Here is a 140,969-nt window from a genome sequence, read left to right on the forward strand (position 1 = left end):
CTCAAGTTGATGAAGGAGAAGATCAAGCAAATGAGCCACCTCAAGATGACGGCAATGATCAAGGGGGAGATGCAAATGAGCAAGATAAGGAGGATGAAGAACCAAGGCAGCCACACCCAAGAGTCCACCAAGCAATCCAACGAGATCACCCCGTCGACACCATCCTCGGCGACATCCAAAAGGGGGTAACCACTAGATCTCGTATTGCTCATTTTTGTGAACATTACTCTTTTGTTTTCTCTACTGAGCCACACAGGGTAGAGGAAGCACTACAAGATTTGGATTGGGTGGTGGCGATGCAAGAGGAGCTCAACAACTTCTCTAGAAATGAGGTATGGCATTTGGTTCCACGTCCTAATCAAAATGTTGTAGGAACCAAGTGGGTCTTCTGCAACAAGCAAGATGAGCATGGTGTGGTGACAAGGAACAAAGCTCGACTTGTGGCCAAGGGATACTCCCAAGTCGAAGGTTTGGATTTCGGTGAAACCTATGCACCCATAGCTAGGCTTGAGTCAATTCGTATATTATTGGCCTATGCTACTTACCATGGCTTCAAGCTTTATCAAATGGATGTGAAGAGTGCCTTCCTCAATGGACCTATCAAGGAAGAGGTCTATGTTGAGCAACCTATCGGATTTGAAGATAGTGAGTACCCTAACCATGTATACAAACTCTCTAAGGCGTTTTATGGGCTCAAGCAAGCCCCAAGAGCATGGTATGAATGCCTTAGAGATTTCCTTATCACTAATGGATTCAAAGTCGGAAAGGCCGATCCTACTTTATTCACTAAAACTCTTGAAAATGACTTGTTTGTATGCCAAATTTATGTTGATGATATTATATTTGGGTCTACTAACGAGTCTACATGTGAAGAATTTAGTAGGATCATGACACAGAAATTCGAGATGTCTATGATGGGGGAGTTGAAGTATTTCTTAGGATTTCAAGTAAAGCAACTCCAAGAGGGCACCTTCCTAAGCCAAACTGTCAGGGACCATAATTAGGGGTACCCTCAAGGCTCCTAATTCTTAGCTGGTAACCCCCATTAGCATAAAGCTGCAAAGGCCTGATGGGTGCGATTAAGTCAGGGATCAGCCCATTTCAGGGACTCGATCACGCCTCGCCCGAGCCTAGCCTCGGACAAGGGCAGCCGACCCCGGAGGATTTCCGTCTCGCCCGAGGCCCCCCTCCAGCGGCGAATATAGTTCCGGCTCGCCCGAGGCCCTGTCTTCGCCAAGAAGCAACCCTGACCCAATCGCCGCACCGACCGGCCAAATCGCAGGAGCATTTAATGCAAAGGTGGCCTGACACCTTTATCCTGACGCGCGCCCCCCGGCCGGCAGAGCCGAAGTGACCGCCGTCACTTCGCCGCTCCACTGACCGGCCTGACAGAAGGACAGCGCCGCCTGCGCCACTCCGACTGCGGTGCCACTTGACAGAGTGAGATTGACAGGCAGTCAGGCCCGGCCGAAGGCACCATAGGAAGCTCTGCTTTGCCTGACCCAGGGCTCGGACTCGGGCTAAGTCCCGGAAGACGGCGAACTCTGCTCCGCCCGACCCAGGGCTCGGACTCGGGCTAAGTCCCGGAAGACGGCGAATTCCGCTCCGCCCGACCTAGGGCTCGGACTCGGGCTAAGTCCCGGAAGACGACGAACTCCGCTCCGCCCGACCCAGGGCTCGGACTCGGGCTAAGTCCCGGAAGACGACGAACTCCTCTCCGCCCGACCCAGGACTCGGACTCGGGCTCAGCCCCAGAAGACGACGAACTCCGCTTCGCCCGACCCCAGGGCTCGGACTCCGCCCTGGCCTCAGCCGACGGCCTCCGCCTCGCCCGACCCAGGGGCTCAGACTCGACCTCGGCCACGGAAGACAGACTCGACCTCGGCTTCGGAGGAGCTTCCACATCGCCCAACCTAGGGCGCAGACCAGCCACGTCAACAGGAGGCGCCATCATCACCCTACCCCGAGCTGACTCGGGCCGCAGGGAACAAGACCGGCGTCCCATCTGGCTCGCTCCGCCAGATAGGCAATGATGGCGCCCCGCATACTCTGTGACGACGGCAGCTCTCAGCCCCCTTACGGAAGCAAGAGGACGTCAGCAATGACTCAACCGCTCCGACAGCTGTCCCTCCGCCAGGCTCCATCGCTCCTCCGACGCCCACGACATCACACCAGCTGAGTGCCAAAATATCTCCGGCTGCCACGACGGTATGTACTTAGGGCGCTAGCTCTCCTCCGCTAGACACGTAGCACTCTGCTATACCCCCCATTGTACACCTGGATCCTCTCCTTACGCCTATAAAAGGAAGGACCAGGGCCTTCTTAGAGAAGGTTGGCCGCGTGGGGACGAGGACGAGACAGGCGCTCGCTTGAGGCTGCTCGCTCCCTCTCCCGCGTGGACGCTTGTAACCCCATACTGCAAGCGCACCCGACCTGGGCGCGGGACGAACACGAAGGCCGCGGGATTCCCACCTCTCTCACGCTGGTCTCCGACCGCCTCACTTTCCACCTTCGCGCTCGCCCTCGCGCTCGACCCATCTGGGCTGGGGCACGCGACGACATTCACTCGTCGGCTCAGGGACCCCCCGGTCTCGAAACGCCGACAGTTGGCGCGCCAGGTAGGGGCCTGTTGCGTGTTGACGAACAACTTCCCGTCAAGCTCCAGATGGGCAGCCTCCAACAACCTCTCCAACCCGGGACGGTGATCCGTTTCGGGAGTCTTGAGTTCATGTCCCTCGACGGCAGCTACGACATGATACTCATTCCACCGCCGGGCGACAGCGGCAATGGCGGCCGACAGTCCGCCCGCCGGCGGCGGAATCGACGACGTCTTCCCCGCGTGGTGGAAGAACAACCTTCGAGCTCATCCCGCCCTCTTCCCCGCCGACGGAGGGGAAGGCGGGGCAACCAAGGCCAAGCAGGAGGCAGCACCTCGTCGGCTGTCGAGCGAGTCGACAGCGCCGGCACCCCAACGGGGGGCGCACCGGGTATCGACTTCGCGCTTGAGATGAAGACGAGCGCCGTCTCCCCGCGACACGCCAATCCCGAGCAAGCGGACGACGCCAGCACGCTCGCGAAAAGCTTGTTGGACGTCACCCTCGTACCTGAGACGACGGTGCATTCAGTCCCCGACGTGACTTCATCACCGCCCGTCGACCAAGAGGTACCGACCGATTCTCATCCCACGTCATTTGGATTCAGCCTCAACCCGCCTAGCGACTTCGCTTTGGCGGGCGTTCTCGTAGAGGCGAGTCCAAACCCTCTGGGGTTTTGTATGCGGTCACCTTGGGACCGGCTGACGAACGTCTCGACCTACGGGCCCTCCGGGTCCGAGGAAGACGACGAGCCCAGCTTCTGTTGGGATTTCTCTGGACTTGGCAACCCCAGTGTCGTGCGGGACTTCATGACCGCATGTGACTACTGCCTCTCCGACTGTTCCGACGGTAGCCGTAGCCTCGGCGACGAGGACTGCGGCCCAAGTCGCGAATGCTTCCACGTCGATCTGGGGGGTCCCTCCGAAGGCAACCATCTCGGCATGCCGAAGGACGGTGATCTCCCTAGGCCGGTGCCTCGCGTTGACATCCCACGAGAGCTAGCTGTGGTCCCCGTTCAGGCGGGGAGCCATGACCCACAGCTCGAGCAAATCCGCGGGGTGCAGGCCAGGCTCGACGAGGGAGCAGGAGGCCAGGAGCGCTTGAGCCGATCTGCCGGGACGTCGGGCAGGCATGGGCGGGCCAGCCTCCGGGCGGAGAAATACGTCATCTACCCTAGGGCTTCCAGCACCGCATCGCCGACGACGTCAGGGTCAGGCCACCACCCGCATCTAGTGGGGTCGGCCAGAACCTGGCTGCAGCAGCAATGCTCCTCCGCGCGATGCCGGAACCATCAACCACCGAGGGGCGGTGAATCCAGGGAGAGCTCAAGAATCTCCTCGAAGGCGCCGTGGTCCGACGGGTCGAGAGCTCTGCCTCCCGAAGGCAGGGGTATCCCTCGGAACCTCATGCCGCGACTTCCCGATTCATGCGGGAAGCCTCGGTCTACACCGGGCGCACGCGCAACACCGCGCCTGCGGCCCCGGGTCGCCTCGGCAACGAGCACCATCACCGCGACCGTCGGGCCCACCTCGACGAGAGGGTGCACCGAGGCTACCACCCCAGGCGTGGGGGACGCTACGACAGCGGGGAGGATCGGAGTCCCTCGCCCGAACCACCCGGTCCACAGGCCTTCAGTCGGGCCATCCGACGGGCGCCGTTCCCGACCCGGTTCCGACCCCCGACTACTATCACAAAGTACTCGGGGGTGACGAGACCGGAACTATGGCTCGCGGACTACCGTCTGGCCTGCCAACTAGGTGGAACGGACGATGACAACCTCATCATCTGCAACCTCCCCCTGTTCCTCTCCGACACCGCTCGCGCCTGGTTGGAGCACCTGCCTCCGGGGCAGATCTCCAACTGGGACGACCTGGTCCAAGCTTTCGCCGACAATTTCCAGGGCACGTACGTGCGCCCCGGGAATTCCTGGGACCTCCGAAGCTGCCGACAGCAGCCGGGAGAGTCTCTCCGGGACTACATCCGGCGATTCTCGAAGCAGCGCACCGAGCTTCCCAACATCACCGACTCGGATGTCATCGACGCGTTCCTCGCTGGCACCACCTGCCGCGACCTAGTGAGCAAGCTGGGTCGCAAGACCCCCACCAGGGCGAGCGAGCTGATGGACATCACCACCAAGTTCGCCTCCGCCAGGAAGCGGTCGAGGCTATCTTCCAAAAGGACAAGCAGCCCCAGGGCCGCCCATCGGAAGATGCCCCCGAGGCGTCAACTCAGCGCGGCGCCAAGAAGAAGGGCAAGAAGAAGTCGCAAGCGAAACGCGACGCCGCCGACGCGGACCTTGTCGCCGCCGCCGAGTACAAAAACCCTCGGAAACCCCCCGAAGGTGTCAACCTCTTCGACAAAATGCTCAAGGAGTCGTGCCCCTATCACCAGGGGCCCGTCAAGCACACCCTTGAGGAGTGCGTCATGCTTCGGCGCCACTTCCACAGGGCCGGGCCACCCGCGGAGGGTGGCAGGGCCCACGACGCCGATAAGAAGGAAGATCACCAAGCAGGAGAGTTCCCCGAGGTCCGCGACTGCTTCATGATCTACGGTGGGCAAGCGGCGAATGCCTCGGCTCGGCACCGCAAGCAAGAGCGCCGGGAGGTCTGCTCGGTGAAGGTGGCGGCGCCAGTCTATCTAGACTGGTCCGACAAGCCCATCACTTTCGACAGAGCCGACCACCCCGACCATGTGTCGAGCCCGGGAAAATACCCGCTCGTCGTCGACCCCATCATCGGCGACGTCAGGCTCACCAAAGTCCTCATGGACGGAGGCAGCAGCCTCAACATCATCTACGCCGAGACCCTCGGGCTCCTGCGTGTCGGTCTGTCCTCCGTCCGGGCGGGCGCTGCGCCCTTCCATGGGATCATTCCCGGGAAGCGCGTCCAGCCCCTCAGACAACTCGACCTTCCCGTCTGCTTCAGAACACCCTCCAACTTCCGAAGGGAGACCCTGACGTTCGAGGTGGTCGGGTTCCGAGGAACCTACCACGCGGTGCTAGGAAGACCATGGTACGCGAAGTTCATGGTCGTCCCCAACTACACCTACCTGAAGCTCAAGATGCCGGGCCCCAACGGGGTCATCACCGTCGGCCCCACGTACAAACACGCGTTCGAATGCGACGTGGAGTGCGTGGAGTACGCCGAGGCCCTCATCGTCGACCTGGAGAGCCTCTCTAAGGAGGTGCCAGACGTGAAGCGACATGCCGACAACTTTGAGCCAGCGGAGACGGTTAAGTCCGTTCCCCTCGACCCCAGCGGCGACGCCTCCAAGCAGATCCGGATCGTCTCCGGGCTCGAACCCAAATAGGAAGCAGTGCTCGTCGACTTTCTCCGCGCGAACGCCGACGTCTTCGCGTGGAGTCCCTCGGACATGCTTGGCATACCGAGGGATGTCGCCGAGCACTCGCTGGACATCCGAGCCGAAGCCCGACCCGCCAAGCAGCCTCTGCGCTGATTCGACGAAGAGAAGCGCAGAGCCATAGGCGAGGAGATCCACAAGCTAATGGCGGCGGGGTCCATCAAAGAGGCGAAAGGCGTCAAGCTCAATCCCGAAAAGTGTGTCTTCGGGGTGCCCCGGGGCATGCTCTTGGGGTTCATCATCTCCAAGCGGGGCATCGAAGCCAACCCGGAGAAGATCGCGACCATCGCGCAGCACTCCGAGCCCTTGTTGGGGACACCCGGGGGCTACACGCACCCCTGGGAAGGATCGCTTGTCATCGCCAAAGTTCTGAAGCCCGGAACGTACAAGCTGGCCAACAGTCAAGGCGAGGTCTACGACAACGCTTGGAACATCCAACAGCTACGTCGCTTCTACCCTTAAGATGTTTTCAAGTTGCTCGTATACCTCGCTCCCACGCAAGTTTTAGTCGTCAAGGAAGGGCCAGCCTTGCCTCGGCAGAACCCGACCCTCCCTCGGGGGCTAAAAAGGGGGGAACCCCTCTGCGTCAAGATTGGGGAACCCCTCTGCGTCCAAAATTTTCAATCAAAAAGGCTTTTGCGTTCCCCGGCTATGTCGGAAGCAGGACCCCGAGGAGCGAACGCGGGTGCATGTATGTGGCAAGGCCGACTGAGCCGAGGGACTCCTATGCCTCCGGGTTACGGACACCTCACTCGTCACCCGCCACGAAAAGTGACCCCTACTTGGGGAAGCCACCTTGTTGCTAACAGGCGAAGCCGGACACGCAAAATGAAAGGGAAAGGAGTACGACTTCATGCAACAGTAACAAAGTGTTCAGGCCTCAGCGGCCGCAGAAAGACACACGTACATCCAACAGAAACTGTTCCAACAGAGTTAGGCGTCGCCTCGGGAAGGAGCTGCGCCTTCGGCTTCGTCCCCACCTTCAGCAAAGTCCATCCCGGCTTCCGACGACGGCGCAGGTGGGAGGATCTCTGCCTCAAAGGTGGTCGCCAGCACTGCGCTCGGACCCGCGGCGGCCGCATCGAGCCTCTGGACTTCTGCCAGGGCGACTTCATCTTCGTCGGGAAGGCAATACCCCTCGCTGACCCGCTCGAGGTCCACAACGTAGTGGGAAGCAAGCACGGCGAAGGCCCGCCTGACGCCGTGGTGTAGCGCCTCGCGGAGTCTGCCGCGCACATGATCGCCCAAGACTTGAAGGCGACTTTGAGGGGAGCTTCCTGAGGGGACGTCGCCGGAGCCAAGGACCCGACAAAAGTCCAAGACGGCCTCGGACATGGCCGCGTGGTCGGCCTCCCTCTGCTCGGCCGCCCCGGCAAGCGCCTCGGCAAGCGCCTTGGCGGACTAATCAAGGGCGGACTCGAGCTCTGCGAACAGCCAGAAGAAAGATCTCAAACACAAGCGAAGGAAACAAGCAGGAACGAAAACCGAAGATGGCCAAGGCGTACCTCCGGCTCGGGCACGCTGCTCCGAGGCTGCGACCTGGGCTACGGTTAGGTCGGCTGCGAGGGTTTCAGCCCGGCTTTCGGCCTCAGCAGCCCGGCCCCGAAATTGGTCCCGCTCCTTGACGACCCGATCGAACTCCGACTGCTGTCGTTGCGCTTCTGCGCGCGCCGCGGCCGCCTCCGCGTGCGCCGCTGTCGCCTCGGCTCTCAGATCGGTGCAGAGCAACCGAAGGTCCGCCACCTCGGCACCCTGCTAAGAGAGGCGCGCAGTAGCCCCGGCGAGCGAGGTCCTCAGGGATCACAGCGAGCCCCAGACGTCGACCTCGCGGCGGATGAACGACGACTTGGCGGCGCTCAGATCCGTCAGATATTGAGGGAAGGAAGCGGGGCGTCACGAAAGACGCCTTGGTCACAAAAGAGAAAAGGTATGCCTGAAACCGATACCTGGAGGATTTTGGGGACGTCCCTGCAGAAAACCTCCAGCGACGACCGGAGCGACCCCACCGTTGCTTCGGCACACTCGCGGAGCTCGCCCCAGGACTGGTCCTCCCGTTCATCATAGAGAACGAAGACGGGATCCGAGGCCTCACGGGTCCGGAACCGGAGCAACTTGCGCCGGCCCTCGGAGCTCCGCCGCACAGCGACGAGGCTGCCGCCCGGTGGGACGGATCACGTCTCCACGCCCCCCTCTTCCGAGGCACCGAGCGCCGACGCCTCAGCCATCTCAACGTCGGCAGCGACCGGTCGCTCCCCGACTGGGACGGTGGCAACTTCAGTAGCGACAGGTGCCTATATCGCCGGCACGTCCGGTGGGCCCGGGGCCACGTCCGCGTCAGCCGCCTCCCCTATCACAATGGCCGCCTCAGCAGAAGAACCAGCCTCGGGAACCCGCTCCACGACGACTGGAGCCGCCTGAGCCCCCTGCTGTGGAGCACCTTGCAAGAAGGTCAGCTGAACGGCAAGGCCCGGAGCGGCGCTGGCCGCGCAAGCCGGCGCCATCTTAAGGGCCTTCCGGGGTGTCAGGTCAGTCAGGCCATGGCTTCGCTTGCTGAGGGAAAAAGAAAAATCACGGCCGGGACATACGAATGAAAAGCCAGGACGAAGACATTCCAAGATACTTACCCGCTCCGGGCCATGATCAACCGTGCCTGGGGGGAGGTCTCTCGGATCTCGACCCCCGGAGCCGCCGCCGAGGTCCGCTTCGCCGGCAGCTTCGGCACTACCCTTGCTTTGGGCGCCCTGGACGCCCGGGGGACGGACTGCCCAGGCACTGCCACGGCGACCTGAGGGTCGCTCCCCTGCGCTGCCGGCGTGGGCGGCGGCTCTCGGGGAGCAGACGCCTCGGCCTGGCTCCCCGGGGTCGCCTCAACTCCTCCAGCCGAGGGGTCAGGTACCCTCTCGGATTGCCCCCGCTCCTCGGGCCGGGACCCCGGCGTCCCAACTCCGAGGACTGACGGCATCAGCCCGCTCGAGGGCTGGCTTGACGGCTCCTGGCCTAACCTCAAGCCAGGGCTGAGACCAAGGCGGGCAGCCATGTCGTCTTCCTCGTCATCATCTTCATCATCATCGTCGTCGTCGCCCCCCCCCCTTTTTTTTTACGGCAATGGCCTTACGCGTCCTCTGCAGGTGGCTGACTTCACCAGCCGTACTGCGTCGGGGGCCCTTACGGCAGCTTTGTCTGCCGAAGTCGAGAGACTTCGGACGCAACATGCTGACGCTGTCCGTGAAAAATCGGCCTCCGACAGCAAGTGCCGTAAGCTGGCGGAAAGGGTGGCCGCCCTGGAGAAGGAGAAGGCTGACCTCCGGCGCCAGCTGGCGGGGGAGAGGAGGGAGGCCAACGAAGCCATCGCCAAAGAGCAGGCTGCGCAGGCGGAGGCCAAGCTGGCGCGGGCGGAAGGCAATATTGCCAAGGAGCTCGCCGGACATCTGCAGGAGCGGCTTACTGCCCTGGAGAGCCGCGCGAAGGGGGCCGAGGCCGCGATGCGTGCGGAGGCCGAACGGACGCGCACACAGCTTATGGATACATATCGTGAGCTGGGTGCGCGGACCGGTGAGTTCGAGGTGCCGGACCGGGAGCCCAGGCTTCGCTGCCTGGAATGGGTGCAGGAGGAGCTGCAGGAACTCCCCGCTGTCGTGGGGGGGGGGTTATGTCGTACGCCTCCCTGGTCACCTGCGAGGGGGCGGTGAACGCACTCTCCCGCGAAGGGTGCCGGCACTTCGAGGTCTTCGACCAGGCGGATGAAGATTTTGAACGAGATGTCTATAAGGTCGAAGACCCCGTCGTGAAGGAATCCGCCGGGGCCCTCTATGACCGGATGTGGGGTCCGCACGGTCGTGAGGTGGTCAGGGAGCGGGCCGAGCTTGCGAGGGCTCAGGTAACGTTGTTGTTTGTTTGGTGTTTGCTGTATGCGGGCTGTGCATGTGTTTGCTGAATTTTGTGTGTTTTGTCTTAGGCAGCGCGTGGCGAGCGGGTGGACGACTTCGGGGCGTTGAACAGCACGCTGCCAGACCCGGAGCCGACCCCTGCGGAGGCTGTGACCGGGGCCGCCCTGGAGCCAACCCCGGAGGCCGCAGCGATTGCGACGGCTGCCCTCGCATCTGCTGCGGCCGGCGAAGACCTGCCCCCAAAGGTGGCCGAAGGCGCCCCTGATGCCCCCGCAGCAGCTGCGCCGAGTGTTGAAGATCCCGCGGCGGAGGCGGTGGAGACAACGGCGGAAGCTCCCGCAGCGTCAGGGCCTTCGCAGGTGGCGTAGTGGGTGTTTAGGGTTGGGGAATTTTGGATGTTGTACTGAATTTTGGTTGCTGCGCAGGTTCAAGATTTTGGGCCTGCGCACGCAACCGCTACTACTGAGTTTTTGGCGACTTCGACCGCGGAAGGTGGTAATGAATATGGTGGGTCTACATCTGAGTTTTTTGATTTTACCGACTCCGGGAGCTCGGTTGAGTGGACTGAGGAGTCGTCGGAGGAGGACTTGGATTATTTTGCGGCCTTGGACGTGGCTGCGGCGGAGGCTTCGCCACACGCCGCGGACGCGCCAGACGTGCCAGGCCCTAGCACCGGACGCCGCCGACGAAGGGCGGTTGCAAAACGTAGGGTTAGCGCGGAGGAGGGGGCTCGGCTTCGTGTGAGTAGGGCTGGTCGGCAGGAACTGTTGTCTTTGTCGGCCGCTGCGAGTACAGGGGAAGGGGAACTGCGAAGTCTTTTTGCGGGTGAGGAGCTTAGGATAATGTTATTTAATTATAGAGAGATGGGAATTATTCCTAAGGTTGAGCCGATGTAGAGTGTGATGCCCTCGCTTGTATATGTGTAAAGGTTTGTACGATGAAGTTGTGTGCCCTCGCGTGCCTGTGCCTGCGAGGACGTTGTGTACCTTTGTCTGGTATGGTTGGTTATGTTGTACTGGTGTGATTATAGTCGTTCTTAGCACGGATGGTTTGATGCTGTCGTTTCTGCTTTTGTTGTACTAGTTCGGCTGCGCCCTTAGGCGGCTTCTGCACGGAGTCTTTGCGATAGACTTCGGGTTTTTTCGCACTTGTTGTGCTAGTCCGGCTGCACCCTTAGGCGACTTCTGCGCGGATAGTCTTCGCGATAGACATCGGATTTTTTCGCACTTGTTGTGCTTAGTCCGGCTGCACCCTTAGGCGACTTCTGCGCGGATAGTCTTCGCGATAGACATCGGATTTTTTCGCACTTGTTGTGCTTAGTCCGGCTGCACCCTTAGGCGACTTCTGCGCGGATAGTCTTCGCGATAGACATTGGATTTTTTCGCACTTGTTGTGCTTAGTCCGGCTGCACCCTTAGGCGACTTCTGCGCGGATAGCCTTCGCGATAGACATCGGATTTTTTCGCACTTGTTGTGCTTAGTCCGGCTACACCCTTAGGCGACTTCTGCGCGGATAGTCTTCGCGATAGACATTGGATTTTTTTCGCACTTGTTGTGCTTATTAGTCCGGCTGCACCCTTAGGCGACTTCTACGCGGATAGTCTTCGCGATAGACACTGGATTTTTTTCGCACTTGTTGTGCTTATTAGTCCGGCTGCACCCTTAGGCGACTTCTGCGCGGATTTGTCGCACGCGAGGGTGGCTAGCGCTTAGCCTCGCGGTGACTTCGAATTGGTCGAATGCCGAAGACCGTTGTCACGGTCTTTTTTCGACACATGTTTTTGCGGGGGATTTTTCTCACATATATTACATGGCTCCGCCTCATTAAAAACCTCACCCCCCGGGAGGAAAAGAGTGCGGGCCGGTACAAGATTGTTTGTGGCGAATTACAAGGGCGAAATCAGCCCTAAATGGGTCAAACAAAAAATTTGCGAAGGTTGTCGATGTTCCAGGAGTGCTCCAGGTCCTCGCCATTTGGCGTTGTGAGCCTGTAAGCGCTGGGGGAAGCTTTTGTCTTGACTATGAAGGGGCCCTCCCACTTGGGCTCCAACTTGCCCTTGGACTCCGTCCGAGCTGTTCGGACGAGTACGAGGTCCCCCTCGCTGAACTCCCTCGGGATGACTGCGTGGTCGCGCCATGCTTTGGTCTGGGCTTGGTATTTGTTTAGGGCCTGTAGGGCGAAGACCCGGTCTCCGTCAATGAGATCTTTTGAAGTTGGCTCGTCCACGTCGGGGACGGCTGACGGAACTGTACGCGGGGACCCATGCTTTATTTCTTGCGGGGTCATTGCCTCCGATCCGTATAGAAGGCGGAAAGGAGTGAACCCGGTCGCCCTGCACTCAGTTGTGTTTAGCGCCCAGACTGCCTCCGGTAATAAATCGGTCCATCTGCCTTTTTTTTCATCGAGGAGCATCTTTTTGACAGCTGTGAAGATTTTCCCATTGGCACGCTCCACGACCCCGTTGGACTACGGATGATAGACTGAAGCGAAGGCAAGCTTGGTGCCGATGGAGAAACAAAAATCCTTGAAATCTTGGCTGTCGAACTGCTTGCCGTTGTCAACTGTTAGCTCGGACGGTACCCCGAAGCGGCAAACAATGTTCTGTCAGAAGAATTTTTGGGCAGTCTTTGATGTGATTGTGGAAACAGCCCTCGCTTCAATCCATTTGGTGAAGTATTCGACGGCTACGAAGGCGAACTTAAGGTTCCCCTGAGCGGTGGGCAGGGGCCCGACAATGTCCAGGCCCCAGCGCTGGAGAGGCCATGTATGGGCAATCAGCTTTGTATATTGCGAGGGGTTGCCTGACCGAGGAGAGAACTTCTGGCAGGCTTCGCAGGACCTTGTGACTCGATTTGCGGCGCAGATCATTGCAGGCCAGTAAAACCCTTGTCGGATCACCTTGGCAGCCAGGGCCCTTGGCCCTGCGTGCGAGCCGCACGTGCCACTGTGGACTTCGCGTAGGATCTGCATGCCTTCGGTTTCGGTGACGCATTTAAGCATTGGCTGACTGACCCCTTTCTTGTATAATTGGCCCTCAATCAGTGCGAAGTCCCGGCTTCGATGTCTGAGGCGCTTTGCCTCACTGACGTCGGTTGGATGATAGTACCCCTGTAGGAACAGGGTTATTGGTGCCCGCCAGTCTTCGGTCATGATTAGGTTGACTATACGGTGGCCCTCGCTATCATTAGTTATTTGGAGCCCTTCGGGGCTCCGGACAGCTGGCATGCCAATTGTGTGAAAGAACACGTCGGAGGGCAGGGGCTCGCCCCTGGCGGCGGCCTTGGCTAATGCATCGGCCTCCTCGTTCTTGGCCCTATCCACATGCTGCAGGGTGAATCCCTTGAACTGTCTCTCGAGACTTCGGATAGCCGCGAGGTATTGCATGAGCGCGGGGTCTTTTGCTGCATAGTCTTTCTCGACCTGGCCGGCAACTATCTTGGAGTCTGTCTTGATGATACATGTGGTGACTCCGAGGGCCCTTAGCTTGCGGAGGCCGAGGATAACCGCTTTATACTCTGCTATATTGTTTGTACATTTGTCGGATTCCAGGGCGAAGTTGAGGCGTGCTGCATATCTGTGTTTGACTCCAGCTGGTGAGGTGACGACTGCAGCGACGCCTGCCCCCGCATGGCACCATGCGCCATCGCAATGGATGGTCCAGACCTTCTTTGTGGACGAGTCCGGCTGTGTTACTGGCCCAGTCCAGTCGACGATGAAGTCTGCCAGGACTTGCGACTTGATGGCTGTCCTGGGCTCGAAGCTGATGTGGTAGCCAGAGAGTTCGGCTGCCCACTTGGCAATCCTCACCGATGCCTCCGGGTTTCTGAATAGTTCGCCGAGCCCCCTGTCTGTGGTGACTCAGACCTTGAATGCTTCAAAGTAATGGCGCAGTTTGCGCGAGGACATAACAACTGCGTAGGCGATCTTCTCCAGCTCTGTCATGTTGCATTTGGACGGTGTCAGGACCTCGGAGACATAGTAAACAGGGCACTGTCTGACTGCGCCCTCGACTGTCTGCTCCTGCACTAGTGCCGCGCTGACCGCGTGCGGCGAAGCCGCGACATAGAGCAATAGGGGGAGCGAGGAGTCGGGGCTTGTGAGGATGGCCAGCTTCGACAGGTACTGTTTTAGTGAGGCGAAGGCCGCTGCTTGCTCCGGTCCCCAGGCGAAGTCTTTCGCACCGCGGAGTGTTTTGAGGAAGGGGAGACTTCGCTCGGCGGACCTGGAGATGAATCTGTTGAGAGCGGCCAATCTGCCTGTCAGACGCTGGACGTCCCTGGCGGACTGCGGAGGCGACATGTCGACGATGGCCTGGATCTTGGTTGGGTTGGCCTCGATGTCGCGGTGTGACACCAGGTAGCCCAATATCTTGCCCTGGCGAACACCGAAGACACACTTTTCCGGGTTTAGGCGGAGTCGTGCATCTCGCATGTTCGCGAATGTCTCGGCCAGGTCGGCGAGATGGTCCTCCTTATTCTTGCTGGCGACGACGATGTCGTCCACATATGTAAATATATTTCTGTCGACCTGCCCTTCGAGTACTGTTTTGGTGAGTCTGGAGAAGGTGGACCCAGCATTCTTGAGACCCTCCGGCATTCTGACGAAGCAATAAGTGCCGAAGGGTGTTATAAAGCTGGTGCTAGCCTTGTCTTCCTCCTTCATGTATATCTGGTGATAGCCGGAGAAGCAGTCGAGGAGAGACATGACCTCGCATCTGGCCGCCCTATCGACTATTTTGTCGATCCGCGGCAACGGGAAATTGTCCTTTGGGCAGGCCTTATTGAGACTGGTGAAGTCTATGCACATTCGCCATTTCCCGCTTTTTTCTGCACCATTACAACATTGGAGAGCCACGTGGGGTAAGCCACTGGCTCAATGAATTTAGCCTCCAGGAGGCGGTGCACCTCCGCCTTGGCGGCCTCTGTCTTTTCGTCGGACATTTTGCGAAGCCTCTGCTTTTTGGGTCGCACCGAAGGGTCAATTCCCAAGCTGTGCTCAATTATGGATCGGCTGACTCCGACCAGGTCGAGGGTGGACCAGGCAAAGACATCTTTATTCTTGGTCAGGCAGCAGAGAAGTTTCTCTTCTTCAAGTGAGGTGAGGTCTTCGCTGATAGTGACTGTCTGCTTGGGCGTGGCCTGATCGAGGGGGACAGTCTTGGTCCCGTCTTGGCTCTGCAACTGTGCCTTGTCGTGCTGCTTATCGGTTGGGCTGGCGGGCGCGGGGACCTCGCGCTGGGTCGTGAGACAGTGTACGTTCCTCTGACCAGGCACGAAGTCCCGCTCTATGTTGCGCGCCGTCTGCTGGTTGCCGTAGATTGTAATGGCGCCTAGCGGACCTGGTATCTTCATACATAGGTACAGCCCGTGGATGGCAGCTTCGAACTTATTGATGGAGCCCCAGCCCATGATGGCGTTGTATGGATATACCATGTCGACAATGTCGAAGGTTACTTGCTCACTTCGGGCATTGGGTGCTACACCGAAGGAGAGGGGCAACTCTATTTTGCCAACGGGAAAGGTGCCCTTGCCGCCGAAACCATACAACGGGTTGTCCGAAGGCTTCAGCAAGCTGTGGCTTATACCCATGCGGTCGAAGGCGTGGAGGAAGATGATGTCCGCCTGACTGCCGTTGTCGACTAGGACTTTGTGTAAGTCCCAGCCTGCCACGCTGCAGTTGATGACCATAGCGTCGATGTGGGGGGCGCTGCGCAGGTCGACGTCTCGTGCGTCGAAGGTTAGCGGTATGTGGGACCACTTCGTCTGCACGACTGGGCCAGTGACGGCGACATGGTTGATGTTGCGGTAGTGGTCCCGCTTCTGCCGCTTGGTGTCGAAGTCAGTGCTAGACCCCCCTGTTATCATGTGAATGACTCCGCGATATGGTTGGTCGGCGAAGTCTTCCTGCTTTGGGGCATGGGGGATGTTTTGATGTTGCTGGTGTGGTGGTGGGGGTGGAGGAGGTACGATTTGTACTTCCTGATGGTGTTGGTAAGCGTGGTGCGGTGGGTGCGGAGCGGGAGCGTGGATATATGGTGGAGGGGGTGGCTGGTAATTATGCGCGACAATTCTAGGATTGTCGGCTGGTTGCGCCCGCGCCATTCTGTCTCTGGTTGCCTTCGTTTCGGGGCAGTCTTTGGTTTGGTGGGCGCAGTCTTCGCCGTGGAAAAGGCAGTAGAACCGGCGCGGCGGCTGTGCGCGTCCTCGGCCCCTGCCACGAGTTCCATTTCCGCGGCCCTGGGGGGATATTCTTGGCGACGAGGGGGGTCAGCAGCAGGCTGTTGGTTGGCGATGTTGTGCACTTGCTGCTGACTGCGGCCATCTCGGCCGGAGTCTGGTTGCGGAGTCCTCGTCCACGTGCGGCTGGACTGCGGGGCGTCTTTGGGTTTCCGCTGTGACTCGACCTTGCGCTGGTGGAGCTCTTCGGATTTGGCGTATTTTTCGAAGAGCTGATATAGCTCCTGCAAGCTCTTGGGTGGATCTCTGATACAGTGGCTGTAGAGGACGCCGGCCCGAAGGCCACTGATGGCGTAGTGAATAGCGATCTGATCATCGACAGAGGGCAGCTGCGACTTGAGTGTTAAGAATTTGCGGTAATACTCCCGCAGAGTCTCCTTTTCCAGCTGTTTGCAAAGCGAGAGCTCGGCCAAGGCGTCGGTGTCTGGGCGGTACCCTTGGAAGTTGAGCAGGAACTTGTCCCTGAGACTTCTCCACGAATCAATGGACAGCGGAGGCAATCTGGTGAACCAGGTGAGTGCTGGGCCCTCTAGGGCGATGATGAAAGACTTCGCCATTGTGGCGTCGTCCCCTCCGGCGGATGCAACGGCGACCTGATAACTCATTATGTATTGCGCCGGGTCGGTGCTGCCGTTGTACTTGGGATAGGTCCCCGCTCGGAAGTTAGCTGGCCAAGGCGTCACCTGCAGGTGTGGCGCCAGGGGACTTCGCTCGTCGAGGTAGTTGACTCCTTGGAAAGGCGCGCCGTGCTGGAAGGTGTAGTCGCGCTGGGGGAAACGCGGGCTCTCCGGCCGCGCCCGGTGATGCAGGGGTGGGCCATGCTGCAGGCCAAGGTGGCCTTCGCGCGTGTCCTCCGGTTGCGCGCGCTGCTGGAGGGGTGGCTCTTGCTGCAGGCCAAGGTGGCCTTCGCGCTGCATCAGCGCGATCTCGCGCTCGAGGTCTTGGGCCTTCTGCTCCTCGTCGCGTATCATTTGCGCACCTTGGCTAGTGCGGACACACGCTGGCGCTTGGCCTCCAGTATCTCTTTCTGCCTCTGGAGATTGCGGTTCTTGAGGCGCAGGGCGCGCAGCTGTAGCTGTTCTTCTGTTGAGACACCGAGGACCTCACCGTCCTCGGTGAGGTCCGCGCCTCCCAGTGGGGCGAAGCCTGGGGGCGGCTGCGATTGTCCTTCGGTTCCGCAGGTGCGAAAGGTGTCGTCTTCGCCGGTGTGGGGAACATTGTCTTCAGTGGGCTCTTGGTGGGTGGATTGGGTGAGGACGAGGGCCTTGCCCTTTCTTGCGGCCAGCAGTGCTGCCTTCGCAGCCTCGTCAGCCTTCGGGTTAGCTCTCTTGGGTGCCATCGCGGGTGGTTTTGTCGTAGCACGAACGGTGGGCGCCAAATGTTGGAACTTGCTCTTAGCAGCAAGGAGGCCAACAAGGGTGAACAGTGGTGACAACATGGTTACGTGCTCGGGGGCAATAGCTCTGTTAATCTAGCCTCTCACGGGCACTGTGCGGGGGTATTTATAGGTATCTGAGTGCCCAGCGCCTTGTGTTAAGGACGCATGTGCCCTCAGACACCTAGTTTATCCCTAGAATATTCCCATAAAGCAGGGTTACAAGCTGTAATTACAAGAATGCCTTTACAAACTAGGCCCGTAACACAAAGGCGGCCACGCGGGGCCCGTTACAATGGGCCAGATCACACGTGGGCCTCAGAGCAGGACGAGGCCGTGCTGCGGGGAGACGTCACCGCAGGCCTTCGTCTGGTGCTGAATCGAGCGAAGGGTGTCCCTGCCCGTTTTGTCTCTGTCAGACCAGCGACTGCAGCGAAGGCGACGAGCGAAGGGTGGCGTCTTTGCCTTCGCCCCAACAATCGCCCAAGACTTGAAGGTGACTTTGAGGGGAGCTTCCTGAGGGGACGTCGCCGGAGCCAAGGACCCGGCAAAAGTCCAAGACGGCCTCGGACATGGCCGCGTGGTCGGCCTCCCTCTGCTCGGCCGCCCCGGCAAGCGCCTCGGCAAGCGCCTTGGCGGACTAATCAAGGGCGGACTCGAGCTCTGCGAACAGCCAGAAGAAAGATCTCAAACACAAGCGAAGGAAACAAGCAGGAACGAAAACCGAAGATGGCCAAGGCGTACCTCCGGCTCGGGCACGCTGCTCCGAGGCTGCGACCTGGGCTACGGTTAGGTCGGCTGCGAGGGTTTCAGCCCGGCTTTCGGCCTCAGCAGCCCGGCCCCGAAATTGGTCCCGCTCCTTGACGACCCGATCGAACTCCGACTGTTGTCGTTGCGCTTCTGCGCGCGCCGCGGCCACCTCCGCGCGCGCCGCTGTCGCCTCGGCTCTCAGATCGGTGCAGAGCAACCGAAGGTCCGCCACCTCGGCACCCTGCTGAGAGAGGCGCGCAGTAGCCCCGGCGAGCGAGGTCCTCAGGGATCACAGCGAGCCCCAGACGTCGACCTCGCGGCGGATGGACGACGACTTGGCGGCGCTCAGATCCGTCAGATATTGAGGGAAGGAAGCGGGGCGTCACGAAAGACGCCTTGGTCACAAAAGAGAAAAGGTATGCCTGAAACCGATACCTGGAGGATTTTGGGGACGTCCCTGCAGAAAACCTCCAGCGACGACCGGAGCGACCCCACCGTTGCTTCGGCACACTCGCGGAGCTCGCCCCAGGACTGGTCCTCCCGTTCATCATAGAGAACGAAGACGGGATCCGAGGCCTCACGGGTCCGGAACCGGAGCAACTAGCGCCGGCCCTCGGAGCTCCGCCGCACAGCGACGAGGCTGCCGCCCGGCGGGACGGATCGCGTCTCCACGCCCCCCTCTTCCGAGGCACCGAGCGCCGACGCCTCAGTCGTCTCAACGTCGGCAGCGACCGGTCGCTCCCCGACTGGGACAGCGGCAACTTCAGTAGCGACAGGTGCCTGTATCGCCGGCACGTCCGGTGGGCCCGGGGCCACGTCCGCGTCAGCCGCCTCCCCTATCACAATGGCCGCCTCAGCAGAAGAACCAGCCTCGGGAACCCGCTCCACGGCGACTGGGGCCGTCTGAGCCCCCTGCTGTGGAGCACCTTGCAAGAAGGTCAGCTGAACGGCAAGGCTCGGAGCGGCGCTGGCCGCGCAAGCCGGCGCCGTCTTAAGGGCCTTCCGGGGTGTCAGGTCAGTCAGGCCATGGCTTCGCTTGCTGAGGGAAAAAGAAAAATCACGGCCGGGACATACGAATGAAAAGCCAGGACGAAGACATTCCAAGATACTTACCCGCTCCGGGCCATGATCAACCGTGCCTGGGGGGAGGTCTCTCGGATCTCGACCCCCGGAGCCGCCGCCGAGGTCCGCTTCGCCGGCAGCTTCGGCACTACCCTTGCTTTGGGCGCCCTGGACGCCCGGGGGGCGGACTGCCCAGGCACTGCCACGGCGACCTGAGGGTCGCTCCCCTGCGCTGCCGGCGTGGGCGGCGGCTCTCGGGGAGCAGACGCCTCGGCCTGGCTCCCCGGGGTCGCCTCAACTCCTCCAGCCGAGGGGTCAGGTACCCTCTCGGATTGCCCCCGCTCCTCGGGCCGGGACCCCGGCGTCCCAACTCCGGGGACTGACGGCATCAGCCCGCTCGGGGGCTGGCTTGACGGCTCCTGGCCTAACCTCAAGCCAGGGCTGAGACCAAGGCGGGCAGCCATGTCGTCTTCCTCGTCATCATCTTCATCATCATCGTCGTCGTCGGGCGTTTCCGGCGACGGCTCCCTCGGGAGCCCCTCCCTCTCCTGCTGGCGACAAAGCTTTTTCAAGGCGTCTCGAGCCCGCCTCCACTCGCGGGCTCGGGCCTTCTCCGCGTCCTTATTTTTCTTCTTCTCCTCCGCGGCAACCCGCCGCGCCGCTCGGTCCACCGCATCCTGCGGGACCCGTGGCAGGGAAGGCTTGTGCCACCCCACCTCCTGAAGAAGGGGGAAAATCCCAATCGTAAGAACCAGGAGCAACCCGATGCAAGAGAAAGGAAGGAGCGGGCACTCACCAGAGTCACACACCCCTGGTCTGGGCGCATCAAAAGCTGGGAGAAGGCGCTGGGGTCCGGTTTCCCTAACGCGACGGCCACCCGCCCATGGAGGACGTCGAAGGGAAGAGGGTCCGAGGACATCCGCGAGCCCTCCAAGTCAGCCTCCGGTGTCATCTCCCAAAGCGACAGCCGTCGCTCCGCCAAGGGAAGCACCCTCCGGCGGTGGATGGCGGCAATCACTCCCGCAGCGGTGAGTCCCCCCTTCCGCAACGCCTCCAAGGCCTTGAGAAGGGGTTCGAGGTTCTTCTGTCTTTCGTGCGGGGTCCCGTGGCGCCAAGCGTCGGCGGCGGTGGTGACTACTCGCTGGGAGAACGGCGGGAGCAACTCACCGTCATTCCGGAGGTAGAACCACCGGCGCTGCCACCCCTTGTTCGAGGACGCAAGGATGGCGGGAATATACAGCGACGCCCGCGACTGCCTCAGCAGGAGGGTGCAGCCGCCAGCCCGCACTGCTGCGCGGACCTTCCTCTCCCCCGTCGGCGAAGCGAAAAGCTCCGCGAAAAAGAGATGGGTCCACAAATCCCAATGGGGGGCGATCCCCAAATACCCCTCGCACACCGCTACGAAGATGGCGACCTGCGAGATGGAGTTGGGGCTGAGGTTGTGCAACTCCACCCCGTAGTGGTGCAGGATCGCCCGCATGAAGCGGCTCGCCGGCACACCAAATCCCCGCTCGTGGAAGGAGACGAAGCTCACGATGTACCCCGACGGTGGGGACGGAGCGGCTCCGCCCACGGGGGGAATCCATTCTGGCCGCTGCTCATCGGTGAGAGGGCGAAGTAAACCCTCACCAACCAGATCCTCCAGATCACTCGCTGTCACCGTGGAAAAAGGCCATGGGTCACGCGGCGAGATGATGGTCACCCGGTCAGCCATCACCGAGCGGAAGGGGTGGCGGCGCAAGGGACAGGGAGGGCGGTTTCCCCTTCTCTGGCTAAGTCTCTCGGGTTGCGAAAACCTAAGAGGGAGGCAGGAAGCGGAGCAAAGAACCATCGCCAGACCCTCTCCCGAGTATATAAAGACCAAGGCGAGACCGGTTCAAACGTTCCGCCCGGACCGGACGCGGGATTCAAAAACGCAAAGCGAAACAGCTGTTCCCCGAACGGCTCGCGCACGCGCAACGACCGCCCCGCAAACCACTCACCCTGTCGCATTAACTCCGCGGCAGGACAGACGGCGCCTCGGGCAGGAGAAGCGGGCGACGCTTCGCCTTCGCCATAATGACCGCGTCAAAAAAGGTACGCCGCATCGTTCGATTTCGTATCCTTTTCCTTTTCCTCTTTCTCTCTCTTGCAGCAGGGACCGGGAAAGGGGGATACCCCGAAAAGGATCCTTCCCCGTGAAGGAACCAGGCTCCGAGCCTCCCTACTGATCAGAGGTTCGAAGGCTGGCCCCTCGGAAGGGTTCGACAGCCGCCTCAGGTCGCGTGGGCCCTACACCCACTACTGGTCAGAGGTTCGAAGGCCGACCCCTCGGAAGGGTTCAACGGCCGCCTCAGGCTACTCGAGCTCCGCGCCCACTACTAATCAGGGGTTCGAAGGCTGGCCCCCGAAGGGTTCACAGCCACCTTAGACACAGAGCGAGGGATGACCATGGGTACGTTCGATACATAACCGAGGCTCGGGCTGCGCTCCCGAGGTACCCTAGGACATTTCCGAGACCAGCGGGAACGATCTTGTAACGGAATCCCATCAGAGGGAGGCATCGAGCCCTCGGACCCCGTCGCCAGGGGACCGGGTCCGGCAGATCACCCGAAGGTACTTTTGGGCGTGCCTCTGGGCCCCTAGCCGACCCCTAACGAATGGGGCACGGACGTCCACTCGGATTACCCGCCTGCAGCTCACCAGAGACACCATGTTCGGCGCCCATCGAGGGCAACATGGCGCTTCCCCCCCTCCTCCTTGCGGAAAGGCGACGCAGGGGCGTATATAAAAAAGTCGAGTCTGTCCCTGATCGCCCTCTTGCCCTGTGCAGAGGCTCGGGGGCTGCTCTCGCAAACCCGGCTCCGGCCGAACCGTTGACAACGTCAACATACCAGCCCGAGAACTTGAGACCCGACCGTACACCCGGGCTACGGCCAGCTCGCATGAGGGAACGACCAGACCAACCGAAGCATTACGCGAGGCATTAAGACCTCGAAGGAGTGAAACCACTCCTCCGAGGCCTCGGGGGCTACACCCGGCGGGTGCGCTCGCGCGCACCCACCGGAACAAAACGCAACCGAGAAAGGCTGGTCCCCTTGCAAAAAAGTGCGACGAAAGCCTCCAAGCGAGTGCTAACACTCCCTTCGAGGCTCGGGGGCTGCTGTCGGGGACCATAATTAGGGGTACCCTCAATGCTCCTAATTCTCAGCTGGTAACCCCCATCAGCATAAAGCTGCAAAGGCCTGATGGGTGCGATTAAGTCAGGGATCAGCCCATTCGAGGGACTCGATCACGCCTCGCCCGAACCTAGCCTCGGACAAGGGCAGCCGACCCCGGAGGATTTCCGTCTCGCCCGAGGCTCCCCTTCAGCGGCGAATATATTTCTGGCTCGCCCGAGGCCCTGTCTTCGCCAAGAAGCAACCCTGACCCAATCGCCGCACCGACCGGCCAAATCGCAGGAGCATTTAATGAAAAGGTGGCCTGACACCTTTATCCTGACGCGCGCCCCCCGGCCGGCAGAGCCGAAGTGACCGCCGTCACTTCGCCGCTCCACTGACCGGCCTGACAGAAGGACAGCGCCGCCTGCGCCACTCCGACTGCGGTGCCACTTGACAGAGTGAGACTGACAGGCAGTCAGGCCCGGCCGAAGGCACCATAGGAAGCTCCGCTTCGCCCGACCCAGGGCTCGGACTCGGGCTAAGTCCCGGAAGACGGCGAACTCCGCTCCGCCCGACCCAGGGCTCGGACTCGGGCTAAGTCCCGGAAGACGGCGAATTCCGCTCCGCCCGACCCAGGGCTCGGACTCGGGCTAAGTCCTGGAAGACGGCGAATTCCGCTCCGCCCGACCCAGGGCTCGGACTCGGGCTAAGTCCCGGAAGACGACGAACTCCGCTCCGCCCGACCCAGGGCTCGGACTCGGGCTAAGTCCCGGAAGACGGCGAACTCCGCTCCGCCCGACCCAGGGCTCGGACTCGGGCTCAGCCCCAGAAGACGACGAAATCCGCTTCGCCCGACCCCAGGGCTCGGACTCCGCCCTGGCCTCAGCCGACGGCCTCCGCCTCGCCCGACCCAGGGGCTCGGACTCGACCTCGGCCACGGAAGACAGACTCGACCTCGGCTTCGGAGGAGCTTCCACATCGCCCAACCTAGGGCGCAAACCAGCCACGTCAACAGGAGGCGCCATCATCACCCTACCCCGAGCTGACTGGGGCCGCAGGGAACAAGACCGGCGTCCCATCTGGCTCGCTCCGCCAGATAGGCAATGATGGCGCCCCGCATACTCTGTGACGACGGCGGCTCTCAGCCCCCTTACGGAAGCAAGAGGACGTCAGTGAGGACTCAACCGCTCCAACAGCTGTCCCTCCGCCAGGCTCCATCGCTCCTCCGACGGCCACGACATCACACCAGCTGGGTGCCAAAATCTCTCCGGCTGCCACGACGGCATGTACTTAGGGCGCTAGCTCTCCTTCGCTAGACACGTAGCACTCTGCTATACCCCCCATTGTACACCTGGATCCTCTCCTTACGCCTATAAAAGGAAGGACCAGGGCCTTCTTAGAGAAGGTTGGCCGCGCGGGGACGAGGACGAGACAGGCGCTCACTTGAGGCCGCTCGCTCCCTCTACCGCGTGGACGCTTGTAACCCCCTACTGCAAGCGCACCCGACCTGGGCGCGGGACGAACACGAAGGCCGCGGGATTCCTACCTCTCTCACGCCGGTCTCCGGCCGCCTCACTTTCCCCCCTTCGCGCTCGCCCTCGCGCTCGACCCATCTGGGCTGGGGCACGCGACGACATTCACTCGTCGACTCAGGGACCCCCCGGTCTCGAAACGCTGACACAAACGAAGTATACTCAAGACATTCTAAGCAAGTTTGGGATGAAGGATGCCAAACCCATCAAGACACCCATGGGAACCAATGGGCATCTCGACCTCGACACGGAAGGTAAGTCTGTGGATCAAAAGGTATACCGATCGATGATAGGATCTTTACTCTATTTATGTGCATCTCGACCGGATATTATGCTTTCTGTATGCATGTGTGCAAGATTCCAAGCCGACCCTAAGGAAGCTCACCTTACGGCCGTAAAACGAATCTTGAGATATTTAGTTTATACTCCTAAGTTTGGGCTTTGGTATCCTAGGGGATCCACTTTTGATTTGATTGGTTATTCGGATGCCGATTGGGCAGGGTGTAAAATTAATAGAAAGAGCACATCGGGGACTTGCCAGTTCTTGGGAAGATCCTTGGTGTCTTGGGCTTCAAAGAAGCAAAATTCCGTAGCTCTTTCTACCGCCGAAGCCGAGTACATTGCCGCAGGCCATTGTTGCGCGCAATTACTTTGGATGAGGCAAACCCTTAGTGACTACGGTTACAAATTAACCAAAGTTCCTCTTCTATGTGATAATGAGAGTGCAATCCGCATGGCGGATAATCCCGTTGAGCATAGCCGCACTAAGCACATAGCCATTCGGTATCACTTTTTAAGGGATCACCAACAAAAGGGAGATATCGAGATTTCATATATTAACACTAAAGATCAATTAGCCGATATCTTTACCAAGCCTCTTGATGAACAAACTTTTAACAAACTTAGGCATGAGCTAAATATTCTTGATTCTAGGAACTTCTTTTGTTAATTTGCACACATAGCTCATTCATATACCTTTGATCATGTCTCTTTCATATGCTATGACTAATGTGTTTTCAAGTCTATTTTTAAACCAAGTCATAGGTGTATTGAAAGGAAATTGGAGTCTTCAGGCGAAGACAAAGGCTTCCACTCCGTAACTCATCCTTCGCCGTCGCTCCGGGCAACTCTCCATCTTTGGGGGAGAGAGCATAAGTCCCAAAGCAAAAGGACTCCGTCTTTGGTATAATCTTCACTCATTTATTTATGACCAAAGGGGAAAGAGAAATTGAAAGGGCTCTAATGACTCCGTTTTTGGCGATTCATGCCAAAGGGGGAGAGAGTATTAGCCCAAAGCAAAAGGACCGCACCACCACCTAATTTTAAAACTAAGGTTTTTCAATTGGTATGATTTTTCAATTTGGTATCTCCTTGTGTTCAAAAAGGGGGAGAGAATAGTATTTTCAAAATCAATATCCTAAAACCCTCTTGAACACTAAGAGGAGAATTTTATTTAGGGGGAGTTTTGTTTAGTCAAAGGAAAAGCATTTGAAACAGGGGGAGAAAATTTCAAATCTTAAAAATGCTTCGCAAAATCTTATTCATTTGCCTTTGACTACTTGCAAAAGAACTTTGAAAAGAATTTACAAATAAATTTGCAAAAGCAAAACATATGGTGCAAGCGTGGTCCAAAATGACAAAAATTGAAGAAACAATCCATGCATATCTTATAAGTATTTATATTGGCTAAATTCCAAGCAACCTTTGCACCTACATTATGCAAACTAGTTCAATTATATATTTCTATACTTGATTTGGTTTGTGTTGGCATCAATCACCAAAAAGGGGGAGATTGAAAGGGAATTAGGTTTACACCTATTTCCTAAATGATTTTGGTGGTTGAATTGCCCGACACAAATAATTGAACTAACTAGTTTGCTCTAGTGTACAAGTTATACAGGTGCCAAAGGTTCACACTTAGCCAATAAAAATACCAAGTATTGGGTTCAACAAAAGAGAAAAGGGATAACCGAAGGCACCTCTAGTCTGGCGCACCGGACTGTCCGGTGTGCCACCGGACAGTGTCCGGTGCGCCAGGGGACTTCACGCTGAACTCCTCACCTTCGGGAAAATCTAGAGGCGGTTCGCTATAATTCACCGGACTGTCCGGTGTACACCGGACAGTGTCCGGTGCCCCAAGGATGAGCGGCTCTCGAACTCGCCAGTCTCGGGAATTCACTCCGCTATAATTCACCGGACTGTTCGGTGAGCCAGTGGAGCAACGGCTACTTCGCGCCAACGGTCACCTGCAGGCGCATTTAGGGGCTGTTTGGTTCGTGGCTAAATGTGCCACACTTTGCCTAAGGTTAGTCGTTTGAATTGAAAAACTAACCTTAGGCAGAAAAGTTAGGCAAAGTGTGGCAAGTTAGGCATCAAACCAAACAGGCCCTTAATGCGCGCCAGAAGCGCGCAGAAGTCAGGCACGCGCGAGACAGTGCACCGGACAATCTACAGTACTTGTCTGGTGTACACCGGACAACCAGGCAGTCCCAGAAGTCAGAAGCTCCAACGGTTGAATCCCAACGGCCTGGTGACGTGGCTGGCGCACCGGACTGTTCGGTGCACCATACGACAGTCAGCCACCACCAAACAGCTAGTTTGGTGGTTGGGGCTATAAATACCCCCAACCACCCCACATTCAAATCATCCAAGTTTTCTTACTTCAACTACTTACAAGAGCTCTAGCATTCAATTCTAGACACACCCAAGTGATCAAATCCTCTCCAAATTCCACACAATGCCTTAGTGATTAGTGAGAGAGATTTGCTTGTGTTCTTTCGAGCTCTTGCGCTTGGATTGCTTTCTTCTTTGATTCTTTCTTGCGATCAACTCAATTGTAACCAAGGCAAGAGGCACCAATTGTGTGGTGGCCCTTGCGGGTAAGTTTTGTTCCCGTTTGATTGAGAAGAAGAAGCTCACTCGGTCCGAGGGACCGTTTGAGAGAGGGAAAGGGTTGAAAAAGACCCGGCCTTTGTGGCCTCCTCAACGGGGAGTAGGTTTGCGAGAACCGAACCTCGGTAAAACAAATCCGCGTGTCTCACTTTTTATTTGCTTGCGATTTGTTTTGCATCCTCTCTCGTGGACTTGATTATATTTCTAACGCTAACTCAGCTTGTAGTTGTGATTAACATTATAAATTTCAGTTTCGCCCTATTCACCCCCCCCCCCTCTAGGCGACTTTCAGCTTCGATTACAAATCACTTGAGAAAAGAAATGACAAAGGAAGAAGGCAATCCAAGAGGCAAGAGCTCAAAAGAACACAAAATCCCTCTTTCACAAGTCACTAAGTATTTGAGATGAATTGAGGACTTGGAGAGGCTTTGATCTTTTGAATTGTGTTTAGGAGTGAATGCTAGAGCTCTTGTAATGAATGCGATACTCGAAAATCTTGGATGCTTGGGGTGGTGGTGGTTGGGGGGGATTTATAGCCCTCAACCACCAAACAACCGTTGGGGCAGGCTGTTGTCGATGGGCGTACCGGACAGTCTGGTGCGTCATCGGACACTGTCTGGTGCGCCAGCCACGTCACCCAACCATTAGGGTTCTGGAGCTTTTGACCGTTGGAGGCTTTGTCTTCTAGTGGCACCGGACAGTCCGGTGCCGCACCAGACAGACACTGTTTAGTGTCCAATGCGCCTCTGACTCTGCACGCAATGTTCCTCATTGTTCATCTGATCACCATGCTTTTGCAGTCGACCGTTGCGCGAAGAGTCGTTGCTCTGCTATCACACCGGACAGTCTCGTGGCACACTGGACAGTCCGGTGAATTATAGCGGAGCGCGCCTGGAGAAACTCGAGAGCGGCTAGTTCATCCTTGTACGGACCTGGTGCACCGGACACTGTCCGGTGGCACACCGGACAGTCCGGTGCGCCAGACAGAGCACACTCGGTTTCTTTGCTCCTGTGTATTTGAAACCCTAACTTGTATATTTTTTGGTTTGTGTTGAACCTTTATGCACCTGTAGAACATGTATTCTAGAGCAAACTAGTTAGTCCATTATTTGTGTTGGGAATTCAACCACCAAAATTAATTGTGGGAAGAGGTTAACCCTATTTCCCTTTCACTTTCTAAACACATGTGTTCATGCTCATAAGATGAGTGTTAGTTCTTAGTAATGTGTTGACCATTTAATCACCAAAACAATTGGAAATGGCGTAAGGCCATATTTCCCTTTCACATGTAACCAATGACAATGGTGAGTATTTTTTGTGCAACTTCGTGAGGTGGTATAAAAACAGTGTTTGAAGAGTTTTAGCAAATTTTATGAAATTGGCCTCTAGTTTTAGTTTTTTTGAAGTTAGAGCTCATGAAACTAGACCTGTTTGGATAGAAGAAGCTGAATTAGACCTAAAATTTTTAAAGTGAAGCTCCCCCAAACAAGACCTTAATCTAAATTTTGTGGGCCTTCAAAGATTGTTAAAGAAATGTGGCTTGCACTGTGGGTTGGCTGCCTAGATGGTTGGGCCCAAGCCCCGCGAGTGCGTTGACCATGATTGAGTCTGTGATTGGTTTATTGTATGGTCTGAGCTTAGCATATGGAGTGCATTGAGGTGCGTTCTAAACATTTTTTAGTTGTCCGCTGCATGCGCTATGACGTGAGGCAGCTGCGTTTCTAGGGGAACAGGGTGACGTAGGCCACCAGGCGTATACATGTACATGTGGGTCGATCTAGCCCGGCACGGCACAAGCCCATCTAAGCATGGCCCACAGAGGCACAACCCCAATTATGGGTCATGTCGTGCCAGCACATGGGACGAGCCAGCGGCCCACGACACGACACACAATTACTTATGTGTGTCGGGCCGGCCCAAAAAGCCTAAAATGTCGTAATGTGCCAGACTGGCCCACATATAAGATACAACAATAATAATACGAAAATAGAGGTACATAACATATATGACCAAATAAAATTGAGCTGTTTTGTGGCTGTCTCATTAAAAACCTTTGGTTAGAAGGGAATAGAGTACAACCAGCTCAAAAATAATATTCAGTTCAATGTTTAGAGTTTAGCAGCCATACATACGAAATACAGATACAATGATAAAATCCTACACGACCATAGGCACAGTAGGCAACAACAACAGGTTGAGCATCTTGATTATCATCACCATCACCATCTAGGCACTGATTCTCGAATGCTTGTTGAAGCTCTGGATTCTCCAAGTTGTGCTGTTCTCGATCGTCACCCATCTGCCAATCCTTCAAACATGTCAAGATCTCCACCATCTCACTCGTGATACAACGTCTCCGCTCCTCAAGCACCCAGCCAGCAAGACTAAAAACAATACTTAAGAAATTTAGATTTCATAGGCACAACAATATCTCTAAGCAATATGTCGTTCTCATAGTTGCTCAGATGAGAAGCAATCTCAATAATATGGTGCAACATAAGAGGAGAGCAACAATTGAATCATAAAACAACTCAAGAAAGGTTAGAATTTTCTCACCAATCTCCCGATGTGCTTGTGTAAGTAATGTTTGACCAATCACCTGCTGATAGCATGTTTGGATAAAAAACAGAGAATGTGGTCTTATATGGAATGACATGTTTGAAAGGGAAATGTGCCCTTGGGCCATTTCTAGTATATTTTGGTGATTAAGTGCCCAACACATATTGAGTGAGTAATTATGTGCCAAATGATGAATGAAGTGCAAATCAACAAGAAGGTATGTTTCTAGACTTAGTACATTGGTTTTTGTGTACTAATCTATTTGTCTAAGTGCTAGAATCAGAGAAAAGAGAAAAAGGAAAAGAGTTGGCTGTAGCAGCCAAGACTCGGTGCAGTCTGGCACACCGGACTGTCCGGTGGTGCACCGGACAGTGTCTGGTGCGCCAGGCTGGGCTCTGGCGAACTGGCCACTCTCGGGAATTCGTCGGCGGCGTACGACTATAATTCACTGGACTGTCCGGTGAGCCAACGGCCGCCGGCGCAATGGTCGGCCGCCTAATCCGCGGGCGACGCGTGGCCCGCTCCAACGGTCGGCAGTGGTGCACCGGACAGTGTCCGGTGCGCCAACGGCTACAATTCTGCAACAGTCGGTTGTGCTATTTTAGGAAGGAGATCCACACCAGACCAGGAACAGTGGATGTCCGGTGGTGCACCGGACTGTCCGGTGCGCCACCCGACAGAAGGCAAAAATTGCCTTCCAGGAATGCCTCCAACGGCTCCTAGCTGCCTTGGGGCTATAAAAGGGACCCCTAGGCGCATGGAGGATGCACTCAAGCATTCTTTGATCATCTCTAAGCACCAAGACTCCATTATCGCGCATTCGATTCTTTGAGATAGTGACTTGAGCACCATTTGAGTAGAGAACTCCTCGAGTTGTGTTGTGAGCTCAAGTTGTGGCTTTGTGTGCGTGATTGTGCTCGTGCTTTGAGTCTTGTGTGTGTTGCTCTTCCCATCCTTACTTCCGTGCTTCTTTGTGATCATCAATTGTAAGGGCGAGAGGCTCCAAGTTGTGGAGATTCCTCGCAAACGGGAAAGAGTATAAGAAAGAAAAATATCATGGTATTCAAGTCGATCATTGGATCACTTGAGAGGGGTTGAGTGCAACCCTCGTCCATTGGGACGCCACAACGTGGAGTAGGCAAGTGTTATACTTGGCCGAACCACAGGATAAATCACTGTGTCTCTTGTGCTTGTTTTCTTTATGACTATTGTGTTTCACAAGAGCTCGGTCCTTAGCCACTTGATTCCATTGTGCTAACACTTAACCAAGTTTTGTGGCTACAAGTAATTGTTTTTTACAGGATCACCTATTCACCCCCCCCCTCTAGGTGCTCTTAATGTTTTAGCATTAGATATGTAGAGTTCCATATAACATCCATATTCAAACCAAATTTGCAAGGACGAACATCCATAGCAACACAATAAGATTTATATGCAGCAATGCGTTGGTTGGAAGCATTTAAAAATGATATTGCAGTTCTGAAATCTTCAACATAAGGTTTCAAACGCTTCAAACCAGACTTTACAATGGGATCAATTATGTGACATGCACATCTCTGATGCAAGAACAAAGAACCAACATAACCAAAGAATCTTGGTGTAAGGATGTTCATAGCATTAGAATTAGCTGATGCATTATCTAAAGTAACAGAAAAACCTTATCAATCAACTTAAACTCTTCAACAACAGTTGCAACCCGCTCTGCAATATTAGAGCCACTATGCGAAACATCAATAAGCCTCGTTCCAATGACCCTTTTCTCCAACAACCAATCAACATTGACAAAATGGGCAACAACACTAATGTAATCTTCCTTCGCATTACCAGACCATATATCAGATGTGAGTGCAACAGATGACACACTAGATTGCAATAGATCAATCAACACAGTACGACATTGCTTGAAAAACTTAACAAAATCTCTAGTTGTTGTCTGTCTACACACAGAACGGAACCTATGATTATGAGAGCGTCTTATGTAACGTTCAAAAGCAGGATGACCACGAAAACCCAAAGGAAGATCTAAAGTAGCAATCAAACGACATAGTTCAGTATGAGCAGTGGCAACATTGTAATCCCATGAACGCAAAAACCCATCACCATTAAACTGAAGTAAAGATTGTGGCCTACTTGCACGCTCAGCTTTAGATGCACAAGCAATACAATGTCGATGCAAATGACCTGTACCACCCTCAGCAGTTAACTGTGATTTGCAGTAGTGACATTTTGCTGCATTCCTGACTTTCTTACCAGTAACTTGTTTGTAGAGTTGCTCGAAGTCATTCCACACATCAGAGGTGGTTTTCCTACCTCGCTTGTTACCTGTGCCCGAGCTGCTGCCTACAACAGTTGGGCTTGCACTCGGCGTTGGCGTGAATGAAGAACTGCCACAGGCGCCACCTCCATTTCCTTGCGCCATTGCTGACACCGAGGAAGCTCGCGGGCTCGCGACCGAACAGGAGGTGGACTGTCCGTCCGCGCCGTGGCTGACTAGCCGAGAAGGAAATGGAACGTGGCCGACTAACCGAAAATGCGTCGTGGCCGCCCGCACCGGGAAGAGCCGTCGCCGCACCGGGAACGGGAGAGGAAAGCCGACTAGGGAGGGGACTGGACGCGGGGAACTGGAATGTGAGAACGGGAGGGGAGGGGAGGAGATTACTGGCCGCCTGGGAGGTAGAAGGACCGATGGACGATGGTACCTGGCCGGCTGGGGAGGCGGCGCGGCGGCGCGAGAACAAGAGGAGATCGGGTGTCGGCCGCCGTGTGGTTAGGTTTAGGGTTTGGTGACTTGGTCGTTTGGGGAAATGACCAAATGGGTGGGTGCCACTGCCAACCGGCAGCCGCTTTAGGAGACCGTATTAGGAGTGTACGGTCGGTCGGTCGCTGGTGGCTGGTGGCCGTTGGATGGTGGCGCCCGACGTACGGTCGGGCGAATAGGAGTCTTAGGGTTTTTAAGTTTAGTGGGCTTTAGTGTGTCTTGTGTCGTGTGAGGCCAGACACGACTCATACATTGTCTAAACCGGCCCGGGCCCACAAATAGGTTGGGTTGAGCCTAGGCCGTGCCTAGAATTGTGTGTTTTTTTCCGGTCTGTTAGACACAACCCAAATGTACATCTATAACCAGGCGAGGGCGGGACCAACAACCAATCAAACCAATTTATTTTTTTATTCTAAACTGTGTCGGTTTCCAAGCAAAATAGGTACATCTGCATCGTCGGATCAGATCAGAACGAGGCAACAAGATGCGTGGGAGGTGTGGGAGGTTCTGGAGTGTTCCAGTGCAAGCGGATAGCCATTCCAGTCTTCATATCTACGGATCTAAGCCAGAGAGTGAGAAAAAACGAAAAGAAGATCTTCTGGTTCTAATCTCCACCCTCCTCCTACTGTCAGCGCCTTCAGGGAAGGAACGCTGAATGGACGCGAGACGAAGAAGAAGAAGACAGAGTGGAGTTCGGGTATTGGTTATTCTTGCCCAAAACTGATCCATCTTTTACAACGACTAATGCTTTTATCAATTACACGGTTGGGCCCTTAGCGGATCCATTCGGCACCCGAAATCCAGGAACTGGGCTTCCTGGCACGTCGGCCCATCAGTCTGCCAGCCGAGGCTGCCTCTGTTGATGCTTTTCCTGTGTCCACTCCTACAGCCGCATCAGAATCACCCCGAACCTACCTAACCTGATGAGTTCCTCCGCGACCGCGCCGCGTCTGCCTCCCCTCCTCGATACTTGCGTTGCGTGAATTACCAGTACCAGGTATAGTCCTCTTCTTCTTGCGCGGTGGCTGCGCCGCCGTAGTCGTAGTCGGCGCGCCTTGGCCGGACGCCGCAGACACACAGCCTGCCTCACCGGGTAGCGCTGCTGCCAACTGTAGCTAATCTGGTCTTGCTGGTCCCCATCCCTAACACCAAAGAATGCCACCACTTCCTCCCGATTTATCCTGGCACCACCAGCTCGAACACGCCAACACTGCTTCTCCTTCATTCCTGATGGTCAATTTGGCCCGTTGCTAGAAATAGGGCCGGCAGTGTTCTTCGTCCTTCCCCTTCTTCGTTGGAACAAGCAATACTTAACAAGTGAGATCGGCATGGCAACCAACAAGACCATGACGCCCTCAATTTCGGGCTGGGCCGAGCGTTCGTTCGATCGAGATGATATGGCCCAACAATGAACTGCTCTTTACTTTTTATTTCCCTTTTGTCGGAGGAAGCCATGAACGACGGCGTCGCTAGGTCGCCGAGTCGCCGACGCTGTCAACTCCCTGCGGCATCACAATCCATGTCGCTCTAGGCGTGGGCTAAGCATCAAGCGACCCGACGCTCGCCGAATCAACAGCAGCGCCAGCGAAAATCGGACCCTAGCGACGCTCTCCGACCAAACCAAGCAGCGGCGCGGCCACTTCAGCGCTCAGGCAGTGGCTCGGCCACATCCAGGAGAGGGCCAGTGGGGAAGGCGCGGCGCCAAATCGAGGAGGGGTCGCCGCCAGGGCGGCTGGACGGCGCCGGCTCGCCGGCTCCCCGTGGCCAGGCGGCCAGCCGCCTCCGTAGCCGCTCCTGACATCTCTGCGTTGCTGCAACAGCATACGGCTGCATGGCGCACAGCGGCACAAGTACAGCCGCACAGGCACACGAAAGTGAGCGCGCCTCCGCGGTCCCCGTCCACCCCCAGCACCCCCTCTGACGTGCTTGCCGGCGAGTTGCGTACTGGGTGAGGATCGGCTTCTCATCTTTCTCCTCCTTCATGTGATACTACTTCTCCATAGGTAGCAAAAACAATTCCTCCCTATTTGTTCACTGTTTCTGCAGTGTTCTTTTGGCACTTAACTTTTACAAACTTCGGATGATGCTTGGTCATTTTGGCCTTTTGGGTACATTATGGGGGTCAGGTAGGTTTTGGGGTCAGAAAACGGTACACAAATGAAAGCAAATGTGATAAAAGGGTGAATTCATATTGATAAGGAATGTTGTCCAGCACGAGATAGGAGAGATAATGTCACAAAAAATCCTCAAGCTGAAACAAGAATATACTGTCCAGTTCATATGGGTATTACATTAGATCGAGTGACAAGGAATTATTAGGTGTTTGATCTGATTCTTGGACACAATCATGTTCTTCAGCCCTCCGTGCTCCTGGATACTTGCTGATTTTGGATTGTGCTTGTAGCCTCATTTGCCACACCAAAGCTCAACCAGGATGTTCCCGTGGGAGATGGACATTGATGGAGAGTCGAGCAAAACTCTGGGACAGATGGAAGACCTGGTATTGTGCGCCTTCAAAGCTTTTACTTGTGCTTAGTGAACTAGTGGAGTGATAATGCTTTGCTGTTGCTGAATTTCCTTTTCGGTTGTCATGCTAGTGGCTGCTGGTATTGCTATTCGAGTTGCTCAGTGAGAAATGAACTATGAAGCTAAGATGCTATCGTTCTTCCCTATGTTTGGAGCATGTATATATTTTGTTGTTCAATCAGACCATGATTCATTTGTTATATAGAGTAGGTCATGATTGCTTGCAGGGTATGGAATGGTGTCACTGTGTCAGTACACCACATTGGCTACTAGTTGTGTTGTTAACTTGCTATAGCATGAATAAGCAATGCCTACATCAAACTGCATTGTTTTTTTTTTGAGTTATTTGGACATTTCCACATTTGATGGGGGGTTGGAGGCATGAAAAGCCACACTAACAACAATCCCTTTGTTATACATGGGAATTCCATTTTCTGCACATTTCACCACCTTTCTGCAACCCCTCAGTCTGTCACTCTGTCCCTCTTCAGTCACTCCCCAGTCCCCATCCATTTTCTATTCTGGTTGAAGCTAGATTGTTAGAATCAGTGTCACAAAGTGAAATGAAATATAGTTTTATTTATATTGCATCTTGCATTTTTTCATAATCTTAAGTGTTCTTACCATTAATATGGAGTGCCAAGTATTATGGTCGAACTAATATCTCTCTGTAGTGGATATGTTTACTAGGCATTTATTTCCGCTTAGGTTGGAAATCTTTTTGCTGGAGTTATCAGTTGCCTAGGAGTCTAGGACCTAAAGAACACCATGTGATAATGGTTGTAACTTGTAAATATGACCTAAGATAATTTTGAACTCAATAAATGAAAAAACATTTCCTATCTATATTCCAAATTACAAATAAGAGTGGATTGCTTTATGCGCTTGTCTTGACAGACTCAGAGCTCTGCCACTTATACGTCACAGATGTTGCTTTCCAACCTTGCTTCTTCTGGGATCAAAGTGTGTAGTGTGTGACCATGTTTTAAGTAGATGCATATTATTCAGACATGAAAGAAATGTACTGCTACTAACTTGGTAAGAATAGCATACTCCAGTAAGTGCTGTAATACTGCTAAGTAGACTTCAGTCCATGTTAGCTTGCACAATTATGTTTGTCCTATAATATGGTCCATCTAAGTGTTTATTTTGCAGGAAAAAATTCCATTGGAGAATGAGAGTTGTGGCATTTGTAGAGACATCGTCATCGACAGAGGAGTTTTGGATTGTTGCTCACACTGGTAGGTTTTCGATTGCATATTTGTAGTTTCTAGAATTTGATAGTACATATTGCATTAAGTTTTTTTAGGATCAACATTGTTTAACTACTTGGGGACTTGGAATATACTCCCTCCGTCCTAAAATATAAGTCATTCCAAGATTTTTGGAGAGTCGAAGTTTTACTTCATTGTATAAAATTGGTCAAACTTGAAAACACTTTGACTCTCCCAGAATCTTGGAATGACTTATATTTTGGGACAAAGGGAGTATATTTTTGGGGAGATCAGTATTCAAACTGAAATTTGTAGTCATGATACTAAGCTAAGCTTGTCATTATCATTTGATCATGTGCTGTCTGTGGCTATTATCCACTGCCAGTTCCAATGATGTTCCTGTCTGCTAGAGTTGCATGCTCTTATTTTGGATTAGTAATCACTCATTCTATTCTCTTGGCACTTAATTTATGTAGCATATGAGAAGTTTAAAAAAATGCTTGCATTAGCATAAGTACCAATATAGTATTTTCTCCAATTTATAAGATGTTCTGGCTTTTCTAGACACAAAACTTTTGTTATGCACTTAGATATACACTATGTCTAGATACATAGTAGAATTAATGTATCTAGAAAAGCCAAAACACGATACATAGCTTTTGCTATGCACTTAGATATACACTATGGCTAGATACATAGTAGAAGTAATGTTTCTAGAAAAACCAAAACACTATATAATTTGTAATGAAGCAATTGGTTTCCGAAATTTATGAAAATCCCTTTATAATCTGTAACGTTGAAGGGCAGGCCTATGCAGTGGTGAGAGCTGTCTCACTGAGTCCCAGTCATTAGGTCGCGGGTTCGAAGCAATTTCTCCGTATTTGCGGGGGAAGATTTGTTTTGGTTTATCCCTTTTCTAGACCCCACTCATGTGGGAGCCTCTGGTACTGGGTTTTTCTTTGCCCTTCATAAACTGTAATTTGATACATAGATATCTGAATTCCAAATGCCAGGTTTTGCTATACATGTATTGACAACTGGGCCGCCATCACAAATCGGTGCCCCCTTTGCAAAAGTGAATTCCAACACATAACATGCACTCCAGTAAGTAGCAAATATATTTTATTGTCAATCTTTCCCTGGCTGAGTTCTCATAATACGTGTTATATGGTTAAGGTATATGGTACGATTGGAGCTACTGACGAAGATGAATACTCTTTAACCAGGTATAGGCCAATAGCAGCATTTTTTTAACCTCTGGCATGCACACATGTTAGTTTGACACTAGTATCCTTAATTGTTTTTTTGTTATATATTCTGTGCTCCCCTTGTTTCCTCCTAAGTTCTTAGGAAGCCTATTTCTATCATATGTTTTGCCTTATGTCTCAGGATGTTGTGTTTTGAATATCAATAAAAATAAAGGATTGGTTTGAAAATTGTGAATCACAATACCAGCGAAAGGTTGCCCTTGATTTCATTTCGAGCAAAGTAATAAAAAGTGATATTTGAGTCACCTTTCATGTGAAGCAGGATTTTTTATGATATACCGGGATGCATGTGCAGATGCACACCATTTTCATAGGAATTCATGCCATATTATTTTTCCATAATGATTTGATTGTATATTTCTTATTTATGATTCCTCCAATCATATGTTTTTCCAACCAATGCTCTCATAAATAAAAGTAAAACCATGTCACTCATGACTTCTATTATGTTTTTCCTTGCTTTGAACCAAGTATTCATGCTTCTCGTTATGCAGCTGTGATGATGATTGGTATGGGCAAGAGGAAAGCAGCACACTTTCCTTCCCGTCATACTATATTGATGCAGAAGTAACAATACTCAGATAACACTCATCATCTCTTTCCAAACAATCATACTCCTCTGTCCCACAAAGTTGATTGTGTGGCTTGCTCTGTTTTATTGCATTTTCCAGGCCGTAGTTTGTTTGGATGATGGTGATTGCAAGATTCGGAATGGACTTGTGGCAGCTGAGGATGATTCAACTTTAGATACATCTATTGCTTGTGATTCCTGTGATAAATGGTACTTGCTGTTGTGTTAATCTTTATGGAATTATTAATTGGGACTTAGGAACCAACCATATTTGTCTTCTAATTTTGTTGTTCCTTAACGCTGAGTCAGGTACCATGCTATTTGTGTGGCGTTCAATGCAACAATGGCATCTGACAGTTCATGGCTCTGCCCAAGGTAATGTGATATCTTCTGACTCTCTTGAATCACCCTTTCCAAAAAAACTGCAAGTAGTAATCAGTAATCATGCTGAACTTGCTCGAACTCTTATGATACCAAATTATCAATTCCATTTATAGATGCAAGTTTAACGAAGTGGAATATGAGGCAAATGTAATCTTGAAGCAAAACCTTGGTGAGGACTGTGTGATTGGTTCTGATAGGACATGTACCAACGCATCATTTTCTGGGAGGGTGTCAGTATCTGTTGCTGATGAGGGAGAAACTGCCCTTGTTGTATCAATGGTGGGTGCACATTCTGAAACTAGGGGTGGTCTATCAGAAGCTTCACTAGGACTTGAGACAGCACATGAAACATTTAACTGCAGTCCATACCCAAGCCATTCAAAAGATGTCCTTGTTGCAGATGCTAGTTCCTTGAGGAACACAGATATTGTCAGTAGATCCCAGAATAAACCTTCTGAAATAAATGTTGTCCACACTCTTTGTTCTGAGCCTACAGAAACATCACTACAATTTTCACCAATACGTGAGCCAGCAACAACCATATTTAGCTCAGAGCAGGATAACATGTCAACTGAACGGTTGGAAGTGCCAAAGCTTGTGTCATCTTGTCCAGTAGTAGATAACAGCAAGGAGGCTAAAAGTACTGGAGAGGAGAATGCAGCGCAGCAAAGCAATAATGAATTATCTTCTGTAATCAAATCTCCACAACCTGCCTCATCAGGTATGATATGGTCGTTTGCATAATCAGATAGCTATTGCAATCAGAATACATATTCTCTTATGTTGTGGTCATTTGCATTAGATGGCTATTGCAATCAAGTTTTCTTATGCTGCAGTTTGTTATAGGGCCAAACTTATGCTCATTGTATTATGCACCTAGAATACATATTCTCTTCTATCAATGCTGCTGGTAAGATTCACTAATGTTCATGTGTTTATACAGATGCAGTTCATCAGATGAAAACTGCACAAAACCTACAGTTGCCACTTAGGTGAAAATCTTTGGGAACTTAGATCTCACTTGTTTCATGTCACTTGTCCATATCATTTGGGTAACCTTTTTATTTGTTTTTTCAGGCATGATGAGCATAGTAGCGATGACAGGAAAGAAGAACACATTGAATCTGGAAATGAAATGATCCATCCTGCGAAGAAAGCAAAACTGGAAGTGCAAGAGGACATTAATGTAATCGGAAACTTTGATTTTTCTTCAATACATAGTCATACTACTAGTCCTGCAAAAGCTATTACCGACGACATTATGTCAGAGTCTGTTGCACAACAGAAATCCATTCCTGATATAATGAGCATTGTTGACGGTGAGGTTTACAGAAGGGATCCTGGTAGAGAGCTGGCTAAACCTGTAGGAAGAAGAGCAGGAGATAAGCCTGGTCCTAGAGTGAAAAAGATCTTCCGAAAGGAAGAAGGAAAAGAATCATCTGCCTTGGTTCAAAAGCTACAGAAAGAGATTAAGGAAGTAGTTAGAGATACAGGCACAAATATACTTGAGAAGGATGAATCTTTTGATGAAAAACTGTTGACTGCGTTCCGGGCAGCTATAGGGAAATCAGTGGATGGACCAGCCAAAAGTACTAACACCAATCAATTAATAAGAACAAGGAGGTCATTGCTTCAGAAGGGCAAGAAACGTGAGAATTTGACCAAAAAGTTGTATGGAACATCTACAGGAAGAAGAAGAAGCGATTGGCATCGTGATTGGGAAGTTGAATTCTGGAAATACCGTTGCTCCCCAGGAATAAATCCTGAAAAGATTGAGACATTGCAATCAGTACTTCAGCTACTAAAGAAATCCTCTGAAATGGACAAGGAAAGTGCTAAGGGGAAAAGGGAAGAGAACAACAACAGTTCCATTTTGTCTAGGTTGTATTTAGCTGATGCATCAGTTGTTCCCAGGAAGGATGATATTAGGCCTCTCTCTGCCCTTGCAGGATGTGCGCCATTAGAAAAAAGTAGCCAAATTAAAGCTAGTTGTAACAAATCGTCTAGCATACCTGCAGGAGGCAACGAGACAATGAAAATCAGTTCACCCAGCAGCACTGGGAAAGCATCAAGCTATTCAATTCTGAATAAAGAGGCACCTAGCAGAAGAGAAAATAGAAATAGCCAGCCCTCCCAGGACAAGAGAAACCAATCCTCTGGTGATATCAAGCAGGACAAAAGAAAATGGGCTCTTGAGATCCTGGCAAGAAAAAATGCCAGTTCTATTACAAATAAAGATCAAACTGGAGGCAATGATGCTCTTAAGGGAAACTTCCCTCTACTGGTATGTGCCAATTTTTTAAATATGTTTCTAAAGTTCATTTACAACCCTACAAATACTCATGTACTTGGTTTTCTTAGGCACAACTTCCGGTTGATATGAGGCCGCAGCTGGCAGCTGGCAGCAACAAAAAGGTTCCGGTATCAGTTAGACAGGTAATTATATATAGAGATTTTTGTCTGTATATGTTTGGCATTGTCGTATCTTTCAAGATAATTTTGTTTTGTCAAAGTCAAACAGCTGTTCAATATTGTTTCAAAAGTTTGGTTAGCTGTTCTTTTCTACACCTTGTTGCTGAATTGGATATTTTTACTTTTCAAATAACAGAAAAATGGTTTAGTTATTATTAATTAGAGAGGAAATAGAGAAGGATTAACCATTGGATTATAGATTTCACTGAACTTTTAACTGATTCTTCCAAACATGAGTTTATCGCCACTATTTTTCAATATCAACTTAAGGAAACCTGGAGCACAAGTGCACAACAGCCAATAACTGCTCTAAGCGTATGTGTGCTTGTATTATTTTTAAGTCAAGTGTTTGTGTTATTAATCAGACTTATGTATCTCAGGCACAATTTCACCGAATTGCTGAGCATTATTTGCAGAAAGCAAATTTGGATGTCATTCGCAGATGTGCAGATACTGAATTGGCCATTGCTGATGCTGTCAATGTAGAAAAGGGTATTTATGAAAGGTCAAATAGCAAATCAATTTATGTGAATCTTTGCTCTCAGGCTACTCGCCAGCATGCCAAGGCAAAATCTGATAATGACACTTCAACTCTAACCAAAAGGACTGAATCAGGCAGTGATCAGATATCACAGGAAGCTACATCTGAGGGTACCAATGTTAGTGGCAGTGATATGGAAGAGGATCTAAACAGAGCAGCTATCTCCAATCAAAAGAATGAACTAGAGGATGATACTGCCCCAGAACATATTGTGCACAAGGATACTGTTAGCTTCAACAGTGCAGAAGACGCACTAAGGAAAGCGGGCCTTTTTGATTCCCCTCCTAACAGTCCTGAGAGAGGGAACACGGCGGTTGAAGGTAACTCTGAATCCACGGCAGTTTCTAATTGTCCTAAGTTTTCACAAAAGAATTATTAATTCTGAAAGATATTCTGTTGACTAACACAGGAGAATCCAGGCTAGAGGAACCTGGCAAAAACTTACAGTCAAATCCTGAGGATGTATCCTTACTGAAAGATGGAAATTCATCTTTGCCTACTGATCTTGATGCTGCAAACTGTCAAAGCCTTGACACCATTATGTGTGAGCAGCCAGAACCTAATTCTGAGGAGCAACAAAAGTTGACAGGCAAGGTTGAAATTGATAACGTTGCAACAAACAAAACCAAACAACCTAATAATGAAGGGCAACATAAGTTGATAGGCAAGGGAGACACTGAGGACGTTGCAGCAAACAAAACAAATGCCGCAAACCTGACTGAAGGCGATAGGTGCAGTGAGAAGCATGAAAAATCAAATGGACCTGTTATAGAAATTTCAGTTGATTGCAACATGCCCGATAAAATTACTGGGCATGTGGAGGCTTCGAGAGAGATAGAAAAGGCAGCAATCGGTTTACCTAATCAATCTCACGAGGATGATTTGACAAGAGACAGTGAAGTGATCAGCAAACCAAAGAACTCAGAGCTCACTAAAGAGAAATCCTGCAGTGACAAACCATCAACAAGCAGCAAAGACCCGAAAGGAGACAAACCAAACCGTGCAGCTGAAGGTGGAGATGATCCGAAGAAAAGGCCGCGTGATCAAGCCGGTAAAAATACGTCAGATGCCTCAAACTCGACATATAAGAAGGTACCCCCACTTGTTTGATCAACAACAGTTTTTCTTTCTGTAGGCGTCACCAAATTTTCAACTTTGACACGTGTTTCTTTCTTTCTATGTGTCATGTATGTAGGTTGAAATGTTCGTGAAAGAGCAGATCAGGCCACTTTGCAAGAGTGCCGTGATCACGGTCGATCAATATAAGTGGGCTGTCGCGAAAACAACTGACAAGGTAATGAGCTTCCACCGCGACGCCAAAAATGCAAACTTTTTGATCAAGGAGGGTGACAAGGTGAGGAAGCTCGCGCTGCAGTACGTCGAGGCATCTCAGCAGAAGATCAGTTGAGACCCTTTACCGGATTTGTAAAATGTGTTCACAATAGCTGCCATTGTTTCCTCATGCTGGAAGCAAGCAATCCATGTAAATGACTGGGTGTGCGGATCACATGGTCAACCGTGTACAGGCCACCCTTCCCGTAAATACATCTGCTTATGCATTTTGACATGATGAACAAGTGCTTCAGGTGAAATTGAAGAAGTTTTGCTTGAATCTGTCCCACAACATCAAGGTTACTCAGTAATCTTAGCATGTTGTGTTTCAGATAGGTAGCAAAATAAGGTGGCAACTTAGCGGTATCTCATGAGCATGCTCCACGACTGAACAGTTATCACCCATTCTATAGTTTTTATACTATATGATATACAGACTCGCTATCAGAACAAGGGACATTGAACCTTTGCTTCAAGTGCGACATATAATGCTTTGACGGTGGTGTTGTGTATGGCGTGTATCTGTATTTTTCAGCGAGAACACTAGTCACGGTGCATCCAAATTGGTTATCGACAACATTGAACATGTTGGGATTTTACCTGTCAACCACATTATGTTATTACGCTATCTCTTATAGTTTATCACATGAAAAACACTTGTCTTAATGTGGCAGCAAAACCACTGACAAAAAAAAATGTATAATATCGGCAAAATCACTAACAGACCAGTCAATTGGCTCAATAAATAAAAAGACTAGTCGCCCGGCGCACCCGAGTAGCAGGTGTCGTTTCCGTTCCGTTACCGAGTGCAGGCCAGTGCCGCTCGTTCCGTTTGTTCTCATAGACAGTCCAAATCAATTCGTTCACTGCTCCGTGCACATGCGCTGCTGCTGCCATGCCACTGCGGTCGGTCACATCACACGGTCAGTCGGTCACGGTCACACAGCACACCGCTCCCTCGAACGTCATCTCGCCAGCGCAGATCCCGGGCCGTGGCACTGTCCCCGCGCAGAGAATCCCAGGCTCCGGTGTCTGGACGACGCGGCGGCCACCACGACACGCTGACAGCCGGGCCCGCGCGCCACTGGCGTCCGCTTCCCGCCCCGACAGAATGGTGGTGGTTGCCACGCCAGGGGCCTAGACGCAAAAACGGCATCGGTATTCGGTATACGTCCCGAGGCCCGGCCGGCAGCCTCTACAGGCCTACTCCCACGGGCGCGCCACGTGCAACGGCAGTATCGTGGTGGGCCCACCCCCACGCACCGGCTCAGAGCTCGCATGCAGTGTGTGTGTGTGTGTTTTTTCTGAGAAAAATAAATGGGAAGTGAGGGACACACAGAATGTGAAGGCAGACTGTTGGGATATTTTTAAAATTTTTCCGTTTGTTACGCGTAGCACCCTGAGGAATGTCCGATTCGCATGGCGTGACTCGTGTGGTAGTACCACCACCGCGTTAAAAACATGAATATGAATCATGCTTCTGGAAGGCGAGCCTTTTTTTTATACAGAGGACATATCTGGTGCATATGAAAGTTTAGTGCACATGGTGCACATATTAAATCAACATTATCCATCTCAGATCTAACGTCTCTGATTGATCATTGTAATTTACAAATAACACCTTCCACCACTACACCCCACCATATTAGAGGGTGTTCTTAGCAAAATATACCAAGTGGCCAGAGACGTTAGATCTAAGATGAGTGGTGATGATTTAATATGTGCATCATGTGCACTAAACATCCATGTGCACCAGATATGTTTCTTTTATACAAGCAAAAGCAAGAGGCACCAGGCAGGCCGGCACCGTTGCTGCCATTTGCCGAAGGGCAAAACAAGACGCACTGCGCATGCATGCCGCAGCCGCACGGGATTTCCTTTTTCCACCGACCAAAAGCACGCCTTATTTCTCTCTCTTTTTTATATAATACAAAAAATGGAGTAAGAACTTTTGGTTTTTTTCCAAAAGAATGCGCTTCCGTCTCTTTTGCACCGTCTTCTCGATCGGCCGCACGCACACCTTGAATCTTGCACATATCGATTATTCCACCAGCTTTACGTAATAGCTAGCTTTTACAGTGTGCGGGATTAGGGGTGGGACACAAAGGGCTATGACATATAGATAGCACACATAAAAAGGTGTGTTTGAAACCTCTAGTTGCTAAAATTAGCTGTAGCACTTTCAAATAGCCAAGGTAAAACATCAAATAATTGGTAGCTGGATCCCAACTAACAGTTAGTTCATTAACTAGGTTGGAGCAGCTAAAACCAGCTAAAAAATTGGCAGAAAGATGGTCAGTGTTGCCTCCTCCTCTTTCGCCGCGGTTCTCGATCACCCACCACTCAACTCGAGAACACTATGAAAAAGTAGTAGTTGAACTAACCTATTAGCTAAAGGTTTTCAATAACTCTAGTTAATAGCTAGCCAGCTAGTATTTAGTTGACCCTATTCTAATTAATAATTTACTAGGTCAGTGCCCGTGCGTTGCAACGGAATCATATAATATCACGATAACTTATGAATAAATGTGTATTATACTGTGATGAGATGGAGGATGGCGTTCTCAAGCTGTTCGGGATGATGTCGAAGCGAAACTCGAGCCACGGTCGAGCACCAAGCCCGCGATGCGAGGTCGCCCGTCTGCGAGGCACGCGAGGTGGAGGGGGGCAGTCTCGGGGAGGGGTCAATCTCCGGGATATGGTAGTGGAGTGGCGGCGCGCGGTCAAGAAGGTGTACGTGAGAGCCCGTGGAGGGATGACGCAACGGGCGGTAGAGAAACGTCAGGGTAATTTTTCCATCCAATCCAATAGAGCCATGGAATTCCCGAGCCGTTGTGGATGTACCTGTACTGCAGGAATACGAAAACTCGCTATTCACTCAGTTTATTTTCCATAATAAGATTATGTAGGAGAGATGGCCGAGCGGTTCAAGGCGTAGCATTGGAACTGCTATGTAGACTTCTGTTTACCGAGGGTTTGAATCCCTCTCTTTCCGTTTCTCTTAATTCATCAATGTTAGCGATCACAATGTATCAAATTAAATAACAATTTATTCCAACAATAATACCTTTAATTAATAGAAATTCTCTATAGCAAATTACTGTGGTATGTAAAATACACATCGAGGAAATAACAAAAAAGAAAAAAAGTATCCTAGGGTTAATCTATTTCTGCTAGGTGAACGGGAAAATACGAATTAAGAGCCTTAGAATGTAATTCAATTTCAATAATCAAACAGGACGTAAAAGTTTCGGAAGCAGTTGGCAGTCCAATATTTACTTACTTCCTGATTCCCATAATATTCGAACGTGTGGTAAGCCCAGACCGCACTTTAAAAAAAAAGATACTCTCTACGTCCCTATTCAACCCCTCGTAGGCTCGTAGCTAAATATAGATCACCAGACAAAAAACAAAATAAAACACCTACTAAATTCTTAAAATTTAGGTGGACACTCAAATTCTACCTCCAGCCTTTATATTTCTTGAGAAAGCCATCATGTCACGCAGCGCGCTCGTCGATGCAGTCAAGCAAGTTTCGGCTCCGTCTTCTCTCTACCGGTGGTGGCACTTGATGTCCTTTCTTTTGGCCGAGTAGTTTTGGCCTTGTGCAACTCTATGACGAGCAGGTCCTACTTATCAACCCTGAGTCAATGAATTCGAGGGCACTTTTGAAAGCCACTGTTAAAACAGAGACCACAAAATAGTTGAAACCTAGCCTTGTTTTAAGGAAATCCACATAACACAGAAGAGAACGTAACAGCTTAGAAAGCATCTGAAAGGGAATTAGGCTTTCACCTAGTTCCTAAATAATTTTGGTGGTTGAATTGCCCAACACAAATCTTTGGACTAACTAGTTTGCCCAAGTGTATAGATTATACAGGTGAAAAAGGTTCACACTCAGCCAATAAAAAGACCAAGTTTTGGATTCAATAAAGGAGCAAAGGGGCAACCGAGGGCACCCCTGGTCTGGCGCACCGGACTGTCCGGTGTGCCACCGGACAGTGAACAGTACCTGTCCGGTGCACCAGGGGACTCAGACTCCAACTCTTCACTCTCGGGATTTCTCGGAAGCCGGCGCGCTATAATTCACCGGACTGTCCGGTGTGCACCGGACATGTCCGGTGCTCCAAGGAAGCTCGGCCTCCTGAACTCGCCAGCCTCGGGTTCGCGCAGCAGCCACTCCGCTAAAATTCACCGGACTGTCCGGTGTGCACCGGACTGTCCGGTGTGCCAGCGGAGCAACGGCTCCCTGCGGCGCCAACGGCTCCCTGCGGAGCATTTAATGCGCGCACAGCGCGCGCAGAAGTCAGAATCGCCCATGCCGGTGCACCGGACATCAAACAGTGCATGTCCGGTGTGCACCGGACACCCAGGAGGGCCCACAAGTCAGAAGCTCCAACGGCTAGAATCCAACGGCAGTGATGACGTGGCAGGGGCACCGGACTGTCCGGTGTGCACCGGACTGTCCGGTGCGCCATCGAGCAGACGCCTCCAGCCAACGGTCAAGTTTGGTGGTTGGGGCTATAAATACTCCAACCACCCCACCATTCATTGCATCCAAGTTTTCCACTTCTCAACTACTACAAGAGCTCTAGCATTCAATTCTAGACACACTAAAGAGATCAAATCCTCTCCAATTCCACACAAAGCCCTAGTGACTAGTGAGAGTGATTTGCCGTGTTCATTTGAGCTCTTGCGCTTGGATTGCTTCTTTTCTTTCTCACTTGTTCTTGAGATCACAACTCCATTGTAATCAAGGCAAGAGGCACCAATTGTGTGGTGGCCCTTGCGGGGAAGTTTTGTTCCCGGCTTTGATTAGAGAAGAGAAGCTCACTCGGTCCGTGGGACCGTTTGAGAGAGGGAAGGGTTGAAAGAGACCCGGCCTTTGTGGCCTCCTCAACGGGGAGTAGGTTTGCAAGAACCGAACCTCGGTAAAACAAATCTCCGTGTCTCATTTGCTTATTCGCTTGGGATTTGTTTTGCGCCCTCTCTTGCGGACTCATTTATTATTACTAACGCTAACCCCGGCTTGTAGTTGTGTTTATATTTGTAAATTTCAGTTTCGCCCTATTCACCCCCCCTCTAGGCGACTATCAATTGGTATCGGAGCCCGGTGCTTCATTAGAGCCTAACCGCTCGAAGTGATGTCGGGAGATCACGCCAAGAAGGAGATGGAGACCGGCGAAAAGCCCACTACAAGCTACGGGAGCACTTCATCGGAAGAGTCCCGCACCAAAAGGAGGGAGAAGAAGAAGAGCTCCTCCAACAAAGGGAAGGAGAAGAAATCTTCTTGTCACCACAAAGAGAAGAAGGAAAAATCTTCTTCCCACAAGCCGCATCGGAAAGGCGACAAGCACAAGAGGATGAGGAAGGTGGTCTACTACGAGACCGACACTTCATCAACATCGACCTCCGACTCCGATGCGCCCTCCGTCACTTCTAAGCGCCAAGAGCGCAAGAAGTATAGTAAGATCCCTCTACGCTACCCTCGCATTTCCAAACATACACCTTTACTTTCCGTCCCACTAGGCAAACCACCAACTTTTGATGGTGAAGATTACGCTAGGTGGAGCGATTTAATGCGATTTCATCTAATCTCGCTCCACAAAAGCATATGGGATGTTGTTGAGTTTGGTGCGCAGGTACCATCCGTAGGGGATGAAAACTATGATGAGGATGAGGTGGCCCAAATCGAGCACTTCAACTCTCAAGCCACAACCATACTCCTTGCCTCTCTAAGCAAGGAAGAATACAACAAAGTGCAAGGGTTGAAAAATGCAAAGGAGATTTGGGATGTGCTCAAAACTGCGCACGAGGGAGATGAGCTCACCAAGATCACCAAGCGGGAAACGATCGAGGGGGAGCTCGGTCGGTTCCGGCTTCACAAAGGGGAGGAGCCACAACACATGTACAACCGGCTCAAGACTTTGGTGAACCAAGTGCGCAACCTCGGGAGCAAGAAGTGGGACGACCACGAAGTGGTAAATGTTATTTTAAGATCTCTCATTTTTCTAAATCCCACTCAAGTTCAATTGATTCGTGGTAATCCTAGATACACTAAAATGACCCCCGAGGAAGTTATCGGGCATTTTGTAAGTTTTGAGTGCATGATAGAAGGCTCGAGGAAAATCAACGAGCTTGGCGACACATCCGAAGCTCAACCCGTTGCATTCAAGGCGACGGAAGGAAAGAAGGAGGAGTCTACACCAAGTCGACAACCAATAGACGCCTCCAAGCTTGACAATGAGGAGATGGCGCTCGTCATCAAGAGCTTCCGCCAAATCCTCAAACAAAGGAGGGGAAAAGACTACAAGCCCCGCTCCAAGAAGGTTTGCTACAAATGTGGTAAGCCCGGTCATTTTATTGCTAAATGTCCTATATCTAGTGACAGTGACCGAGGCGACGACAAGAAGGGGAGAAGAAAGGAGAAGAAGAGGTACTACAGGAAGAAGGGCGGCGATGCCCATGTTTGTCGCGAGTGGGACTCCGACGAGAGCTCAAGCGACTCCTCCGACGACGAGGACGCCGCCAACATCGCCGTCACCAAGGGACTCCTCTTCCCCAACGTCAGCCACAAGTGCCTCATGGCAAAGGACGGCAAAAAGAAGAAGGTTAAATCCAACTCCTCCACTAAATATGAATCTTCTAGTGATGATAATGCTAGTGATGAGGAGGATAATTTGCGTTCCCTTTTTGCCAACCTTAACATAGCTCAAAAAGAAAAGTTAAATGAATTAGTTAGTGCTATTCATGAAAAGGATGACCTTTTGGACTCCCAAGAGGATTGTCTAATTAAAGAAAACAAGAAACATGTTAAGGTTAAAAAGGCTTATGCTCTAGAAGTAGAAAAATGTGAAAAATTGTCTAGTGAGCTAAGCACTTGCCGTGAGATGATTAACAACCTTAGAAATGAAAATGCTATTTTAAATGCTAAGGTTGATTCACATGTTTGTAATGTTTCAATTCCCAATCTTAGAGATGATAACATTGACTTGCTTGCTAAGATTGATGAATTGAATGCATCTCTTGCTAGCCTTAGATTAGAGAATGAAAATTTAATTGCTAAGGCTAAAGATTTTAATGTTTGCAATGCTACTATTTCCGACCTTAGAACTAAGAATGAAATGTTGCATGCTAAGGTTGTAGAACTTAAATCTTGCAAACCCTCTACATCTAATCTTGAGCATGTTTCTATTTGCACTAGATGTAGAGATATTGATGTTAATGCTATTCTTGATCATATGGCTTTAATTAAACAACAAAATGATCATATAGCAAAATTAGATGCTAAAATTGCCGAGCACAATCTAGAAAATGAGAAATTTAAATTTGCTCGTAGCATGCTTTATAATGGGAGACGCCCTGGCATTAAGGATGGCATTGGCTTCCAAAGGGGAGACAATGTCAAACTTAATGCTCCTCCAAAGAACTTATCTAACTTTGTTAAGGGCAAGGCTCCCATGCCTCAGGATAACGAGGGTTACATTTTGTACCCTGTCGGCTATCCTGAGAGCAAAATTAGAAAGATTCATTCTAGGAAGTCTCACTCTGGCCCTAATCATGCTTATATGTATAAGGGTGAGACATCTAGCTCTAGGCAACCAACCCATGCTAAGTTGCCTAAGAAGAAAATTCCTAATGCATCAAATGATCATGCCATTTCATTTAAAACTTTTGATGCATCTTATGTGCTTACTAGCAAATCCGGCAAGGTAGTTGCCAAATTTGTTGGGGGCAAACACAAGGATTCCAAGACTTGTGTTTGGGTACCCAAAGTTCTTGTTTCTAATGCCAAAGGACCCAAAACCGTTTGGGTACCTAAAGTCAAGAACTAAATTTGTTTTGTAGGTTTATGCATCCGGGGGCTCAAGTTGGATACTCGACAGCGGGTGCACAAACCACATGACCGGGGAGAAAAGGATGTTCTCCTCATATGAGAAAAACCAAGATCCCCAACGAGCTATCACATTCGGGGATGGAAATCAAGGTTTGGTCAAAGGACTTGGTAAAATTGCTATATCTCCTGACCATTCTATTTCCAATGTTTTTCTTGTAGATTCTTTAGATTACAATTTGCTTTCCGTATCCCAATTATGTCAAATGGGCTACAACTGTCTATTCACTGATGTAGGTGTCACTGTCTTTAGAAGAAGTGATGATTCAATAGCATTTAAGGGAGTGTTAGAGGGTCAGCTATACTTGGTAGATTTTAATAGAGCTGAACTCGACACTTGTTTAATTGCTAAGACTAACATGGGTTGGCTCTGGCACCGCCGACTAGCTCATGTTGGGATGAAGAATCTTCATAAGCTTCTAAAGGGAGAGCACATTTTAGGATTAACAAATGTACATTTTGAGAAAGACAGGATTTGTAGTGCATGCCAGGCGGGGAAGCAAGTTGGAGTCCATCATCCACACAAGAACATCATGACGACCGACAGGCCACTTGAGCTAGTCCACATGGATCTATTCGGCCCGATTGCTTACATAAGCATCGGCGGGAGTAAGTATTGTCTTGTTATTGTGGATGATTATTCTCGCTTCACTTGGGTATTCTTTTTACAGGAAAAATCTCAAACCCAAGAAACCTTAAAGGGATTCTTGAGACGGGCTCAAAATGAGTTCGGCTTAAGGATCAAGAAAATAAGAAGCGACAACGGGACGGAGTTCAAGAACTCTCAAATTGAAGGCTTTCTTGAGGAGGAAGGCATCAAGCATGAGTTCTCTTCTCCCTACACGCCTCAACAAAATGGTGTAGTGGAGAGGAAGAATAGAACTCTTTTGGACATGGCAAGAACCATGCTTGATGAATACAAGACTTCGGATCGGTTTTGGGCGGAGGCGGTCAACACCGCTTGCTACGCCATCAACCGGTTATATCTTCACCAAATCCTCAAGAAGACATCATATGAACTCCTAACCGGTAAAAAGCCCAACATTTCATACTTTAGAGTTTTTGGTAGCAAATGTTTTATTCTTGTTAAAAGAGGTAGAAAATCTAAATTTGCTCCTAAAACTGTAGAAGGTTTTTTACTCGGTTATGACTCAAACACAAGGGCATATAGGGTCTTTAACAAGTCCACTGGACTAGTTGAAGTCTCATGTGACGTTGTGTTTGATGAAACTAACGGCTCTCAAGTAGAGCAAGTTGATCTTGATGAAGTAGGTGAAGAACAGGCTCCATGCATAGCGCTTAGGAACATGTCCATTGGGGATGTGTGTCCTAGGGAATCCGAAGAGCCTCCAAATGCACAAGACCAACCATCCTCCTCCATGCAAGCATCTCCACCAACTCAAAATGAGGATGAGGCTCAAGTTGATGAAGGGCAAAATCAAGAAGATGAGCCACCTCAAGATAATGGCAATGATCAAGGGGGAGATGCAAATAATCAAGAAAAGGAGGATGAGGAAGAGCCAAGACCGCCACACCCAAGAGTCCACCAAGCAATACAACGAGATCACCCCGTCGACACCATCCTTGGCGATATTCATAAGGGGGTAACCACTAGATCTCGTGTTGCTCATTTCTGTGAACATTACTCTTTTGTTTCCTCTATTGAGCCACACAGGGTAGAGGAAGCACTTCAAGATTCGGATTGGGTGGTGGCGATGCAAGAGGAGCTCAACAATTTCACAAGGAATGAGGTATGGCATTTAGTTCCACGTCCTAACCAAAATGTTGTAGGAACCAAATGGGTCTTCCGCAACAAGCAAGATGAGCATGGTGTGGTGACAAGGAACAAAGCTCGACTCGTGGCCAAAGGGTATTCACAAGTCGAAGGTTTGGATTTCGGTGAAACCTATGCACCCGTAGCTAGGCTTGAGTCAATTCGCATATTATTGGCCTATGCTACTTACCATGGCTTTAAGCTTTACCAAATGGACGTGAAAAGTGCCTTCCTCAATGGACCGATCAAGGAAGAGGTCTATGTTGAGCAACCTCCCGGCTTTGAAGACAGTGAGTATCCTAACCATGTTTATAGGCTCTCTAAGGCGCTTTATGGGCTCAAGCAAGCCCCAAGAGCATGGTATGAATGCCTTAGAGATTTCCTTATTGCTAATGGCTTCAAAGTTGGCAAGGCCGATCCTACACTCTTTACTAAAACTCTTGAAAATGACTTGTTTGTATGCCAAATTTATGTTGATGACATTATATTTGGGTCTACTAACGAGTCTACATGTGAAGAGTTTAGTAGGATCATGACACAGAAATTCGAGATGTCTATGATGGGGGAGTTGAAGTATTTTCTAGGATTTCAAGTGAAGCAACTCCAAGAGGGCACCTTCATCAGCCAAACGAAGTACACTCAAGACATCCTAAGCAAGTTTGGAATGAAGGATGCCAAGCCCATCAAAACACCCATGGGAACTAATGGGCATCTCGACCTCGACACGGGAGGTAAGTTCGTGGATCAAAAGGTATACCGGTCGATGATTGGTTCATTGCTTTATTTATGTGCATCTCGACCGGACATTATGCTTTCCGTTTGCATGTGTGCAAGATTCCAATCCGACCCTAAGGAATCCCACCTTACGGCCGTAAAACGAATCTTGAGATATTTGGCTTATACCCCTAAGTTTGGGCTTTGGTACCCTCGGGGATCCACATTTGATTTGATTGGTTATTCGGATGCCGATTGGGCGGGGTGCAAAATTAATAGGAAGAGCACATCGGGGACTTGTCAGTTCTTGGGAAGATCCTTGGTGTCTTGGGCTTCAAAGAAACAAAATTCGGTCGCTCTTTCCACCGCCGAAGCCGAGTATATTGCCGCAGGCCATTGTTGCGCGCAATTACTTTGGATGAGGCAAACCCTGCGGGACTACGGTTACAAATTAACCAAAGTCCCTTTGCTATGTGATAATGAGAGTGCAATTAAAATGGCCGACAATCCCGTCGAGCATAGCCGCACTAAGCACATAGCCATTCGGTATCATTTTCTTAGGGATCACCAACAAAAGGGGGATATCGAGATTTCTTACATTAATACTAAAGATCAATTAGCCGATATCTTTACCAAGCCACTTGATGAACAATCTTTTACCAGACTTAGGCATGAGCTCAATATTCTTGATTCTAGAAATTTCTTTTGCTAAGCTTGCACACATAGCTCATTTGAATACCTTTGATCATATCTCTTTTATATGCTATGACTAATGTGTTTTCAAGTCTATTTCAAACCAAGTCATAGGTATATTGAAAGGGAATTGGAGTCTTCGGCGAAGACAAAGGCTTCCACTCCGTAACTCATGCTTCGCCATCACTCCGAGCAACTCTCTATTCCTTGGGGAGAAATGAGCATCAAAGAAAAGGACTCCATCCTTGGGGGAGAGAGTAAAAGCTCAAAAGCAAAAGGACCGGACTTCGTCTTTGGTATAATCTTAACTCATTCATTTATGACCAAAGAGGAAGAACTTACTTCGAGGGCTCTAATGATTCCGTTTTTGGCGATTCATGCCAAAAAGGGGGAGAAATGAGCCCAAAGCAAAAGGACCGCACCACCACCACCAAATTCAAAAACTTAGTGCTTTCCAAAAGTATTTATCATTTGGTATCCTATTTTGTTCAAAAGGGGGAGAAAGTAGTATTTCAAAAATGGTATTTCAAAACCCTCTTGAACACTAAGAGGTGGATCTCTTTTAGGGGGAGTTTTGTTTAGTCAAAGGAAAAGCATTTGAAACAGGGGGAGACAATTTCAAATCTTGAAAATGCTTTGCAAACTCTTATTCATTTACCTTTGACTATTTGCAAAAGATCTTTGAAATGGATTTACAAAAAGAATTTGCAAAAACAAAACATGTGGTGCAAACGTGGTCCAAAATGTTATATAAGAAAGAAACATTCCTTGCATATCTTGTAAGTAGTTATATTGGCTTAATTCCAAGTAACCTTTTCACTTACATTATGCAAACTAGTTCAATTATGCACTTCTCTATTTGCTTTGGTTTGTGTTGGCATCAATCACCAAAAAGGGGGAGATTGAAAGGGAATTAGGCTTTCACCTAGTTCCTAAATAATTTTGGTGGTTGAATTGCCCAACACAAATCTTTGGACTAACTAGTTTGCCCAAGTGTATAGATTATACAGGTGAAAAAGGTTCACACTCAGCCAATAAAAAGACCAAGTTTTGGATTCAATAAAGGAGCAAAGGGGCAACCGAGGGCACCCCTGGTCTGGCGCACCGGACTGTCCGGTGTGCCACCGGACAGTGAACAGTACCTGTCCGGTGCACCAGGGGACTCAGACTCCAACTCTTCACTCTCGGGATTTCTCGGAAGCCGGCGCGCTATAATTCACCGGACTGTCCGGTGTGCACCGGACATGTCCGGTGCTCCAAGGAAGCTCGGCCTCCTGAACTCGCCAGCCTCGGGTTCGCGCAGCAGCCACTCCGCTAAAATTCACCGGACTGTCCGGTGTGCACCGGACTGTCCGGTGTGCCAGCGGAGCAACGGCTCCCTGCGGCGCCAACGGCTCCCTGCGGAGCATTTAATGCGCGCACAGCGCGCGCAGAAGTCAGAATCGCCCATGCCGGTGCACCGGACATCAAACAGTGCATGTCCGGTGTGCACCGGACACCCAGGAGGGCCCACAAGTCAGAAGCTCCAACGGCTAGAATCCAACGGCAGTGATGACGTGGCAGGGGCACCGGACTGTCCGGTGTGCACCGGACTGTCCGGTGCGCCATCGAGCAGACGCCTCCAGCCAACGGTCAAGTTTGGTGGTTGGGGCTATAAATACTCCAACCACCCCACCATTCATTGCATCCAAGTTTTCCACTTCTCAACTACTACAAGAGCTCTAGCATTCAATTCTAGACACACTAAAGAGATCAAATCCTCTCCAATTCCACACAAAGCCCTAGTGACTAGTGAGAGTGATTTGCCGTGTTCATTTGAGCTCTTGCGCTTGGATTGCTTCTTTTCTTTCTCACTTGTTCTTGAGATCACAACTCCATTGTAATCAAGGCAAGAGGCACCAATTGTGTGGTGGCCCTTGCGGGGAAGTTTTGTTCCCGGCTTTGATTAGAGAAGAGAAGCTCACTCGGTCCGTGGGACCGTTTGAGAGAGGGAAGGGTTGAAAGAGACCCGGCCTTTGTGGCCTCCTCAACGGGGAGTAGGTTTGCAAGAACCGAACCTCGGTAAAACAAATCTCCGTGTCTCATTTGCTTATTCGCTTGGGATTTGTTTTGCGCCCTCTCTTGCGGACTCATTTATTATTACTAACGCTAACCCCGGCTTGTAGTTGTGTTTATATTTGTAAATTTCAGTTTCGCCCTATTCACCCCCCCTCTAGGCGACTATCAGCATCGACCATCCAAAAGCTCACATAACGGGAGGATGGAATAAACATGATAAACGAGTTCCATATTACGACATTATTATGGTTTGCATATTGTCAAAACTCAAAACACAAGACAATGGTAATCAGGCAGGTTGCGATACACACAAGTAATAGCATAAACAAAGATTTACAGGCTATGATCTCCTCGGCAGAGTGAGCCGAGATTGGCCGTTAGCTCAACCAGTTGGGAGCATACAGCAGTCGATGCAGATTGTTCCAAGCACCGTGCTTACAAGAAATACCAGCCAAGGTCGGCTTGGTTCAGAAGAGCAACAGACGATTTCATGAGCCCAGGCATGACATCAATGACGTCCTTGACGTTCAGGGTGGATAGAGTTGTAGCAACAGCAAGCTGCAAGTTGCAACACCGAAGCAGTCCAGACAAGTTCAAGCACAAAAAGAGCAGGTATAAACATACGTACCTCCATGACAAATGGTGACCAATCATGAGAAAGGGAACTGCATGGCTGGGTCCAAGTAGTTGGCTGGATCATCTGTTGCGAGGACTCCATTATTGGGAGGAAAAACATCGAAAATGCTAGGCATTGTTGGCTCCGAAGGACCTGACAGATCATAATGTCCATTGTACTGAGCAAGAGGATGCTGCATATATTGATTGTCCTGAGCAGAAAATTCACTGGAGAAGCTTGGGTCAAGAGCAAGGAGATCGTTTAGTTCCATGTAATCATTAGCCGACAGTTCTCTGTCAGGTGGCAACATGAGGTAATCTGTAGTTTCCACATTGCTGGTGTTTAAGTTGTTATCCGCACCTCCTAACTCAACAAGCTCTGATAATTCATTGTAGAGGCCAAAAGAGTTGACTTCAAAAGCATGAGCCTCAGCTTCAGACATCGGAGGAAGACCAGAGCACTGTGAAAGACATCAAAGCTAAATAGTGAGCATCTGGAAAGGAATTTCTAATCTAAAGCAGAAGCATAAAAACAATGTGCTGTCAAGGAAACTTCTCGTTCTGAATTTCTAATCTAAAGCAGAAGCAATCCAGTATTTACTGTTGATCAGGAAGTCCCAAGCTTTACTTGGCAAAGTGAGTGATTTAGTTGATAAAGTTTGTACATACTTTGTACAAACTCTTTTTATTCCATGGTCTTCCTCCGATGTCTGAATCATAGAGTCTGTGGCACACATGTTTATTTACCAGCAATTCACTTGTGACACACATGTTTATTTACCGTTTCTTGAGTCTGTGTGCTTGTCTTTTCAGTTGGATGCCCGTGCGTTGCAACGGCATACAAAATATTAAATAAAATTTTAGTGCACAACGATAATTGTTTAAATCATCTAAATAGTGTTTAGTCATAATAAGATGGTTTAGACAACATGACAATGCCATAATCTATTCTTAAGTTCTCAATATCGCAATAAGAGCAAAACAATTTTGGTGGTTATAAAAAGAAAATGCAAATCTTTAGAAACATTACTATTAGTTCACAGGTAACACAAATTAAGATGGCATACAACAATGCGCATATGACACATAAATCAATAGTACAGTCAGATCTGAGAAATAAAAGCACTATTGATTTTCTAGACATATAACAATGTCAAATCATATTCCAGAAATATTATTTATTACAGAAAGTAACAATTATGTCTACTATAGTAAAACAAAAAAAAGTATTAGCAGATAAATTATCTCTTCAACAAGTTTTAGTAGCAAATGTTTAGGGAAAAAGTCAAAGACATGTGCTGAAGACGATGTCCAAAACGGAAGGTGTGAACAATAAAAAATCTTTCTATTGAAGAAGAGTTGCCAGAATCTACCAAAAGTGCATGACTCGTAAATCTACCATAATTCCATAAATAATGTACAGAATCTGGCCATGTTTACCATCCCTCTCGCGCCTTCGTCGCTTCCCCTCCTCCCATGACTATGATGCTTCCTGCGAAAAAGCAAGGCTTGTTAACCCCTCCAGTGTGCTTCAAGCAAAGATTGTGTATAAGGTGTCAAGTTTCCATACTACATGAACCAGCACAAGACAAAAACAAGATTGTGCATGAAATTATAAGGGGAGAAAAAAATCTCAACCTCTAGTGCACCGATCAACACAAAAGGAGGGAGGAAAGTAATGGCTGTAACAATCCAAGTTTTAGCGTATGAAAGCGACATGGATATGCTCGTCGCTGTAGGAAAGCATATGCTGCTGTTGAGTGTACCCTTGCCTGGACAGGAGCTCAGGTGCTTTCATCACGAGATCCTCATTCGTCACCTTCCCGTGCTCATTTGCAAGAATGGTCTGTATAGAATTACTCAGAGCACCGAAGGAGACACCTAGTGGTGTAGTTGCATCGGCTGTTGTTTGGTTAGTCTGGCATCCACTGATCAGAATGCCATTATTTGGCGCCCAAGCCTTAGTCACGGCATACACCTCGTCGACACTGTGAACCTCTTGCTCCATTACCTGCTCTAGCACTCATAGAACCTATAAAATAGAGTGAAAACAATGCACCTACCCTTAAAATTTAATGGCGTCAGATTACGACGATATGCAAAATTCAGTAACCTTATGTACTGATACACAAATTACCCCAATCAAACTCTGAATGTCATGGCACATAAATCATCTCAATCAAGCTCTGAAACTCGTGACACACAAAACAGGAACTGAAAATGCCACGTGGTAGACTGGAGGCTACTGCATACACACAAGCCCCCCACGCCTTGTTCATCGGACGAGGATTCTGATTAAAACAGTGGGCGACTGTAGGGGCACAAATCGACCCACCTGATCCAGCCCCGATCGATGAGACCTAGTGTTCTTAGACCTCTAAATCATCCAAACATCCAGTGCAATAACAAATTTTAGAGGTAGGGTCTTAAGCCCCAGGTCGCTTACCCCTTACTTGCTGGGGATGGTGTAGTGCCAGATCATCAGGTTCATTGTCCTGTCAGGCGGCTTCGCAACGAAACACTGCGCCAGCACCATAGCAGCAAAACAGATCAGGCACCCCGACCGCCTGGTGAGGCGAGAGCAGAGCGGAACCAAGGGAGAATTGTGAGGCGCGTACGTGCGAGGCGGTCGTGGGCGATTCTGCCATACATGGAGGCGGCAACTCTTCCTCCCAGGCTCACCCCCGCTGGGGAGTTTGGGGCTGGACTTTTTTCCAAGCGCGCGCGACGGAAGGGCTGAAGGGGAGCGAGGCGGTCACGGATGGTTCTGCCATACATGGCGGCGACGGCTCTTCCTCCCAGGCTCGCCCCCGCTGGGGAGTTTGGGGGCTAGACTTTTTTTCGAGTGCGCGTGAGGGAATGGCCAGAGGGGAGGGAGGCGAGCATGGCGAGCGTCCTTCGGTGCGCGGAGGAGGGCGAGGATGGCAGGGTGCGTGTAGTCAGCGTGGGGGAGCAGGGGCGGCGAGCATCGCGGATGACGAATAGGGAGGGGATAGCGACGACTGTTGCGTGGGGGAGCGGGGGCGGCCAGGGTCGATGGCGTGGTGGCAGCCGAAATCGATGGCGATTGGGGAGCGACTCTCAGGGGCACTCCTCATGAATCGCCTTCACCACCATTTGGTCCTCTACTATCGCCGAGATCTGGTTGGATGGAACGGATCTGGCTGATGCACCGGTGGTTGGATGAGGGCGACATTCACGGCGAATGGAAGGGGAGCGAGGCACGGGGGGCGACGATGGCCGAAGATTTTGGGCATGGATTTGCAGAGTTTCCAAGCTGGGTGGGGGCATGGATGGAGGCGCGGCGTGTGGATGGAAGGGGAGATGCGAGCACCAATGGAAGGGCAGTTGGGGGCGCAACGCATGGATGGGGTGTCAATGGAAAGGGCTATGACATATAGATAGCACACATAAAAAGGTGTGTTTGAAACCTCTAGTTGCTAAAATTAGATGTAGCACTTTCAAATAGCCAAGGTAAAACATCAAATAATTGGTAGCTGGATCCCAACTAACAGTTAGTTCATTAACTAGGTTGGAGCAGCTAAAACCAGCTAAAAAATTGGCAGAAAGACGGTCAGTGTTGCCTCCTCCTCTTTCGCCGCGGTTCTCGATCACCCACCACTCAACTCGAGAACACTATGAAAAAGTAGTAGTTGAACTAACCTATTAGCTAAAGGTTTTCAATAACTCTAGTTAATAGCTAGCCAGCTAGTATTTAGTTGACCCTATTCTAATTAATAATTTACTAGGTCAGTGCCCGTGCGTTGCAACGGAATCATATAATATCACGATAACTTATGAATAAATGTGTATTATACTGTGATGAGATGGAGGATGGCGTTCTCAAGCTGTTCGGGATGATGTCGAAGCGAAACTCGAGCCACGGTCGAGCACCAAGCCCGCGATGCGAGGTCGCCCGTCTGCGAGGCACGCGAGGTGGAGGGGGGCAGTCTCGGGGAGGGGTCAATCTCCGGGATATGGTAGTGGAGTGGCGGCGCGCGGTCAAGAAGGTGTACGTGAGAGCCCGTGGAGGGATGACGCAACGGGCGGTAGAGAAACGTCAGGGTAATTTTTCCATCCAATCCAATAGAGCCATGGAATTCCCGAGCCGTTGTGGATGTACCTGTACTGCAGGAATACGAAAACTCGCTATTCACTCAGTTTATTTTCCATAATAAGATTATGTAGGAGAGATGGCCGAGCGGTTCAAGGCGTAGCATTGGAACTGCTATGTAGACTTCTGTTTACCGAGGGTTTGAATCCCTCTCTTTCCGTTTCTCTTAATTCATCAATGTTAGCGATCACAATGTATCAAATTAAATAACAATTTATTCCAACAATAATACCTTTAATTAATAGAAATTCTCTATAGCAAATTACTGTGGTATGTAAAATACACATCGAGGAAATAACAAAAAAGAAAAAAAGTATCCTAGGGTTAATCTATTTCTGCTAGGTGAACGGGAAAATACGAATTAAGAGCCTTAGAATGTAATTCAATTTCAATAATCAAACAGGACGTAAAAGTTTCGGAAGCAGTTGGCAGTCCAATATTTACTTACTTCCTGATTCCCATAATATTCGAACGTGTGGTAAGCCCAGACCGCACTTTAAAAAAAAGATACTCTCTACGTCCCTATTCAACCCCTCGTAGGCTCGTAGCTAAATATAGATCACCAGACAAAAAACAAAATAAGACACCTACTAAATTCTTAAAATTTAGGTGGACACTCAAATTCTACCTCCAGCCTTTATATTTCTTGAGAAAGCCATCATGTCACGCAGCGCGCTCGTCGATGCAGTCAAGCAAGTTTCGGCTCTGTCTTCTCTCTACCGGTGGTGGCACTTGATGTCCTTTCTTTTGGCCGAGTAGTTTTGGCCTTGTGCAACTCTATGACGAGCAGGTCCTACTTATCAACCCTGAGTCAATGAATTCGAGGGCACTTTTGAAAGCCACTGTTAAAACAGAGACCACAAAATAGTTGAAACCTAGCCCTGTTTTAAGGAAATCCACATAACACAGAAGAGAACGTAACAGCTTAGAAAGCATCGACCATCCAAAAGCTCACATAACGGGAGGATGGAATAAACATGATAAACGAGTTCCATATTACGACATTATTATGGTTTGCATATTGTCAAAACTCAAAACACAAGACAATGGTAATCAGGCAGGTTGCGATACACACAAGTAATAGCATAAACAAAGATTTACAGGCTATGATCTCCTCGGCAGAGTGAGCCGAGATTGGCCGTTAGCTCAACCAGTTGGGAGCATACAGCAGTCGATGCAGATTGTTCCAAGCACCGTGCTTACAAGAAATACCAGCCAAGGTCGGCTTGGTTCAGAAGATGATAGTCGCCTAGAGGGGGGATGAATAGGGCGAAACTGAAATTTACAAATATAAACACAACTACAAGCCGGGTTAGCGTTAGAAATATAAACGAGTCCGCGAGAGAGGGGGCAAAACAAATCGCAAGCAAATAAGGAGAGTGACACGCGGATTTGTTTTACCGGGGTTCGGTTCTTGCAAACCTACTCCCCGTTGAGGAGGCCACAAAGGCCGGGTCTCTTTCAACCCTTCCCTCTCTCAAACGGTCCCTCGGACCGAGTGAGCTTTCTTTCTTCTCAATCAACCGGGAACAAAACTTCCCCGCAAGGGCCACCACACAATCGGTGCCTCTTGCCTCGGTTACAATTGAGTGTTGATCACAAGAGCAAAAGAGAAAGAAAGAATGCGATCCAAGCGCAAGAGCTCAAATGAACACGGCAAATCACTCTCACTAGTCACTTAGGGTTTGTGTGGAATTGGAGAGGATTTGATCTCTTTGGGTGTGTCTAGAATTGAATGCCTATCTCTTTGGGTGAAGATTACGCTTGGTGATCTTGGTGAGCTCATCTCCCTCGTGCGCGGTTTTGAGTACATCCCAAATCTCCTTGGCGTTCTTCAACCCTTGTACTTTGTTATACTCCTCTTTACTTAGAGAGGCGAGGAGTATGGTTGTTGCTTGAGAGTTGAAGTGCTCGATTTGGGCCACCTCATCCTCATCATAGTCCTCATCCCCTACGGATGGTACCTGCGCGCCAAACTCAACAACATCCCATATGCTTTTGTGGAGCGAGGTTAGATGAAATCGCATTAAATCGCTCCACCTAGCGTAATCTTCACCATCAAAAGTTGGTGGTTTGCCTAATGGGACGGAAAGTAAAGGTGTATGTTTGGAAATGCGAGGGTAGCGTAGGGGGATCTTACTATACTTCTTTCGCTCTTGGCGCTTAGAAGTGACGGAGGGCGCATCGGAGTCGGAGGTAGAAGTTGATGAAGTGTCGGTCTCGTAGTAGACCACCTTCCTCATCCTCTTGTGCTTGTCGCCTTTCCGATGCGGCTTGTGGAAAGAAGATTTTTCCTTCTTCTCTTTGTGGTGAGAAGAAGATTTCTTCTCCTTCCCTTTGTTGGAGGAGCTCTTCTTCTTCTCCCTCCTTTTGGTGCGGGACTCTTCCGATGAAGTGCTCCCGTAGCTTGTAGTGGGCTTTTCGCCGGTCTCCATCTCCTTCTTGGCGTGATCTCCCGACATCACTTCGAGCGGTTAGGCTCTAATGAAGCACCGGGCTCTGATACCAATTGATAGTCGCCTAGAGGGGGGATGAATAGGGCGAAACTGAAATTTACAAATATAAACACAACTACAAGCCGGGTTAGCGTTAGAAATATAAACGAGTCCGCGAGAGAGGGGGCAAAACAAATCGCAAGCAAATAAGGAGAGTGACACGCGGATTTGTTTTACCGGGGTTCGGTTCTTGCAAACCTACTCCCCGTTGAGGAGGCCACAAAGGCCGGGTCTCTTTCAACCCTTCCCTCTCTCAAACGGTCCCTCGGACCGAGTGAGCTTTCTTTCTTCTCAATCAACCGGGAACAAAACTTCCCCGCAAGGGCCACCACACAATCGGTGCCTCTTGCCTCGGTTACAATTGAGTGTTGATCACAAGAGCAAAAGAGAAAGAAAGAATGCGATCCAAGCGCAAGAGCTCAAATGAACACGGCAAATCACTCTCACTAGTCACTTAGGGTTTGTGTGGAATTGGAGAGGATTTGATCTCTTTGGGTGTGTCTAGAATTGAATGCCTAGCTCTTGTAAGTGGTTGAGAAGTGGAAAACTTGGATGGCAATGAATGTGGGGTGGTTGGGGTATTTATAGCCCCAACCACCAAACTTGACCGTTGGCTGGAGGCTTCTGTTCGATGGCGCACCGGACAGTCCGGTGCACACCGGACAGTCCGGTGCCCCTGCCACGTCATCACTGCCGTTGGATTCTAGCCGTTGGAGCTTCTGACTTGTGGGCCCGCCTGGGTGTCCGGTGCACACCGGACATGCACTGTTTGATGTCCGGTGCACCAGTATGGGCAGCCCTGACATCTGCGCGCGCTGCGCGCGCATTTAATGCTGCGCAGGGAGCCGTTGGCGCCGCAGAGAGCCGTTGCTCCGCTGGCACACCGGACAGTCCGGTGCACACCGGACAGTCCGGTGAATTTTAGCGGAGCGGCTGCCGCGCGAACCCGAGGCTGGCGAGTTGAGGAGGCCGAGCTTCCTTGGAGCACCGGACATGTCCGGTGCACACCGGACAGTCCGGTGAATTATAGCGCGCCGGCTTCCGAGAATTCCCGAGAGTGGAGAGTTGGAGTCTGAGTCCCCTGGTGCACCGGACAGGTACTGTTTACTGTCCGGTGGCACACCGGATAGTCCGGTGCGCCAGACCAGGGGTGCCCTCGGTTGCCCCTTTTGCTCCTTTATTGAATCCAACACTTGATCTTTTTATTCGCTAGATGTGAACCTTTTGCACCTGTATAACTTATACACTAGAGCAAACTAGTCAGTCCAATATTTGTGTTGGGCAATTCAACCACCAAAATTATTTAGGAACTAGGTGTGAGCCTAATTCCCTTTCAATCTCCCCCTTTTTGGTGATTGATGCCAACACAAACCAAAGCAAATATAGAAGTGCATAATTGAACTAGTTTGCATAATGTAAGTGAAAAGGTTACTTGGAATTGAGCCAATATAACTACTTACAAGATATGCAAGGAATGTTTCTTTCTTATATAACATTTTGGACCACGTTTGCACCACATGTTTTTGTTTTTGCAAATTCTTTTTGTAAATCCATTTCAAAGATCTTTTGCAAATAGTCAAAGGTACATGAATAAGAGTTTGCAAAGCATTTTCAAGATTTGAAATTGTCTCCCCTTATTTCAAATGCTTTTCCTTTGACTAAACAAAACTCCCCCTAAAAGAGATCCACCTCTTAGTGTTCAAGAGGGTTTTGATATACCATTTTTGAAATACTACTTTCTCCCCCTTTTGAACACAATAGGATACCAGTTGATAAATACTTCTTTGAAGACACTAAGTTTTTGAAATTGGTGGTGGTGGTGCGGTCCTTTTGCTTTGGGCTCATTTCTCCCCCTTTTTGGCATGAATCGCCAAAAACGGAATCATTAGAGCCCTTTAAGTGCTATCTTCCCCTTTGGTCATAAAATAAATGAGTTAAGATTATACCAAAAAGCGAAGCTTTTGAGCTTTTACTCTCTTCCCCAGGGATGAAGTTCTTTTCTTTGATGCTCATTTCTCCCCCAAAGAATAGAGAGTTGCTCGGAGTGATGGCGAAGTATGAGTTACGGAGTGGAAGCCTTTGTCTTCGCCGAAGACTCCAATTCCCTTTCAATATACCTATGACTTGGTTTGAAATAGACTTGAAAACACATTAGTCATAGCATATAGAAGAGATATGATCAAAGGTATTTAAATGAGCTATGTGTGCAAGCTTAGCAAAAGAAATTTCTAGAATCAAGAATATTGAGCTCATGCCTAAGTCTGGTAAAAGATTGTTCATCAAGTGGCTTGGTAAAGATATCGGCTAATTGATCTTTAGTGTTAATGTAAGAAATCTCGATATCCCCCTTTTGTTGGTGATCCCTAAGAAAATGATACCGAATGGCTATGTGCTTAGTGCGGCTATGCTCGACGGGATTGTCGGCCATTTTGATTGCACTCTCATTATCACATAGCAAAGGGACTTTGGTTAATTTGTAACCGTAGTCCCGCAGGGTTTGCCTCATCCAAAGCAATTGCGCGCAACAATGACCTGCGGCAATGTACTCGGCTTCGGCGGTGGAAAGAGCGACCGAATTTTGCTTCTTTGAAGCCCATGACACCAAGGATCTTCCCAAGAACTGGCAAGTCCCCGATGTGCTCTTCCTATTGATCTTACACCCCGCCCAATCGGCATCCGAATAACCAATCAAATCAAAAGTGGATCCCCGAGGGTACCAAAGCCCAAACTTAGGAGTATAAGCCAAATATCTCAAGATTCGTTTTACGGCCGTAAGGTGGGATTCCTTAGGGTCGGATTGGAATCTTGCACACATGCAAACGGAAAGCATAATGTCCGGTCGAGATGCACATAAATAAAGCAATGAACCAATCATCGACCGGTATACCTTTTGATCCACGGACTTACCTCCCGTGTCGAGGTCGAGATGCCCATTAGTTCCCATGGGTGTCTTGATGGGTTTGGCATCCTTCATCCCAAACTTAGCAAGAATGTCTTGAGTGTACTTCGTTTGGCTAATGAAGGTGCCCTCTTGGAGTTGCTTGACTTGGAATCCTAGAAAATACTTCAACTCCCCCATCATCGACATCTCGAATTTCTGTGTCATGATCCTACTAAACTCTTCACATGTAGACTCGTTAGTAGACCCAAATATAATATCATCAACATAAATTTGGCATACAAACAAGTCATTTTCAAGAGTTTTAGTAAAGAGTGTAGGATCGGCCTTCCCGACTTTGAAGCCATTAGCAATAAGGAAATCTCTAAGGCATTCATACCATGCTCTTGGGGCTTGCTTGAGCCCATAAAGCGCCTTAGAGAGCCTATAGACATGATTAGGATACTCACTGTCTTCAAAGCCGGGAGGTTGCTCAACATAGACCTCTTCCTTGATCGGTCCATTGAGGAAGGCACTTTTCACGTCCATTTGATAGAGCTTAAAGCCATGGTAGGTAGCATAGGCCAATAATATGCGAATTGACTCAAGCCTAGCTACGGGTGCATAGGTTTCACCAAAATCCAAACCTTCGACTTGTGAATACCCTTTGGCCACGAGTCGAGCTTTGTTCCTTGTCACCACACCATGCTCATCTTGCTTGTTGCGGAAGACCCATTTGGTTCCTACAACATTTTGGTTAGGACGTGGAACCAAATGCCAGACCTCATTCCTCGTGAAATTGTTGAGCTCCTCTTGCATCGCCACCACCCAATCCGAATCTTGGAGAGCTTCCTCTACCCTGTGTGGCTCAATAGAGGAAACAAAAGAGTAATGTTCACAAAAATGAGCAACCCGAGATCGAGTAGTTACCCCCTTATGAATGTCGCCGAGGATGGTGTCGACGGGGTGATCTCGTTGGATTGCTTGGTGGACTCTTGGGTGTGGCGGTCTTGGTTCTTCCTCATCCTCCTTTTCTTGATTATTTGTATCTCCCCCTTGATCATTGCTATCATCTTGAGGTGGCTCGTCTTCTTGATTTTGCTCTTCATCATTTTGAGCCTCATCCTCATTTTGAGTTGGTGGAGATGCTTGCATGGGGAAGGATGGTTGATCTTGTGTACTTGGAGGCTCTTCGGATTCCTTAGGACACACATCCCCAATGGACATGTTCCTAAGCGCTATGCATGGAGCCTGTTCTTCACCTATCTCATCAAGATCAATATGCTCTACTTGAGAGCCGTTAGTTTCATCAAACACAACGTCACAAGAGACTTCAACTAGTCCAGTGGACTTGTTAAAGACCCTATATGCCCTTGTGTTTGAGTCATAACCAAGTAAAAAGCCTTCTACAGTTTTAGGAGCAAATTTAGATTTTCTACCTCTTTTAATAAGAATGAAGCATTTGCTACCAAAAACTCTAAAATATGAAATGTTGGGCTTTTTACCGGTTAGGAGTTCATATGATGTCTTCTTGAGGATTCGGTGAAGATATAACCGGTTGATGGCGTAGCAGGCGGTGTTGACCGCTTCGGCCCAAAACCGGTCCGGTGTCTTGTACTCATCAAGCATGGTTCTTGCCATGTCCAATAGAGTTCGATTCTTCCTCTCCACTACACCATTTTGTTGTGGCGTGTAGGGAGAGGAGAACTCATGCTTGATGCCCTCCTCCTCAAGGAAGCCTTCAATTTGAGAGTTCTTGAACTCCGTTCCGTTGTCGCTTCTTATTTTCTTGATCCTTAAGGCGAACTCATTTTGAGCCCGTCTCAAGAATCCCTTTAAGGTCTCTTGGGTTTGAGATTTTTCCTGTAAAAAGAATACCCAAGTGAAGCGAGAATAATCATCCACAATAACAAGACAATACTTACTCCCGCCGATGCTTATGTAAGCAATCGGGCCGAATAGATCCATGTGGAGTAGCTCAAGCGGCCTGTCGGTCGTCATGATGTTCTTGTGTGGATGATGGGCTCCAACTTGCTTCCCCGCCTGGCATGCGCTACAAATCCTGTCTTTCTCAAAATGAACATTTGTTAGTCCTAAAATGTGTTCTCCCTTTAGAAGCTTATGAAGATTCTTCATCCCAACATGGGCTAGTCGGCGGTGCCAGAGCCAACCCATGTTAGTCTTAGCAATTAAGCAAGTGTCGAGTTCAGCTCTATCAAAATCTACCAGGTATAGCTGACCCTCCAACACTCCCTTAAATGCTATTGAATCATCACTTCTTCTAAAGACAGTGACACCTATATCAGTAAAAAGACAGTTGTAGCCCATTTGACATAATTGGGAAACAGAAAGCAAGTTGTAGTCTAAGGAATCAACAAGAAAAACATTGGAAATAGAATGGTCAGGAGATATAGCAATTTTACCCAATCCTTTGACCAAACCTTGATTTCCATCCCCGAATGTGATAGCTCGTTGGGGATCTTGGTTTTTCTCATATGAGGAGAACATCCTTTTCTCCCCTGTCATGTGGTTTGTGCACCCGCTGTCGAGTATCCAACTTGAGCCCCCGGATGCATAAACCTACAAAACAAATTTAGTTCTTGACTTTAGGTACCCAAACTGTTTTGGGTCCTTTGGCATTAGATACAAGAACTTTGGGTACCCAAACACAAGTCTTGGAACCCTTGTGCTTGCCCCCAACAATCTTGGCAACGACCTTGCCGGATTTGTTAGTCAAAACATAAGAAGCATCAAAAGTCTTAAATGAAATGCTATGTTCATTTGATGCATTAGAAATTTTCTTTCTAGGCAACTTGGCACGGGTTGGTTGCCTAGAGCTAGATGTCTCACCCTTATACATAAAAGCATGATTGGGGCCAGAGTGAGACTTCCTAGAATGAATTTTCCTAATTTTGCTCTCGGGATAACCGGCAGGGTACAAAATGTAACCCTCGTTATCCTGAGGCATGGGAGCTTTGCCCTTTACAAAGTTAGACAAATTTTTAGGAGGGGCATTAAGTTTGACATTGTCTCCCCTTTGGAAGCCAATGCCATCCTTGATGCCAGGGCGTCTCCCATTATAGAGCATACTTCTAGCAAATTTAAATTTTTCATTTTCTAAGTTATGCTCGGCAATTTTAGCATCTAATTTTGCTATATGATCATTTTGTTGTTTAATTAAAGCCATATGATCAAGAATAGCATTAACATCAATATCTCTACATCTAGTGCAAATAGAAACATGCTCAATATTAGATGTAGAGGGCTTGCAAGATTTAAGTTCTACAACCTTAGCATGCAACATTTCATTCTTAGTTCTAAGGTCGGAAATAGTAGCATTGCAAACATCAAAATTTTTAGCCTTAGCAATTAAATTTTCATTCTCTAATCTAAGGCTAGCAAGAGATGCATTTGATTCATCAATCTTAGCAAGCAAGTCAACGTTATCATCTCTAAGATTGGGAATTGAAACATTACAAACATGTGAATCAACCTTAGCATTTAAAATAGCATTTTCATTTCTAAGGTTGTCAATCATCTCACGACAAGTGCTTAGCTCACTAGATAATTTTTCACATTTTTCTACTTCTAGAGCATAAGCCTTTTTAACCTTAACATGTTTCTTGTTTTCTTTAATTAGATAATCCTCTTGGGAATCCAAAAGGTCATCCTTTTCATGAATAGCACTAACCAATTCATTTAATTTTTCCTTTTGAGCTATGTTAAGGTTGGCAAAAAGGGAACGCAAATTATCTTCCTCATCACTAGCATTGTCATCACTAGAGGATTCATATTTAGTGGAGGATTTAGATTTAACCTTCTTTTTGCCGTCCTTTGCCATGAGGCACTTGTGGCCGACGTTGGGGAAGAGGAGTCCCTTGGTGACGGCGATGTTGGCGGCGTCCTCGTCGTCGGAGGAGTCGCTTGAGCTCTCGTCGGAGTCCCACTCGCGATAAATATGGGCATCGCCGCCCTTCTTCTTGTAATACCTCTTCTTTTCTTTTCGTCTCCCCTTCTTGTCGTCACCTCGGTCACTGTCACTAGATATAGGACATTTAGCAATAAAATGACCGGGCTTACCACACTTGTAGCAAACCTTCTTGGAGCGGGACTTGTAGTCTTTCCCTCTCCTTTGTTTGAGGATTTGGCGGAAGCTCTTGATGACGAGCGCCATCTCCTCATTGTCAAGCTTGGAGGCGTCTATTGGTTGTCGGCTTGGTGTAGACTCCTCCTTCTTTTCTTCCGTCGCCTTGAATGCAACGGGTTGAGCTTCGGATGGCTCACCAAGCTCGTTGATTTTCCTCGAGCCTTCTATCATGCACTCAAAACTTACAAAATGCCCGATAACTTCCTCGGGGGTCATTTTAGTATATCTAGGATTACCACGAATCAATTGAACTTGAGTGGGATTTAGAAAAATGAGAGATCTTAAAATAACATTCACCACTTCGTGGTCGTCCCACTTCTTGCTCCCGAGGTTGCGCACTTGGTTTACCAAAGTCTTGAGCCGGTTGTACATGTGTTGTGGCTCCTCCCCTTTGTTGAGCCGGAACCGACCGAGCTCCCCCTCGATCGTTTCCCGCTTGGTGATCTTGGTGAGCTCATCTCCCTCGTGCGCGGTTTTGAGTACATCCCAAATCTCCTTGGCGTTCTTCAACCCTTGTACTTTGTTATACTCCTCTTTACTTAGAGAGGCGAGGAGTATGGTTGTTGCTTGAGAGTTGAAGTGCTCGATTTGGGCCACCTCATCCTCATCATAGTCCTCATCCCCTACGGATGGTACCTGCGCGCCAAACTCAACAACATCCCATATGCTTTTGTGGAGCGAGGTTAGATGAAATCGCATTAAATCGCTCCACCTAGCGTAATCTTCACCATCAAAAGTTGGTGGTTTGCCTAATGGGACGGAAAGTAAAGGTGTATGTTTGGAAATGCGAGGGTAGCGTAGGGGGATCTTACTATACTTCTTTCGCTCTTGGCGCTTAGAAGTGACGGAGGGCGCATCGGAGTCGGAGGTAGAAGTTGATGAAGTGTCGGTCTCGTAGTAGACCACCTTCCTCATCCTCTTGTGCTTGTCGCCTTTCCGATGCGGCTTGTGGAAAGAAGATTTTTCCTTCTTCTCTTTGTGGTGAGAAGAAGATTTCTTCTCCTTCCCTTTGTTGGAGGAGCTCTTCTTCTTCTCCCTCCTTTTGGTGCGGGACTCTTCCGATGAAGTGCTCCCGTAGCTTGTAGTGGGCTTTTCGCCGGTCTCCATCTCCTTCTTGGCGTGATCTCCCGACATCACTTCGAGCGGTTAGGCTCTAATGAAGCACCGGGCTCTGATACCAATTGATAGTCGCCTAGAGGGGGGATGAATAGGGCGAAACTGAAATTTACAAATATAAACACAACTACAAGCCGGGTTAGCGTTAGAAATATAAACGAGTCCGCGAGAGAGGGGGCAAAACAAATCGCAAGCAAATAAGGAGAGTGACACGCGGATTTGTTTTACCGGGGTTCGGTTCTTGCAAACCTACTCCCCGTTGAGGAGGCCACAAAGGCCGGGTCTCTTTCAACCCTTCCCTCTCTCAAACGGTCCCTCGGACCGAGTGAGCTTTCTTTCTTCTCAATCAACCGGGAACAAAACTTCCCCGCAAGGGCCACCACACAATCGGTGCCTCTTGCCTCGGTTACAATTGAGTGTTGATCACAAGAGCAAAAGAGAAAGAAAGAATGCGATCCAAGCGCAAGAGCTCAAATGAACACGGCAAATCACTCTCACTAGTCACTTAGGGTTTGTGTGGAATTGGAGAGGATTTGATCTCTTTGGGTGTGTCTAGAATTGAATGCCTAGCTCTTGTAAGTGGTTGAGAAGTGGAAAACTTGGATGGCAATGAATGTGGGGTGGTTGGGGTATTTATAGCCCCAACCACCAAACTTGACCGTTGGCTGGAGGCTTCTGTTCGATGGCGCACCGGACAGTCCGGTGCACACCGGACAGTCCGGTGCCCCTGCCACGTCATCACTGCCGTTGGATTCTAGCCGTTGGAGCTTCTGACTTGTGGGCCCGCCTGGGTGTCCGGTGCACACCGGACATGCACTGTTTGATGTCCGGTGCACCAGTATGGGCAGCCCTGACATCTGCGCGCGCTGCGCGCGCATTTAATGCTGCGCAGGGAGCCGTTGGCGCCGCAGAGAGCCGTTGCTCCGCTGGCACACCGGACAGTCCGGTGCACACCGGACAGTCCGGTGAATTTTAGCGGAGCGGCTGCCGCGCGAACCCGAGGCTGGCGAGTTGAGGAGGCCGAGCTTCCTTGGAGCACCGGACATGTCCGGTGCACACCGGACAGTCCGGTGAATTATAGCGCGCCGGCTTCCGAGAATTCCCGAGAGTGGAGAGTTGGAGTCTGAGTCCCCTGGTGCACCGGACAGGTACTGTTTACTGTCCGGTGGCACACCGGACAGTCCGGTGCGCCAGACCAGGGGTGCCCTCGGTTGCCCCTTTTGCTCCTTTATTGAATCCAACACTTGATCTTTTTATTCGCTAGATGTGAACCTTTTGCACCTGTATAACTTATACACTAGAGCAAACTAGTCAGTCCAATATTTGTGTTGGGCAATTCAACCACCAAAATTATTTAGGAACTAGGTGTGAGCCTAATTCCCTTTCAGAAGAGCAACAGACGATTTCATGAGCCCAGGCATGACATCAATGACGTCCTTGACGTTCAGGGTGGATAGAGTTGTAGCAACAGCAAGCTGCAAGTTGCAACACCGAAGCAGTCCAGACAAGTTCAAGCACAAAAAGAGCAGGTATAAACATACGTACCTGCATGACAAATGGTGACCAATCATGAGAAAGGGAACTGCATGGCTGGGTCCAAGTAGTTGGCTGGATCATCTGTTGCGAGGACTCCATTATTGGGAGGAAAAACATCGAAAATGCTAGGCATTGTTGGCTCCGAAGGACCTGACAGATCATAATGTCCATTGTACTGAGCAAGAGGATGCTGCATATATTGATTGTCCTGAGCAGAAAATTCACTGGAGAAGCTTGGGTCAAGAGCAAGGAGATCGTTTAGTTCCATGTAATCATTAGCCGACAGTTCTCTGTCAGGTGGCAACATGAGGTAATCTGTAGTTTCCACATTGCTGGTGTTTAAGTTGTTATCCGCACCTCCTAACTCAACAAGCTCTGATAATTCATTGTAGAGGCCAAAAGAGTTGACTTCAAAAGCATGAGCCTCAGCTTCAGACATCGGAGGAAGACCAGAGCACTGTGAAAGACATCAAAGCTAAATAGTGAGCATCTGGAAAGGAATTTCTAATCTAAAGCAGAAGCATAAAAACAATGTGCTGTCAAGGAAACTTCTCGTTCTGAATTTCTAATCTAAAGCAGAAGCAATCCAGTATTTACTGTTGATCAGGAAGTCCCAAGCTTTACTTGGCAAAGTGAGTGATTTAGTTGATAAAGTTTGTACATACTTTGTACAAACTCTTTTTATTCCATGGTCTTCCTCCGATGTCTGAATCATAGAGTCTGTGGCACACATGTTTATTTACCAGCAATTCACTTGTGACACACATGTTTATTTACCGTTTCTTGAGTCTGTGTGCTTGTCTTTTCAGTTGGATGCCCGTGCGTTGCAACGGCATACAAAATATTAAATAAAATTTTAGTGCACAACGATAATTGTTTAAATCATCTAAATAGTGTTTAGTCATAATAAGATGGTTTAGACAACATGACAATGCCATAATCTATTCTTAAGTTCTCAATATCGCAATAAGAGCAAAACAATTTTGGTGGTTATAAAAAGAAAATGCAAATCTTTAGAAACATTACTATTAGTTCACAGGTAACACAAATTAAGATGGCATACAACAATGCGCATATGACACATAAATCAATAGTACAGTCAGATCTGAGAAATAAAAGCACTATTGATTTTCTAGACATATAACAATGTCAAATCATATTCCAGAAATATTATTTATTACAGAAAGTAACAATTATGTCTACTATAGTAAAACAAAAAAAGTATTAGCAGATAAATTATCTCTTCAGCAAGTTTTAGTAGCAAATGTTTAGGGAAAAAGTCAAAGACATGTGCTGAAGACGATGTCCAAAACGGAAGGTGTGAACAATAAAAAATCTTTCTATTGAAGAAGAGTTGCCAGAATCTACCAAAAGTGCATGACTCGTAAATCTACCATAATTCCATAAATAATGTACAGAATCTGGCCATGTTTACCATCCCTCTCGCGCCTTCGTCGCTTCCCCTCCTCCCATGACTATGATGCTTCCTGCGAAAAAGCAAGGCTTGTTAACCCCTCCAGTGTGCTTCAAGCAAAGATTGTGTATAAGGTGTCAAGTTTCCATACTACATGAACCAGCACAAGACAAAAACAAGATTGTGCATGAAATTATAAGGGGAGAAAAAAATCTCAACCTCTAGTGCACCGATCAACACAAAAGGAGGGAGGAAAGTAATGGCTGTAACAATCCAAGTTTTAGCGTATGAAAGCGACATGGATATGCTCGTCGCTGTAGGAAAGCATATGCTGCTGTTGAGTGTACCCTTGCCTGGACAGGAGCTCAGGTGCTTTCATCACGAGATCCTCATTCGTCACCTTCCCGTGCTCATTTGCAAGAATGGTCTGTATAGAATTACTCAGAGCACCGAAGGAGACACCTAGTGGTGTAGTTGCATCGGCTGTTGTTTGGTTAGTCTGGCATCCACTGATCAGAATGCCATTATTTGGCGCCCAAGCCTTAGTCACGACATACACCTCGTCGACACTGTGAACCTCTTGCTCCATTACCTGCTCTAGCACTCATAGAACCTATACAATAGAGTGAAAACAATGCACCTACCCTTAAAATTTAATGGCGTCAGATTACGACGATATGCAAAATTCAGTAACCTTATGTACTGATACACAAATTACCCCAATCAAACTCTGAATGTCATGGCACATAAATCATCTCAATCAAGCTCTGAAACTCGTGACACACAAAACAGGAACTGAAAATGCCACGTGGTAGACTGGAGGCTACTGCATACACACAAGCCCCCCACGCCTTGTTCATCGGACGAGGATTCTGATTAAAACAGTGGGCGACTGTAGGGGCACAAATCGACCCACCTGATCCAGCCCCGATCGATGAGACCTAGTGTTCTTAGACCTCTAAATCATCCAAACATCCAGTGCAATAACAAATTTTAGAGGTAGGGTCTTAAGCCCCAGGTCGCTTACCCCTTACTTGCTGGGGATGGTGTAGTGCCAGATCATCAGGTTCATTGTCCTGTCAGGCGGCTTCGCAACGAAACACTGCGCCAGCACCATAGCAGCAAAACAGATCAGGCACCCCGACCGCCTGGTGAGGCGAGAGCAGAGCGGAACCAAGGGAGAATTGTGAGGCGCGTACGTGCGAGGCGGTCGTGGGCGATTCTGCCATACATGGAGGCGGCAACTCTTCCTCCCAGGCTCACCCCCGCTGGGGAGTTTGGGGCTGGACTTTTTTCCAAGCGCGCGCGACGGAAGGGCTGAAGGGGAGCGAGGCGGTCACGGATGGTTCTGCCATACATGGCGGCGACGGCTCTTCCTCCCAGGCTCGCCCCCGCTGGGGAGTTTGGGGGCTAGACTTTTTTTCGAGTGCGCGTGAGGGAATGGCCAGAGGGGAGGGAGGCGAGCATGGCGAGCGTCCTTCGGTGCGCGGAGGAGGGCGAGGATGGCAGGGTGCGTGTAGTCAGCGTGGGGGAGCAGGGGCGGCGAGCATCGCGGATGACGAATAGGGAGGGGATAGCGACGACTGTTGCGTGGGGGAGCGGGGGCGGCCAGGGTCGATGGCGTGGTGGCAGCCGAAATCGATGGCGATTGGGGAGCGACTCTCAGGGGCACTCCTCATGAATCGCCTTCACCACCATTTGGTCCTCTACTATCGCCGAGATCTGGTTGGATGGAATGGATCTGGCTGATGCACCGGTGGTTGGATGAGGGCGACATTCACGGCGAATGGAAGGGGAGCGAGGCACGGGGGGCGACGATGGCCGAAGATTTTGGGCATGGATTTGCAGAGTTTCCAAGCTGGGTGGGGGCATGGATGGAGGCGCGGCGTGTGGATGGAAGGGGAGATGCGAGCACCAATGGAAGGGCAGTTGGGGGCGCAACGCATGGATGTGGTGTCAATGGAAAGGGAAGATGCGGTCGTCCTGTAATGGCGTCTGTCGAGGCTCGGGATCGCAGGAGCAAAGTTCGCAGGAGCGGGGGCAGGCGGGGGCACCAGGGCTGTGGACGCCCTCCTTACACTCTTAATAGAGTAGTAATAGATTAGCTGGCTAACTATACACACCAAATGCTCCGATTCTCACATATGCAAAGATGTAGTCCAAACAATGTCTAAAATCATTTCTTTCCTCGTAGTCTTTAGACCATATCAGAAAAATAGCGTGCATATCAGCATATGGATGTACTGTTTGCAGTGGAGTTTGAGACGTGAAAGTGATATTGAGAGTGATGTAGAGGCTGCTGGAGATAAAGCCCGAATCTGATAAAACATAGGGGCTGAAACGTAAACGAGCCGCGCTCCGAATTTCACTCAATTTCCGGAGCCCGTCCCCTACCTCCCCTCCCGTCCTTCCCCTCCCCCTATCCTTTCTCTCTCTCCTCTCCCTCCTCTTCTTTATTGCTTTAACGTTACTCCCACTAGCCACCCACTCTTCCTCGAGGCCACCACAACACCCCCGGGACACACACACAGTCACACACACATAAAAAAAAAAAAATCCCCCCTCGCCTCGGATTCGCTCGCGCCCCCGCCCGCCGACGCAACAGCGAGGTACGAAGCGCGGGCGGATGGGCAGTATCTCAGACGGGCCGCCGAACCCCGCCCAGCTCTGCACCCCCTCGTTTTTCTCGATCGATTCTTGGGTTTCTGACGGGCGGGAATGAATGCAGGTCGTTCCGTTCCAGGCTTCGGACGGAGGCGGGGTGACGTAAGGAGGTGCGCGGGAGGATCCGTTCGCGCCCGGAGGACCGGGATCCGGCGCCCGTCGTCGTCGACGCCCATGTCGGGCCACCTCGATCGCTTCGCGCGGCCATGTGAGTTCCGAGGCTCCTCCTAATCCTCCTCCTCTGACCATCTCGCGGATTCGAGGCTGCTCGCTGCTGGGTTCGGAATCCCTGCTCGATCGGCCGCAATAGGCGTAGGGCGACCGCAACCCGCGGCGCTGATACGGGTACCCCCTCCGTGGGTTTCCATAGTCCGGCTGGCTAGCTGATTGAGAGCTCGCTGGGTTGAATTCGCCGTGGTCTCCTTCTCTGCGGTTCTCACGCGGCGTGTACTTGTCTGGCCAATGGAATTTCTGGCCGAGAAGCGTGCCCTCTGACCGGTTCAGTGCTGCTTCGCGTATAGGTCTCGCCGGAGTTTCTGTGGCCAGGCAGATGGGCGCGTAGCTTCCTACGAGGGAGAGGTTGGCTTAAGTCGGATCTGTCGGTTTGACAATAAACTTCTAGGCTTTGTGTTTGTGTGCGATTTGTCACCAGGCAACTAGTCAACTGCTACGGTATCAAACCTATTTCCACATCTGTCAGCGTCATGTTGTCTTGACCTGTTCAATATTGGCAAGCTCCTTTATATATATAAAAAAAATTAAAAATCGTGGTAAGCTCTGAACCAGTGCAAATCTGAACGCCACAAATTTCAATGCATGGATAGGATTCACGCTGAAACTTGCATACAAGCTGGAAGAGTTTGACTGTTGGAGGCCCGAGTGTTTCACCTTTCAGGAGCAGTTCTCAATTCAGTTTCACAACTTATTTAGCTATTTTCATTGCAACCTTTCAGGTTTTGAAGGGTGCTCAAGTCACGATGAACGTAGAGACCATAAGTCAGACTTTGAAGTCTCTGAAGATGAAAAGAAGACAAGAATAAGCTCTTTGAAGAAAAAAGCAATAGATGCATCAACAAAGATTAGGCACTCATTAAAAAAGACTAGAAGGAAGAGTGGTAGTAGGGTCCTTTCTGTGTCTATTGAGGATGTGCGCGATCTAGAGGAGCTGCAAGCTGTTGAAGCATTTAGACAAGCATTACTCTTGGATGAGCTGTTGCCTGCAAGGCATGACGACTATCATATGATGCTGAGGTATATATCCAGTAAATTATGTTGTGCCTTTTATTTGTCTTGACGTATTCTCATTTTATTTTTCAAAGCACAAGTGACCACCTCAACCCTAACTAAGTCTGATTTGTAGATTTCTGAAGGCAAGGAAATTTGATATCGATAAAGCCAAGCAAATGTGGATTGATATGCTTCAGTGGCGGAGGGAGTATGGCACTGATACAATTGTGGAGGTTATTGGCTGAGCTTATTCAGTTTTTCACTTTGTTTGATTTATATGGCTCCTGTCTTAAAACAATGACCGGAATTATTTTATGTGTTCCATAGGACTTCGAATACACTGAGTTGAGCACCGTTTTGCAATATTATCCTCATGGTTATCATGGAGTTGACAAAGAGGGGAGACCTGTTTACATTGAAAGGCTTGGAAAGGTTGACCCTAGCAAACTTATGAATGTCACAACGATGGATCGATACGTGCGATACCATGTGAAGGAGTTTGAGAGGAGCTTCTTGATTAAATTTCCAGCTTGCTCTCTTGCTGCAAAAAGGCACATTGATTCCAGCACGACAATTCTGGATGTCCACGGAGTGGTATGTCACTGAAGATTTAGTCTTTCATGATGCTTCTCTTCATGCAACTTCACAATTGGTGAGCTAATTAGATACCTATGCTTTATAGGGGTTGAAAAATTTCAGCAAAACTGCACGCGAATTAATTCAACGACTGCAGAAAATTGACAATGATAACTACCCAGAGGTATGAGCCTCAATTCATTTTTACACTTTGTTGCTGTTTTTTTCTTGCTTGGAATATATTGGGTTAATTTGTCGTATCTCCAGACTCTATACCAAATGTTTATCGTCAATGCTGGTCCGGGCTTCCGGTTACTATGGAACACTGTGAAGTCCTTCCTTGATCCCAAAACGACCGCCAAGATACATGTGAGTTTCCAGTGAGGTGCAGATTACAGAAACAGAACTACTTTTTTTGCTTGATGGCATTGATTAATGTCTCAGATATTCTTATGTTTTTAGGTTCTTGGGAACAAATACCAAAGTAAGCTGCTTGAAACAATTGACGCTAGGTAAGTGATGTTCAATCTACTATTTTCAGGGAATTTGTTTTCTTAATTGGTCACTTATGATTATTGTTTCATTTGTAAAAAATTGCTCAGTGAATTGCCAGAATTCCTTGGTGGCACTTGTACCTGTCCTGAATACGGAGGTTGCCTTAAGGCTGAAAAGGGACCGTGGAAGGACCCAAACATACTTAAGGCATGTGTCATTAGAGCACATCATTGATCCTCCTAGTATCTGTTCTTTGCTAACTACGCAGTATAACCTTCTCATTCTCATGTATTTATTATTTGTCACCCCTTGTACTGATACCAGATAGTCCAAAGTGGTGGGGTTCATTGTGCTCGTCAAATTGTAACTATTTCCAATGGTGAGGAAAAATTTATTACTTACGCCAAACCGAAGCGCCACGCAGTAAGTTTCGAATGAATCTTCATTGATTTCGTTTCCATAGTTTTATGTATCAGAAGTTCAGTAATTTGTTGCTTTGTTAAAATCATGCTTTAATGTGGAATGACAGATGAGAGGGAGTGACACATCAACTGCTGAGTCTGGTTCAGAAGCTGATGATGCTGTGTCCCCCAAAGCTCTCAGAAGTTACATATCACATCCTAAGTTGACCCCAGTTCGTGAAGAGGTTAGTGGGATATTTTCTTCAATTGCATTAGCAAATTCCAGTCTCTGTGACTATAACTGCAACCTAAAACCAATTCTCTTTTGCCTTTTGTCACGGCTATGAATTGTGCCAGGTGGAATTAATGTTGTCTTTGTCTCTATTAGGTCAAAATGGTCAGGGCTACTAGCTTTTCTACTCGTGTCCCTGAATATGATGTACCTGTTGTTGACAAGGCCGTGGATGCTACATGGAAGAGAGAGCAACCACGAAAGGCACCATCCGTGCCCCAAGGTTTGTTCTTGTTAATCTAATTGTCCGTCTGAAAGATCTGTTCAGACCTGTCTGGGTTTTTGCTAGTACCTGATATTTGATATTTTATTAGATGCAGACTCATCTGTGAAAACTGCATCCAAGCCATCTGGCCGCCCCTGGGATAAGATCGCTGCAAATCTGATGGCTTGTCTTATGGCTATTGTAATGTTGGTTCGATCAATCAAAGATCTTGCCACAATGAGATTGTCATCTAAAGGCGGGTCAGAAGAAAGCTACTGTACATTGTACCCGGACTCCGTCCAGAAAGAGGAATTCCGTCCTCCTTCGCCATTCCCTGGGTTCGCTGAAGCCGACCTATTCGCCGTGGTCTTGCAAAGGCTGGGAGAGCTTGAAGAGAAGGTCCAGATGCTTCAAGAAAAGCCTTCTGAAATGCCTTGCGAGAAAGAAGAGTTGCTTAACGCTGCTGTGCGTCGTGTGGATGCATTGGAAGCTGAACTAATTGTAACAAAGAAGGTAACATTTTATTAATTAAGCGCGCAATAGTAGCACGTGGTTTTGCTTCTTGCTTTTGCATACCAGCATACTACGCAAAAGCTCGTCATGTATATATAAAAGTTTTTGCTTGTTTGTGGTTTGATTAGCTTCAGCAGTTTCATCAGCCAGCTGTTTACTATGCATCATCTTATCTGTGAAATTTCCCTAGGCTTTGCACGAGGCTCTTATCAGGCAAGAGGAACTGCTCGCGAACATCGACAGCAAGGAGATTGCCAGGGCTCAGGTTCCCAGTGCTACATCATGATGTTTTCCTATCCGTGTTATAATCCCTGTATCAGTCTCTGATGGCCTTGCTTCCTGTTGCAGAGAAAGAAGAAAACAATGTTCTGCTACTAGGACAACACCTGCTTCCGTGAGGAGATGACAAACGCGGCGGACCCCTTCATTTTTCTGACACTTGTGAATCAACAGGTTTCCGTTGTAAATCAACAAAATTCTGGCATAAATAAAATGTTTTTTTTTTAAAAATTGCAATCCTGAGCATTGCTGCCTCCTCCCGGTCTCGCAATCTGGTTGTTGTTAGTTGCAGCATAACTGCATAATTGGTTGGTTAGCCGCGCCGATGATAATTGGTTGGTTTCTTAGCTGATGCGTATCGTCAAGCGTGTCTCGTCGATTGATTGTTCTGACTCTGGGTGAATTATTGAGCAGGCCAGCTGTTGCCTCTAGCAGGGGCATGCGTCGTGCTGCGTTTGCTTGTTATTATGGCCCAGGAAAGATGCATTTTATTTGCTTCTTGCAGCAGGTAGACCGACTGCAGCAACGTTGGATAAAGCCTCCTATTCGTTATATTATTATGAGTGAATCTTTTAGAGAAAAATGTAAATGCGAAATTTAGTGAAGGTATTAATATAGAGAACGTCGGAGGACCCACTTTAGATAGAAGATTGGGCCTCATGGGCCCTCCGAGGGCCACAAACCATTAGGCCCAATCTAGTTCCAGAGGCTCAAGCGATCTGCCAGGCGAAGAGGAAAAAAGAAAAGAAGCCCGTTTGCCAGCCGCAGTCCATTCTTACTCCCACTGCCACACGGGCCCCAACGTTTTATTTATTTTCTTCCCCCACTCCATCTTGGAGAAGAAGAACAAGGAGGAGAAGGCAAAAGAAGGCCGACGCGCTCGCCGCTGCTACCGAAATCGGCCAGACTAGACATGTCCAAACGGGTGGGCCGTGCCGGCCCGGCACGGGCCCGCCTTCGGCCCGGCACGTTTTGGCCCGGCACGTTTCAGCCCGTTAGGGTGACGGGCCGTGCCGGGCTGGGCCACCGTGCCACATCCCAGGCCCAGGCACGGCCCGCACATAGCCGGGCCGTGCCGGGCCGGCCCGCAACCCGTTAAGGCCCGCCGTGCTTTGACCGGGTGGGAAGAAAATGAAGTAAAAAAAAGACAGAAAATTCACTTTGCTAGGATTCGAACCTTGGTTGGAGCATTGGAATGCCTAGCTACACCACTCTAGCCAACTAAACCAAACTTATTTTGTGTCTAAACTATTAAAGTTGCTTCTAATATACAAATAAATGCTCTGAAAAATAAAATAAAAAAACCGGGCCGTGCTCGGGCCGGCACGGCGTGCCACGGCAGCGGCCCAAGCCCGGCCCGACTAACGGGCCGTGCCGGCCCGAGCCCGTCAACCACCGGGCCGTGCCGTGTTCGTGACGGGCCAAAACCGTGCCGTGCCACGGGCCGCCCGATGGGCACGGCCCATTTGGACATCAACTATGTGCGTTACCTAAATATGATCTTAAGTGTGTTTAGAATTTCATTCAGATTGAGATGCTTATTATCTATAAGCAAACATCAACTATGTGTGGTATTAGGCTTTGCAAATTGCAAATGTTGTTGGATTTGCTCTTTTTGGTGTTACGGCGGCTTGCGAAACACCAATACTAAGTTGACCTTGGAGTCTCTTGGTATGCTTTTAATTGAAGGGCAAGCGAACATGATACCCTTGGCTACACCTTCTTTTCTTCCCACAGCTAAATCATATTAGAAATTCAGCAAAGCTGATTTCAGGAAAATATAGCTCAACTGCTCAACCAATAAAAGCACAAAAGAAGTTAAATACTAGTTACAATTACTGGAAGATGATTCAAGGATTAAGAATCATGGTTTTCACAGTGAGTTGACAATTTGGTATATTTGGTTTACCTGAATCAACATGGAGCTGTTCTTCTATTTGTTCTTGTAGTTATTCTTCCATTGTTACTTTGTTAATGCTTGGAAAGTAGTTTGCATTTGTCTAGGATCTGCTATGGTTTTCTATCTAATCCTTTGTTTTGTGTTTTGTCAAACTGTATGTGTATTTTCAAAAATATGGTTTTACTCATTATGCGGTTACTAATGGCATTGACATAGCTGCCTTTGTAGAGACAAATCCAATTGGACCAGTAGCTGTTTATGAGCATGCTCTCTGTTATGTTTCATTTGTTTTTATTTTGCATTGCCATCCTTTTGCACTTATCCACAAATAGCAAATTACACTGAATTTGATTGCGTTTCCTGTTTAGTTGTGTGTCATTACACTTTAAGTCATTTGCCAGATCATTGAGCTTTGCTATAATGAGTGAATTTCTGCCATGTCTTTATATTTTTTGTCCTCTTAATGACCAAAGATCAAAGCCTTGTAAGCTGTGAAGGCTTTCTGTGTTACCTTTGTCCATGACCTGGAAACGTTAGCAGCTAGCAAAATAACTCTGATGTTTTCTTTGAAATGTAATACCGTCTCCTTATGATTTAGGATTCATTCCCTTAAGCTTTAAATGAATAAAGCTACTACATCAGAGATAGTATTGACTTGGAGTTGGGTGCTTCCATACTGGTGTACATTTGGATCTTAGGGTTAGGGTGGCGTTTTTTGGCTGGGCCTTGTGTTTGGAATATCCTAATGAAACTAGCTTGCTAAGGACGACTAGAGTGTACTGGCACGAAAAATAACTAAACCTTTAAAGTGTGAGTTTCGTCGCGCGTTGTCCCCCTCCCCACGCGACCAAGCGAGTGTCGTCCATGTTTTATGGCAGAATACTTACTGTTGATTCATTGATACATCTCTTTCTCACTTTGTTGCGCGTCCACCACTCCATTCTGGTCATACTCGTGTAAGCATATATGTGGTGTCTTCATTATGACACTGGAGGTCCAGCTTAGGATTAGTTCTGTCCTTCCCACAGTTGTCTGTTCAGTTCTCTAGCTAAACATGATCCAGATAAAATAACAGGCATCTTGATTACTGTATGGAAGGCTATCTCAAGGGGAACCACCAAGAATCGAGGTGTTCTTGTGTCCCCATGCATGGTCTTCCGTTTTAGGTGGTATGAGTATTGACCCTTTTTAATCTCTGTTGCAGGTCTGCACGCAGCGGTCATGGAAGAGGCCCTACGGCGTGGGCCTCCTCGTTGCCGGACTGGACGAGTCAGGAGCCCACCTGTACTACAACTGCCCCAGCGGGAACTACTTCGAGTACCAGGCGTTCGCCATCGGCTCCCGCTCCCAAGCCGCCAAGACGTTCCTGGAACGCAGGTTCCAGGGGTACGACGACTACACCCCGGAGCAGCTCGTCAGGGACGCCCTCTCCGCCGTGAAGGAGACGCTGCAGGGCGAGAAGCTGTCCGGATCCAACTGCACCGTGGCCATCGTCGGCAGGAAGGACGACGGCACCGTCGAGCCGTTCGAGGTGATCGGCGCGGCGAGGGTCCAGGAACTTATCGACTCCATGGAGATGGAGGTCGCCGAGCAGGCACCGCCTCTGGAGGCTGCTGCTGCTAGCTCCTCCATGCAGGAGGAGGGGGAGAGGGGCTCGGATGACGCTGCTGCACCCATGGACATCTAGAGGGCTGGGATAGGGGGAGACTCATATGAAACCCGTACACTGCATTCCGAGTTCCAAAAGACTAAGACCACTTCTTTAAAAAAAAGTAAATTATGTTGCTTTGGTTTGGACTGACAATGTATCACGTGATGCGAACACATAACGTGTTGGTTTTGGAGGCCAGCTTGCCACGCATACTATTTGCAAGACTGCGAGTGGTTTTGGAGGTAAATTCTTCTGTGGCTCATTCTGTCATAGATTGGAAATGGCCAAAAGCGGATGATGTTCGTATGTCTGAGGGATGCGTGCGTGCATGCGTTCGATTGCACACTGGCATGTCGTGTGGCGCGTTGTTGTTCAGTCCGGTACATGTCATGAGATTGATGAGTACGATTCAGGGGGCTATACCCTTGCCAAAGATATATCACGAGGTTGTTGGGAGCATCTACTGAATACTACAGTATATTGCATCCGATTGTAGTTGGGAAACTGAAAGTGGTGATCTCCTCGTGGTTATCCAGATAGGGATGAAAACGGACAGAAAAATCTCTCGAGCCATAAACTAGTTAGACTGTAGTTTAATGGGCCTCCAGTTTAATGGGCCGTATCGGGCGTGCTGTATCGTGCTACCATGTCGGGAGTTTTAAGGCCCACGTTATAACAGAGCTCGAAAATAACATATTTTTCTTTTTTTGTTGCATATTTTTCTTATTTTTTTGTAACAGAACTCGAAAATAGTTTGAAAGTGGAGGTCGAGTTGGTCATCAATATCCATACTACATTATTTAAAACCTAATGTGGTTAGAAATTTAGGGCTAACCACCACACGTAACTTAGTGTTTAGAAATAAACAATAATTAAATTTGAATAAATATCTTAGTACTTATTTATATGATATATAATAATTGTAGCAAATCACGAGTAACTGGCTGTAACTGGCTAGTATTATATATGTGGTGGGCCAGATTAGGACAAGGTTAGACACAAACAGATAGTGTTGCGACGTAATCAGTTTGGTGGGCTATTCGTGTCTAGTATCATGCTAAATGGCTCGATGATAAATGGGTCACGCTCATGCTGCTCATTGGCTTGTACCTAATTCCAAACACGACCCATGATGAGTCTCATGCTGTCCCGGACACGATTACTATCATGTTGTGCCCGTGCCGTGCCAAAATATCCGTGCCTCCTATCGACCCATATAGCACAACATATTTGGTCACATATAGGTGAGGGTGAGCATGGTTAAGGCTATTCAACCTGTACAATTAAAAACAACTACTCAAAATTATCAAATTGACTAGGATGCTAAATGAAAAAGTGAACGATACATAAAGACATGTACAAACTCGAAAGTATAAAAAACATAAAAATAAAATACTATACGATACAACAAAAAACACAAAAGTTTCTTTTAAACATGAACTTGCCCGTCCTTTATGACAAGACAAATTGCTTATTTGATTACATAAATATTTGATACAAATATCAACATTGTTCTCCTGCTTTAAATAGAAAAGACATCAATGCTCTAATCCACAGTACTCAGCACATAAAAGTTCCAGGTACTCAGAAACATACAAGCAAGGATCTGGAATCACATGATAATGTCCTTCCTTTGCGATTACCAAGAGCATGGTTATTATAAGAGCACCGTCGTTACTATTACATCGTTCTCGTGGATGCACATCTGCTACACAGGGAGCGCTGCCACTATCCGATGCATTAGTGGGGATGCCTGTACAATAATTTGGATAAAAGAGCTTTTCGTGCAATTTAAATCGATGGAACAAAGGTTAGAGCACTTTCGTCCGTGCTGTATATATACTCCAGAATTACATTTAAAATTATGCTCTCTATTGTGCATAATTTTAGAATAATAAATTATGCATAAGTTTTTAGCACTCTTTTAGTCATAGAAGAAATCAATTTTAAAGGTATAACCACGTGTTATCTTATTAAATGTCAAAAGGGTTCAAGTAAAGCTCTCTATTGTCCATTGGTTTAGTAGAAAAACGTGTGCCATCATTTACTGAACCAATCGACAAAAGAGATCACATGGACGAGTCCAAAGCTTCACCCAATAACGATGGACGTGGATATGATGTGTACTGTTTACAGGGACAATGCTTCCGAATACAGCGTCCTATTTTTTGATTTAGTGTGCCCAAATGTTTTACAAGAAACGATGCAGAAACAAGACATTGATGGATCAGAATTCTGGCTTGGGATCCTTTCTCCGCGGAGAAGGCATCGCAATTGCGCACAGTGTAATCGTAGTCGATCAGCTGGGGAAAGGGTCATCATTTCCATCGTCAAAGAGACCAAAAAAATTTTCCAAGATCCAAAGTCAAGAACATGCGGAAGGAATGATGTGTTGAAGAGGAAACTGAGTGTTGTTGTTTCGATCAGAACATCTGGCTTAAGATCCCATCTCCGAGGAGACGGAACTCGAAAAATCGCACAGTATAATCAAAGTCGGTAATTTGGGGAAAGGATCATCACATCAAAAAACAACACCCAATAACGATGAAGAGCTGGACAATAAGAGAAATTTTGGCTCAGACATCCAAGGAAGGATTCAACAGCACAAGCTCTCGAGCCTGGCAAGGCGAAAGCTCTTAGGCGGCTACTGCGAATGTTGAGAAACAAGCCTTATCTTTCATCATCATTGCCATAATATGAATGAAGTATAGATTTAAAAAATAAGTACAGATATCAAAAATAAGTAAAAATAGGCAAAGCACTAATCATATCATAGTATTGATGAATGAATGTGATCACAGAAACCGGCTCTGTGGGACAGATGGAGAAGCCGTCCCCAGGTTCCTATCAACATGCGAAACAAATTTGTATCGGCCTGATCATAGCATCTCGGGTAAAAGCATGTAGCTACCAGAGACGTGGCATCAGGCCCAAACAACTTCAGCAATGAGAACAGCACGACGGTTCTGAAGAGTCCCTCAGAGACCCGATCTTAATCACACACCACAGCTGAAACACAGAGCAGATGCAGATGGGAGATCCAGCCTGACCAAACCACAAAGGTTATGGTCGAGAGATGGAACACCTGCAGCTGAGTGCAGCAGCTGCTGCTTACAGTGTCAAACGGCACTTCCTATCGGTAGGTCTTGTGATCTTCACGGGGGCTACGTAGCTGAACTATCTCACGAGTTCGCAGATGCAGCAAAGTAAAATTACTTGAAAGTAGAAAAAAAAATTACGCTGGAAATACAAAGAAGAAAATCAACAGGAATCATTACCAACCAAAATGTACTCAAGAAAGAGACCGCTAGGGAGGAGCTCAGAGAGTTGCTGGATCTGCTCAACGGAGGGAACGAAATCCCTGCTCATACAAGAGGTGTCAGAAGAAAGCGGTGCTCGTCACAGCTACCATATCCCTGTATGATCAATATGAATGAATGAACAAAACAAAACACAGAACGAATCGCAGGCATTCAGGAAACCATGACGACGGACGCGAGGAGCTCGCAACGAGACCGGATGCATCGTCGTCACAAGGCGAAGCGCGAGCGCTAGAAGAGGTGGCGGCGGCGGGTGGTGGCTTAAACCCTAGCAAGGCAGGTGAGCGAAGCTCTGTGAAGAAGGGTGGGTGGCCACGGACGAGTTATAAAGGCGAGGCCCCGCGAGGGAGTGGGATCGGGATCGGGCCTGAGACAGCTTGGGCCGGGCCGATTCTGTACCAAAGCAAGTATGCGAGCCCTGGTTCAAATGAGAAGCCTGGCTCGCTTTTCCTTTTCAGTGCTCAGCCCGCCTAGAAGACAGCGTTGACCCCTTGTAAAAGAGATAGATAATTAAAAATGTAACAGTAAGAATTTAGTACTTTTATATTAGTGAGAACGTAGATGGGTCATGGACGGTAACTTTTTCACTGGTAGAGATGGAGACCAGCTAAAATTATCCTAGGTTTAACGGTTCACCGCGTCAAATCAAGGAAAATGGCAAAAGGGCGATGGTCGCTTTATATAACCGTTCAACTCTCGACCAAATCTACACGGAGATCAGCAAGGTCAACGCTCTAGAAGACCCCTGGATTAGGAGCGGTTCCCGCTCTCCGCCCTTAGTTTGTTGTTGAATGAATTCCTTTTTCCCTCTTTTTTTTAAAAAAATATATATATGTGTGTGTGATGACAAGTGTCTTCTTTGTTTGTTTTTTTACCGGTAAATATTGTAGAGGAAACCCTGAAATTTTATTGAAGCAATGAAAGATAATTACAAACTAAGACTAAAATAAAATAAAACTAGTACAATATTTGTGGCTTGCTGCGGCACACAATCATATTTAATACTATAAATAAGTTTAACATCAAAGTGAACATAATGTATGTATATCAGATACTAAACTAATAAAAACAAATATTACATTTTATCTTAGCTAAAAAACCAAAAAAAGATATTAGTTGAAAAGAAATTCAACTCTTTTTTATAGGCCGTTTGGTCGTTCCTCACTTTTCAGCTCGAGGTGATACTTTTGTAGGAGTGTTACGCAGCGTGTGGCTTCTCAAAACCTATTTGTGGTGTAATGGCCCATTATTGTGTGTGAAGCGAGGAATGAGAATAAACCTAGGCACTTTGTGCTTGACGCCAGGGCCGGACTCAGCGGGTGGTCTATATGGGCTCCGGCACACCCTAAAATCACGTAAGAGTAGTTAATATAGTTGTTTAAGTGTTATGTCTTGAACTAGCAGTTAAGGTTCGAATCTTGTTAATTCCTATTTTTTTCTTTTATTTATTGATATTTTTCTGGCACACTCTAAGCATATGAGGTTGGTGTGCCACTGTTTGACGCACGCACTGATGATTTATATAGTAGAAATAGAAAGAGACCAACAAGCAAGACTGTTTACTGCGAGGAAAGGCAGAAATAAATGTTTGTGCTGGGATTCGAATTGAATCTGCACATATAAAGCTTCAAGAGTACTGTTAAAACAGTCTAGAATGTCTTCTTTGTTTGTTAGGTCCTCTTTGATTGTAGGAACAGGAATCAGTCTATTTTCACGCGAAAAGCGTATAAAACAGGGGGGAAATCCTGCATTTCAAACCGGACCTTAGATTATTATCTTATAATCACTCTCTTGACCGGCCTGTTTCGAATATTCGAACTCAATCCATAGTACTAGAAAAGTATTCACCTGATATTCGTCCACAACACAGCACTATTAAAATTTAAAATACACAAAGAACGAAGGCAGCATCGGAGGAGAAAGCTTCTCCGCCAGCCAGCCTGCCAGCGTCGTCTAATGACCCGGGCGACGATGGTTAAGCGGTTAACGATGAACAGCATCTGATTATCCAAGATAAACAGGGTAGCTTTCGCTTACCAGCACGGTCGGCGAGCTAACAAAAATCACATGGACGATGACGATGACCAAGTATATTGTGTCGCTAAGGCCGACGACGAATTCAAGAGTCAATAATCGCGCGCAATTCTTCAGAATTTGCTTTTTTTTTGTTTGTATTCGCATTTCACAAGATCGGAATGCATGGCGAAAAGAGCAGTTGACATATGAACATATTTGATGGACATGGAATTAAGCATAGGTGCTAGGTATTTATGAACGAAAGAATCTTTATCTCCGGAGGCGATCGCCGCGCCGCCGGCGGGAAGTTACCTAAACTAATTAATGAAGGTAATAAGCTAGTAGGGGTGGTGCGAGCGGCCGAGCGCGTGCGCGGTGGCGAAGAAGCCGACGATGCCGGGGCGGTAGGGGAGGTACGACTGCTGCTGCGGCTGCCTCGTCCTGTCCCCGGCGAGCGCGGCGGCGCCGGGCTTGCCGTAGAAGAGCCTGTGCGCGGTGGCCATGTCCATCTCGGCGGCGCCGGCCTTCTTCTTATTCTTCTTATTCTTCGTGCCCGCATGCTTCTGCGGAGGCGCCGCAGCCTTGGCGCTGGCGTGCTTGCTGCCGTCGCCGTCGCCGCCGGACGGCTTCGACGGCGCGGCGGGGCTGGCGCTGGAGCTGGGTTGCAGGAAGGCGAACTTTTCCTTGCCGTCGCTGCGGGAGCGGCCGCCGCCTGCCACCACGAGGTCGCGCAGGCGCCAGGAGCGGCGGGCCTCCGTCCCCGTGGAGGCGGACTTGGGGAACGCCGCCGGGGCGTCCCGCGGCGCCCACGCGCAGTACGTGTCCGGCGACGGCGGCGGCGGCGGCGCGGCGGCGGAGGAGGAGGTGGGTGCCGGCGAGGAGGCCAGCGCCTCGTCGTGGCCGTGGCCCGCGAGCGGGTAGGCCGGGACGATGCGGCCGTGCGCGAAGAGGTCGTCGGCCGGCGCGAGCGCGTGGGCGCCGGCGCGCGGCGACAGCAGCGGCGGCGGCGCGAACGCGAACTCCAAGTCGGAGTCGGAGTCGGAGTCGGAGGAGGCGGGCTCGGCCGCGGCGTGCGAGGCCAAGGCGCTGAAGCTTAGGACGGAGTCGAGGTGCGGGGCTGGGGGAGGCGCGGCCGCCATCGCGGACATGGGGTAGAGTGACTGGTTCTGCTGGTTGCTTGCGTCGGGGAATCGGGGTGGTGGTGGTGTGGTGTGGGATGAGACGGTTGGGCGGCGGCGTTTAAAAGGGCGGGAATGCGCGTGAGATGGGTGGGACCGAGACCGACTGGGGTGGGGCGCAAGCAAGCAATCCGCGACCATCCAGCAGCAGCCATGAAATGCGCGGAAGCTTCTGGACGGTTTCGTTTCGTTTTGTCCGGTTTGGCTCCGCGTCCGCGTCCGCGTCTCATATTGTCTCACGTGCGCGGCTGCACGTGTGTTGTGTAATACATTTCAATCGTGTTATTTGCAGACTGATATCCTTCAGTCTTGTCTTTACCAATGGCCATTCTTCCTTCAGGGTACAAGGATAATTCGTCACATTTTTTTTCTTTAGGGCTAGTTTGGGATCGACAAAACAGAGGGATTGAATGGATTAAAATTCACTCCTTATTTAATTTTAAATAAAAATAGGATTTTAGTATCTTTAATCTCCTCCAATTTTTGTACTTACAAGCTAGCCGTTAAGGATAAGGGTACAGTGCCTTGCTGAGTTTTCAATCGTGTTATGCTTGATTGTCACCTAATAAAAAAAATTATTTGCACACAAACGGATCTCTGCTTCTCTACCACACCATGACCGATTCAAGGGAAGCCACGTCGTTTCTTTTTACAGCGAAAATGATTCCAAGATCCGGTGAAACTCCCGGCAGCGGCGACATCGATCGTGATGTGGTGCCAGGATTTTTCCACAGCTGTTGACCCCTTGTTTCCTCGGGGCCACCATTCCATTCTTTGCTTTCGCTGCCTCCGCTCCGTGAAATCCGAGGTCCTGACCTCGATCAATCCATCCAGGTCAGGACGTCAGGTGCTCTGGTCTCGTTGTTTTTTTTTGCAGGTCCAAGGAAGGAGCCAGCAATGGCGAGCCTGGCCAACGGCTTTGCGAGCCTCCAATGCGCAGGGCCGGGCCGGCCGATGCATGTCGACAAAGCTCACATGCAAGCTTCGGGACTGCCTTCTTTTCTCTCTTTCACAAGAGAGAAAATCCCTTGAATACCATTTAAAACTCCGCCCAAAAACCAGTTAAAGGTAGTTTGGCAACACCAATTTTTCAAGGATTTTTATTTTTTTCAATGGAAAATAAACTAATTTTACTTAGAAAAATAGGGTTGTCAAAACTAGACCTTAGAGAGTTGTTAGTTTATTTTAGAAAAGACTAGCATATCCATGGTAAAAGGCAAAGAAGGGGCTCATGTATAGGACACACTGGTATATTAGTCTTTTTCCATTACCAACTAACAACTATCTACCAGCCTATTCATTTTGTTTTAATCTGTACCGGCTTCTACTTTTTCTACAGTATTTTGTCTTTATCTATTATAGAAATATTCTAAACAGTTGACTTTAATCTGAAGGGAGCAGCCTGGTTTTGGACGACAATGGCATCCAAAGTGTTAGACAGTGTGTGGGCGGGCACCACTATTGGACTACCGGCCCATTAGAGTTAGGGTTGAGTCCCTATATATATATATATATACCCATCTCCTATCAATAGAAGTAGTTCACATTTCTACATGGTATCAGACTAGATTAAATTAGGGTTTTTCCTCTCAGCCGTTCTCTCCTGCAGTCCCCGGAGGCTCAGCCTTCCCTCCCGGGGCGGCCTCCCACCCACCGACGGTCGAAACTCCCTCCACCAGCCACGCAGAGGCCTGGCCGTCCGAACAGGGGCGAGCAGGGCGAGATCCGGCCAGGGGAGTGGCGTCCCACGCGAGCTCGAGGACATGGTGAAGCGCCGCCCCGACGTGCAGGCGGAGATCGACGCGCTGCTCGCGTTCCGTCGCGGCCTGCGCAACCCCTACGGCGCCCTGACCGGGTGGGACACGGCCTCCCCCTCCGCGCCTTCCCGGCGCCTCTGCTCGCCCACCGCCCAGGCCCAGCTACCCCGGCGTGGATGCCGCCGCGAGCTAGCGTGCGGGCGCGGGCCAGGGGCGGTGCCCCTTCCCTCATGCCGCCCCCAGCCGCGCTGCCCCAGGCCGCACCCTCGCAGGCCCCGGCCGCGCCAGCCCTGGCCACGCTTGGGCCCTCTCCCTCGCGCAGCCGCCGGCTCCCCAACTCCGGCGCGAGCTCAGCCAGCCACGCGCATCAGCCGGCCGCGCCGGCCCCAAGGATCCGCGCCGCGCGCTCGTCCCAGTCGCGCTCGCGCCACCTCGACTCTGCTACTGCTCCCCGCCACCGGCCACCGACGCCCAGGACCGGCTCACCTTCCCCTCTCCCCGGCCTTCCTGCACGCCCTACTCGTCACTGCCCGCCGCTGCGCTAGGCCTCTGCCCACCACCGCCTGCTCCCTCTCCGCCGGCACCCTCGCACGTGATGCTCGCGCGGCCTCCTCCTAACTGCTCGCGCTGATGCCCAGCAGCGCCTCACCCTTCAAGCTTCTCCTGGCGCCGGCGCCGTCATCATCCCTTGCCAGGTCCGGCGCAGGCCCCTGCCTGGCTGGAACCGCCCCGTCGCCCACCCCTTCCTCGCCTTCGTTGGATCCGTCACTGTCGCGGCCTTCCCGGCCGGATCCACGTTGCTACGTCCTTCTCGGCTCGATCTGCCGTCCCTTTGGCTGGATCGCGTCTCCCCGTCCGGATCTGTCGCTGTCGTGGCCTTCCCGATCGGATCCGACATTCCCCTTCTTTTCTGCCGCGGGCGCGGACACCTTGACCAGCGCAGCCGCGTGCGCTGCTGTCGGCCTCCCTGGCGGGGCTCCTTGACGTCTGGTCGATCGAAGAAGCAGGAAGGTCGGCCTGCCGGTGCCCTTTTGCTGTGTCGCCCTGCCGATCGTTGACGCTCGAACGTCGACCCCTCCCGAAGATCAGGCTTTTGTTGCGCGTCTTCCGACCGCGACCACCTCGACTTCGGCTACCTCGCATCTAGGGGCTATCGTCTTCTTGGAGCACACACCGGTCTCTACTCCAGCCGCAACATTCGTACCATCACGACGCTGCGACTGCGGGGGATTTCGACCCGTCGACTCCTACCTTCGGCCTCTACTCCAGAATCACCGTGTGTGGTGCCCCCGTTGCGACTGCGGGGGATGTTAGACAGTGTGTGTGTGAGTGTGTGGACCGGCACCACTGTTGGGCTGCCAGCCCATTAGGGTTAGGGTTGAGTCCCTATATATATATGTACCCAACTCCTATCAATAGAAGCAGTTCACATTTCTACACAAAGAACTAAAAACTAAAACTACGGACATCGAGTGGAACACGTATTTTCCTATGGCATTGAAGCGAATTCTATAGTGTTGGATGGTACCGAAGGGATTTTCTCTTCACAAGATCCTCCACTCCGAGCCTGATATATCCAGGTGAAGTTGCTGCTACTGCCAATTGTTTGTTCTGCAGGCTGCGTGTCAAGTGTTTAGTTTTGCCCCTAAATATAATTAGACTATATTTAATACTTTTAGCTAGCATCCAGTGACACTCAAAAGTTCAACACTTTGTCTCAAGCAGCCTGCATATCTCTGCCATTCTTTCCAGTCCCAGCCGTTGCCACTTGCAAATGGCGTTGCTGGAGCTGCACTATGATCTAGTATCAACCTCTTTGCGTAGTATATGTCTCTGGGTGATCGCACGCCACCAATCGATTACCTTTGGTCTTGATGCCATGCAGCAAAACTACTTCGATTCAGAGCCACTAGAACTTCTTTTTCCCACATTCGGTTCACCATACAAGTGAGCTGCCCTTCACCGTGTAGAGATATATTATTTGCTAGCAGTTCAGAGTTCCCATCACACACACACATATACACACACGTACAGCACAATGTGAAGTCCGCGCCGAAAACTCGTGTCCACAAATACAATGGAAGGGCAACAAGAGGTTGACGAGAGCGGCTGGCGGCTACATGTCTCGGCGGAACAGGTTGTACGCGGAGATGAGGGAGCAGATGCCGAACACCGCGAACGCCATGAAGGATATGGCGATGGAGCCGTTCGCCATCGTCGGGAAAGGGTCGCTCCCCCAGTTGTCGATCAGGTCGCTCACTCGAGCGGTTGCGGACGACGACGACGATATCAGAAGGTATGCTAGCACCTGGAACATGGCAAAAGGAGGTATCAGCATCGGCATGACATCCACTCGCATGGCAGAGATTGAACTGGAACTGAAAAGCATAGCACGTCGAGAAGGCAAGCTCATCGTTGGGAGTGTATAAACTATCCTGAAGTTCTCTACTCATATGGTTGGGGAGAAAAAGGTGTGTGTGTGGGGGGGGGGGGGGGGGGGGGGGGACAGAGCGACTCCTATGCACAGTTTTGGTGCAGTTTGATAAAATGGTGATTTTACTCCAATGCCAATCTTGAAACTAATTTGACTGTGGGATAGTTCATGAAGTTGGTCATCTAAACTATCTGTCTAACCCTTCACCGAAGTCAATTCTGGGTGGCACTAGCTATCACATGCTCAGAAGCAGGTGAGATATATCACATTAAACGTTAAGGCCTCCTTTGGAATAAACGAAAAGAGAAGGAATTTTGAACGATTGAAATCCTGTAGAAATTTTTCTAATGTGACTCTTTGGAACAAAGGATCGAGTTCCTATAAATCCTATAAAATTCCTAAGGAATAGACTTTTGTAGTGAGATTTTGGAGGATTTCTAACAAGAGGTCCAACATCTTGGAAATTTTCCTATGGAATTGCAATTCCATAGGAAAACTTCCATATGCAACTCTATTCCTACATTTTTCATATCCCTATGTTTTACCAATCCTGCATTCCAAAAAAGGCCTAAGTAACAAGGAAGCAGGGTGTCACTGACAAAATAAGCAGTATAATAAAGACTATTACAGTGATCTCACAGTAAATGTAATGTACTACACACCAATATTATGGTCTTGTATTTCCTCAGTTCATATAAGAAACCAGGAAGGGGCCAGCTAATGATCCTGCAACTCTATGCACCTGAGCATATAATTGTTATGAAATAATTTTGCTAGTTCAAGACATATTAACTAAGCAAGCTCATGCTCATCAACTGTTCACTCGGTTTACATTTGAAACACAGATGCAGTGAACGTGAAAATGAAATATGTTGAACATGGCAATGATCTTGTTGACCCTCGTGTATAAAGCAACAATAGTTTAGTCAGGGATGCAAAGTAGCATGCATGCAGCAATCAGCTAGGTTTTGTTTCCACAGCGATGTTGGATATTCTCTACTCAACTTCAAACAAGTAGCAAATTATCAGCCATAAAGGTTTATAACAGATCTGGATGATGCCAAGGTTTTTCACGGGATAGGGCGATCGGAATGCAGACATTTGGGGTGCATATGATGATCTAACCATGCCCACTTCAAGATCGAGGCATCAAATGGAGCATAAAGTAACTAAGGAGTATATCACTAATGACAAGTAAGACATCTTCAGTAGGTTAAAAAGATTATACTTTGCTTCAGCAAGATGACTTCACCACCCCGATTCCTCTTCCTTGGTATAACATCGTAATCACAGAGTACAGTTGCACAGGCGTAAAGAAGCCTAGGTAAAGCGAGCAGTAAAGGAGACACGAGGCAGGCATAAACCTGGTCCATGGTGAAGTCGAAGAGACCACGCTTGCGATGGGGGATCAAATGCTTGTTCCTCCTCATGAGCTCGACGAGCGCGACGAACTGGAACACCGAGTACAGGAAACCGATCACGTTCACGGCTTCCGAGTACCTGCGCCGGAGCAGAATGGATGTCTGACGCGTAGCGTAAACGAAACCGCCAACCCAAGCTAAGCAGAACCCTAACATGCGAGTGAACGGAATCAAGCGGAACTTTGTATCTCATGTGAGTATGTGACTGTGTATGTGCGTGTGTGTCAGTGTGAGCGCGTACCGGAACTGGGTGTAGTTGCTGTAGGAGTCGCGGGCCCAGCCCTTGCGGGTGTCTGCGGCGAGCACGATGAGCGCGGCGAGGCAGAGCCCCGCGGCCGCACCCCTGGCCAGCAGCGCGGTGCGCTGCATCGCCGCGGCCCGGCGCTTGCGCGACAGAATGGTGGGCACGACCTGGTCGGCCGACCTGGCCTGCGCATGAGGTAGCGGGGCCCTTCGAGCCGGAACCGGGGCCGGGGCGGAAGGGGGGACCGGAGCCGGAGCCGGGGCCGGGGCCGGGGCCGGGGCCGGGGCGGAAGGGGGAGCCGGAGCCGGGGCGGGAGGCGGAACCGGAGGCAGAGCCCGGGCGGGCGCGGGCGGGGGCGGCGGGGCCTCCGCGGGCTGCTGGCGCCGCGGCGTGGGCGTCGGATCGGGGCGAGCGCGACGAGGCGGGGCGGTGGTGCGGCCGCCGTTCCACGAGTACCACCCCCCGTCGCCTCCGCGTCCGGGGTTCGGGTCGGCGGTGTGCGACGCGGCGCGCGGCGGCACGTACCTGGCGGCGGCGGCGGCGTGGTGCGTGGAGGCGACGACGACGAGCTCGACGGCGTCGGAGGAGTAGGGCGGAGAGGCAGATGCGCCGGCGGGGAGCTTGTCCACGTCGTCAGGCCACTCGCCGCTGCCCGTCCTCTCGCGCGTCGGCGAGGTGGACGGCGACGGGGAGGCCTGCGCCTGGAGCGCCATGTGGGTGGAGGGAAACGAGTTGGGAGTGGGGTTTCTTTCCTGCTCGGGTCCAGAACTCATTTGCCTCCCTTTTGTACTAACTTATAACTCGCTAGGATTAGCGTTTGAAGGTTTTCAAATACTCATGTACAAGTTTGTTTGTGATAAACACCCCTTCAAATTAGGAGGCTTCAATCTTATACTAATGGCAGTCAAAGTATAAGATTAAGGGGTGTTTGAATTTGGGAAAGATTTTAGAAACATAGGGGGGGGGAGCTGATGTCTTCGTATAGTGTGGCATGTGATTATGTGAGTAATTTTTATGCTAAAGTAAAAATAATTCTGGCCCAAAATATTTATGCCTTTCTAGCTTTTGATTGGGTTTGATCTTTAAAATGGCTAGTTTAACAACACTATTTTCTAAAAAAAAAGTTTATTTTCATTAAAAAATAGAAATTTCTCGAAAAAATAAAGTTATTAAACTAGCACTAAAAATAAAAGTAGGTTAAAAAACTCAACTAACAAACCATGAGATCGTCTCCGGTAGGAATGAAAACGAACGGAACAATCTCTTTCCTATTTCTGTTGCTACATTTTATCACCGAAAACGGGATTAGATCCGGAATAGTCGGGTACGAAAACGGTAGCGGGATAAACGGGTATACGAAAACGAACGGATCGAAAATATTAAGCGAAACTTGTAATTTAGTATATCCACACACATGATATTAATGACTGACTAGCAGGACAATAATATGAAACAAATAGATATATAGAGATAATATTTTCATTGTTGTTTTTTTACTAGCAGTGTACATATAGCTACGGTCGATGTTATTTGAGCCTTTAGACCATTTATTATTGAAGAGCGCCGGTGGCTAGAATAATTGTTTATGTTATAATATAAAACTTAAGATGCTTTAGTTTATGCACTAACGTATATTGAGTCATCTCAGTTTCTTAAATACGAAAAATATAGGTTAAATTTGGAAAACGGGATTTCGCTAAAACGGACGGAACATACCCTCTCTTATTGAGTCATCTCAGTTTCTTAAATACGAAAATAATATAGATTAAATCTGGGAAACGGGATTTCGCTAAAACGGACGGTACCCTCTCTTGTTGTCCCTTTTCAATCCTAGTCTCCGGATCGCAGGTTCTCGTTGCATTGCAGCAGCTAGAGATGGCAATGGGTAAAAATCCGCTGGGTATTACTTGCCCAAACCCATACCCGCGAAGAAAAAATACGCCCGCTAAAAAACCCATACCCATGACGGGTATAAAATTTTGCCCAAACCCATACCCATGCGTGTTTCGGGTACCCAACGGGTTTCCCATACCCACTAACATCAACATAAAAAATAATTCATCATGTAAATGACAATCAATACATTAATAAGCTAACATAAAAGAAACAAGTGATAACTAATTTTAGCCTAAAATTTGTTACATGAAGTTTATTTCAATTAGAACATATTCAATTAATAATATTATGAGACATATTTATAAGGAATGTTGATTTTAAGGCGGGTTTTAAAAACCCATGGGTTTGCGGGTATGGGTAGTGGAAGAACAAACTCATGCCCACGTACCCGTTGGGTTTCTATTTGAACTCATTAACAAACTCATGGATAGAGAAATTGACCCAAACCCATACCCTAATAGAGCAAAAACCTACCGGGTTTCGGGTAGCGGGTACCCATTGCCATCTCTAGCAGCAGCACGCAGGTGTGCTGTGACGGTGTGACACTGCCACTGGGCCACCGGGGTACGTCCATGGCTTTGCCTTTGTGGTGGTGGATTCCTTTCTCCGGCCAGTGGTGCTTCCAACTTTGCGTCGCCGTCGTGTCTCCTTCATCTTCACCCTCCTCCTCCGGCCTCCAGTACTCTGTCTCTTTCCCCAGAGTGCTGGCCAGGTGGCCAGGTGGCCAGGTGTCCCTTCAGTTTTCTTGCATTCAAGGCACTGAAGCAGCCCAAATGAAACTGTCAGCTTGGGCTGCTCAGTTGAGTTGACATTTGTTTGCTCAAAATACAAATCTGCTGCCCGAACACTGACACACTCCCCCCCCCCCCCCAAGGTTAACGACCGTTTCCCGGCCGAACTGAATCCTGCCAGCCGTCATGCCCACTTCTTCCCAAGGTTGACGAACGTCCTGGGCATGACATCTCACGAGCAGTCCAGTCCAATGCTAGACGAAGCACCACAGCGAGATTCAGTAATAAACTTGTTCAAACCAGTAAATTTTGGGAAACCAAGGAGAGTGCGGTTGACAGATCTGCCAGAATCTAGCAGTTGAATTCAAAAAAAAAAAAAAAAAAAACTTAACAACAGTACACAAATCTAATTCCTCCAAGCAGGCTGCTTTAATTTGGGCGACCTAGCTAGGATGACCTGCATACTTGTACTGCCCCCCTGCGTTGTTGGATGCATGATGACTAAGACATCCCACGTTGCAGTCGCATTGGCGCCATTGCTACCTCTTTTGCCTAACAGGTGACGAGCCTGCGCCACCTCTTTCACAGCCTCGGAGATTCCTTCTCCTTCAGTAGAGGAAAGGGGAAACGGTCAGTAATCAGAAGCGATAGTCTTCCTACGACAGTAACAAGACTGCACGAAATTTCAGTGGAGGTATATAGTTTTCGGTGGTGCAAAGTACCTTTCGGCCATTATCCCCCTTGATGCCACGCCTGGAAGCACCACTGATACTAGCGGCACCCTTCAGATAGCTCTTGGCGCAGGAGTCTGCGGCGGCGGCGGCGCTCTGGTAGGCAGGCTGGAGCTTGCCGCCCTCCTCTTGTGATCTTGGAGGGCTTATGGTTGTTCGGGCAACGTAGGATGCTGCTCTCTGCTCTTCGCTGTCAGAGTCCTGACTGTGGCCATCTTCTGATGAGCAGACTCGCTCCCTGTCACAGTTACAGAACCACATTAAGCCAGTAGAAGAAGAAAAATTCAAAACTTACGCTACCCTGTAACTGCAACGATCAATGGTGTCGTGTATATGCCTCGGCAGAGATGTGGGCTGCCTTCGCGGCGGGGTGCTAGCTACTCCTCTCCTGTAGTTCTCCTCGAGATGAGCAAACTGTCGCTGGAAGCGATCGACCCCACTGCAATGGTGTAGCGTTAGCGAAAAGTGCCACTGTTTCAGGTATTAGACAAGAAATTAAAAGACAGTGAGGCATTGAGCATCAAGCTATAAAAAGTGCAGAGGCCTATGGTAGATGTACTTCTGCACTGAACTAAACAGGAGAAATCAATAGTGCAAATCTGCACCTTGGGTATAGGAAGTGAATCTGATCTCCACCTTCGATGTACTCCTGAAGCATCTGGGGATGGTACTCCAAAATCTGTTTGCAGCGAGAAGATCATAAAACCAATATTGACTGAGTAACTTATGGTCTACCCAGGATATAAATGGCTACATACCTCCCGATATATCATTTCTCTCACACCAGCCTTTGTTAGTTTCCTTCCCTCGAATTCAAAGTCAACCTTCGAAATTGGTTGTGCTGAAGGCTCAAGTTCCAATTTAGAAAGGCCACTGAAGTATGGATCAGCTAAAGCCTGGACAGAGATTACAGAGATATAAACTTTTACGCATGTGCACTCATGAGGAATAACATGTTTTGCCCCCAAAGAGTATACCTCTTCAGCAGTAGGTCGATCTTTCGGGTCAAATGCAAGTAAACGCTCTAGCAACCGGAGAGCCAGAGGATCGGCATTACGGAACTTATGAGAAAATGGAATAGGGCGCTTCCTCGGCATGCCAAGCAAATATTCCCTGGCCTTATCACTGTGAATCTGGATGTTACAGAAAATATGGAGATCGTCATCTGAATACTGATGTCCTAATACAAAATGTCGGTAGAAAGCAAAATCACAAATTCACAAGGATGTAGGTTGTGTTTGGTTTATGGCATCTTCTAAGCCAAAATTTGGTGGCCATGGATTTGGTCAACTTTAGCCACCAAATGAACTAAGATGGCCAAAAGAAGAGGGCACCAAGCCAAATTTTTTGCATCCAACCAAATAGTGGCCAAAATTGGTCAAAGTAGCCAAAACTGGGACTGACTAGCTTCACTACATGTAGCAAAACTAACTGATTTTTAAGAGACCCAACCAGATCATATTCACATCTTGATAATATTTATTTATGCCACTTCGTTGTGGTGTTAACTTTACTAATTGATTTGATTAAAACACAGAACATCTCCTACAACAAGAGAATCCATTCACACACAAACAGCTTTCCTTAATGCAATGGCACACCGAGTTTTAATCAACGTTTGATGAACAAATAATTCTACAACACACTAATATAGAGAGAGCACCCACAAAGAACCGATTGTTGTCTCTTTACTGTCTGAGATCACATTTATTCATGCCACTTCGTTTTAAATAAACAAAATATGTTTTTTTAAAAAAAAAACTCGGCCGAGGAGGGAAAGATCGCCCTCCCAGTATTAAATTAAGAAAAGACCGAAACATGGTATAGACCGAGAAAACCACCGAACCCTAACCCTCATCACTAACGGGCCGATCAACTACCCACTCTGCAACGGCCTAGCTGGAGGGTGGCGCGCAGGATTCCGATCCCCGAGAGCGGGCGGGGCACAACGAGGGGATTTTTTTAACCAAGCCCGAAATTCGCCCCCGAGGGGGATCGATCCCGGGACCTGTAGGTGCTACTTGAAAGCCTTAACCATTACGCTTATGCCACTTTCGCAAAATATGTTCTAAAAGAAAACTACCAAGTATGTGACAGAAAAAATAGTTGAAGTTATGCATACATATGTTCGCATACCTGGGATAAGGATCTAAACGATGGTGTTCCAAGGAGATCTGTTATTAAGTCTAATTGGTGCACAACATTCCTCCCAGGAAACAATGGCGTTCCGGTGAGAACTTCAGCAAAAATGCACCCTATACTCCAAATATCAATTGCAGGGGTGTACTGTACATACAAATTTAGTAGTGTTGGTGAAGATGATAAAATAGGAAGATGTTAACAAGAACTTTGCAAAAAAATAAATTAATAGTGCCCAGTGCAGCGAAGCTTCAGCATTTCTTAGAAAGATTTTCTCTTTGGTACAGAACACCAAGACCAATCATTCAAAGAAGTAACAAGAAATGTCCAGAAAGGTGTATCACTGTAATGGTAAAAGTCTAACTACATGATCCATGCCACATATTTGTCCATCATAAGAATTCCAGTAAGACCAGAAGCTAAAGGCCAGCTTACACTGGAGAAAAAGGAGCCACATAATTCAGGAGCCCGGTACCACCTTGTTGCGACATAATCCTTCAAGTTGCAAGCACAATAGTTAATGAAATAAGGGGCAAAAAAATGATTGAATACAAAATTGATGGAAAGGATCTTACTGTCCAATAGATAGCTGAAAGAGAGTCGTTAAATGATGCACGTGCAAGTCCAAAGTCGCAGATCTTTAGTTTGCTGTCTGAATTGGCCAGTATGTTCCTGGGCTTTAAATCACGATGAAATACATGGGCTGCAGTGTTATAGGTTACATATATCAGAAAGATAGGGGTGACTGTTGATGTTGATGATGAGGTGAATTATTTAATATGTTCCTAACAAACCTGAATGCATGTACTTGAGAGCACGAATAAGTTGATACAGGAAAAAGCGGTGATGCTCTGGAGTCAGGTTATCATTTGCTTTGATCACTTGATGCAGGTCAGACTCCATGAGCTCAAAAACAACATAGATATCTTTGAACTCCCTTCGGGTAGGGGGCAACATAATGTGCTTAATCTGGACTATGTTTGGGTGACGAAGCAGACGAAGAAGCTTGATTTCCCGCAAAATGCGAGCAGCATCCGAGACATTACCAAAAATATCATTTATCTTCTTGATCGCAACCCGCTCCCCAGTGTGACTATCAATTGCAGCAGCAACTACTCCATAACTTCCCTTACCAATGACCTCTTGGATTTGATACTGACTCGCCTCCCCATATTCCGTGAAGAAGTCCATGTCCAGTGTTCTGTAAACATCATAATTTGTACTAGGTTTTTATGTCTAAAAATGAATCTGCAATAAGTTGAAAACATATAAAGAGAGCATACTAGGCTGAAGAAATAACTATACAAGACAAAACAAGAATCTGCTGAATCGCACAAACCATAGTGGTACAAAAAAAGTGTACATACGACAGACATGAGGTCAAGGAAGCACAAAGAAGGATATTTCGAAGCACCAATGACAAGCAAGTTCATGAATTTGAAAGGCATAGCATTAGAAATAGAACTACTGATATATCTCATGTAACATCAGACTGTTGTACCTAAGAAACTACCAAGTGATGAATCTAGTAATAAAGAAACAAATCAACTAGGAGATATATGAGCATTTAACAATTACAAGGATGCCATGATGAAGAAAAAACGCAGTGAATAACCTCTGCCAACTACTGAATCATAAAAGCTGAAGAAAAAACATTCATAGCAGATGGTACATATTTTACAAAATTATCAGTACACATAGCACGACTTCTGTAAGAAAAGAAAAGAAAAGTGTGCGGCCTGCATACTGCATAATCAGTGCAAAAAAGGAAGGAAGAGGAAAGATGAGATTTAAAAGTCGATGATGAAACACAAGGCCACAAGGAAACATCAGCACAGTACAGCTAGATTGAAGAAAGCAGTTTAACTTAGATCTAAATAGATCTAGATATAGAATTATGAGGGAATACTAGATTTGAACTATGTATGGAATGTATTGAATTACATGATAAATTGATAAGATTACTTCCGTCGCATGCTTAAGTGGAAACGATTTAGTCCGCACCAAAGGTGAGGTGATAAGCTGATTGGGATCCAGTGGAAGTCCACGCACCAAGCCCACAAAGGTATTGTCTGATGCCACAGCAAGCAAAATAGTTGATACAGAGAATGAACAGGGAGATTTTTTTTGGGGGGGGGGGGGGGGGGGGGGGATGGGGGCACAAAGAGTATTAACGAACAATGAGGCGAAGAGTACCAACGAACGACGGAGTGAAGAGTATCAACGAACGACGAAGCGGCGCTAGAGATCGAGAGAGTGGGTAGAGGAAGGGGAAAGTGAAATGGGAAGAGAAATAAGAGGGGTAAAGCTGTCCAAAAAATATGGGTATATATTAATTAACAATGAAGAGAGAAATGGGGTTCCAGCCATCCACACCCTATCTGATGCATCACCATTTAAACGTGACATGATTTTCACCCTGGATATGGAAAAAACGAAGAATTCGTGCGACAAAAGGGAACAGATCCCAGATCCACAAATCCAGAGAAAAATGCAGAAAAATCCAAATATTTTTAGACTGTTGGCAAAATAAATTACATACTTCAGAAATAATCTTGAAGCTTTTGCTAAAATCCAGTTTGACACCAATGGAATTTGGTAATGTTCTTGTTAAAGGTAGAGACCACATGGCATTGATCCGCATTCATAATTTCATTTAGTGTTGTGGTGGTGCTTATAACATTACAAGATGCTAAAATTTTAGTAGTAATATAGTATTGTATTCTAAGATGTATAAGAATTGCCTAGGTACTACAAAGTTTACTAAATCAATGTCACATGATCAAAGTGGCATCTGTATTGACTATTGAGGCAAAACCACCCAAAGTCAAAAAGTGCATGGTATATGGAGGGAAATTTAAATAAAAAATTAACATAGTTCAGTTAAGCTAAGCCCAATAGTTATTTTCTTATTCCTTGCATTCCCTGGCAACTTCCTCCAGTAGTCCAGTAAAAAGGAACACACTTTCAACCTTTCCATTAATATTATATTTTCATCATGAACTAAATACTGCAATTCATTTTTGCTCGATCACGAAGTAGCCGGAGTCCGAAGACATGTGTTCCTTTCCCTATCCTGTTCCCCAGCATCAAGAAAGTATGCAAACAGCTTATTTCAATTTATTGCTCCTTCCTCATTAACTTCCAAATATTGGACGCACGCTCTATAACTTCTCATTAGTCACTATTACAAAGAATCAAAAAACTTTAGCCAGGAAACAACACAGCAGTGTTGTCTCCGATCGTGATGATGAAACCACTACAAACCAAACAACCAACTAAGCAACCGCCACGTGTTCAGGTTGCAGCGCAGGTTCACCACTCTTTGACGTTGCTCGCAAGTAGCATCATAGCATGTGGTCTGTTGAAGCACATGTGCATGGTGCACCGAATGCTCTAGTGGTGATACCTTCAGTTCCCAATGTAATGGGACTTTGTGAGCTGGACTTCATATTTTTATCCAATAATCACTTGAACTAGAATGAATCAGGCCTAAGCCCTGTTTAGCTAGATGGCTTGAACGTTGTGAAAAACATGGCTTGACTGCTCATTATGCAACACCCCACAGCACAGAAGAGCACATTTTGAGCATAAGGGGTAGGCAATAGACATCAAAAGTAACAACTCAACAGGTGCTAAGCTAGAAGGTGAACATAGAGAAATGGAGATAAGGGTTAAATCAACCAAACTAGAATGGGAGCAAGAACAATGAATAAATACCGAATCTAGAACTCGCTCGGTAACAGATGTGTCTCAAATGAAGAGGGCCTGCAGCGAAAAAAACATACATGTAATAGGAGATTTGAGCTGCACCGACCAAGTAATCATACAGCAAGAGCAATACACGGAGAAGCCGACATGAGGTACGCAAAACTGCAAAGGCTTTTCGAGGAAACTAGTCGAACCATAGTGCCTTCTTTAAAAGAGTCTACAGGATGCTCATGGATTCAGCCGGAAAATAGTGAAGCGAGCAAAACAACATAAGGCCAGTAGCTATATATCGTTTCTCTTATTAACATCCTGCCCCAGCCTAAATAGAGAATGTGATCTCCACGAGAAGTCAAACTTATCAAATATTTAAAAGGAACTGGCTCCTTGGTGCAAGGCAGGCCATTTCTTATCGGTGGAATTAGCCAACAGCATGAGAAGGACAAGGACACCTGCGCTAGCACGGGACAATCCAAGCAAAAGTCAGAGTGAAACTAGTACGGTACGGATAGGGGTTATAGTAAAGCATCAAATAAAGGTTGACTTGATGAGGATGATGATAAAGGGTATGATATGAAAAGAGAAAAGAGCACGAGTTCCACATAAGGATGGGAGAAAACGCACCTTCCTGGAGCAAGCAACAGCCGGAACCAATCCAATCCGGATGAGAGGCTGCATGGTCAGAGACGAGCACTTACCAATCGAATGGAGCAATTCCCACGGCACACATGACAACGAAAAAGAATATATTCAAGCAAATGGACAGCACGGGTGGAGTGTGGGGGGGCGGCGCGTGGGCAGAAGTCGTATTGTTTCAGAACACCCACACCAGAAGCCACCTAACGAGCGAGCTAGTAGCAGCGCGGCGCCGCTAGGCGGACGCCAGAATAAGCATCAGGAACTCCACTTCAGGTGAATTATTAGAGGGGAGGGAAATCTTGGACAGGAGGGAAAGGTGCAGGATCGCGGTGAGAAAGAGAGATCACAGCAACAAAAATTCAGCGCATCCGGACAAAGTTGGTTGAAGACGCGCTCCAGTTGGTGATGCCCCACCCCCCGCTCGTCAGCTAACCAACAGGCACGCACTACGCTGTATATACTAGTACTAGCGGGCTAGCGGCTAGCTTTAGCGGCGAAGAAATTTGGGTGACGCTGCACTGCACCGCACCAGCCCACCGAGGAAACATCGCGCGGGCACCAAGCAGTCAAAGATGAGAAAGTGCTCCACCCCAATCTAGATGGCAGGTTGCCCGAGCGTCCCGGAAGGAGCAGAGGACTCCATCCACGGCATGGGACGGGACGGGATGGGATGGGATGGGACGGGATGGGACACGCGGGGTTGTTGGGATTGACCTCGACGTGATTGGAACAGGACAGGATCACAGGACTGACCTTGTAGCGGCGGTGCCATCTCGCGCATCTTGCGGACGCCGGCGGGTGGCGGGTGATGAAGACGAGGCCCGGATTCTAGACCCCCGTCGGATCACGCGGCGCCGACCACGACGAGCGCCCCGGAGGCGGAGGCGGCTGCGGACTCCGTGTCTCCGTCGACGAGGGTAGGACCATATCGCCTCGACGGCAACGGCAGCGCGGTTCTCGCCGACGTCGCTTCCGTCTCCGGCGAGTTGCACGGCCCACGCGAAGCACAGCGGCAGAGGTGGGCTGGGCCGCTGCCATCGCCGCCTCCAGGAAAATGGGCTACTCCTCTAGCGAGTTAAATCGCATTCAAAGCTTCTTCAGAGCTAATTTCGCAACCCTATTTTTATAAAAGATTTTCATTTTCCTAAATAAAATTAGTTATTTTTTCCTTTAGAAACTAGCCTTAAAAGCTTACCATCATCTTTTTTTATCATATTTTTTTCTATATATACTCCGTAAATACGCAAAGAGATCATAAAAGTACTTTTGTAAACTGAATGTTTGGATAGCATATGAGGCCCGTTCGATTATTACGGATTGTTTAGCTGAAATAGTTTTCTCTAATTTATATGGACTTTCCAGTTGTAATCCGCACAAACAAATAAGGTCTAACTGGAGAGAAAAATTCCAAATTAGCATTCGCTGTCCAGATGCAACTGATAACAAGCACCCCAAAAAAAGGCACAGGGTTGATGGTTTCAAGCGTGCATCAGAAACCAAAAAGAGGCACAACCTTAACACAACAGCAGCAACAGCCTTTTAGTCCTTTACAGACGCTGCTCGTGCTCCAGTTCCTGGAGTTAAAATCAGATCCCTGCTTCGTTTCCAACCATCTTCTACAGTATCAGAACAGGGCACATGGCACACGCATATAGATAGATAGATACACAAAAATTGGGAGCAGCTGATGGTGAATGTGACGCAGCTGCGGAATTCCCTTTGCCGGCTGCTCTGATCTGACGGGGGCGCGGCAGCACTTCTACTTCGATGAGGCCTTGTGGAGCTTGTCAAACGAAGGGTGTCTCAGGATCTCCTTTGCTGAAGGCCGCCTCACCGGATCAGGGTCCATCATAGACTGAAAACAGACAGCGACAGAATGTGAGGCTATTTTTTTCACGTGTTACTTGACATGCTACAAAGAAATGTTTCTGTGCAATGGACGTCGGAGTTTGCTGCTAAGGTCATGTGGTGTGGACATACGAAGTCCTCCACAGTTGTAAACCAGCAAGCAGAAACAGAGAGATAACAGCTCCAACTTTAAGCAACCAAATAGGTATGTAGAAAAGGAAATTTACTATCAACTTTAAGCAACAACAGAATCAGATGTACCAGTTCCAATGTTATGTACCAGTTCCAACAACAGAATAAAGGTCAAACAAAGTAAGTAGCTGGGAAGGAGAAGCCACATGTTATACCTTGATTAAACTTTGAAACTGCATCGGGCACCCTGGAAGCAATGCGATCTTACCCTCTCTAATGCTTGTAAAGTGAGATCCAGACTCAGGAAGCGGGGTGCCTCTTATTAGCTCATAGACGGCTGCCCCAAGAGAAAAGATATCAACCTTGTCAAGATGCTCATACTTATCATTCAGCATTTCCGGAGGCATATAGCGTGAATCTCCATCTTCAATTGCTAGACTCCGGTTAACAAGTGTAGCACAGCCAAAATCCCCGAGCTTATAAATACCATTTCTGACATATATGTTATCAGGCTTCACATCAAGGTGTGCTATGCCACGTTCGTGCATGAAATCCAAGCCTTTGCAGATCTTAGGATTCACAAAGCTCACTGTTAGTATTGTAACCAAGGTACATATGAAAAGTATAAGATAAAAAAATGTTTTCTGGTGGAGTGAACCGGATAAGTTTTTTAATAAAGAACCAGAAATAATTAAAAGGAATGATGCTGAATGAACTTCACAGGGGGGCTAAAAAAGAAACATCACTAATGCATGTCCAACAGAACATAGGTTTACATATTTCCCCACTTGATATAAAAAACTTTGAAATTGATCAATTCAATAGTTCAATTCTAAAACTTGCACAAGTCGAACATATTTGGACTTCGTAGATCATACACTACAAAACTGGCATGCATCCTATATTTCTTTGCATTTTATATGGGTTTGACTTGGTCAACATGCTGGAGTGGTAGACCTAATTATAACATCAAACTACCAAATACATCAATCCAATCTCTCTTTAATTCAAACTAGGGCAAATCAATGTGTTTTTCTCCAATTTTGTTGTGACAGTTTTGTAAACCACATTATTAGTTCCCGGAATACATTCCTTCTGAACCAAATTAGCAGACTAAAATGAGTTAATGCTTATAGATGCTAAGATGTGAAACATCCTGAATGAGTAGTTCCATGTTTCTACAGAATTATTGGTAAAAAAAACAGAAGTGTTAAGACTTAGGCCTCTTATCCTACGAGACCAGGCTCGGTGACAAAGAAGGAATAAAATTGGTAAACAACAAAACCACAAACCTGATACAACAGTTCCAGGGCTTCCCCACGCTTCACTGGCTGGTTCCGATTCATAGATAGACAGCGGTCGCAGAGTTCCATCTGAATATAAAGTTGCTCATTCTCAAACCAAGAGGTGAAATATCGAACTATGTTCTCGTGAGAACCTGAAAAGACACGGTACAGATGTTATAACCATCTTAGCAAATGCAGCTGAAAATGAAGTGCCAAAAGTTTATTGTGTGACCTAAGGCTGCCATAGCTTGGACTTCTTTCACTGCTTGCCTCCTGCAACAGATTATACAACATGCAACATCAGTTGATGAATAATCCTGTTCCTGGTGAAAAAAAATACCACTAAGAAACTACCTTTCCATATCATTATGCAATTGCTTGATGCTCCGTTTAACAGCATACAAGCACCCGTCTATCCTATTCAGAACTTTGAACACAACACTGAAGTTGCCATAACCAATTTTCTGCAAATTAAGCATGCCGCTATATCAGTGAATAAAACCATTGATCATGTTGGATTATATATTCAGAGCATACCTCTATTTCATGGAAATCAGTTCGATAGCGTGAAAGACCATTACCACCAATTGAAGGAGAAAATACTTCATACATTACACAAATAAAAATTAGTTAGCTCTGTCTGAACGTTTATGATAAAGACACAGATATCGATAATTTTTATTACACTAAGGCTGAAAAAAGGCATGTTATAGTACATATAAGATGTACAAGTGACTCACATATGCATAACGGAGAAATGTACATACTTTTTTAATTAGTGATAGCACAAAATGCAATAGTGGTACCTGCTGAGTTGCACTGCCTCCCACCGTAAACAGCAGCATCTATGCATGGATCGGTATTGAGGTATGGATTCTTGACGCATGGCGGAGGCATCACCCGGCAACGCAGAGCCACTGCTGACTGGGAGACATAACCACCCCTCTTTTCCAGCGCAGGCTGCTTCGGCTGCTCTTCTTCCGAATCATCTCGAGTCAGGCTGTCAAACAGAACCGGCGTAATCTGATGGTCGAAAGAGAAGTCCGTAACCTCCCGAGCTTTGGGAGAACAATCTGCAGTTATTGGCATTCAGGCATTCACCCACTTAAGAGGGAGCAAGAAAACGGGCCAGCACATACCATGAAAGAATTGATTGAGTTTACAGCTGCTACTGTACTGACTACAGCTGGATCATCGGATATTGTGGCAGAAACGGATTCAGATTCCAATCAATCAGTAATCAGTTTGAGGGGTGGAATTCTCACTCACCGGTTCTGTACCGCTTGCTACGAGGGTTCGCTGACTTCTCCGGAGATTTTGGGCAGGGGATGTTCTCCTGCACGGAACCAAGCAAACAATGGAGCTCAACACGGCAGCACACTACCACTGCACTGGCATATATGATATACCCACGCTCAAAAAAAGAGAATAAAAGATCATCTTCCCCACCTTGTCGTCGTCGTCGAACTCGTTGGCCACCTGCGGCATCTCCGGCGTGATGTAGTCCGGGGTGCTGCAAACACAGGGAAGACGAGCAGGTTTAACATCTGAGACCACACGCACAGTGTCAGTGTCACTCAGTAAACCAACACAGAGGCTCGGTCCGGAACGTGCCAGAAGAAATCCTGGCTGAGGATGCAGCAATCCTTCTCCTCCATGGTCTCGTCTGCGTCCACCGGCGATGCCTGCGAGATCGGCGGCGGCGGCGGCGGCGGGGGCATAGATTGTGGCTCAGGAAGTCGCGGCGGCTGCGGGGTCGGGTCGGCGCGGTAGCAGCCCGACTCCTCTTCCTCTAGGAGCACCTCGAAGCGCGTGAGCCCGGATGCGGGGCGGCGGTCGGAGAGCAAGGAGGTGAGGGAGACGTGCTCCAGCTGCAGCGAGAGCTCTCCCGACGGCGACCTCCCGTCGGCCTTGGCGGGCTTGACCGCCGAGGCGGCCCCGGGCGCGGCGCGGCGCGCCTTGCCGCCGCGCGGCCGCGGGGTCTTGGTCCTCAGCATCGCCGGCGGACGAGCGAGTGAGCGCGGAGCGAGAGGGCGATCTCTCTCTCTCTCTCCCGCCACGACCCCTGTCTGTCGGCCCGTGGCTTTGGCAGATTCGTGCGGGAGAGGAGGCGAGATGGTGGGTGGGGTGGGGGATGCGATGCGACCGCACGGGGGATGGGTATCCACTGGCAGGACAGGACGAGGAAGTAGGAACGTGGGGGGACGGGGGAGAGAGGGGAGAGAGGCGAAAAAACGCGGACGGGGGATGGATAGGGGGAAAGGATTTTGAAATGAGTGAGTGCGCAACCACGCTGGTGGAATTGGCGGGAAGAGCCATTACTGCATTCGGCCGCCTCGGTCTCGGTCTCGGTCTCGGTCTCGGTCTCGGTATGGTCGCGGTCGGAATGCGTGTTGTCGGCCCGGGTGAAGCGTTTCTTTCCTGATGCGAATGTTGGGCCGGTCCAGCAACTGGTGGCTCTTTACCTACCGGTACCAAAGGAAATAAGTATTTCTATTCTATTTTTCTTGCCTCTTTTATGACAGGATGAAACAAGAGAAAATCTCTTCAATACCATCCAAACTTATATCAATCCCTTCAATGCCATCAGAATTTATAGGTTCCCTTCAATGTCATCAAATTTATATTTTAATCCCTTAAATGTCATTACCGTTAGTTTGGAGCTAACGCCGTTAGTTCAATTTAAAGTCAATCTCTACAATGCCATTAAAATCTATATTGATCCCTCCAATGCCACTAGAATTTGGTTTGATTTATTTGAGGTTTAAAAATTCCATAATCAAAAAATATAGATCAAATTTTTAAAATTCTGTTATTTTTAAAAACTTCAGTCCATACTTTTTTTAAACCCCCAAAATTACTCTGTTATATCAGTTCAAATATTTTTTCCAAACTAACAACAAACACTAATGATAACAAAGGGAGCTAAATTCTAAAAATCAATATGGTATATTCGCGTTTCAAAAAAAATGGGTTCTAAAAATGTGGATTGAAGTTCTAAAAATATTTAAATATTTTTAAAAAAAAATCAGTACACAATTTTTAGAACCTAGATAACTATGTGGTTATTCGTTTATACCAATTTGATCTATTCGGTTTTTCATATATTTTTTCAAACTTATTAGGAAGCAAATAGGTCGAACTAATATATCAAAGTAATTTTGGAGATTTAAAAAAAGTATGGACTCAAGTTTTTAAAAATCCTCGTCCCCTAGGGCCTATCAGTCAGTGAGCACACTGGGTATAAAGGCTTCTGGCAAAGATCAGTCGGAGGAAATAGATAACGTCTACACTTGAAGAACTCGGCTTCGGACGAACCCCGCGGCACTGAGCTCGGGGTCGGGCATGGCGAAACCGGATAGGGTGTCGGACGCGCTGAAGGGAAACCACTCGAGTGGATCTCATGTGTGGCCCAAGACCGACCCGTCATAAATGATCGATCACATTAAAAATTATTAGGAAGCAAATAGACTGAACTAATATATCGAAGTAATTTTGGAGTTTTAAAAAAATATGGACCGGAGTTTTTAAAAATCGTGGAATTTTAAAAAACTGATCCATATTTTTAAATTCTGGAGTTTTTAAACCCAAATAGATCGAACCAATTTCTAGTGGCATTGAAGATATCAATATAGATTTTAATGGCATTGGAGAGATTGACTTTAAATTGAACTAACGTCGTTAGCTCTAAACTAACGGTAATGGCATTTAAGGGATTAAAATTTAAATTTGATGGCATTAAAGGGAACCTATAAACTCTGATGGCATTGAAGAAATTGATATAAGTTTGGATGGTATTGAAGGGATTTTCTCATGAAACAAACATGTATTGAGCGCACCTCAACCATTTCATCCCAAGCCTTCTTCCTTGATATACGCCATCTCCCTCGAGCCATTCCACAGATCAAGCTTTAGTCCTCTCTTCTTCTCAAGTGAGAGATCAAAGTCTTCGCGGCTATTGAATGTTATAATGAATGTTCAGCTCTTGTGTATTGAATGAACTGGTTGGAGATGTTTTTATAGCCCCCAACCATCTAAATAGCGATTGGACTTGAATACTAGTTTTTTGCATTTCTTGTGGGTGCACCAGACCTTAAATAGTATCGGTCCGTGAATGGCACTAGACCTCTACCGCGCTTGCTAGATCACTGACTGTTCCAACAGGTATCTGCCTTGTCAGTGGCATATGACCAGACGCGTCAGCGGCACGACAATCGACCGTTGAGTGTACGGGAAGTCCAATGCACATCGAACTTAATCCGGTGTGCCAACACCTCCAACTCTTCAAAATTGTCTCTCTGCATAAGTGGTCAGTGCACCAATGGGCTGGTCCGATGTGCCAACCAATATAAGTCCTAAGAAAGTGCTTTCTACGCACTCGGTCTGGTGTTAACTCCATTTTGGATAATTCTTCTTTCATTTGATTGGCTGATTTTGTGTGTGTTCTTATGACTTAGACAGACATATTTAAAGATTAACCATGTAGTCTAAGTCATGCAACTTCACCATTTGATTTATATAACTCGCATTCTCAATTTGGCTCAATATAGCTCAAAAACACCAACTTATATAACCCGAGATTTCCATTTTTAGATTACTCAAATATGTTCCAAGGGACATTTAGAACTTATCCAAAATGTTGAACCACCGAAAATCCATCTTTTACACAATACGTCCCCTTTCTAACTGGGTTTGATTTATTTCTGACTTGGAATCTTCAATTCTCATTCCTATGAACCTGTGATTACACAATTAACAAACTAGTTAGTCTATATAGCCAGCAAACGCAAAAAATAATATAAAATTGTCTCCGAGACCCATTTTCCTTTCGCACACTAAACTAATTATAAAAAGGGAGGGAGAACATCTCAAGCATAAGCAACATTGCCATGGCATGCCTATGGAAAGAGCACCAATACAAGCCAAGAAATAGGTACGACATAAATAATTATAGGAATGGCTACAATAAATCGCATTGAGGTCCTGTTTAGGATAGCTCCGGTTCTAGAATTTTTTGGTGGTTTTGATGGAGAAGGTTATTAGGTGCTCTAGAAAATCGTGAAGATAGAGCTCTAAGCCTTAAATAGAAGACATTTAGATAAGTTGTTTTATTTATTTTTTAGATTAAAAATATTTTTTAAACTGTTTAAATTTATATTGTAAACTACAGCTCCACACCAGAGTTGGAACCTAGAGTCATTCCAAACACCCCTAAATACAACAATAAGCATACTCCACAACCTAGACATGGACAGTGTGATATCATTATGTATAATAATAGTGCATGTTTGTTTTCCTTTGCTAAACTTTAGCATTGCACTTTCTACTAAAGCGTAGCTACTAAATAAACAAATAGGGTTGCTAAAAATATTGTGCTAAAGTTTAGCATCTATTAAAACTGTCTCCAGCAACGTCCTCTATATATATCCTCTATATCCGTCCTTTACAGTTTTCTCTAAAAGATTCCATCTCCTATATCTACTTTCTCTCCAACAACGTCCTCTAAATCACGTCCTCTATATGTAAATATCTACATTAAAGACATTTTAAATTTTTAATTTTTGTACATACGTATTTGTCATACTCTCAAATGTATTGTACATATTTTAGTTTTATTAAACTGGTTGTTTAAAGTATTCAAATGGATAGAGAACCGTTTAGAGAAACTCTACATATAGAGGATCCAGCAGCGTTCTCTAAATTTAGAGGACCGTTTAGAGGACGTTGCTGGAGCGAGTAGAGGACGTCCTCGTCCTCTAAATTTAGGGTACAGGACCTTTTACGGCTCCCTGTTGGAGCTAGTCTAACACCTTAGGTCCACCAAAAGAGCTAAATTGTGTTAAAAGTGGTCTCCAACCCTGTTTTGCATTGAATACCCTTTCTCTCTCTCCCACCATTGGGTGGTTCTCCTCGTGGACCCTACACGCTAAAGTTTAGCACTTTATTCAAACACCCATCAAGTTATAAAGTTTAGCACGTGTTAAATTGTAGCACGTGCTAGACTTTAGTACAAGAGAAATAAAGATCATGGCTGAGGGACAAGTGCGCTACAATAGACGAGTGCAATCGAGAGGTTGTTCGTTTCAGATTAAAGTCAGTTGTTCAGACTGTTGTAGCTATAATTCATAGAGATAAAATATTGTAGAAGTAGAAGATACTGGTACGTAATAAAGCCAACCGAATATATTAGATCAACGAGACTAAATGGGTGTTTGAATGCACTAGAGATAATAGTTATTGACTAAAATTAGCTAGAGACATCCAAACACCCTAGCTAATAGTTCAACTATTAGCTATTTTTAGTAAATTAGCTACTAGTTAGCTAGCTAATTTGACTAGTATATTTTTAGCTAACTAACTATTAGCTCTAGTGCATTCAAACACCAAGTGGTAGAGCGGTATAGTGGCACGAAGGGCCATCTTCGAGAAATGTTTTGGTCGGGGCTACAGACATGGGCAAAGTTATTGGGTCAAGTCCATAAAGAAGTACTAGTACGTAATGGTTCCATCACTTTTTACTACGAAATGTGGCGATAGAGCACCAATTTTCAGACGACAAACTTTGGACTTTAAAAGCAAACACCCCACTGAAAGCTCATCAAAGGTTCTAATCCCTCGAGATTGAACCCTCAACGTCATAGTTGGGGATTGTAAGAGTGTAAAGTCCAAAGCTATAAAAGTTCTACCACCAGAAGAATAACATAGGGTTTTATGCTTCCACCAGTTCAAACCTCTATGATTCTAGGCCCCCTTTTGGAACAAAGGAAAAATATAGGGATTTTTAGATGATTGGAATTCTATTGGAAATTTTAATACACAACCCTTTGGAATAAATGATTGAATTCCTTCAGATTCTATAAAATACCTATGGAATGGCTCACTGTAGTGAGATTTTGGAGAATTTCTAACAAGAGGTCCAACCTCTTGGAAACTTTTCTTTGTGTCTATCTCTCTCCCCTAATTCCAACGTTCTTCATATATTGCATCCAAACACTCGATTAGAAGTTTTCTCGTGTCTTAAATTCCTGTAGGATTGTAAGTGTTATCGATCTCTATTCCTATTTTTTTTTCCTAATACTGCATTTTACCAATCCTACATTCCAAACGGGGTCCTAGTGTGTGATTACGCTTGTAGCTATGACCTTGTTGGCAATGGCATACTGCATTATGGCAGGACTCTTCATTTACCTTGATCACTCCATTGAGGTGCTTTGTGTACCCTGATGTCACTACTACGGTCAGGGGTGAAGCTACATTGTATTGAGTGGATGCAAATGCACCACCAAAAAAATACATAAACTATAAATTTTGATAAAATTCACCATATATGCACCCATTTAGCAAAAAAAATGCACTCACAGAGACAATTGCGCCCTCCCAAATTTACTTTAGCTTCACCGATGACTGCGGTAGCACCTTGTGTCTTCATTTATTTTTTCACATGCTTACTAGCTTGATAAGTATTATTAGTCATTGAATTACATGGTTATTGTCAACACTCGAGGTGAGGCATACCTCGGTCGTTGTCAACATGCACTCAAACATCTTGCAGTCTATCTGGAGATTTCATACGGAATGGATTGATCCTGCATATTGTCTTACGAACAAAACAGAGTGATGACGGACGACCTCCTTCTGTGATGCAAACCAAACATCAATAGAGGATCCGATACAGGTTCGGATGGCTCCAGCAGCGATCAAACCTGCAATCCAAACACATTGTTGGTGTGAGGTATGACGACTCGCTAGTCGAGGTCGAGCCAAGCGCTCATGCATTGAACCGTCTAGTCAGTGTCGGCTCATGATTTTATAAGGCCTTAGGCCAATCTAAATTTATTGGCCCTTATATACTTGCATATCGTTAAAAACAACACTATAAATAAAAAACAAGTCTATATAAACATCATTACGAATATATTAAACTAGTAAAAATTTAGTACCTTATTTGACACTATACAGTGTTTCTCAAAATAAACAATTGCGTCGAGCATTTCTTGAAGCAAAATCATTAAGGACAATATTTAGGTCAACATTTGTCAATACATCCTTCTCGATAGAACAAGTAGCCAAGCCATTTAACCTTTCCTGTGTCATAGTTGACCTTAGATAATTTTTTAACAACTTCAATTTTGATAAACTTCTTTCGGCTGAGGCTACAGTGACAGGTATGGTCAATAAAATCCGATATGCAATAGAGACATTTGGATAACAATCTGCAATTTCAATGAACTGAAGAATCTCATATGCTATCATCAAATCATCTGGTAAAGTTACTTGCAACACTTGTAATTCACTGATAAAATCATTGAGATCAACGTCAGATGAGTCATCACGAGTAAAAGTTTTTGCAAAAGTAGTACAACACTTTCTCAGATCTCGATCATCTAAAGACTTCAACCTTTCTGAGTTTAATAAGAAACCAAAAATGTTTTCAAATATCTCCATCTGCTCAAATCGACTATTCAATGAAGCAATTGCCATATCAATCATGACAAGAAAGTAATTAACTCTGAATGACTCTATAGCTGATAATGCTTCATCTTCATTTTGATCATTTTGTTCATCAAAATGTTTCTTTCTTTTAGCTTGACGACTTCTAGGAAATACTGGCTCTACATCCATCTCTTCTGCAATTTCTTTTGCAATATCGATGATGCGATTGAAGCCTTCAGCTCTATACTTCTTAAAATATAAAATGACCCCTTTAATTTGTTCGAGTGCAGCATCCATGCACACAGTCTTAGATTGCAGTTTCTTACTCACCATATTTATAGAAAATAGAATATCATGCCAAATAACCATACCACATAAAAACTCAAAACTTTCAAGTGCAGTTACTAAACCTTGAGCATCACTTAATCCTTTTGGATCATTTGTAGGACATCTCCCCACTTCCATCAAAGCATCCCTTATTTGGGGAGTTTGAAACCTGATAGCTTGTACACTTTTTATTCGACTCTCCCAACGAGTAGTGGAGAAAGCTTTGACTGTTAGTTTAGGAACATTGTCAAGCAAAATCTTCCACCTTTTAGTAGAACTTGAGAATAATACATATATCTGTTGTATAACACCAAAGAATTGAAAGTCGCCTAGAGGGGGGGTGAATAGGGTGAAACTGAAATTCTCAAAAGTAATCATAACTACAAGCCGGGTTAGCGTTAGAGATATAATCGAGTCCGCGAGAGAGGGTGCAAAACAAATCGCAAGCGAATAATGAGTGTGCACGTGGATTTGTTTTACTGAGGTTCGGTTCTTGCAAACCTACTCCCCGTTGAGGTGGTCACAAAGACCGGGTCTCTTTCAACCCTTTCCCTCTCTCAAACGGTCCCTCGGACCGAGTGAGCTTTTCTTCTCAGTCACTTGGAACACAAAGTTCCCACAAGGACCACCACAAGATTGATGCCACTTGCCTTAATTACAAGTGAGTTTGATCACAATGAAGAATCAAAGAAAGAAGAAAGCAATCCAAGCGCAAGAGCTCGAAAGAACACAAGCAAATCTCTCTCACTAATCACTAGGGCGTTGTGTGGAGTTTGGAGAGGATTTGATCACTTGAGTGTGTCTAGAATTGAATGCTAGAGCTCTTGTAAGTGGTTGGAAGGTTTAAAACTTGGATGACTTGAATGTGGGGTGGTTGGGAGTATTTATAGCCCCAACCACCAAACTAGCCGTTTGGTGGTGGGTGGCTGTCGTATGGTGCACCGGACAGTCCGGTGCGCCAGCCACGTCACCAGGTCGTTGAGATTCGACCGTTGGAGCTTCTGGCTTCTGGGCCCGCCTGGCTGTCCGGTGTACACCGGACAAGTACTGTAGATTGCCCGGTGCACCGTCTCGCGCGTGCCTGACTTCCGCGCGCTTCTGGCGCGCATTAAATGCGCCTGCAGGTGACCGTTGGCGCGAAGTAGTCGTTGCTCTGCTGGCTCACCGGACAGTCCGGTGTACACCGGACATGTCCGGTGAATTATAGCAGAGCAAATTCCCGAAGCTGACGAGTTCCAGAGCCGCTCTTCCTAGGGGCACCGGACACTGTCCGCTGTACACCGGACAGTCCGGTGAATTATAGCGGAGCGCCTCTGGATTTTCCCGAAGGTGAAGAGTCCAGCGTGAAGTCCCCTGGTGCACCGGACACTGTCCGGTGGTGCACCGGACATTGTCCAGTGGCACACCGGACAGTCCAGTGCGCCAGACCAGGGCACACTTCGGTTATCCCTTGCTCTCCTTGTTGAACCCCATACTTGGTCTTTTTATTGGCTAAGTGTGAATCTTTGGCACCTGTATAACTTGTACACTAGAGCAAACTAGTTAGTCCAATTATTTATGTTGGGCAATTCAACCACCAAAATCATTTAGGAAATAGGTGTAAGCCTAATTCCCTTTCAATCTCCCCCTTTTTGGTGATTGATGCCAACACAAACCAAAGCAAATATAGAAGTGCATAATTGAACTAGTTTGCATAATGTAAGTGCAAAGGTTGCTTGGAATTGAGCCAATATAAATACTTATAAGATATGCATGGATTGTTTCTTTAATTTTTGACATTTTGGACCACACTTGCATCACATGTTTTGTTTTTGCAAATTCTTTTGTAAATCCTCTTCAAAGTTCTTTTGCAAATAGTCAAAGGCAAATGAATAAGGTTTTGCGAAGCATTGTCAAGATTTGAAATTTTCTCCCTTGTTTCACATGCTTTTCCTTTGACTACACAAAACTCCCCATAAATGAAATCCTCCTCTTAGTGTTCAAGAGGGTTTTGATATATCAATTTTGAAATACTACTTTTCTCCTCCTTTTGAACACAATAAGATACCAATTTGAAATTTATCAATTGAGAGTCATGCCAATTGAAAAACTCTTTTTTTTAAAAAAAAATAAAAATTAGGTGGTGGTGCGGTCCTTTTGTTTTGGGCTATTACTCTCTCCCCCTTTGGCATGAATCGCCAAAAACGGAGTCATTAGAGCCCTTGGAATTACTCTCTCTCTCTCTCTCTTTGGTCATAAATAAATGAGTGAAGAATATACCAAAGTAGAAGAGTGATTTCTCTTCCAAAGATGGAGAGTTGCTCGGAGTGACGGCGAAGGATGAGTTACGGAGTGGAAGCCTTTGTCTTCGCCGAAGACTCCAATTTCCCTTTCAATACACCTATGATTTGGTTTGAAATAGACTTGAAAACACATTAGTCATAGCATATGAAAGATACATGATCAAAGGTATATAAATGAGCTATGTGTGCAAATCAACAAAAGAAGTTCCTTGAATCAAGAATATTTAGCTCATGCCTAAGTTTGTTAAAGGTTTGTTCATCAAGTGGCTTGGTAAAGATATCGGCTAATTGATCTTTAGTGTTGATGTATGAAATCTCGATATCTCCCTTTTGTTGGTGATCCCTTAAAAAGTGATACCGAATGACTATGTGTTTAGTGCGGCTATGCTCAACGGGATTATCCGCCATGCGGATTGCACTCTCATTATCACATAGAAGAGGGACTTTGGTTAGTTTGTAACCGTAGTCCCTAAGGGTTTGCCTCATCCAAAGTAGTTGCGCGCAACAATGGCCTGCGGCAATGTACTCGGCTTCGGTGGTAGAAAGAGCGACCGAATTTTGCTTATTTGAAGGCCAAGACACCAAGGATCTTCCCAAGAACTGGCAAGTCCCCGATGTGCTCTTTCTATTGATTTTACACCCTGCCCAATCGGCATCCGAATAACCAATTAAATCAAAGGTGGATCCCCTAGGATACCAAAGCCCAAACTTAGGAGTATAAACTAAATATCTCAAGATTCGTTTTACGGTCGTAAGGTGAGCTTCCTTAGGGTCGGCTTGGAATCTTGCACACATGCATACGAAAAGCATAATATCCGGTCGAGATGCACATAAATAGAGTAAAGAGTCTATCATCGACCGGTATACCTTTTGATCCACGGACTTACCTTCCGTGTCGAGGTCGAGATGCCCATTGGTTCCCATGGGTGTCCTGATGGGTTTGGCATCCTTCATCCCAAACTTGTTTAGAATATCTTGAGTATACTTCGTTTGGCTTAGGAAGGTGCCCTCTTGGATTTGCTTTACTTGAAATCCTAAGAAGTACTTCAACTCCCCCATCATAGACATCTCGAACTTTTGTGTCATGATCCTACTAAACTCTTCACATGTAGACTCGTTAGTAGACCCAAATATAATATCATCAACATAAATTTGGCATACAAACAAGTCACTTTCAAGAGTTTTAGTGAATAAAGTAGGATCGGCCTTGCCGACTTTGAATCCATTAGTGATAAGGAAATCCCTAAGGCATTCATACCATGCTCTTGGAGCTTGCTTAAGCCCATAAAGCGCCTTAGAGAGTTTATACACATGGTTAGGGTACTCACTATCTTCAAAGCCGGGAGGTTGCTCAACATAGACCTCTTCCTTGATTGGTCCATTTAGGAAGACACTTTTCACGTCCATTTGATAAAGCTTAAAGCAATGGTAAGTAGCATAGGCCAATAATATACGAATTGACTCAAGCCTAGCTACGGGTGCATAGGTTTCACCGAAATCCAAACCTTTGACTTGGGAGTATCCCTTGGCCACAAGTCGAGCTTTGTTCCTTGTCACCACACCATGCTCATCTTGCTTGTTGCGGAACACCCATTTGGTTCCTACAACATTTTGGTTAGGACGTGGAACTAAATGCCATACCTCATTCCTAGTGAAGTTGTTGAGCTCCTCTTGCATCGCCACTACCCAATCCGAATCTTGAAGTGCTTCCTCTATCTTGTGTGGCTCAATAGAGGAAACAAACGAGTAATGCTCACAAAAATGTGCAACACGAGATCTAGTGGTTACCCCCTTAAGAATGTCGCCGAGGATGGTATCGACGGGGCGATCTTGTTGGATTGCTTGGTGGATTCTCGGGTGTGGCGGTCTTTGCTCTTCATCCTCCTTGTCTTGATCATTTGCATCTCCCCTTTATCATTGCCGTCATCTTGAGGTGGCTCATTTGCTTGATCTTCTCCTTCATCAACTTGAGCCTCATCCTCATTTTGAGTTGGTGGAGATGCTTGCATGGAGGAGGATGGTTGATCTTACGCATTTTGAGGCTCTTCGGATTCCTTAGGACACACATCCCCAATGGACATGTTCCTCAGCGCGATACACAGAGCCTCTTCATCACCTATCTCATCAAGATCAACTTGCTCTACTTGAGAGTCGTTAGTCTCATCAAACACAACGTCACAAGAAACTTCAACTTGTCCAGTGGATTTGTTAAAGACTCTATATGCCCTTGTGTTTGAATCATATCCTAGTAAAAAGCCTTCTACAGTCTTAGGAGCAAATTTGGATTTTCTACCTCTTTTAATAAGAATAAAGCATTTGCTACCAAAGACTCTAAAATATGAAATGTTGGGCTTTTTACCGGTTAGGAGTTCATAAGATGTCTTCTTGAGGATTCGGTGTAGATATAACCGGTTGATGGCGTAGCAGGCGGTGTTGACCGCCTCGGGCCAAAACCGATCCGAAGTCTTGTACTCATCAAGCATGGTTCTTGCCATGTCCAATAGAGTTCTATTCTTCCTCTCCACTACACCATTTTGTTGTGGGGTGTAGGGAGAAGAGAACTCATGCTTGATGCCCTCCTCCTCAAGGAAGCCTTCAATTTGAGAGTTCTTGAACTCCGTCCCGTTATCGCTTCTAATTTTCTTGATCCTTAAGCCGAACTCATTTTGAGCCCGTCTCAAGAATCCCTTTAAAGTTTCTTGGGTATGAGATTTTTCCTGCAAAAAGAATACCCAAGTGAAGCGAGAATAATCATCCACAATAACTAGACAGTACTTACTTCCGCCGATGCTTATGTAAGCTATCGAGCCGAATAGATCCATGTGTAGGAGTTCCAGTGGTCTGTCAGTCGTCATGATGTTCTTATGTGGATGGTGGGCACCAACTTGCTTCCCTGCTTGGCATGCGCTACAAATTCTGTCTTTCTCAAAATGAACATTTGTTAATCCTAAAATGTGCTCTCCCTTTAGAAGCTTGTGAAGATTCTTCATTCCAACATGGGTTAGTCAGCGGTGCCAGAGCCAACCCATGTTAGTCTTAGCAATTAAGCAAGTGTCGAGTTCAGCTCTATCAAAATCTACCAAGTATAGTTGACCCTCTAACACTCCCTTAAATGCTATTGAATCATCACTTCTTCTAAAGACAGTGACACCTACATCAGTAAATAGACAGTTGTAGCCCATTTGATATAATTGTGAAACGGAAAGCAAATTGTAATCTAATGAATCAACAAGAAAAACATTGGAAATAGAATGGTCAGGAGATATAGCTATTTTATCCAAACCTTTGACCAAACCTTGGTTTCCATCCCCGAATGTGATGGCTCGTTGGGGATCTTGGTTTTTCTCATATGAGGAGAACATCTTCTTCTCCCCTGTCATGTGGTTTGTGCACCCGCTGTCGATAATCCAACTTGAGCCCCCAGATGCATAAACCTACAAAACAAGTTTAGTTCTTGACTTTAGGTACCCAAACGGTTTTGGGTCCTTTGGCATTAGAAACAATAACTTTGGGTACCCAAACACAAGTCTTGGAGCTCTTGTGTTTGCCCCCAACATACTTGGCAACTACCTTGCCGAATTTGTTAGTCAAAACATAAGATGCATCAAAAGTGAAAGTCGCCTAGAGGGGGGGTGAATAGGCGAAACCTGAAAATTAAAACTTTATCCCCCAACTAGATCCCTTGATAAGAGGTTAGAACAAGATATACAAATATCGGAGAATAGAAACTAAGTTCTTGCTTGAAAAGAGTATTGCTAAATAATGCGGGAGTGATAAATCAATACAACTAGTAAGTTATAGAATAACAAAGCAAGAAGCCTTAGATAAGAAGAGCACTAGGACAAGTTCTTTCTTGCAACGTGTTGCTTCACTAAATGGGAATTTAACTTGAAGCAACACCAAATGATATTAGCAAATAAAGGTGCAAGAAAACTTAGAGCAAGGGGAAACAAATCACAAGCAATAAACACAATGGACACGGGTGATTTGTTTTACCGAGGTTCGGCCCTCGAAGGCCTAGTCCCCGTTGAGGAGTTGATAGTCGCCTAGAGGGGGGGTGAATAGGGCGAAACTGAAATTTACAAAAATAATCACAACTACAAGCCGGGGTTAGCGTTAGTAATGAGTCCGCAAGAGAGGGCGCAAAACAAATCGCAAGCAAATAAAGAGAGTGGCACGTGGATTTGTTTTACCGAGGTTCGGTTCTTGCAAACCTACTCCCCGTTGAGGAGGCCACAAAGGCCGGGTCTCTTTCAACCCTTCCCTCTCTCAAACGGTCCCTCGGACCGAGTGAGCTTTCCTTCTTCTCAATCAACCGGGAACAAAACTTCCCCGCAAGGGCCACCACACAATCGGTGCCTCTTGCCTCGGTTACAATTGAGTGTTGATCACAAGAGCAAAAGAGAAAGAAAGAATGCGATCCAAGCGCAAGAGCTCAAAAGAACACGGCAAATCACTCTCACTAGTCACTAGGGTTTTGTGTGGAATTGGAGAGGATTTGATCTCTTTGAATGTGTCTAGAATTGAATGCCTAGCTCTTGTAAGTGGTTGAGAAGTGGAAAACTTGGATGGCAATGAATGTGGGGTGGTTGGGGTATTTATAGCCCCAACCACCAAACTTGACCGTTGGCTGGAGGCTTCTGTTCGATGGCGCACCGGACAGTCCGGTGCACACCGGACAGTCCGGTGCCCCCTGCCACGTCAACGTTGCCGTTGGATTCTGACCGTTGGAGCTCTGACATGTGGACCCGCCTGGATGTCCGGTGTACACCGGACATGAACTGTTCATTGTCCGGTGCAACGGTATGGGCGCGCCTGCCGACTGCGCGCGCAGAGCGCGCATTAAATGTACTTGCAGGTGACCGTTGGCGCGGAAGTAGCCGTTGCTCCGTGGTTCACCGGACAGTCCGGTGCACACCGGACAGTCCGGTGAATTATAGCGGAGCGGCTGCCGCGCGAACCCGAGGCTGGCGAGTTCAGGAGGCCGGGCTTCCTTGGAGCACCGGACATGTCCGGTGCACACTGGACAGTCCGGTGAATTATAGCGCGCCGGCTTCCGAGAATTCCCGAAGGCGAAGAGTTTGAGTCTGAGTCCCCTGGTGCACCGGACAGGTACTGTGCACTGTCCGGTGGCACACCGGACAGTCCGGTGCGCCAGACCAGGGGTGCCCTCGGTTGCCCCTTTGCTTCTTTATTGAATCCAACACTTGATCTTTTTATTGGCTAGATGTGAACCTTTTTCACCTGTATAACTTATACACTAGAGCAAACTAGTCAGTCCAATATTTGTGTTGGGCAATTCAACCACCAAAATTATTTAGGAACTAGGTGTAAGCCTAATTCCCTTTCAATCTCCCCCTTTTTGGTGATTGATGCCAACACAAACCAAAGCAAATGTAGAAGTGCATAATTGAACTAGTTTGCATAACGTAAGTGTAAAGGTTGCTTGGAATTGAGCCAATAAAACTACTTACAAGATATGCATGGAATGTTTCTTTCTTATTTAATATTTTGGACCACGTTTGCACCACATGTTTTGTTTTTGCAAATTCTTTTGCGAATAGTCAAAGGTAAATAAATAAGAGTTTACAAAAAGCATTTTCAAGATTTGAAATTTCCTCCCCCTGTTTCAAATGCTTTTCCTTTGACTAAACAAAACTCCCCCTAAAAGAGATCCACCTCTTAGTGTTCAAGAGGGTTTTGATATACCATTTTTGAAATACTACTTTAGGATACCAATTGATAAAGACTTTTGGAAAGTACTAAGTTTTTGAATTTGGTGGTGGTGGTGCGGTCCTTTTGCTTTGGGCTCATTTCTCCCCCTTTTTGGCATGAATCGCCAAAAACGGAATCATTAGAGCCCTCGAAGTAAGTTCTTCCCCTTTGGTCATAAGTAAATGAGTTAAGATTATACCAAAGACGAAGTCCCTTTTGCGTTTGAGCTTTTACTCTCTCCCCCAAGGATGAAGTCCTTTTCCTTGATGCTCATTTCTCCCCCAAAGACGAGAGAGTTGCTCGGAGTGATGGCGAAGTATGAGTTACGGAGTGGAAGCCTTTGTCTTCGCCGAAGACTCCAATTCCCTTTCAATATACCTATGACTTGGCTTGAAATAAACTTGAAAACACATTAGTCATAGCATATAAAAGAGATATGATCAAAGGTATTCAAAAGAGCTATGTGTGCAAGCTTAGCAAAAGAAATTTCTAGAATCAAGAATATTGAGCTCATGCCTAAGTCTGGTAAAAGATTGTTCATCAAGTGGCTTGGTAAAGATATCGGCTAATTGATCTTTAGTATTGATGTAAGAAATCTCGATATCCCCCTTTTGTTGGTGATCCCTAAGAAAATGATACCGAATGGCTATGTGCTTAGTGCGGCTATGCTCGACGGGATTGTCGGCCATTTTGATTGCACTCTCATTATCACATAGCAAAGGGACTTTGGTCAATTTGTAACCGTAGTCCCGCAGGGTTTGCCTCATCCAAAGCAATTGCGCGCAACAATGTCCTGCGGCAATGTACTCGGCTTCGGCGGTGGAAAGAGCGACCGAATTTTGCTTCTTTGAAGCCCAAGACACCAAGGATCTTCCCAAGAACTGGCAAGTCCCCGATGTGCTCTTCCTATTGATTTTGCACCCCGCCCAATCGGCATCCGAATAACCAATTAAATCAAATGTGGATCCCCTAGGGTACCAAAGCCCAAACTTAGGAGTATAAGCCAAATATCTCAAGATTCGTTTTACGGCCGTAAGGTGTGATTCCTTAGGGTCGGATTGGAATCTTGCACACATGCAAACGGAAAGCATAATGTCCGGTCGAGATGCACATAAATAAAGCAATGAACCAATCATTGACCGGTATACCTTTTGATCCACGGACTTACCTCCCGTGTCGAGGTCGAGATGCCCATTAGTTCCCATGGGTGTCTTGATGGGTTTGGCATCCTTCATCCCAAACTTAGCAAGAATATCTTGAGTGTACTTTGTTTGGCTAATGAAGGTGCCCTCTCGGAGTTGCTTGACTTGGAATCCTAGAAAATACTTCAACTCCCCCATCATCGACATCTCGAATTTCTGTGTCATGATCCTACTAAACTCTTCACATGTAGACTCGTTAGTAGACCCAAAAATAATATCATCAACATAAATTTGGCATACAAACAAGTCATTTTCAAGAGTTTTAGTAAAGAGTGTAGGATCGGCCTTGCCAACTTTGAAGCCATTAGCAATAAGGAAATCTCTTAGGCATTCATACCATGCTCTTGGGGCTTGCTTGAGCCCATAAAGCGCCTTAGAGAGCCTATAGACATGGTTAGGGTACTCACTGTCTTCAAAGCCGGGAGGTTGCTCAACATAGACCTCTTCCTTGATTGGTCCGTTGAGGAAGGCACTTTTCACGTCCATTTGATAGAGCTTAAAGCCATGGTAAGTAGCATAGGCCAATAATATGCGAATTGACTCAAGCCTAGCTACGGGTGCATAGGTTTCACCAAAATCCAAACCTTCGACTTGTGAATACCCTTTGGCCACGAGTCGAGCTTTGTTCCTTGTCACCACACCATGCTCATCTTGCTTGTTGCGGAAGACCCATTTGGTTCCTACAACATTTTGGTTAGGACGTGGAACTAAATGCCATACCTCGTTCCTCGTGAAATTGTTGAGCTCCTCTTGCATCGCCACCACCCAATCCGAATCTTGGAGAGCTTCCTCTACCCTGTGTGGCTCAATGGAGGAAACAAAAGAGTAATGTTCACAAAAATGAGCAACCCGAGATCGAGTAGTTACCCCCTTATGAATGTCGCCGAGGATGGTGTCGACGGGGTGATCTCGTTGGATTGCTTGGTGGACTCTTGGGTGTGGTGGTCTTGGTTCTTCTTCATCCTCCTTTTCTTGATCATTTGTATCTCCCCCTTGATCATTGCTATCATCTTGAGGTGGCTCGTCTTCTTGATTTTGCTCTTCATCATTTTGAGCCTCATCCTCATTTTGAGTTGGTGGAGATGCTTGCATGGAGGAGGATGGTTGATCTTGTGTACTTGGAGGCTCTTCGGATTCCTTAGGACACACATCCCCGATGGACATGTTCCTTAGCGCGATGCATGGAGCCTGTTCTTCACCTATCTCATCAAGATCAACTTGCTCTACTTGAGAGCCGTTAGTTTCATCAAACACAACGTCACAAGAAACTTCAACAAGTCCTGAGGACTTGTTAAAGACTCTATATGCCCTTGTGTTTGAGTCATATCCTAGTAAAAAGCCTTCTACAGTTTTGGGAGCAAATTTAGATTTTCTACCTCTCTTGACAAGAATAAAGCATTTGCTACCAAAAACCCTAAAATATGAAATATTTGGCTTTTTACCGGTTAGGAGTTCATATGATGTCTTCTTGAGGATTCGGTGAAGATATAACCGGTTGATGGCGTAGCAGGCGGTGTTGACCGCTTCGGCCCAAAACCGGTCCGGTGTCTTGTACTCATCAAGCATGGTTCTTGCCATGTCCAATAGAGTTCGATTCTTCCTCTCCACTACACCATTTTGTTGTGGCGTGTAGGGAGAAGAGAACTCATGCTTGATGCCCTCCTCCTCAAGTAAGCTTTCAATTTGAGAGTTCTTGAACTCCGTCCCATTGTCGCTTCTTATTTTCTTGATCCTTAAGCCGAACTCATTTTGAGCCCGTCTCAAGAATCCTTTTAAAGTCTCTTGGGTTTGAGATTTTTCCTGTAAAAAGAATACCCAAGTGAAGCGAGAATAATCATCCACAATTACAAGGCAATACTTACTACCGCCGATGCTTATGTAAGCGATTGGGCCGAATAAGTCCATGTGTAGTAGCTCCAGCGGCCTGTCGGTAGTCATGACATTTTTGTGTGGATGATGGGCTCCAACTTGCTTCCCAGCTTGGCATGCGCTACAAATCCTGTCTTTCTCAAAATGAATATTGGTTAGTCCCAAAATGTGTTCTCCCTTTAGAAGCTTGTGAAGATTCTTCATTCCAACATGGGCTAGTCGGCGGTGCCAAAGCCAACCCAAGTTAGTCTTAGCAACTAAGCAAGTGTCGAGTTCAGCTCTTCCAAAATCTACCAAGTATAGCTGACCCTCTAGCACTCCCTTAAAAGCTATTGAATCGTCACTTCTTCTAAAGACAGTAACACCAGTATCAGTAAAAAGACAGTTGTAGCCCATTTTACATAATTGGGATACGGAAAGCAAATTGTAATCTAAAGAATCTACAAGAAAAACATTGGAAATAGTATGGTCAGGTGATATAGCAATTTTACCCAAACCTTTGACCAAACCTTGATTTCCATCCCCGAATGTGATAGCTCGTTGGGGATCTTGGTTTTTCTCATATGAGGAGAACATCCTTTTCTCCCCTGTCATATGGTTTGTGCACCCACTGTCGAGTATCCAACTTGAGCCCCCGGATGCATAAACCTACAAAACAAATTTAGTTCTTGACTTTAGGTACCCAAACTGTTTTGGGTCCTTTGGCATTAGATACAAGAACTTTGGGTACCCAAACACAAGTCTTGGAGCCCTTGTGTTTGCCCCCAACAAATTTGGCAACTACTTTGCCGGATTTGCTAGTAAGCACATAAGATGCATCAAAAGTTTTAAATGAAATGGCATGATCATTTGATGCATTAGGAATTTTCTTCTTAGGCAACTTGGCACGGGTTGGTTGCCTAGAACTAGATGTCTCATCCTTATACATGAAAGCATGGTTAGGGCCAGAGTGAGACTTCCTAGAATGAATCTTCCTAATTTTGCTCTCAGGATAGCCTGCAGGGTATAAAATGTAACCCTCGTTATCCTGAGCCATGGAAGCTTTGCCCTTAACAAAGTTAGACAAGTTCTTAGGAGGGGCATTAAGTTTGACATTGTCTCCCCTTTGGAAGCCAATGCCATCCTTGATGCCAGGGCGTCTCCCATTATAAAGCATGCTGCGAGCAAATTTAAATTTCTCATTTTCTAAGTTGTGCTCGGCAATTTTAGCATCTAGTTTAGCTATATGATCATTTTGTTTTTTAATTAAGGCTAGGTGATCATGGATAGCATCAACATTAATATCTCTACATCTAGTGCAAATAGAAACATGCTCAACATTAGATGTAGAGGGTTTGCAAGATTTAAGTTCTACAACCTTAGCATGCAACATTTCATTCTTAGTTCTAAGGTCGGAAATAGTAGCATTGCAAACATTAAAATCTTTAGCCTTAGCAATTAAATTTTCATTCTCTAATCTAAGGCTAGCAAGAGATGCATTCAATTCATCAATCTTAGCAAGCAAGTCAACGTTATCATCTCTAAGATTGGTAATTGAAACATTACAAACATGTGAATCAACCTTAGCATTTAAAGTAGCATTTTCATTTCTAAGGTTGTCAATCATCTCACGGCAAGTGCTTAGCTCACTAGACAGTTTTTCACATTTTTCAACTTGTAGAGCGTAAGCATTTTTAACCTTAACATGTTTCTTATTCTCCTTGATTAGGAAGTCCTCTTGGGAGTCCAAGAGATCATCCTTTTCATGGATGGCACTAATTAGTTCATTTAATTTTTCCTTTTGTTCCATGTTAAGGTTAGCAAAAAGAATGCGCAAGTTATCCTCCTCATTTTTATCATCATCCTCATCACTAGATGTTTCATATTTGGTGGAGGACCTTGATTTTACCTTCTTTTTGCCGTCCTTGGCCATGAGACACTTGTGGCCGATGTTGGAGAAGAGAAGGCCCTTGGTGACGGCGATGTTGGCGGCGTCCTCGTCGTCGGAGAAGTCGCTTGAGCTTTCGTCGGAGTCCCACTCCCGACAAACATGGGCATCGCCGCCCTTCTTCTTGTAGTATTTCTTCTTCTCCTTTCTTCTTCCCTTCTTGTCGTCGCCCCTGTCACTGTCACTAGACATAGGACATTTTGCAATGAAGTGACCGGGCTTACCACACTTGTAGCAAACCTTCTTGGAACGGGGTTTGTAGTCCTTCCCCTTCCGTTGCTTGAGAATTTGCCGAAAGCTTTTGATGATTAGGGCCATCTCCTCGTTGTCGAGCTTGGAGGCGTCAATTGGTTGTCTACTTGTAGACTCCTCCTTCTTCTCCTCCGTTGCCTTGAAGGCCACCGGTTGCGCCTCGGAGGTGGAAGGCTCGTCAAGCTCGTTGATCTTCTTGGAGCCCTTAATCATGCATTCAAAACTCACAAAATTCCCGATAACTTCCTCGGGGGTCATTAGTGGATATCTAGGATTCCCACGAATTAATTGTACTTGAGTGGGGTTAAGGAAAATAAGAGCTCTTAGAATAACCTTAACCACTTCGTGGTCATCCCATTTTGTGCTCCCGAGGTTGCGCACTTGGTTCACCAAGGTCTTGAGCCGGTTGTACATGTCTTGTGGCTCCTCCCCTTGGCGAAGACGGAAGCGACCGAGCTCCCCCTCGATCGTTTCCCGCTTGGTGATCTTGGTGAGTTCATCACCCTCGTGCGCCGTCTTGAGTAGGTCCCAAATCTCTTTGGCGTTCTTCAATCCTTGTACTTTGTTGTATTCCTCCTTGCTTAGTGAGGCAAGGAGGATGGTTGCGGCTTGGGAGTTGAAGTGCTCGATTTGGGCCACTTCGTCCGTGTCATAGTCCTCATCCCCTATTGATGGTACCTGTACACCATACTCAACAACATCCCATATTCTTTTGTGGAGAGAGGTTAGATGAAATCGCATCAAATTACTCCACATAGCATAATCCTCACCATTAAAAGTTGGTGGTTTGCCTAATGGGACGGAAAGTAAAGGTGTATGTTTAGGAATGCGAGGGTAGCGTAGGGGGATCTTACTATACTTCTTGCGCTCTTGGCGCTTAGAAGTGATGGAGGGCGCATCGGAGTCGGAGGTCGATGTTGATGAAGTGTCGGTCTCGTAGTAGACCACCTTCCTCATCCTCTTGTGCTTGTCGCCTTTCCGATGCGGCTTGTGGGAAGAAGATTTTTCCTTCTTCTCTTTGTGGTGAGAAGAAGATTTCTTCTCCTTTCCTTTGTTGGAGGAGCTCTTCTTCTTCTCCCTCCTTTTGGTGCGGGACTCTTCCGATGAAGTGCTCCCGTAGCTTGTAGTGGGCTTTTCGCCGGTCTCCATCTCCTTCTTGGCGTGATCTCCCGACATCACTTCGAGCGGTTAGGCTCTAATGAAGCACCGGGCTCTGATACCAATTGATAGTCGCCTAGAGGGGGGGTGAATAGGGCGAAACTGAAATTTACAAAAATAATCACAACTACAAGCCGGGGTTAGCGTTAGTAATGAGTCCGCAAGAGAGGGCGCAAAACAAATCGCAAGCAAATAAAGAGAGTGACACGTGGATTTGTTTTACCGAGGTTCGGTTCTTGCAAACCTACTCCCCGTTGAGGAGGCCACAAAGGCCGGGTCTCTTTCAACCCTTCCCTCTCTCAAACGGTCCCTCGGACCGAGTGAGCTTTCCTTCTTCTCAATCAACCGGGAACAAAACTTCCCCGCAAGGGCCACCACACAATCGGTGCCTCTTGCCTCGGTTACAATTGAGTGTTGATCACAAGAGCAAAAGAGAAAGAAAGAATGCGATCCAAGCGCAAGAGCTCAAAAGAACACGGCAAATCACTCTCACTAGTCACTAGGGTTTTGTGTGGAATTGGAGAGGATTTGATCTCTTTGAATGTGTCTAGAATTGAATGCCTAGCTCTTGTAAGTGGTTGAGAAGTGGAAAACTTGGATGGCAATGAATGTGGGGTGGTTGGGGTATTTATAGCCCCAACCACCAAACTTGACCGTTGGCTGGAGGCTTCTGTTCGATGGCGCACCGGACAGTCCGGTGCACACCGGACAGTCCGGTGCCCCCTGCCACGTCAACGTTGCCGTTGGATTCTGACCGTTGGAGCTCTGACATGTGGACCCGCCTGGATGTCCGGTGTACACCGGACATGAACTGTTCATTGTCCGGTGCAACGGTATGGGCGCGCCTGCCGACTGCGCGCGCAGAGCGCGCATTAAATGTACTTGCAGGTGACCGTTGGCGCGGAAGTAGCCGTTGCTCCGTGGTTCACCGGACAGTCCGGTGCACACCGGACAGTCCGGTGAATTATAGCGGAGCGGCTGCCGCGCGAACCCGAGGCTGGCGAGTTCAGGAGGCCGAGCTTCCTTGGAGCACCGGACATGTCCGGTGCACACCGGACAGTCCGGTGAATTATAGCGCGCCGGCTTCCGAGAATTCCCGAAGGCGAAGAGTTTGAGTCTGAGTCCCCTGGTGCACCGGACAGGTACTGTGCACTGTCCGGTGGCACACCGGACAGTCCGGTGCGCCAGACCAGGGGTGCCCTCGGTTGCCCCTTTGCTTCTTTATTGAATCCAACACTTGATCTTTTTATTGGCTAGATGTGAACCTTTTTCACCTGTATAACTTATACACTAGAGCAAACTAGTCAGTCCAATATTTGTGTTGGGCAATTCAACCACCAAAATTATTTAGGAACTAGGTGTAAGCCTAATTCCCTTTCAGGAGTCCACTTAAGGACGGGTCTTTTTCAACCCTTTCCCTCTCTCCCCCGATCACACAAGGATCGACGAGCTCTTCTTCTTCTCAAGGATCACTCTCGATCCCGCAAGGACCACCACACACTTTGGTGTCTCTTGCTAGCTTTTACAAGCCTCCAAAACTTTGGAGGAAGTTCGATGGGAGTCAATATTCCACGCACAAATGAACACAAGGATGTAGCACACACTATCTCTCAATGAATCTCACAAGGCGCTAGGGCTAAACTCAACTGAGTAGCTCTCAATTGCTTGCTCTCTCTTTTGTGGCACTTGTGTTGATTGTAGTGGACTAAATCTTGTGTATAGGATGGATCAATGAATATATATGGTTGGGAGGGCTTGAGTATGTCAACTAGATGACTTGGAATGTTGCTTGGGCTCCCACACATGAAGTGGCCGGTTGGGGTGGTATTTATAGCCACCATCCAATTTTGTAGCCGTTGGAGAAGCTGCTGGCGATGGGTGCACCGGACAGTCCGGTGCACACCGGACATGTCCGGTGCGCCAGCCACGTCATCCTATCCGTTGAGATTGGAGCTGGTCGACCGTTGGAGACTTTGTCCTCATGTGGCACCGGACAGTCCGGTGCAGCACCGGACAGTCCGGTGCCCCTCTGACTTCTGCTCTAACACTCTGAATTCAACTGTACACTTTGCAGAGTCGACCGTTGCGTGCAGATGACCGTTGCTCCGCTGACACACCGGACAGTCCGGTGTACACCGGACAGTCCGGTGAATTTTAGCGGAGCGACCTCCCACTTTCCCGAAGCTGGCCAGTTCAGAGCCGCTTCACTCTGGAGCACCGGACACTGTCCGGTGGTGCACCGGACAGTCCGGTGAATTATAGTGGCCTGCGCCTGAGAAACCCGAAGGTGAAGAGTTTGAAGGCAATCCTCCCTGGTGCACCGGACACTGTCCGGTGGCACACCGGACAGTCCGGTGCGCCATACCAGGGAGCACTTCGGTTTCTCTTTGCTCCTTTCGTTTGAACCTTGTCTTGTTCTTTTTATTGGTTTTGAGTTGAATCTTTGGCACCTGTAGAACATGTAATCTAGAGCAAACTAATTAGTCCAATTGTTTGTGTTGGACATTCAACCACCAAAATCATTTAGGAAAAGGTTTAAAGCCTATTTCCCTTTCAATCTCCCCCTTTTTGGTGATTGATGCCAACACAAACCAAAGCAAATATATAAGAGAGTAATTGAACTAGTTTGCATAGGATAGGTGCAAAGATTGCTTGGAATTAAACCAATATTCATTTCATAAAATATGCATGGATGCTTTTCTTTGTTTTTAACATTTTGGACCACGCTTGCACCTCAAGTTTTGTTTTTGCAAATGTTTTGGAAATTCTTTTTCAAAGTCTTTTGTAAATAGTCAAAGGTAAATGAATCATAGGATTTGGAAATATCTCCCCCTGTTTCAAATGCTTTTCCTTTGACTAAACAAAACTCCCCTAGATTAAATCCTCCTCTTAGAGTTCAAGAGGGTTTTAAGATATTGATTTTTGAAATACTACTTTCTCCCCCCTTTTGAACACAATAAGATACTAATTTGAAATTTTCAATTGAACTTATTTTAAAATTAGGGTGGTGGTGCGGTCCTTTTGCTTTGGGCTAATACTCTCTCCCCCTTTGGCATTAATCGCCAAAAACGGAGTCATCAGAGCCCATTCTATAAGTTGTCTCCCCTTTTGGTAAATAATATATGAGTGAAAGATTATACCAATAGAGAGATAGTATGGAGTGATGGCGAAGGGTAGATAATACCAATAGAGTTGAGTGGAAGCCTTGTCTTCGCCGAAGACTCCATTTCCCTTTCAATCTACGACTTAGCATAGTAATATACTTGGAAACTTATTAGTCGTAGTCAAGGTACGAGAATAATAGGATATATGTATTTGTACCAAAATGAAAGAGATATGATCAAGAGATATGTTAATTAAGCATGATCATAGTTCTATATAATATAGATTTCTCCCACTAAATATGTGCCTTGAGAGGAATACATATTTTGGCCTTAACTGCCAAGTGCACATAATTAGGTTAATGTAACAAGTCTATATCATAGAGAAAGTGAAGTGCATTGTGTCATAGTATAAGTGTGATGCTCATGACAATTTATGCACTTATGAAAGCATGTTGTAAACAATTTAAGCATTTTCCCTTAAGGATTTCAAAGAGACTTAAGGATCATCCACCTTTGAAATAAAGGCAGCTTATCCTCGTTACAAGGTTAAGCTTTAAGCTCTTTGACAATAGAACCACTTCATCTAGTTTTAGCAAAGATGCAATAATGCATGAGTGAAATTTTAAGAGGTTAAACTAGGTATGAAGCAGGGATAAATGCAAAGGACATGCTTTCTCTTCCTTTTATACAAGATATGCAAAGAGTGTATATAAGAGGAAGATTTTAGGTACATATGTAAATGATAGGAATAAGTTTTACCCGTTTTATACCTTTACTTGTAGACGCTCTCTTCATTGTGCTTTTGTCCTTAGTCTTGTTTGCTTAAGACCTATGCTCAATGACAATGTGTGAAAATATTTTGCACAAGAGAGAGTTCTTACAACTAGTGATCCTTTTCTAAGTCATGGTTAACATATATTAAGTGGATCACAAGTTGCATAAATGTATCATGAATTCTCCCCTTAACTTAGTGCATATCAAGAGAGATATCGATTGATAGTATATACGGCACTAAGAAGCATGATTGTTTTGATTGAAGTCATTCAATGATCAAACAAATAACATATGTGATCAAAAGAACAACATACGCATTAGATTATCAATTAAGCTTAGAGTAGGAGAATCTAGCAAATACTTCATGAGAAACTCATTCTCATGCAAGAGATTATATGAAATTTCTAAGATAAAGTAATGGTCTCAACATAATCAAGATATAAAAAGAGGCTCCCCCTATGCATCAAGTATTTGAATGAATTGAATGGATGCATTTACTTTAAAGACAAATAGAGAGAAGCATTATACATCTTGATCAAGGCTTATTAAATTTGTAATAAACAACTTGAGCCTAGTATTCTCAATATGAAAGTATTTAGAATACTCACAACCACACCATTGATTGTTTTGTAGACCTTATTATCCAAGTAGGTGTTGTTGTTCTTGATGTCCTCCTCTTTCATTTGAGAGTCCTCCCTTTGTAGTTGTTTCCTTTTCCTTTCAAACTTACTGAAAATACTCAAGAAAGATGTTAATAGCACAAGGGAGTATATAATGAAGGATGATTTCTTTTAGATAGGAAATAAGCACAATTCATCATCCATAGATCACACAGACATGAAGTAAAATTCTTAACATTAGTGCATTTTATGTGAGAAATATGAGTGAGCACCTTTTAAGCATTTTAATAATCATTGGAGATTTTACTTTATCATATTAAATTTAGTTAATCAATAAGCAAATCAATATGATAACAAATATAGCAAAGGCATGAAATGGATTCTAATGGATAAGTGCATTGATGAGAATGAGATTGAATGCACATCTTAGCCAATTTAAATTCGATAAGGAATCTATTTCTTCACAGAGATATAATTAGAGTAAATAATCATTGATAGGAACTATATTTGATTGAGAAGATGAGTTCCCATACCTTTGCTTTCACCTTTCTTCTTTTGGGTGAAGAACGACCCATGAGGCTTGTGTACTTTCTCTTTTGTAGATATTCATAAGTAAGCTCATGAGATACGTTGTTAGTAACACAAGCACTAGTTTCCATTTTTGATAAGGAATGAAAATCTAGATTACTAAAACATGGAAACTTCATAGCATGAACTAGATTATCCATAGATGATGTTATGCTCAATTTTAACTCATAAAACAAGCATAAATAATCCTTTGAGATTCTAGGAATAAATCTAACTCATGATTTGGAAAGCGATAAATGTAAAAGAATCATATCCAATTTGAGCAAGTAAAAATACATCATAGAACATTGGATTGATTTTTCCTTTTATGTTAGATTACATGCTTCCAAAGAGAAACTTATTCTCTACAAGTGAGACTACTTGGGTTACTTAAATGAAAACAATAGTCTCACTATTTTAGTTATAGAGAGAGTTTTCCTTTTATAAGTGTCCTAAGGATTTGAATTCCTTGCATAACACCTTGTTCTTTTAGGAACTTGAAATATCTCTCTATATCTAGAAACATGGCAATAATAGAATAACTTAGCGAAAAACATGCCATGTGACACTTCCAACAATTTAAAGTATGTAGATTGCCGTAGGATGGAAATGATGAGTATGCAATCTACCATATGATAGGAAATTCTTCAAATAATGGTAATATAAATTTAAAGGCATTTGAAGTGCTTCAATCTTTCTATGTGACTACACAAGACACATAAGAAATGATATTCTAAAATACTTGCACTTAAAAGATAAGTGTTACCATCCTTTGGCTTTCCTCCATGTTGTAGGCCTTGATTTTTGCACATGATATCTCTTCACTTCCTACAACATATAATATCTTCCTCGAGATGATATGAGTTTAAGACATAGCAATTTGAAAAATAACCTTGGGTCAATCATGTATATAGATCATTGAAGATTGATAGCTTGAGTTGGTAAGGATTGAATGAACTCTCTCAAGCACCCCAAGGACTTCATATCATCTCCTTCTCCTACAAAGCTTGTCAAACATATTTTGGTACCCATCGCTTGATGGGTCCATCACTGTTAGTCAACAAAGATCTAGGAACCCAAAAGTCCTTTGTGTTAGCACTAGGTAAACTCATTACCTTTCTAGCACAAGTTACAATTTTGGGTTGCCTAGTTACATGAGAATTAATTGGCAAGCTAGGAGTGGTATTGTTACCAATGGGACAATCCTTGCATTGATGTCCCTTCTTTCGGCATGTGTAGCATAGGCGTTTTTCAAGTTTTGAAGTTTTCTTCTTTCCTTGTTTGTTGCTTGCTACATGGTTAGTAAAAACTTTCTTTTCTAACCCTATGCCTTTTTGTTTTAAATGAGGACAACATCTAAGCAAGTGTCCCTTCTTGGAGCATTTAAAACAAAGTCTATCATCCTTGTTAATAATCAAGCCATTTTTAATGTAGGGACATGACCTAATCAAGTGCCCTTCTTCAAAGCATTCACTACACCTCTTAATGTGAAGTGTGGCTAGATCATTACCTTGGATGTTACCTTTTGTGGAGGCGTGGTTGAGGTTTTTGGAGGAGGTGTTGAATTTCATCTTTTGTTTCTTCCTCTTAGCAATCCTCACATCCTTGGCATTTTCTTCAAGGGATGTAGTGCATGCCACAGTTGTTCTCGTCTCAAGCTTCTTCACCATGTGATCACGGTTATCTTGAGAAGGTTGGGCAATGCATTTCCCTTTTAGTTGTGTCAAGCTCTTCTTTAGCCTCTCATTTTCTTCTTTGAGCTTTTGATATGAATCATCATTTATTCCTGCAAATTCTAGCTCAAAGGAAGATTTGCTTGTCGACAAACAACAAGCATTAGCACATGGTAATATAGTATCAATTTGAATACATGTGCACGAGTGAGGTTGTTGGGATTTTAAGTTTTCTATCACAACCTCATGAGCAATGTTTAATATGATATGATCATCCATAAGATTTTCATGAGAACATAGAAGCATATCATATTTTTCTTGAAAAGCTAGATTTCCAACCTTTAGCTTTTCTACTTGGTCCTTAAGCAAGGTATTCTTATTTACTAATTGAGCGATACAATGTAAAGCGTTATCTTGCTCAATTGAAATAGTTTCATACCTTTGGACCAAATCAACATGAGAGCACTTTAGCTCCTCATGTTCTTTAGTCAACTCGTCAAAGCATTGCATCTTCATGGAGAGAATACTTTCTAGCCTTTGACGAGCTTCGCCTTGCCCTCTCGCTCTTTCTAGAAGTTTGAGCATGACCGCCTTATCTTCTTGGCTTAGGCGAGCGTAGAGTTGCACAAAGCTTCTTTCTTCCTCCTCATCCTCATTTGTGCTTCCGCTATCATTTGTATTAGCCACACAACACATGTGGGAATTGAAATGGGAAGACAAACCTTTTGGAGAGGTGGATGCATCGTTTGGTCTCCATCGATCATTTTCTTCTTCTTCCTTGCAAGGGTTAGTATCACAAAGACTAAAGGAAGTAGAAGCACAAAATGAACTATCATGTTTGGACTCATTAATTTTGCTTTTAATTCTAGTCCAAATATCATGCGCATCATGGATTGATTCGTCATAATTCGATATGAAGGCACGATAATCTTCTTTGCTAAGAGAATTGCTTAAGATGTCAAAAGCTAGGTAGTTTAAGCGAAAACATCTTTGATCCTCCACGGAGATAATTTTTTCATTATAACTAGGAGGGAAGATACTCTTGTCTATAATTTGTTCTAATTGAGGGTCTACCGCTCTAAAAGCATTTATTACTCTAGTAGACCATGAATCATAATTAGAACAATCGGAAAGTAATATCTCAAGAGTTACCTCCTTGTTCTCCTGGGTCTTCTTGTTCTTGTGGGATCTTCTACGAGCCATCACTTCGAGTTGTTAGACTCAAGATGAAGTGCCTAGCTCTGATACCAATTGAAAGTCGCCTAGAGGGGGGGGGTGAATAGGTGAAACCTGAAAATTAAAACTTTATCCCCCAACTAGATCCCTTGATAAGAGGTTAGAACAAGATATACAAATATCGGAGAATAGAAACTAAGTTCTTGCTTGAAAAGAGTATTGCTAAATAATGCGGGAGTGATAAATCAATACAACTAGTAAGTTATAGAATAACAAAGCAAGAAGCCTTAGATAAGAAGAGCACTA

The 140,969-nt window shown here is 47.4% G+C and overlaps 6 protein-coding genes, 2 long non-coding RNA genes, 6 other non-coding genes and 3 pseudogenes across 36 annotated transcripts; 6 read left to right on the forward strand and 11 right to left on the reverse strand.

Moving 5' to 3' along the window:
- Window positions 1-33,018: 33,018 nt before the first annotated feature.
- Window positions 33,019-42,824, forward strand: LOC103656040 (uncharacterized protein At4g10930). Of its 5 annotated transcripts, none has more exons than XM_020552958.2 (16): window positions 33,019-33,142; window positions 33,597-34,093; window positions 34,550-34,645; window positions 35,827-35,912; window positions 36,899-36,989; window positions 37,062-37,111; window positions 37,648-37,720; window positions 37,825-37,934; window positions 38,034-38,099; window positions 38,222-38,829; window positions 39,052-39,100; window positions 39,186-40,392; window positions 40,470-40,544; window positions 40,961-41,441; window positions 41,531-42,213; window positions 42,317-42,824. In XM_020552958.2, the coding sequence occupies exons 3-16, from the start codon at window positions 34,580-34,582 to the stop codon at window positions 42,527-42,529; spliced, it is 3,858 nt and encodes a 1,285-aa protein (XP_020408547.1). In that variant the 5' UTR covers window positions 33,019-33,142; window positions 33,597-34,093; window positions 34,550-34,579; the 3' UTR covers window positions 42,530-42,824. The 5 variants fall into 5 exon arrangements, with proteins under 5 accessions (XP_020408547.1, XP_020408546.1, XP_020408545.1 ...); XM_020552959.2 differs by having other exon boundaries at window positions 33,047-34,093; window positions 41,531-41,583; window positions 41,674-42,213; XM_020552957.3 differs by lacking the exon at window positions 33,597-34,093 and having other exon boundaries at window positions 33,033-33,142.
- A 2,537-nt stretch (window positions 42,825-45,361) lies between these two features.
- On the forward strand, window positions 45,362-45,448 carry TRNAS-GGA (transfer RNA serine (anticodon GGA)). The gene has a single exon. It is a non-coding gene; the product is annotated as a tRNA-Ser (tRNA).
- A 10,311-nt stretch (window positions 45,449-55,759) lies between these two features.
- On the reverse strand, window positions 55,760-59,575 carry LOC111591328 (uncharacterized). The gene is made up of 4 exons (XR_002750503.2): window positions 58,820-59,575; window positions 58,648-58,722; window positions 56,215-57,693; window positions 55,760-56,144 (listed from the first exon to the last, which is right to left on the reverse strand). It is a non-coding gene; the product is annotated as an uncharacterized lncRNA (long non-coding RNA).
- An 813-nt stretch (window positions 59,576-60,388) lies between these two features.
- On the forward strand, window positions 60,389-60,475 carry TRNAS-GGA (transfer RNA serine (anticodon GGA)). The gene has a single exon. It is a non-coding gene; the product is annotated as a tRNA-Ser (tRNA).
- Window positions 60,476-73,725: 13,250 nt separating this feature from the next.
- LOC111591292 (uncharacterized) lies at window positions 73,726-76,178 on the reverse strand. Its single transcript, XR_002750451.2, has 3 exons — window positions 75,101-76,178; window positions 74,929-75,003; window positions 73,726-73,974 (listed from the first exon to the last, which is right to left on the reverse strand). It is a non-coding gene; the product is annotated as an uncharacterized lncRNA (long non-coding RNA).
- Window positions 76,179-76,259: 81 nt separating this feature from the next.
- On the forward strand, window positions 76,260-80,790 carry LOC103654964 (phosphatidylinositol/phosphatidylcholine transfer protein SFH8). Of its 2 annotated transcripts, none has more exons than XM_008681776.3 (15): window positions 76,260-76,510; window positions 76,630-76,773; window positions 77,519-77,816; window positions 77,926-78,025; window positions 78,120-78,386; window positions 78,475-78,552; window positions 78,636-78,737; window positions 78,831-78,880; window positions 78,971-79,070; window positions 79,188-79,286; window positions 79,393-79,509; window positions 79,653-79,779; window positions 79,871-80,274; window positions 80,465-80,539; window positions 80,623-80,790. In XM_008681776.3, the coding sequence occupies exons 2-15, from the start codon at window positions 76,740-76,742 to the stop codon at window positions 80,650-80,652; spliced, it is 1,881 nt and encodes a 626-aa protein (XP_008679998.1). In that variant the 5' UTR covers window positions 76,260-76,510; window positions 76,630-76,739; the 3' UTR covers window positions 80,653-80,790. The 2 variants fall into 2 exon arrangements, with proteins under 2 accessions (XP_008679998.1, XP_008679999.1); XM_008681777.4 differs by having other exon boundaries at window positions 79,877-80,274.
- Window positions 80,791-83,621: 2,831 nt separating this feature from the next.
- On the forward strand, window positions 83,622-84,302 carry LOC100856965 (proteasome subunit alpha type 1; annotated as a pseudogene). Its single transcript, NR_174082.1, has one exon. The product of NR_174082.1 is annotated as a proteasome subunit alpha type 1 (transcript).
- A 1,228-nt stretch (window positions 84,303-85,530) lies between these two features.
- LOC100383736 (uncharacterized) lies at window positions 85,531-86,439 on the forward strand. The gene has a single exon (NM_001176373.2). The coding sequence runs from the start codon at window positions 85,721-85,723 to the stop codon at window positions 85,997-85,999; it is 279 nt and encodes a 92-aa protein (NP_001169844.1). The 5' UTR covers window positions 85,531-85,720; the 3' UTR covers window positions 86,000-86,439.
- Window positions 86,440-86,522: 83 nt separating this feature from the next.
- LOC111591375 (uncharacterized) lies at window positions 86,523-86,630 on the reverse strand (annotated as a pseudogene).
- Window positions 86,631-86,676: 46 nt separating this feature from the next.
- LOC111591495 (small nucleolar RNA SNORD14) lies at window positions 86,677-86,796 on the reverse strand. The gene has a single exon (XR_004858100.1). It is a non-coding gene; the product is annotated as a small nucleolar RNA SNORD14 (small nucleolar RNA).
- A 95-nt stretch (window positions 86,797-86,891) lies between these two features.
- Window positions 86,892-87,035, reverse strand: LOC111591452 (small nucleolar RNA snoR2/U65). The gene has a single exon (XR_004858082.1). It is a non-coding gene; the product is annotated as a small nucleolar RNA snoR2/U65 (small nucleolar RNA).
- A 42-nt stretch (window positions 87,036-87,077) lies between these two features.
- On the reverse strand, window positions 87,078-87,269 carry LOC111591427 (small nucleolar RNA Z112). Its single transcript, XR_004858061.1, has one exon. It is a non-coding gene; the product is annotated as a small nucleolar RNA Z112 (small nucleolar RNA).
- Window positions 87,270-87,420: 151 nt separating this feature from the next.
- On the reverse strand, window positions 87,421-87,511 carry LOC111591436 (small nucleolar RNA snoR1). The gene has a single exon (XR_004858068.1). It is a non-coding gene; the product is annotated as a small nucleolar RNA snoR1 (small nucleolar RNA).
- Window positions 87,512-89,645: 2,134 nt separating this feature from the next.
- On the reverse strand, window positions 89,646-90,653 carry LOC103654965 (uncharacterized). Its single transcript, NM_001363328.1, has one exon. It carries the CDS (start codon window positions 90,586-90,588, stop codon window positions 89,779-89,781), a length of 810 nt encoding a protein of 269 aa, NP_001350257.1. The 5' UTR covers window positions 90,589-90,653; the 3' UTR covers window positions 89,646-89,778.
- Window positions 90,654-94,333: 3,680 nt separating this feature from the next.
- LOC100278033 (DUF588 superfamily pseudogene) lies at window positions 94,334-96,698 on the reverse strand (annotated as a pseudogene). Its single transcript, NR_146348.1, has 3 exons — window positions 96,472-96,698; window positions 96,174-96,309; window positions 94,334-94,683 (listed from the first exon to the last, which is right to left on the reverse strand). The product of NR_146348.1 is annotated as a DUF588 superfamily pseudogene (transcript).
- A 2,680-nt stretch (window positions 96,699-99,378) lies between these two features.
- On the reverse strand, window positions 99,379-107,641 carry LOC100281768 (uncharacterized). Of its 16 annotated transcripts, XM_035966911.1 has the most exons (14): window positions 107,072-107,641; window positions 106,304-106,351; window positions 104,168-105,739; window positions 103,916-104,043; window positions 102,766-103,172; window positions 102,547-102,674; window positions 102,407-102,466; window positions 101,969-102,118; window positions 100,810-100,965; window positions 100,591-100,728; window positions 100,438-100,511; window positions 100,170-100,271; window positions 99,824-100,070; window positions 99,379-99,707 (listed from the first exon to the last, which is right to left on the reverse strand). In XM_035966911.1, the coding sequence occupies exons 5-14, from the start codon at window positions 103,160-103,162 to the stop codon at window positions 99,684-99,686; spliced, it is 1,476 nt and encodes a 491-aa protein (XP_035822804.1). In that variant the 5' UTR covers window positions 103,163-103,172; window positions 103,916-104,043; window positions 104,168-105,739; window positions 106,304-106,351; window positions 107,072-107,641; the 3' UTR covers window positions 99,379-99,683.
- An 84-nt stretch (window positions 107,642-107,725) lies between these two features.
- Window positions 107,726-111,746, reverse strand: LOC541768 (uncharacterized). The gene is given in 10 exon segments (NM_001348116.1): window positions 107,726-108,173; window positions 108,514-108,867; window positions 109,591-109,736; window positions 109,817-109,857; window positions 109,939-110,048; window positions 110,122-110,186; window positions 110,391-110,657; window positions 110,854-110,920; window positions 111,034-111,097; window positions 111,199-111,746. Coding segments are annotated over 10 exon segments (1,593 nt in total). The 5' UTR covers window positions 111,582-111,746; the 3' UTR covers window positions 107,726-108,077.
- Between the last annotated feature and the right edge of the window lie 29,223 nt (window positions 111,747-140,969).

This window comes from Zea mays, chromosome 4 (genome assembly GCF_902167145.1).
Source record: "Zea mays cultivar B73 chromosome 4, Zm-B73-REFERENCE-NAM-5.0, whole genome shotgun sequence".
NCBI lineage: Eukaryota > Viridiplantae > Streptophyta > Magnoliopsida > Poales > Poaceae > Zea > Zea mays.

What these genes read in the sequence shown, in the direction of transcription:
- LOC100281768 (XM_008678997.3), bottom strand. Translation starts at nt 103,162, where the DNA reads ATGGACTTCTTCACGGAATATGGGGAGGCGAGTCAGTATCAAATCCAA. An exon ending in GTGGCTCCTTTTTCTCCAGT is followed by an intron (nt 102,119 to 102,406) that starts GTAAGCTGGCCT and finishes TTGTATGTACAG; the next exon opens with TACACCCCTGCAATTGATAT. An exon ending in CGTTTAGATCCTTATCCCAG is followed by an intron (nt 100,966 to 101,968) that starts GTATGCGAACAT and finishes TGTAACATCCAG; the next exon opens with ATTCACAGTGATAAGGCCAG.
- LOC103656040 (XM_020552958.2), top strand. Translation starts at nt 34,580, where the DNA reads ATGTTCCCGTGGGAGATGGACATTGATGGAGAGTCGAGCAAAACTCTG. An exon ending in AACCTACAGTTGCCACTTAG is followed by an intron (nt 39,101 to 39,185) that starts GTGAAAATCTTT and finishes TTGTTTTTTCAG; the next exon opens with GCATGATGAGCATAGTAGCG. An exon ending in CAAACTCGACATATAAGAAG is followed by an intron (nt 42,214 to 42,316) that starts GTACCCCCACTT and finishes TCATGTATGTAG; the next exon opens with GTTGAAATGTTCGTGAAAGA.
- LOC100383736 (NM_001176373.2), top strand. Translation starts at nt 85,721, where the DNA reads ATGATAATGTCCTTCCTTTGCGATTACCAAGAGCATGGTTATTATAAG.
- LOC103654965 (NM_001363328.1), bottom strand. Translation starts at nt 90,588, where the DNA reads ATGTCCGCGATGGCGGCCGCGCCTCCCCCAGCCCCGCACCTCGACTCC.
- LOC103654964 (XM_008681776.3), top strand. Translation starts at nt 76,740, where the DNA reads ATGTCGGGCCACCTCGATCGCTTCGCGCGGCCAT. An exon ending in AAACGACCGCCAAGATACAT is followed by an intron (nt 78,738 to 78,830) that starts GTGAGTTTCCAG and finishes TTATGTTTTTAG; the next exon opens with GTTCTTGGGAACAAATACCA. An exon ending in GGCACCATCCGTGCCCCAAG is followed by an intron (nt 79,780 to 79,870) that starts GTTTGTTCTTGT and finishes ATATTTTATTAG; the next exon opens with ATGCAGACTCATCTGTGAAA.